The following is a 141,461-nucleotide window of genomic DNA, read 5'->3' as shown; positions in this document are numbered from 1 at the left end:
TGGAGTGCATCTCGTTCAACACTACCGTCGGACCCATTGAAATAATTTGGAATCTCTTACAATTCTTCACCGCCTCCCAACATCGGGTATGGTTGAATCTTTTTTTGCCTTGCCCAGTAGCACCAAACCACATTTGTGCTTGCATAATCTATTAAAAAATAAAAAGGAAATGCAAGAAACTTTAAAAAATATTGGCAATGCAACAAGTATTAAAAAAAATAATGGAAACGCAACAAACTTTAACAATTTATTAGAAATGCAAAACAAAATATAAATATTGCAAGAAACATTCATATTAATATTGGAAATACAAGAAATATTAACAAAATATATAAATTGCAAGAAACATTTAAATAAAATTTAATTTGGCATAGAAATTAATAAAACGAAAATTACAAATAATTTACCACATTGCTAAGGTTTTCCCCACTTCTATGGTTGTTCATCGCTTTTGCCAAGGCATCTCTCCATTTCGTCAACTCTTTATTAAGAATTTTTCACCTACTAGATAATATCATTTCCTTACGGGTCGAATCAATTGTCCTTTCACAAAAATCCTGATGATTTTTTTTTCTACATATGACAGAATTTCATCTCATTGCCCGTTACGAGACTAACTAATTTGGAGCCAAGACTCACACAAGCTAACATCTTCCATCATGCTCCATGACCCTCCGATTTCACTAGAAGAACCTATAATATGATAAAGAAAAATACAACTTGAAAGTGAAAAAAATATTGAGTAGAAAGTGAATAATAGTAGAAGGAGAAGAAAATGTATGAGGATTTGGTGTTAAAAGTGAAGAGTATTGGTTGGTATTTATAGAAAAAAAAAATTCAGTATTTTTTTGTATTTTTTAAAAAAAATTTCGATTTTTTTAAAAACTACGTTGGATTGAATGAAAAATCAGATCGGATAAGCACTGGCCGAACCCCACCTCGGGCCAGCCCATCTGCTGGCCCCCACCTCCTGCCCGGGCTTCCTTTTGTTGCTGGAAACGCCTTTTCTTTCAATTTTTCTAATAATTCAATTTCTAGAAGTTCTGCCCTTTTCTTAATTCCCATCCAAAATTATTTTGATCATCCAATCTTTCTTTGTTTTGAATCAAATTTTGTAGGGTTTTTATTTAGCGGATGGGTTCCAGACCAGATGTAACACCCCGACCTTAAATTTATCCCATGTTTTAATTAATTTGAGTGAAATTAAGAATTTACCCGTGGGATAGGGGTATTTTAGTCATTTTCTTATCTGGAAGGAATTTGAAATTCCGGTTGTACTGCGTAGACCACGACGAGATGAGTCCGTAGAGACGAGTGGGCTTAAATCGAGTTTAGTGAAGAAGTTACTGGGCAAAACATCACCAGATGCAAAATCGTAAATATTTTGAAAATGGATTTTGATACAAAGACGGAACTACCCCCGTCTCTCTCTCTCTCTCTCTCTCTCTCTCTCTCTCTCTCTCTCTCTCTCTCTCTCTCTCTCCTCGGTTTTCGCGGCGAATACCACCGTGGGTGCGGCGCCACGCTTTTGGCGCCGCTTAGTCATCCGGCCACCACTCGGGTCGGGACCGGTCCCAAAATGACCGCCCGACTCATGATCCTACCTTACCCGCTTCTCCGATGTCACCGGCAGCGATACCGCCGAAATTGCGAAAAACGGTTTTACCCAGATTTTGAGCTCGCTTCCAATGATTCCGGCCACCAAATCTTGAATCAAGGTATGCTTTCTCATCTATTTTTCGAGCTCTAGCTTCTGTTGGGTAGGAATTGATCAATTTGTAGCGAGGCAACCTGATTTATGAATTGGGTTTCAGCCGGATTTCGAGGAGATTCCGCCACTTCCGTCAGTTTGGGTATGCCCAAGAACAAAAGTGACTCCAAATTAAGTGTATTACCTAGGGTAGGAGTCTTGGCTCTTGATTTGAAGTTTTCCAGCAATGCGATATCGCTTTGGACAACCACGCGCTGCCGGCGGCGTGGCGGCAATGGGCACTATGCCGAGGGCATTTTGTCCCACTGTAATCCTCTCGATGTCACGAGCACGTAGGGTGTGCTCTGATCTCTTTTGATCATAGAGTTCCGAGCTGATATCGACATCGCGTATTTTCCGGTTCGCTAGGTTTGGACCGTTGGATGGTCCTGAAGTTATAATATGTTGATCTAGGTATTACCAGGATCGTGTAGGATTTGACGGATCGTAAATGGAGTCCCGGATACTCGAAAATGCCAACCCTATGGGTAAGGTTTAGTGACCGTCCAATCGCGGCGATCGTGAGCGATCCGCCGTCCGATCTGGACCAAACTTGCGGACGTGTGTCCTAGACCTTGTAGAACCTTTAGGAACTTTCGGATCATAATTTGGAGGTCGTGGGCCCCGCGGGCCTGTTTGACCAAGTTTGGGTAGTTTGACCCTAGGTTGACTGCTAGACTTTCGTTGTAGTTCTACCATCCCAGGAGGGTTAGAATGACTTTAGTGACAGGTCTTGAGCATTGTTGAGTTAAATGGTTTATATGAAAATTTAGGATATTATTATATGATTTAAATTGCGAAATTATCAGATGTTATACCAGGGTTGAGATTTCTGAAATAAAGGATTTTATGGATTAATGTAATTATGTATGTATATGAAGGTATTAAAGAGTATAGAATGTTAGTTTGACAAAGCTATCCTTTACTACATATTGTGATTATGTTGAGGCCTTTAAACACGTGTGGTGGTGAGAATGTAGCCACCCAAAGTGAGCGATAAATGGTGGGTGAGAATGTAGCCACCCAAAGTGAAAGATGATGGCTGGTGAGAATGTAGCGAGCCCAAGATGTTGAGGTCGCACGCTGCCTTTGGATTAGCCGTGAAAGGATTGCACCCCATACGTGGCCGGGTGCGCCCCGGCGATGAGGGGAGATGTGATTGTGTGCGGCTGGTGAGAATGTCGCCAGCCAGTTTGAGGTCGCACACGCCTTGGATTAGCCGGCGTTTGATGCACTCCACGTGGCCGGGTGCCCCCGACGATGAGGGGAGAAGTGATTGTGCGGGCTGGTGAGAATGTAGCGAGCCCGGTGTTGAGGTCGCACGCGCGTCTTTGGATTAGCCGGTGTGTTGGCCACCCCATCGTGGCGAGTGCATCCGACGATGAGGAGATATGATTGTGTGTGGGCTGGTGAGAATGTAGTCGAGCCCGGCGTGAGGTCGCACGGGTCTTTAGATTAGCCGGCGTGTTGATAGACCTCATCGTGGCCGGGTGCGTCCCGACGATGAGGAGATGTGATTGTGTGCGGGCTGGTGAGAATATCGCCAGCCCAATGTTGAGGTCGCACGCGCCTTTGGATTAGCCGCGAAGTTGATGCACCTCATACGTGGCGGGTGCGTCCTCGACGCGTATGAGGAGATGTGATTGTGTGCGGGCTGGTGAGAATGTAGCCTGAGGCCCGGTGTTGAGGTCGCCGCAGCGTCTTTGGATCAGCCGCTTGTTGATGACCCCACGTGGCGGGTGCGCCGACGTATGAGGGGAGATGTGATTGTGTGCGGCTGGTGAGAATGTAGTCGGCCCGATGTTGAGGTCGCACGCGCCTTTGGATTAGCCGGCAGTGTTGCACTCCCATCGTACAAAAGGCGAGTGCGTCCGACGATGAGGAGATATGATTGTGTGCGGGCTGGTGAGAATGTAGTCGGGCCCGGCGTTGAGGTCGCACGCCGCTTTAGATTAGCCGCGTGTTGATGCACTCCATACGTGGCGGGTGCGCCCCGACGCGATGAGGAGATGTGATTGTGTGCGGGCTGGTGAGAATATCGCGGGCCCGGTGTGAGGTCTCACGCGCCTTTGGATTAGCCGGCGTGTTGGCGGACCATACATGGCTAGTGCGTCCGACGTATAGGAGATGTGATTGTGTGCGGTGGTGAGAATGTAGTCGACCCGGTTTGAGGTCGCACGCGCGTCTTTGGATTAGCCGGGCGTGATTGGCACTTCCATACGTGGCGGGTGCGTCCGGCGTATGAGGAAGATATGATTGTGTGCGGGCTGGTGAGAATGTAGCCCCAGCCCGGTTGAGGTCGCCGCGCCTTAGGATTAGCCGGCGTGTTGCACTCCCATCGTGGCGGGTGCGTCCGACGATGGAGATGTGATTGTGTGCGGCTGGTGAGAATGTAGCCAGGCCCGGCGTTGAGGTCGCACGCAGCCTTAGGATTAGCCGGCGCAGTTGACAGACTCCCATACGTGGCGGGTGCGCCGACGTATGAGGAGATGTGATTGTGTGCGGTGGTGAGAATATCGCCAGAGCCCGGTTTAGGTCGACGCGCGTCTTGGATTAGCCGGCGTGTTGGCGGACCCCATACATGGTAGGTGCGCTTCGGCGTGAGGAGATGTGATTGTGTGCGGGCTGGTGAGAATGTAGTCGGCCCAAGAGTGTTGAGGTCGCACGCGCTTTGGATTAGCCGGCGTGTTAGCGGACCCATACGTACAAAAGGCGGTGCCGACGATGAGAGATATGATTGTGCGGGCTGGTGAGAATGTAGCCGAGGCCCAATATGGCGTTGAGGTCGACGCGCCTTAGGATTAGCCGGCGTGTTGGCAAACCCCATCACGTGGCCGGTGCGCCCCGACGATGAGGGGAGATGTGATTGTGTGCGCTGGTGAGAATGTAGCCAGAGGCCTAGTGTTGAGGTCGCACGCGCTTTGGATTAGCCGGCGTGTTGATGCGACCCCATACGTGGCGGGTGCGTCCCGACGTATGAGGGGAGATATGATTGTGTTTGGTGTGTTGTGATTGATAAATCCTAGAATGTATGAAATTGTATGGCGGTAATAGTTTATTTGATATTGTTGCCAGGATAGATACGAAAGAGCTGCGTGTGGCTTGATCCCTTAGTAGGGTACGTAGGCAGCCTAAAGTTACTAGGTGCAGCCACAGATTAGACCCCACTTAGGTGGTCTTATTGAGATTGGTTTGGACCTCGTTGTTGGTCCCGAAACTTGGTTGAATTGAGGCTTGTCCTGGGGACTAAGTGAGTAAGGGTGTGCATAAATAGATTTTGAATTTATTATATGCATGTTTGATGCATTAAGTTATTTTAAAAACATTGTGGGTAGTTCTGCTAGAATCTTTTGAAGGCCGGAGGCCATTTATGTAAATTCAATGAGATTATATTGTGCGTGCTGCCGGTTGGGTTATAAAATGTGTTTTATGCATGTGGAAATTTTGGGAAATGTTCAATTTACAGAGACTCAACGAAATTTCGTTTGCTGAGGAAGTCTCGTGCCCTTAATCCTCTCGAAAGGACATAGATTTAAGGAGTGAACCCGCGTGGGGTGATGCCGGGGTCTCCCTGCAGGTTCGCCTCGGGTTCCGGAAATTCGGGCGGGTCCTGCACCGAGTAATATTTCTGATTATTTGTGACACGTCCAACAATGGTTTTTCTAGAGTTGCTCAAAACGGTGAGTTAACAGCTCCGAATGGTGAATCATGTGCACATGTTGAATATTACCACATAACTTAAGGTAGCTTCTTCTTGAATAAGTCTCCCGTCGCAGTCGTATTTGATGGTTGCTGAAACAATATGGATATTGACTTTTATCATTATATATGTATAATTTCATTATTATCCCCTCCATTCCTATTGGCATATAATATTGGATTTTTCATGCCTTTCAATTACAAACTGAAAAGTATAAGATCTTCATCCATTCATTTTAAGTAGAGAGTTTTTCGTAATGGCTGCTTCCAAGGATGCTTGTTCCTCCTCTTACCGGTGCAGCTATCATGCATTCTTGAGTTTCAGGGGCGAAGATACATGCAAGGGCTTTACTGATCACCTCTACGGGGCTTTGGAGCTGGCAGGAATCCACACTTTTAGAGATGATGATGAGATTGAGAGAGGATCAAATATTGCAGCAGAGCTTCAGAAGGCGATACAAGAGTCACGAGTATCAATTATTATCTTCTCCAAGGACTACGCTTCCTCGAGATGGTGCTTGGATGAACTTGCAAAGATCATGGAACGTAGCAAAGCGAGGACACATGGTTTTGCCAGTTTTCTATGCTGTGGATCCTTCCCATGTCAGAACCAAATGGAACTTTTGCGTAGCATTTGCCAGACATGAAGAGCGCTTCAAGGACGAGATGTACAAGGTGGAGGAGTGGAGACGTGCACTTAGGGATGTCGCCGATCTTGGAGGAATGGTTTTAGAAAATCGGTAATTTCCCAAAAATTATCACTCTGTCACCTTTTTATATTCAAAGTGCTAGCTTTTTTATGTGAATTTTTCACTTATCTAAACTATTTGCTAGAGATGACCTTTTCAAAAGATTATTTTTTAAAGAATTAAAGAATTTGTCACAAAATACACACTTACTAATTGTGATTTATATATTTTGATATCCATAATTTTATAGGTATGAGTCACGGTTTATCAAAGAAATTGTGGAAAAGATTGGAAATAAATTGGATCACAGAGCATTAAATGTTGCTCCCTATGCAGTTGGAATAGATAAGCGTGTGCAAGGCCTAAACAGATGGTTGGAAGATGGATCAAATGATGTTGGTGTAGCTGTGATCAATGGGATGGGTGGAATTGGCAAGACTACCATTTCCAAATCTGCTTATAACCTAAACTTAGATAGATTTCAAGCTTGCAGCTTTCTTGCAGATGTTAGAGAAACTTCAGAACAACCAAATGGTTTGGTTCGCTTGCAAAGAAAACTTCTTTCTGATATCCAAAAGGGGAAAACAAAGAAAGTATATAACATGGATGAAGGAGTAATCAAGATCAAGCATGCTGTATGTTGCAAAAGAGTTCTTATTGTTCTTGATGATGTTGACCATTGGAACCAATTCAGTGCAGTTCTTGGAATGCGAGAATGGTTTCATCCAGGAAGTAAAATTATCATAACAACTAGACAGGAATATTTGCTAAAGGCTCATGAAGTTAGTGTAATGTTTAAGGTTCAAGAACTGAATGAGTATGAATCACTTGAGCTTTTCAGTTGGCATGCCTTCGGACAAGCCCATCCTGTTGAAGGTTACATGGAGCTTTCAAGACCTGTAGTACAACACTCTGGAGGGCTTCCATTAGCTCTTCAAGTTTTGGGATCTTCTCTCTCTGGAAAGAATGTAGATGTATGGCAAAGCGCAATAGAGAAGCTAGACATGATTCCTCATGGAAAAATTCAAAAATTTCTTAGAATAAGCTTTGATTCTCTTGAAGATGATCATGACAAACATTTATTCCTTCATATTGCCTGTTTCTTCATAGGAAAAGAGAAGGATTTTACAATTACAGTACTAGACAACTGTGATTTTTACACAAGGATTGGAATTCAAAATCTAGTTGATAGATGCCTTCTGAAAATTAATGGAGAAAACAAGTTGGTCATGCATCAAGTACTTAGAGACATGGGGAGGGGAATTGTTCAAGAAGAATCACCTCTGGACCCTGGAAAACGCAGTAGATTGTGGTCTAAAGATTCATCTAATATTATGAGAAAATTAACGGTAAGAAGCATGGCCTTCATATGTGTGTCTGTACTGTAAATGTGTACAACTTACTTAACCATTTGTTCTGATTTGTTAGCAGGGTACAGAAACTATTAAGGCTTTCAAGCTCCACATTCCTATGTTCATAGAAGACGAGACTTCAAAGACAATATGTAGTGGAAATTACAAAAAGAGATGCCACATTGAAGATTATGATAGCAACAAAAAGAGACGTCGGCTTGGTTTCTTCTCCTGGCAATCAATTAACTTTTCCTCAACAAGTTCAGTTGTTGTATTAAATGACGTGGACTTCAAAACAGAGGCATTTAGAAGAATGCACAATCTTGAAATTCTCCTGCTTAGTAATGTTAATATCAGTGGAGGCTATGAAGATTTTCCAAAACATTTAATATGGTTATCTTGGCGTGGATTCACTTTAAAATCAATACCAGCCAATTTTTATTTGGAAAATCTAGTTGCTCTTGAGTTGCAAAATAGCAGGCTGGAACATGTTTGGAAGGGAACCAAGGTATGATACTAATCTCTCTCTTTCCCTCTCAACAAAAAAGAAACGCACACACAGGCACAGAAGTTCGAGTGGATTGTTACGTATTCTTAGAAACTAATTACTGCTCTTTGGAACAGTTGCTTCCAAGACTGAAAATCCTTAATCTCAGTCATTCACATAGCCTTATGACAACCCCAGACTTGTCAGGACTGTCTAACCTTGAGAGATTAAATCTTAATGGTTGCATAAATTTGGTTGAGATTGGTGAATCCATTGGAAACCTAGAGAAACTAGTGTTCTTGAATCTGAAGGACTGCAAAAATCTCATTAAGCTTCCGACAAGTATTTGTTTAGAATTTGGTATTTAGCTTGCTGGTTTTAGAGACTGATTTACAGAACAATAAAACCTTTTGTAAGCAACATATGCAAAGGAGAGAAAAACTCAGAGAGAATGAGAATGATTCAGTCTATTTTCTGTATATTGCATCAGAGCCAAAATCACACTATATGCATGACACAAGCTGCCAAAAAACAGATCCTAAAAACTAGGACACAAGGACTCATCTCCAGCCATTCAAGGTCATTGGAGGCTATGATTCTTACACCTAGGCTAGAAATTGTTACAGCAGAAAATACTAAGACAGCTAAGAATGACAGCTGTAAAATATCCTAAAATAGTAAGAAAACTAGCTGTTGGACATATCCTATAACAGCTATTACTATAAAAGGAAATTTCTTCAGTTCCTTCGATTTCATCATCCTATTCATTGTCAATCTGCAGGATTAACATCTGCAGCTTGATTCAAAACTAGTATGTAGCTTAACTCTCAACAGCCTCTCCTAAGCTGCTTACTGGTTTAACTCCAAGCTTCAACCTCAAATAATTGAATCGATCTTTGGGCAGAGCTTTTGTAAAAATATCTGCCAACTGTTCTTCACTTCTGCAGAATTTTATATCAATCACCCCTTCTTGTAAAGCTTCCCTTATGAAATGATACCTTCGGTTTATGTGCCTTGTTTTCTGATGGAAAGCAGGATTTTTGACCATTGATATTGCTGACATGTTGTCACAAAACAATGGTGTTGCATCAGTTGCATTTCACCAAAATCATCCAACACAAACCTTAGCCAGATAGCTTGTCTTTGTTGCTCACCTTTGCTGAAACGTATTCAAACCGCGCTTGACAATCGAGTCACAAAAGCCAATCGAGAGAATGTAAGTGATTTCACCCAAATTCATCAGAGTCACAAAAGCCAACCAGAACAGCATTATTATCCCTTGTAAATTCAATGCCATAGCTGAGAGTGCCTTGAATGTATCTAAGAACCCTTTTTGCAATTCCCATGTGCTTCTTTGTGGGGCTGTGCATGAATCTTGATAACAAACTGGCTGCAAACATTATATCGGCCTAGTTGCAGATCAGATACAACAGGCTGCCAACAATTTTTCTAAACAAACCTTCATCAGCCAAATCACTTCCATCAACTTTCTTTAATCTTTCACCAGTGGGTAGAGGAATTGTTACTGACTTACAATCCTCGAGACCAAATTTCACAAGCAAGGACTTTGCATACTTGCTTTGATGAATAAACACTCCATTTTCAGTTTGTAGAACTCCCATTCCCAAGAAATGATGTAGGAGTCCTAAATCAGTCATTTCATACTTTTGCATCATGTCCCTTTAAACTCACTGAGCAAAGCATTACTGTTTCCAGTATAAACTATATCATCAACATATATAGAGACAATGATCAGTTTTCCTTCTTCATCGCTGGTATATAAGGTGGCCTCACTGGTGCTTCTTTTAAAATTGCAATAGTTAGATAGGTGTCAATTTCACTGCACTGAGCTCGGGAGCCTGCTTCAAACCATAGAGGGCCTTCTTTAATTTATAGACCTTATGACTTGCTGTTTTCACTTCAAACCCCTCTGGTTGCTCAGTATAAACCTCCTCCTCAAGTACTCCATTCAAGAAGGCTGACTTAACATCTAATTGAAACAACTTCCAACCCTTTTGTGCTGCAAGTGCAATCAAAGTTCTGATTGTATCTAACCTTGCCACCGGGGCAAAGGTTTCATTATAATCAATACCAGGTTTTTGAGCATACCCTTTAGCCACAAGCCTAGCCTTGTGTTTTTGAACTGTCCCATCAAGATTCAGCTTGGTTTTGAACACCCATTTGACTCCTATGACTGGTTTATCTGTAGGCCTTTCCACTAGCTCCCAAGTTCCATTCTTTTCAATAGTTTCTATCTCAGATCCATTGCTTCCTTCCATGCTTTGTCTTCAACAGCTTCATAGTAAGTTTCAGGTTCAATGATGGTCATGTGACATCTTGCATAAATGTCCTCCAAACTTCTCAGCTTCACTGGTGTATTGCTTGGAGTTGACCCTTGACTAGTGCCACTGCCATTTCTTCCAGAGACATGTTCATCATCTGAGATTAATTGATTCAGATTTGGAGAATCAATGCTATGAATTTCATGAGAGGCTTCTTCTGTTTCAGCTATCTCAGAATTTCCATTTTCAAAGATGAAAGGCACAGAAACAGTTTCATCTTGCTTGCTTTCCCAATTCCAGGATTTGTTCTCATAAAAACAACACTTCTAGAGAGTATAATCTTCTCATTTTGAAGATTATAGACCATGTAACCCTTCTCACAGCTGCCATAACCCATAAAAATTCCTTTGCTTGCTTTGTCATCGAACTTCTGTCTAAGGTTTGATGGAATGTGACTGTAATAAATACTTCCAAACACTCTCAGGTGTTTTACACTGGTTTTCTTCCCGTAAAGCTTCAAATGGAGTTTTGTGCTGAATCAAGTGGTATAGCACTGCTTTGCAGATACACTAGCAGTACAAACTGCTTCAGCCTGTAACTTTATAGGAATTTTCTTCTCACATCATTGATCTTGCCATTTCACAGATGGTTCTGCTTTCTTCTCTCAGCAACCCCATTTTGCTGAGGTGAGTAGGCAATAGTCAGTTGCCTCTCCATGCCAAGATCACTGCAAAACTCAAGGAATTCATGTGAAGTGTACTCTCCACCTCTGTCACTTCTTAGTTTCTTTAAGTTGAATCCACTTTGTAGCTCAACAAATGCTTTGAACTTTTTGAACACACTTATCACACTTGACTTGTTTCTGAGAAAATATACCCAACACATTCTTGAATAGTCATCAATGAATGTGATGAAGTATCTATTTCCTCCAATGGACTCATTTTGCATTGGACCACATACATCCGTGTGTATCAACTCAAGTGGATGCTTAGCTCTCCAAGACTTCTCATTTTCAAATGGTTCTCTGTGGCTTTTACCATACACACAGCCTTCACATACTCCTTCTTTTTCTGAGAAATCAGGTAAGCCTAGCACCATTTGTGTTTGCTGCATTTTTTTCATGCTTGCAAAGTTCAAATGCCCCAATCTCCTATGCCAAACCCATGGATCTACTTGTACTGCTGCTTTCATTCCCATTGAGCAGATAGATTCCATAGACAATGGAAAGCATCTATTTCCAGCCATTGCTACTTTGGCAACAACATTGTCAAGACTGCTATCATCACATATTAATGCATAGTTTCCTCCAAATAGAATGTAGTACCCATGCTCCATCATTTGTCCTACACTCAACAAATTCTCATCCAGACCAGGGACTAACAGCACCTCATTTATATATCTTCTCCCTTTTCTTGTCTCAACTACTAGTGTCCCTTTTCCTGTGACTTGAACAAGGTCACCAGTGCCCATTTTCACTTTGCAGGTCACTGACCTATCAAGATTGATCAACAAGGACTCTTGAGAGGTCATGTGATTGCTGCAAGCACTGTCGACAAACCACACAGACTTGCTTGATGCAATTGAGCTTGCATGACAAGCATAGAACATTGTTCCTGTGGTTACTTCTTCCTCTTTTGCACAGTTTGCAACTTGTTTACCACTTTCACAGTCCTTAGTTAAATGACCAAATCGACTGCACTTTCCACACTTGGGTTTTCCCTTATATCTGCATATACCAAAATGGTATTTCTGACACACTTGGCACTGTGGTTTCACACCACCTTGACTACTACTCCCTTGCTTGTTTTGTGAATTGAAGCTGCTGTTCCAATTCCCTCCAGAGCCATTATTCCAATTTGAGCCATTATTGTTGTTAAAGTTTCCACCTTGAGACCAATTTGAGCCCTTTTTGTTCTGTCCTTGCCATTTTTGATTTTGCTTTCCCTGAGAACTTTTGTTAGCTCCAGAAGCTTGATCATTTCCAACTCTGAGACTGCTAAAAGCTTTCTCAGTTCCTGCCAATTTGTCCCTTTCATCATGCAAATCCTCTCTCTTATCATAAACCTTGACAGATGCAAGAATTTCTTCAACTCTAATAGTGTCAAGATCTCTGGTTTCTTCAATGATTGACACTATGGACTTGTACCTCCTACTTAGACTCATCAACAATTTTTGGACAATCCTTTTCTCTGTTACATCTTCTCCTAGAGATTTCAGGTTGTTTACAATTTCAAAAAAACGAGCCAAGTAGTCATCCAGAGATTCAACATCATTCATTCTCAAATATTCAAAGTCAGCTCTAATAGCTTGTAATTTCACAGCTCTTACCTTTTTATCTCCTCTGAACTCTCTTCTTAGAATTTCCCAAGCACCTTTTGCAGTCTTCTCATTTCTGATGCGAGGAAAGAGTTCATCTGTCAGTGCTCCTTGAATAAGACTCAAAGCCTTGGCATTTTTGATCTTATCTTCTCTGGAGATAGTAGGTGCTTCCACTTGAATTTCCTCAGCCTCACTCTCTTCATCTCCAAAGTGCCTTCAGAGCCTCCGCTTCCTGCTCAATAATCGGCTGTGGTTGTATTCCAATCTCCACTGCATCCCATAAATCATATGCTATGAGGATAGTCTCCATTTTTACTGACCAAAAATCATAGTTTGAACCATTGAACTGTGGAGTTCGTAAATCTCCACCTGCAGAACTGATCCCACCATTTTGATGTGAGTCTCGTGAACCACACAATAAAAGAGCAACCTTTATCCCTTATAGAGATTTGAAAACCCCTTTCTCACAGCTCACGCTTCTCTCAAATCGGACCAAGAGCTCGATACCATGTTTAGAATTTGGTATTTAGCTTGCTGGTTTTAGAGACTGATTTACAGAACAATAAAACCTTTTGTAAGCAACGTATGCAAAGGAGAGAAAAACTCAGAGAATGAGAATGATTCAGTCTATTTACTGTATATTGCATCAGAGCCAAAATCACACTATATGCATGACACAAGCTGCCAAGCAGATCCTAAAAACTAGGACACAAGGACTCATCTCCAGCCATTCAAGGTCATTGGAGGCTATGATTCTTACACCTAGGCTAGAAATTGTTACAGCAGAAAATACTAAGACAGCTAAGAATGACAGCTGTAAAATTTCCTAAAATAAACTAGCTGTTGGACATATCCTATAACAGCTATTACTATAAAAGGAAATTTCTTGATTCCTTCGATTTCATCATCTTATTCATTGTCAATCTGCAGGATTAACATCTGCAGCTTGATTCAAAACTAGTATGCGCTTAACTCTCAGCAGTATTAGCATGTTAAGATCTCTTGGAATTTATTCTTTACTGGTTGCTCAAAGCTGGTCCTTCATGCCTACACAACGCCACCTCCACCGCTCATCGATATGAAGAAACTGGTCGCTATCGACTACTTCATGGCAATCAATCTGGTCGTGGTAGTCGGGGTGTTACCAAGAAAAGTTCCTAAAGCCATTTCTCATTGGGAAATTTACCACATTTCTTAGGACGCTTAAGTCCGCTCGCAATCTGTCGAAGTTCCCACCGATCTTTGTATCCTATCCTCGTTGCAGATTTGAATCTAAGCGGAAATCCATTTCTGAACCTACCAGAAAACATGAACGGTCTTATTATGCTCCGACTCTTCTGTTAGAGAACGCAAAGAACTGCAAACGCGAGCTCCCACCAAATTTAAAGAGCTTGCAGGCAAGTTTTTGTACGTCGTTGAAAAGAGTAACAAATGTTCCAAACAAGTTCAGATCATTGGAATTAATGTTTTACCAATGTATGATGTTAGTCGAAGTTAAGAGCTCGTTCAATATAAATCCGTTGAGAAGCATTGACATAGAAATGATCCAAGAGATGGGGCTGTTCAATTTGGAGTCCATTGAAAGTGCTGAGGTGGAAATGATTAACTACTCGACAAATACAACCAGGAAGGGTCCCCTTCAGGTTCTCTCTCTCTCTCTCTCTCTCTCTCTCTCTCTCTTATAATTATAATGATGAGTATGATTTCTGTAGCCTGTAATTGTTGAACCATATGATCTCCATGATACAGGGGCTCTATGAGTGTGGCATATTTAGCATTTTCCTTCATGGAAGCAAGATTCCAGATTGGTTCAGCTACAGGAGCATGGGCAACTCTGTGTTGTCTATTATCATACCTTCACATCTTAACCGGAAGATTCGAGGCTTAAATGCATGTGTTGTGTATGCTCGTCATCGAGATAGGGGTCTTGGGCTTCAAATCCAACACTTCGTTAAAGTCAGTAATGAGACTAAGGGTCTTAAGTGGACCTATTCCGCAGTCACAATGGGTTGTCCAGAAGAGAATGAAGATATGCTATGGCTGAGCCATTGGTTGTTTGGCAACAATGAATTGGAAGGCGGTGAAGAAGTACGTGTTTTGGTGGATATGGAGTATGGTTTCTCGAGAAAGGAGTTTGGAATCCAGCTTGTGTATGAGCAGGAAAATAAGGGTAAGGGTGTGCTATCAAATAGTGATCTGTTGGTGTGACTTGTGGATATTGACTTACTTTCCTTACACACCAAGGATTCCTATTTTATTTGTAATTGATTTACTTTAATTCCTGATTTCCTACTGTAAATAGATTTAGGAATTTATTATTTACTTGCCCATTCAGGTTTTGTTGTATTATAAATATGACCTCCTACAAGGAGAAGAATACATAGAAAATTCCCACAAACAAATATTCTCTCATAGTTTTCATATTTTAGCATGGTATCAGAGCGGCGATCTTGGAATTGCTGACTCTAGTTTCAAACCCCCGCCACCGCTATGGGGGTTGATGATTTTTTCAACCCTTATGGAGGTAGCACCACCGACTCATTCTCTCCTTCTCAACCAACCATACCTGAGTTGAGTGCCCAAATGGCTCAGCTCCTACAGATGCAGACTTTGGCCCCGAATTTGATCCTGAATCAGGATCCTATTTTGATGACTCAACCCGATCCTAATCGTCGGATCCTATTTTGACGACCCTAACCCCGACTCGACTATGACGACGACGACCCCGACCCGACTCCGAAGACGACCTTGACCCCAACTCCGATGATGACCACAACCCCAATTTGTCTATGATTCAGACCTCAATCCAAATTTCGACTCACTCACTCAGGCTCAGATCCCGATCCGAATTCCTACTCTACTTGTATCCTATGCATCTTCCGCTGCACAGATTATGACTTCTCGACTAACGGACACATGGACTAGATTGCGCATATTGTGGTGATTCGAGACACACTCGTGAGACTTGTTTTAAATTGCATGGCTACCCCGATTGGTGGGCTACTCTTAAAAATCGAGGACAATGCAATACGACCAGAATGGTACTGGTTATGGATTCCATACTTCCGATAAGATTGATTCCAGGAGTTAGATAATTGATTCCGGTGCAACTGATCATATGACGTTTGATCCTGATGATTTTCTGAATACTACACAACCTCGACGAACCTATATTGCAAATGCCAATGGCGCATTTATCCTGCAAGGGCGTGGCACTGTTGCACTCTCATCCTCTCTCACACTGCTAATACTTTACTTGTTCCATCTTTATCCACTAAATTATTGTCCGTTAGTCAGCCCTGAACAATTGAATTGTTGTGTACTCATTTACCCGAGTTTTTGTTTGCTTCAGTGATATTCACACTAAGGAGATTCTTGGTCATGGTACTAAGAGAGGGGATATTATGTCGATGACTTCACCCGCATGGCTAGCAGACGATCCCTTTGATAGCAAACAAAAACAAATTTGGTTGTGGCACCATCGATTGGGACATCCGTCTTTTAATTATATGAAGCATCTTATACCAGATTTATTCTCAGGTTTCAAGGACTCCGACTTCACATGTGATACTTGTATTTTGGCTAAGAGTCACCGTGTGCCCTACCCGTGAGTACGAACAAGTGTACTACTCCATTTGCGTTAATTCACTCTGATGTATGGGGACCTTCACCCATCACTGCTCCTTCTGATGTTCGATGGTTTGTCACATTCATAGATGATTGTACACGGATGACATGGCTTTATTTGCTGAAGAATAAAAACGAAGTGTTTTCCAGCGTTTTCAGTCATTCCACAAACAGATGAAAACTCAGTTTAATGCTCAAATCCAGATTCTTCGCTCCGACAATGGTGGAGAATTTGTCAATCATGACTTTCAGACTTACTTCCAACAACATGGAATTATCCATGAGACGACTTGTCCTCAGACACCGCAACAAAATGGTGTTGCTGAACGAAAGAATCGACATCTTCTTGAAACCGTGAGCACTTACGATGCTCATGTTCCTCGCCATCAACTGGGATGATGCTATTGTCACTGCAGTTCACCTAATCAACCGCATGCCTTCTGGTGTATTGACTTTTAAAACTCCTTACAAAAGTGTGCTTGCGCAATACGCACTCCGCCTCTCGCTTTGGTACTCACACTCGAATCTTTGGATGTGTGGCTTTCGTTCATCTCCACAAAAATCAACGTAGCAAACTTGATCCATGTGCGCTTCGTTGTGTTTTTGTGGGTTATGCCACTCATCAGAAAGGCTACCGCGCTTGTCACCTCCTACCCGACGCATCGTCACTTGATGTGACCTTTCGAATCTGAGCTGAGCTGTCTTCCATGACCCATCATCATCAATTCTATTCGCTACTACTACTGTGAGATACGATAATCTGAAATGAAGAGCAATTGGAGCAACTTGGAAAACGAAGAAATTCTCCTATGTACGAGAATGATTGATCATCCCGAACCGTCCGAAGGAGCTGGAGCACAAGATTACTTCTGCGAAAAAGGCTTACCAATCGCCCATTCATAGCGATCAATTACCTGACTCACCTGATCCATACGAAGAAGATATTTCTGATCCGAGTCTCACACCTACAGACAATACAGAACAACAAGATGAAGACCCCCCCTCTCTAAAGTACAACAGATTCTCCTCGAGAATATCCTTGAGGTAACTACTCCTACTAGACTTGTGCATTTAGAGGATAAAACTTTGGATATCAATTACCTTTTAGGCAAAATCGTGGGAAGCCACCAAACCGCTATTCACCTGATATTGGCAAGACATCCAAGTATCCAATTGTAAATCATGTATCTACCGAGAAGTCTCTCCAACCACTCAAGGCTTTTTGTGCATCGCTTGTTCATTATCCATATTCCAACCAAGGTCTCAAGCATTGAAAGATCCTAAGTGGGTCCAAGCTATAAAAGAGGAGATGAAAGCTCTTGAGAAAAATCAGACTTGGACATTGAGACTATACCACGAAAAAAAGACTATCGGATGTAGATGTGTTTACTATAAAACACAATGGATGGATCTATCAATGCATACAAGGCAAGACTTGTGGCAAAAGGGTACACACACAGATCTATGGTATAGACTATGAAGAAAACTTTGCTCCTTTGGGCAGAAAATCCGCGTAGTCTTATTGTCCATAGCAGCTAATTTGATTGGCTACACTACACGCTTTGATGTAAAATGCTTTACATGGCGAACTCACTGAGGAGGTGTACATGGACATTCCTCCGGTTATAATACTACTCGACTCTGAGCAGTTGGTGGCTACGTTACGAAAAGCATTGTATGGGTTGAAATAAATACACCAACGCATGGTTTGGACGACGGTTCACCATGGCAATGAAGAACAATGGTTTCAAACAGTGCAACTCAGATCATACTTTGTTCTTGAAACATCGGAGGGAAGGGAAGGGGTAACAACATATAATTTATGTTGATGATATGATGATTATTACTGGGAATGATAAACAGGAAATATCACAGCAGCTACAAGACTATCTGGCTATTGTTAGAGTTTGAGATCTAGGATCTAGGTGGACTCAAGTATTTCTTGGGAATTGAGGTGGCTCGATCGCAGCAAGGCATATTTCTCTCTCTCAAAGGAAATATGTCTTGGACTTGTTGAGATGGAATGCTAGATTGCAAACCTCATGACACTCCTATTGTTCGAATCAATCATCTTGGAGAATATCCAATCAAGTTCCAACTAACAAAGAAAGATACCAAAGGTTAGTGGGAAGATTGATCTATTTGTCACATACTGACTGAAGGCATTGCTTATGCAAAGAGCGTTGTCAGTCAATTTATGCACTCTCCAAGTGAAGACCACATGAATGCAGTTCCGGATACTTAGATATCGGTCCCTGGAAAAAGGACTTATGTTCTCAAAGCATGGCCATCTAAATATTTATGGTTATTCAGATGCAGACAAGGTGTAATGTGTGAAGATAGAAAATCCACATCGGGTTACTTCACATTCAGGAGGTAATTTGGTGACATGGAGGAGCAAGAAAATGTAGTAGCTTTATCCAATGCAGAAGCAAGCGCAGGTCTCGTAGAGGAAGACATGACTAAAGGGATTTGTGAACTTCTTTGGTTAAGAAAGTTGACCAACTTGGGTATAAACCTACATCTACAATGAATCTCTTTGTAACAAGGTTGCTATAGCCACCGAATCCGGCTCAGCAGCATCATTAAACATGTTGAGGTGGATTGACACTTCATCAAAGCTTGAGGCTAAAGCGTTTCTTTCCTTTGTGAAACCGAGGATCAATTGGCGGATATTTTGACAAAGCGATTTCAGAGCAAAGCATTCCACACCACTCGATCGGCATTGGCGACATCTATGCACCAACGTGAGGGGGAGTGTTGGTGTGACTTGTGGATATTGACTTACTTTCCTTACACACCAAGGATTCCTATTTTATTTGTAATTGATTTACTTTAATTCCTGATTTCCTCTGTAAATAGATTTAGGAATTTATTATTTACTTGCCCATTCAGGTTTTGTTGTATTATAAATATGACCTCCTACAAGGAGAAGAATACATAGAAAATTCCCACAAACAAATATTCTCTCATAGTTTTCATATTTTAGCATGATCAAGATATAACAATCCAACAGGAAGCATCTCCTTGGAGGCAGAATGTGCTTGGTGAAGATGTGTCTGTGTTCCGCCTAAAGTATCAACTGCAGACGGGCAAATATTAAGGACCAATATCAATTCAGATTGAGCTCGAAGAACCCAGCTCATCTTGATTTTCAATAGGAGCCTAAGACCTCCATCAATTTTTGTTTAGGCTAGACGATGATTCCATTTGTTCTAAATATGAATTTTTGCACTGATCTTTATGTCATTGGCGGTTTGCAAACGATGAATTAGGGACTGGGGAAGAACAGAAGCAGCAGCTCCCTATACCCCAAGAGGGAAAACGTTTCATATTGTGTATGAAAGACGGATGGGTATGACGAGCTGCACCATAAGTTGGGACTGCCCTTTTTTTTCGTTTATTTGAACAATTTTTTAAGTTATTATTATGTAAGGTGTTGCAAAGACGGATAGGTATGAGCTGCACCATAAATTGACTGCAACTTTTCTTAGGCGCTGAACTATGCATGTGCGCTTATTCACGAAGATATTCGTGTTTTGATGTGGGCTCAAGAAGTGCCCTTGAAACAATTCTCTAACAGCATTCACGTTGGAATCCCATGGCACTTTGGCAGTGCATGTTTAAGAAAAGGGTAATGCTCCTACCCCTTCCTAACTTTGACAAAAGAAAAAATTGAACATTTGACTTAAAAAAAAATTAGTAGTAAACCAAAAGGAGAAAATTAAAAGCAAACCACAAGTACCAATTGTGACTTTTGGCCTTCTTTCTTAGAATTAAACTTTTCTTCTTCAGCTTCTCTGTTAGCATCTCCCGCCTCTTCTTCTTCATCAACTTTCAAGACCATTCTGCTTTCGAGCGAATGCTCAGCCATGCGGCTTTTTGAGTTCTACACCCTTTCAGATTCTTGGAGGCAGAGAGAGCGCAAGGTTTCAATCCAATTGAAATTTGAGCATGGCGGAGACGGAGAGCAACTATAATTATCAACTGGAGGTGGAGAATGCACAACATTTAATCTGAGAGAATGGTCCCAAATGCATAACATTGACTTTGACTCCACTTGGCTTTAATTACGTTCCATCTTTCTTATATCTTTATCTGTTTTACATTTGTATAAATTAATATTTGTTTTGGATCAAAATGAAACTCACATGACTTCTAGTCCACTGGCTGTTGTTTTTCATTTATATTCTTAGTATTAATCTGTCATACACATTATTTAACTATTCATCAAGTACTTGACCACTTTTTCCATTAGCTAGTTTTCACTCCATGAATCATCTAGTCAATTTGCTTGAACATGTATATTTCCATTTGAATCACAAGTGAGCATAATATAGTCCATTTATTACAGAATATATTATCTATATTCTTAAATGACCATATTTTTCATCTATGCAATTTTGTCTAATTTTTAGTTTCTTCCTTACATTTTAAAGGAAATTAATGTTGAACAATATAAAATCTCACATCGGAAACTTGACTAAATAAATTACAACTTATAATAAGTGGTTCTGCTCATAATAACACCAATGCCATTTGTGATAAAACTACTAGTAGTGGACCGATAACCCATTTCTCTGGAATTTAGTAAAAAGTGACCGAAATATCCCTACTCTCATAGACAAAATTGTAATTTTATATTTTATAAAATTAATTAAATTCACGAATAATAATATTTTTGTGTCGGCATGTTACAATATTGAGGAAGCTTCGTCTTCAATACATCTCTCGCATCTCAGTGTGAAAATCGATATCACAAATGTTCAGTGGCCGGTGGGGCAGTAGGCATAGAATTTGATACCTTATCACTTTGGTCACTAACTTTGTGATTTTGTCATGCGTTCCTCTTTTTCTTATATTTATTCTGTTCTCTTTTATAGAGCAAGATTTTTTTTTCTAAGACACAAACACAAGCTGAACATACAAATGGCTGCCACCAGCACGCAGCAGAATGCTTCTCCGTCCTCTCTCACCGGTGCACTTATGATGCATTCTTGAGCTTCAGGGGCACAGACACACGCAAGGGATTTACTGATCACCTCTACAGGGCTTTGGAGGTGGCAGGGATCCACACTTTTAGAGATGATGACGAAATCGAGAGAGGAGCAAATATTTCAGCAGAGCTTCAAAAAGCAATACAAGAGTCTCGAGTATCCATCATTGTCTTCTCCAAGGACTACGCTTCCTCGAGATGGTGCCTGGATGAACTAGTGACGATCATGGACCGTAAGAGAAACTAATGAGCACATGGTTATGCCAATTTTCTATGACGTGGATCCATCCCATGTCAGGAACCAGACAGGAATTTTTGAAGAAGCATTTGCCAGACACCAACAGCGCTTCAACAAGGAGATGGACAAAGTGGAGAAGTGGAGAAAAGCTCTCAGAGATGTTGCAGATTTGGGAGGGATGGTTTTAGGAGATCGGTAATTTTTCATTCCCAAAATGGTGGTTTTCACTCTATCTTGGATGCTTTTTTAAGTAGATTATAGTGAAACTTTTCTCTAAACCCTAAGCACTTCTGTTTTGAAAGTTCATTTGCTTAATATCATTCATTTCAACCTATGATATAAATATCAATTCTCTTCTATAAAATAAAAATAAAAATAATAAAGAAATAAGTTTCTTTTTGTTGAAAAGATATAACTTTTTGTGCCTTGTGTATTTTGATATCAATAATTTATAGGTACGAGTCGCAGTTTATCCAAGATATAGTTGAAATTATTGGAAATTAAACTGGATCACACATGGAATAGGAGATTAAGAGTCGATCCCTATGTAGTTGGAATAGATAATCGTGTGGAAGGCCTAAACATGTGGTTAGAAGATGGATCAAGTGATGTTGGAGTAGCTGTAGTCTATGGGATGGGTGGAATTGGCAAAACCACCATTGCCAAGACTGCTTATAACCAGAACTTCTATAAATTTCAAGGTAGCAGCTTTCTTGCAGATATTAGAGCAACTTCAAAACTTCCCAATGGTTTGTTCACTTGCAAAGGAACCTTCTTTCAGTCTCCAAAAGGGGAAAGCAAAGAATATACAGCTTGGATGAAGGAATAAAGATCAAACGTGCGGATACGCTAAAAAGAGTTCTTGTTTTATGATGTGGACAACTTGGAACAATTCAATGCAATTCTTGGGATGCGAGAATGGCTTCATCCAGGAAGTAAAATAATCATAACAACTAGACATGAACATTTGTTAAAGGCTCATGAGAATTGTGCAATGTTTAAGGTGGAAGGGTTGAATGAGAATGAATCACTTGAGCTTTTCAGTTGGCATGCCTTTAGACAACCCTATCCTGGCGAAGGTTACATGGATCTTTCAAGACCTGTAGTGCAACACTGTGGAGGGGTTCCATTAGCTCTTCAAGTTCTAGGATCTTCTCTCTTTGGAAAAGCTGCAGATGTGTGGAAAAATGCATTACAGAACTTGGATGTGATTACTGAAGGAAAATTCAAAAGATTCTCAGAATAAGCTTTGATTCTCTGCAAGATCATGACAAACGTCTGTTCCTCCATATAGCCTGTTTCTTCATAGGAAAAGACAAGGATTTTTCAACTACAGTCCTTGATGAATGCGAGTTTGCCACAAACATTGGAATTCAAAATCTGGTTGATAGATGTCTGCTGATAATTGATGGATTCAACAAGTTAACCATGCACCAATTACTTCAAGACATGGGAAAGGGAATTATTCGTGAAGAATCGCCTGAGGATCCTGGAAAACGTACTAGAGTGTGGAATAAAGATGCCTCTAATGTTTTGAGAAAATTAACTGTAAGAAATATCTTCTTTTATGTCTATGTATTTGTAATTTTATTGTGCATGTGACAAGTTACTTACCCAATGTTCTTATTTGTTAAATTGTTACCAGGGTACAGAAACTATTAAGGGCCTCATGCTCAACATTCCTATGTTAATAAAAGATGAGTCTTCTAAGATACAATCCAGTGGAAGTAACAGAAAAAGATTCCATGTTGAAGATTATGATGGAAACTGTTCAAGCAGCCGACGTCGGCTTGGTTTCTTCTCCTGGCAGTCAATTAGTTTTTCTTCAACAAACTCATTTCCTGTATCAAATGAGATAGGTTTCAAAACAGAGGCATTTAGAAGGATGCACAATCTTGAAATCCTGCTGCTTGATAATGTAAAAATCAGTGGAGGCTATGAAGATTTCCCAAAAAATTTAATATGGTTGTCTTGGCGAGGATGCGCTTTAAAGTCAATACCAACCAATTTTTACTTGGAAAATCTAATTGCTCTTGACTTGCGGAACAGCAGCCTCCAACATGTTTGAAGGGAACTAAGGTATGCTACTAATCTCTCTCTCTCTCTCTCTCTCTCTCTCTCTCACACACACACACACACACACAGACAAATTTAAAGATGATTATATATTTATAGAAACTAATTACTTCTTTTTAAACAGTTTCTTCCAAGACTGAAAATCTTAAATCTCAGTCATTCACATGGCCTTGTGACAACCCCTGACTTGTCAGGATCCCCTAACCTCGAGAGATTAATTCTTAAAGATTGCATAAATTTGAAAGAGGTGGATGAATCCATTGGAGATTTGGAGAAACTTGTTTTCTTGAATCTAAAAGATTGCAAAAATCTCATGAAGCTTCCAATAAGAATTAGTATGTTGCGATCTCTCCAGAAACTTATTCTCTCTGGTTGCTCAAATCTTGTGCTGCCTGCCAGTATGATCGTTAAAAATCATTCAGACTCTACACCTAGTGACATGAAGAAAATCAGTCTCTGGCAATCAATGCGATCATGGGTATTGCCAAGAAAAAATCTCCAACTTACCAGTGCAAGTTGGCCACAATTTTTAAAAAGCTTAGATATGGCGTACTGCAATCTGTCAGAAATTCCTAATGATCTTCCTAGTAGCCTATCCTCATTGGAGCGTTTGAATCTAGATGGAAACCCATTTTGAGCCTACCAGTAAACTTGAATGGTCTTAGTAAGCTCCACAGAACTTTCGTTGGATATGTGCCAAAACCTCGAAATGATTCCCGAGCTCCCACCAAGTGTAGAGGATTTGATCGCAACTAGATGTACTTCATTGAAAAGAGTACTACTAAACTTACCCGACATGTTACCAACAATTAGACTTGCGATTATGGCATGCGAGAATGTAGTTGAAATTCAAAACGTGCTCAAAACAAGACCGTTGAGAAAGCGTCGACATAGAAATGATCAAAGATATCGGTCTGTTCAATTTGGAATCCATAGGAAGCACTGAAGTTGAAATGTACGACTACTTGACATGTACAGAAAGGAAAGGTCCTCTCCAGGTTCTCTCTCTCTTTCTCATGTATTGTATAGTTTTTTATGATGATTATTTGTGGCCTGTAATATTTGAACATATATAAATCTCTCCATGCATGCATGAAACAGGGACTGGATGAATGTGGTATATTTAGCATATTCCTTCCTGGGAGCGAGGTTCCAGATTGGTTCCACTACAAGTCGAGCATGGCTAACTCTGAGCTGTCTGTAACTATACCTCCACATCTTAATTTGAAGATCCGAGGCCTAAATGCATGTGTTGTGTATGCACGAGGTAATAAGTTTCGTGAAGAATATAAATTGGACACGTGCGTTCCCATTCTTCACATCAGTAATGAGACCAAGGGTCTTAAGTGGACCTATGTGCCAGTCACAATAGGGTTTCCAAAAGAGAAGGAACATATGTTATGGCTTAGTCATTGGCGATTCGCAATCGATGAATTGGAGGGTGGGGAAGAAATACGTGTTTCGGTTAGAGTAGATGATTTGATGCTATGTTGATAAGGAATTTGGAATCCAGCCTTATGCACGGAATAATAATAGTAATGGTAAGAAAAGTCAAGATATAACCACAATGTTCCAAAGGCATGAAACAACTACACCTTCGAACCTGAATCATGTCGTTGCTGGAGATGTGTCAGCATCAGCATCAAGGTTTCATAAAAATAATAATAAGGTGGGTGAATACTTTATATGTAATCATAATGGATGGTATCCTCCGGTTTTGTTTTTGGGAACTTGGTCAACCTGGTCACCCGTACAGCTACCCCTTCTCTAAACTTTGGGTTCCCATGACTTCGGCTGCCAAAAAAAGTGCTAGATGGAGGCAGGCATGTACATATAAGGCACATCACCCCGTCTCCGTCGGTCGATGTGGGATGTTACAATATATAACAAACTTTTAGTATATGTAGGCATGTGTATAATTTTGACGTATACATGTATGTGTGTTTTATATATACACATACATTATAACAAAAAATAGATACACATATATAGAATACATAAGTATACATGCATTTTTGTTATATGGTATGTTTGGATATGATAACCACACATATGAATTTTTGTAATATTCAAACAAACATGTTAGCCTGAGAATACAGTGCTCTAAAGTAATATATACTCCTATGTTTAGTATACATGTATATATGAATATTTGTATGTTGGATGGCACTTAAATATAACAAATAAGAAATGAAACATATATAGGACCTATAAACTAAAAAAAAATGCAATTAAAATTATAAATCATAAAATATTATTATAAATTCGGAATTTTTGTAAACAATCGAAAAATTTGATCGGATAGGGTTCTCGAGAACTTCGAATTTTCGGATCGAATTTCTGGAATTTTCAGAATTTACCGATTATGATCTGAATTTTATCGAAATTTCGGATTTCCGCACTTTGGATATCGATACGGAGTCGGATTTTTGGAAATTTTTGACCGAAATTGGTCAAAATCGGATTTTCAATCCAATTTACAGCCATATCCATATAGGAGCCGTCTCATACATAGACATAGGAGGATATATGCATCAAAGTTTGAGTTGGAAAAGCTGATGTATGGAAAAGAGCATTAAAAGTGAACCATGCACCAATTACTTAAAGACATAGGAACAGTGGTGGATCCAGGATTCATTAGCCATGGGTCTTAGTGTAAAAGTTGGAAAATATTTTTTAGATGAAATAGGATTGAAAAATTAAAGCCATAGCACTTTCATTCCTAATCAACCAACAACAAAAAAACTAATCAAAACACAAAACCCTAATCAATTAATCAAAACACAAGCCTTAATCAATTAATTAAAATACTATCAATAAACCATTAATGAAAACACAAATCTCATATAATAAATCAAACAAATTTCAATTTCAATTGAATTAAAAACTTTATATACCGCATCAATCAATTATAAACTCTAATCTAAATAACAATATCAATCAATTAAAGGAAGAGAGCATAGCGTTTCTCATAATTATTTCACTCATTAGTGACTGAGTGAGAGATGAAATGAAACAGTTTTTCCTTGTTCTTTGGTGGTCTTCCCCTATTACTCTGCAAATACTTAGTTTGTGCGAGAAAAACCATAAACATATCTTAGAGAGAGAAAGAAAGAGTGGACCTTGGATGTTGGTGGGCAAGAGGAGCTCTGTCTCTGGTGAAGAACAGCCATTTGGCTCCCTAACTTTGTGGTTATGGAGGAGGGAATGTGAAAGTAATTGGGAATTAAGGGTTACTACTGGACTTGGGTAAAGGTGTAACACCTACTCCAATTATTCCCTATTTTAATTAAATTAAGAGAAATTATTAATTTACTCTTGGGTTAAAGGTTTTGAAACCCAAATTCCACTTGGAATCCGGTGTCGGGTGAGATCTAGTCAAAGTAAATGTGGGGTCGCGTAAATGCCAAAATGCCGCAACGATAACACAAACTGGGGCCCTATCTCGTGCGCTGTAGAAGTCTGCACTTACGCACTTTCGCGGATCAAGCCACACGGCGTGTCCGCCGAATCAGAATTACCTGGGTGGTTCATTATCACATACCACATATGGCGGACATTTGCGAGTCAGGGACTCGGTTTTACGATCAGTAAATACTTATCACGATCGGAAAACTTAGATCAACATACCTGAAGTCTATTACGATCCATTGTTCAACAATATAAACCGGAACCCGGATAATATCAGGCTAGAGAGAATAGATCCGGTTCGGGGTCAGGAATCGAATTAAGATCCGCGAATTTCTCTCATGAAGACCCAAGGATCATTCTGGAACTGAATGGGATCTCGACCAACCTGCTCACTTGTACGCTGCCACACGCGCCGGCAGCGCGTTGTGGGTGTCCTAGCGATAGCGCCTTGCCAGAAAAACTCAACATCTAAGCTCAAGACTCTATCCAGGTATAACACCCTATTTGGAACCATTTTTCTTGGATCCTGGAACAGTGACCAAAACTATGCTGAAACCTGCTCGTAAATCGTATACTACTGTGAAATTTCTGAAATCCTACCCAACCAGCAGCTAGAACGAAAAACTAGCTAGAAAACCATACCTCACTCGTCTGAAACGATGGCCGGAGGAGGGAGAACGAGCTCCACGAAATTCCGTCAAAAACTGTCCAAACCGCCCTGTTTCGTGGCGGTTTCCGGCTATCACGACGGCAGATCGAGACTGAGATGGGCTGGGACTGGAAGAGGAAAGTGTGGTGGTTCTAACGTGACCGGTCTTGCCTGAATCGGTGACCGGAGGTGGGAGAAATCGCCCCGGGAAACTGGCTGGTCCCCCCCGAGAGCCAGAAATTTCTGGGTTTATATAAACTGAAGTTTGAAATATTTACGGTTATGCCACTGAACTTCTTTTGATCGTAACTCCTTCGTTACAACTCCGATTTGAGTCCACTACATGTCTACGAACTCGTTTCGCTCGCACCACGCAATTACCTGCTAGGTACAACTAAAATCCCCAAATTCCTTCCCGGTCAAAAATCAACTTTTAAACTAATAAAATATTCTAGGGGTATTTTTGTCTTTTTCAAATAAATTAATAATTAAATATTAATTTTGGGTTTGGGTTATTACATAATTTGGTCAATTTCTTATCCGGGAAGATTTTGGGACACGAGTGGTTTGTTGCGTGTGTATCCTGTTGAAGAAACCATGGACAAAGGAAGCGATGGCTTGAATCGAAGATTTAACGAAGTTTTGCGATCAAAACAAGTTGTATGAACATGTAAATATTTCGAAGGGTTTAGTAAAAATTAGATTTTTCAATTTTATCTCACTCTCTCTCTCTCCCAGTTACCTCTCTCTCTCTCCCAACTCTCTTTCTCTCTTTCGATTCTCTCTCGATGCAGAATCAGAAGGGCGGCTACGGTCCCATTGATTCGCTCCTCGAAGTCCGATCACAACCCACCTCATTTCCCGAAACTCTTGATTCGGCAGCTTGACGGGTTCATTGAATCTCACCACCACAGCAATGATTCCGACAGCTTTTCCGTCGAGTGTTATGTTTCGAACCCTCTCAGTCTGCTTTAGCTGTTTATGGGGTAGGTTTGGATCGATTTTGAAGTTTGGAAGTTGATTTTGAAACCTAGGTTTTGGCGGTTTTCAATGTGAAATTCGGCCACTTGCCGTCCATTGGACGTTGCCGTAGTTGAAAAAGATGCTTCATTAGTAGTATCTAGGATTGGAAGGGTGGCTCGTAATTTTGAGATTTTCCGCCGCCGGAAATTTCTCACACCCACGCACGCTGCGTGCCGTGGGCGTGGGCAAGGCTGGTGAAGTTGCTTTTTATCTTGATGAGATCCTTGCCGTTGCACGTGTAGGATTTTGCGGATCTCAATTTGGATGTCGTTGATCATCGAACGGTTTCGCATATTGTGCGTTATCCGGTTCGATAAGTTCTAACCGTTGGATCGTTTCCAAACTGAAGTATGTCGATCTAGGTACTCTTAGAAACCTATATTTGCAGATCATGAATCGGAGCCCGGATGTTCCGATTCAATAATTTGAAGTTTAGGGAAACAGGCGATTGAAAGCGATTCAACCTGTCCGGACCTTAGGATATTCCTTTGGACAAACCACCGACTTATTAAATTCCTTCCTTTGTGAATTTCCGTTGAAGTGCGCGCATATTAATCAAGGGTTCGTATTGAAATAGGTGCGGTCGACTATTAATTACTGAGCAGCACCCTCTCGGGTCGGGCAGCAGGATTATTTGTGAGTGGACTTTGTTTTACGCATATGCATGGTTTTATTGATAAAAGACTTGTGCATGTATTTTAAATGGTGATTTTTATTTAATAATTATTGGGTTGATGGATTTGAATATTCTTATACGTATTGGCAATATATTTTGAGTATGGATATATATATTTGAGTATGATGAATATGTTGATATGAATTTTGGGATGACTATCTATATTGTCTATGTATAGAGTATGAGAGGTTGTTGTGGTGAGATTGTGGAAGATATATGAGTTTGAGGATGGTTGTGAGATATGTGTTAGGTGAGTACCAATCCTAGTTACTAGAAGCTTCCCACACGCTGTCATGCAGCGATGTTTGAAGAGCTATGAGATTGCGGGTCTCACATCGCGTCGTTGGCAAGTCAGTGTGGTGAACACTTTCCCGTGCTAGTCTTGCGCGCATGGGATGGGAGAGGGAGCTAAGCACACACGTCACTGCGCGCGGTGTGATGATACCGCGTCCGCCAAGACTTGTTGATAAGTTTGTGAGCCACACATGTAGATTTGCTGGCAGGCGCGCAGCAGCGCAGAGCTTGCGGAGTTAGTCCCAGTTGGACTACTCATCCACCGGGGAGGTTAGTGTTGAATCCTGGTCTTAACTTATCCCGCTTTAGATTGTTTCCGCATATTAGTATGGAGAGAAGAATATATTATATTATAGTTATAGTTATATATATATATATATATATGAGTGTTTACGGGTTGATGAGAGTTGCATATCTTTGGGAAATGAGTTGTGGATTTGAGATGTGGAGATGTATTGGATTTTGGGATATTGTGTCTTGAGTTTTTGGTTTCTGAATTGTGAAACTGCATGCTAGAGCATTATTTTTACATGGTGGGGTTATTATGTTGATTTAAAGTGCAAACTTTATTTTTGTCCACTCACATATTTCTGTTTTGCGCCCCAGGCAGTAGTTGCTTTAGGCGTTAGCGAGCAGCTCAAACTTTTCATCGCTGTTAAGGTCTGTAAATTCCTTCTACTCCACCGCTTTTGTTGTAAACAAATTCTGTAGATGCTCTGTTATCGCCCATGTTAGGTTGCTACTTGAGGCCGGAGGCCATTTTATGTTGGATTGTTGTATGTTACAAGCATGTGATTGGAATATATCTATTATGTAAATTATGCGCAGTTAAATATTGTTGGGTTTGAGCATTTCTGGTAGACTCAAAATTTTGGTAGGATGTCTTGGGTTTTTAGTAAGTGGGCCCGCATCGGTGTGATGTCAGCACCAAGCGGAGTCCGCCCCGTTGAAGTGCAGGCGGGTCTCAAAAGTGGGTGCCATTGAGAGTCGCAGCCATCCATGCAAGTCGCGAGGACCTCCTTGCAAATATTCCGGTCGGCAAGGGGTCACCTGACTCTTGTCCCTATATGCATCCACCCCAGCATAGAAAGGAATTATTTGCGAAGAATCACTTGAGGACCCTGGAAAACGTAATAGAGTGTGGCATAAAGATGCCTGTAATGTTTTGAGAAAATTAATTGTAAGAAATGTGCTCTCTTTTGCGTATGTATTTATAATCGTCTTGTGCATGTGACCAAGGGTCTGATGTGGACCTATTGCCCTCCTTTGTTTAGGCAGGAGGGGCTGAAGACGGATATTGTGCTTTTTAGGGTGTTTTCAAATAAAGTGCATTTCAAATTTCCTGTAAATTTTCGTATTAATTAATAAGTTAATTTGCCGATTGGGTTGTTCAAACAGGTATTCTAGTTGAGCAATCATTTGTAACTTCGTAACACCTTTAGCTTGGGTCTTATGTGGACCTATTGCCCTCCTTTACATAACCATATTTCGCTGACGAGTGACTGGGATGGAATCCGAGCCGACTTGGGGTCTAGCTCTGTAGTGGAAGCTGAGCCGTGGGGATTTACAGCCGATTGTGTTTAGCTTGGGATTCAAGGTGCATGCTCCTTGAGGTTGAATGGGATTGTAGTTGCTTTGTTGCTCTGATCAAATTCTTCTTCTTATTCTTCTTCAGCTTCTCTGTTAGCATCTTTCATCTCCTCTTCTTCGTCAGCTATCAAGACATTTCCGCTTTCAAGCAAGCACTCATCATTAGCTTGGAATCCAAGTCCTCATGGAGATAAGTCAATGACACTCCTCTTGACTTTCCTTAGTATTTGCATCGATCCAACCCTACTTTTCTTATCTGTAATCATGCTTTACATTTGGAAGGGAACCAGGGTATGATACTAATCTCTCTCTCTCTCTCCACAAGTTTATGTATCATTATATATACTCAACCAAAATAATTGCCATCTTTTTCAAACAGTTTCTTCTAGGACTGAAAATTCTTAATCTCAGTCATTCACATAGCCTTGTGACAACCCCCGACTTGTCAGGAGTCCCTAACCTTGAGAAATTGATTCTTAAAGACTGCATAAATTTGGTTGTGATTGATGAATCCCTTGGAAACCTAGAGAAACTCATCTTCTTGAATCTAAAAGACTGCAGAAGTCTCATGAAGCTTCCAACAAGAATTAGCATGTTCAGATCTCTTCAGGAACTTGATCTTTCTGGGTGCTCAAAGCTTGTGCTTAATACCAGTACGACTGCTGCTAATCACTTACACTCTACAACTAGAGTTAGGAAGAAATTAAATATGTTATCAGAAAAAATTAAAATCAGCCAGTTTGTCCATGAAAATCTGGCCAAATTGCTTAGGAACCTAAAGTATGGCTGACTGCAATCTGTCAGAGATTCCTGGTGATCTTAGTATCTCGTCCTTGTTGAAGCATTTGAATCTAAGTAGAAACCCAACTCTGAGGCTACCAGAAAACATGAACGGTCTTATTATGCTCCAGACTCTTGAGATACAAGGTTGCACAAAGCTACGCACTCTTCCAAAGCTCCCACGGAGTCTAAGAAAATTGCATGCAAGTTATTGTACATCACTTGAAAGAATAACGAATCTACCAAACATGTTTGAATCATTGGATTCAAGTCTTTGGAAATGCAAGAAGTTACATGAAGTTCAAAGCTTGTTCAACATAAATCCATTGGGAAGGGTTGACATAGAAATGATCAGTGATATGGGCCTGTTTAATTTGGAATCCACAGGAGGAAGTACTGAAGTTGAAATGACCAACTACCTGACATGTACAACAAGGAAGGGGCTCTCTCTCTCTCTCTCTCTCTCTGTGTTTGAATAATTAACTTGTCATTGTAACATATGATTTATATGAAACAGGCACTGTATGAATGTGCCATAATTAGTATTTTTGTTCATGGAAACAAAATTCCAGATTGGTTCACCTACAGGAGCATGGGTAATTCTGTTTTGTCTATTATTCTACCTTCACATCTTAATCTCAAGATCCGAGGGTTAAATGTATGTGTTATGTATTCACGCCGCCCATTTTGGTTTAGTGCTACAAACTTTCTTAAAGTTAGTAATGAGACCAAAGGTCTTAAGTGGACCTATTGCCCAGTTGCAGCAGGTCTCCCAAAAAAGAACCAAGACATGCTATGGCTAAGCCACTGGCGGTTTGAAAATGATGAATTGGAGGAAGGAGAACAAGTACATGTTTCGATAAATGAGGAATTTAGTTTCTGGGCAAAGTGAAAATATAACAATCCAACAGGAAACACCTCCTTCGAGCCAGATTGCGGCTGCTGGAAATGCATCAGCATCAGCATCCAAGTATCAATTCGGGGCGGGCAAATATTTTCTATCCAACCATCGGGCTCGTATTCATCAATGAAAATTCTCAAATAGCCAGATGAACCCAGCTTATCTTGAATATTCATACTTATTTGATCAAGATGTTCATCCTCCACGAAAATGATTACATCTGTTCGAAAGAATCTTAGACTGCTCACGCTCCTTTTATGTAGGCATAGAGTGTTAGTATGAAATTTGTATTGTCATTTCCTAGACTCTAGCATAGGTTGAGAGTTAGTGTGTGAATATCGTTTACTAGACGTTTTGGCGCAACACATTCAATCCCAAGTTTCTGAAGCATGACTTGACCGGTATGAAAAACTGATTTCAGGTAAATCATGACATAATCATGCATTCATTATAAGATTTCTAATTGGAGTTATTTTCACTCAAAGTATTTTTATCTTAATCTTATTTTTAATAGGATTAGATTTTATCTCTTGAGATTACTTTCCTAGTTGGACTCTATTTTGATTTAAGTTTTATCTTTTCCCGTTATGACTTGCACGTTGCTCATCTCCTACTTGATTGGTCAAATTAGTTTGTTTTAGGAGATATTGTTTCTCGCACAAAGATTGGTTGTTTGGCATTATCATTTAGAGTCCACACTAGATCAAAATTGATATTCATGATTGATACTATTTGTAGTCTCATGTTTGGCGTCCTTATAGGTAGTTGATATTGAATCAAAGTTATCATTCTTAATTGCATGGTAGTGTGTCTTGGTTTTGACGTGATTGACTTGAGTCCATATTGGATCAAGCTTGACAATCACATTGGAATAAATTGTTGGACTATTGGGTTTCTCTCTTACTAGAGAGAACCTGCTTTGAATAAATTGGGGGTCTTTATTTTTCACAGTGACAGCTTTTGAGATATTTGTTTTGAGCATATAGAATTCTAAGAAAAGCTGATGTCGTATATTTGAGATAAATCATCAAGTGTTCAATGTTTACTTGGTGATTTATCAAACACTTTAATCATTCATATTGCATTCATATGCATGTCGGTGACTCATACGGTTGAGGGCACCAAGACCGTGGTGGCGGTTTTCCTCCGGTGAGCTTGAAGCAATCGTGGCGATTTGCGTTCAACATAAGAGTGTCGAAGATCATCCCGTGTGTTGAGTTACGAAGTCGGTAAACATTATCTAGAATGTGTTTAGGATAAGTGTGTGAGTACTTCTTGTAATCATCGTTCTATAGTGGATTTGTGTTGGACTGAGGAGTCCCGTGGATTTTCCCGAGAGGTGGGGTTTTATCACGTAAAATAATTCTCTGCGTGTTCTTTTATTTTATGCCCAGCACGTTACAGGATTGATAAGCCATATCAATCCTGCTACCGAAGTTTATTTTTATTTATTTGATTAGAATCTTAAATTGGCCTATTCACCCTCCTCTAGGCATTTTGAGTCATCCTGCAGGTATTTTCAATTGGCATCAGAGCAGGTTGCTGGACATACTCAGCAAGATCTAACATACCTTAGGATGGACCGTGCCTCGGGCTCAATTGCACATCCCCATATTTCGATGGCAACAACTATGGCGCTTGGAAGGCCAAAATGAAGTCGCTTTGGTCCTTAGATGAGCGTGTATGGAGCACAGTGGTTCATGGATTTCCTAAACCCACAAAGATGATCGGAAAAGGAGATGAAGAAACCACAGTTCTCAAAACTAGAGAGGAGTGGACCCTTTGCAGTCACACACACTAATAATCAAAAGGGTTAAATGATTTATTTACTGCTGTCTCTTCCGATCAATTTGAATATATATCTGCTTGTGATACTTCTAAGGACGCTTGGGATATTTTGCAGGTTACTCATGAAGGAACAGATCATTAAAGGAGCCAAGCTTCAAATGCACACTTTACTGATTTGAGACACTTATGATGGATGAGAATGAAACTTTTCTGAATTTTATGCTAAACTTTGTGTAATTGTGAATGCTTGTTCAGGTTTAGGTGAAAAAATTCCAGAAGATAGAGTTGTGAAAAGATTTTGAGATCCTTGCCTCAGCGGTTTCAACCAAAGATCACGGCTATTGAAGAGATCCGTGACTTGAACACCTTGAAAGTTCAAGAACTCATAGGGTCCATACAAACCTATGAGATGAAACATCTACCTCTTAAAGAGCAAAAATGTTGCGTTCAAGGTTGTGAATGAAGAAGATGATGGGCATTCAAATGAAGATTGCAGTGATGAGGAATTAACGATTCTCACAAGGCGATTCATGAACTTTCTCAAGAATCAGGATCAAGGAGTCGAGATTCAAAGGTATAAATTCTAAAAATAGGTTTGTTAACTATACTTGATGGTGGATCTAAATTTCGGAGTTAAATGAGCGAAAAATCCAAGAGAAAAGGTCAAATGTTTCGAATGTGAAGGCTATGGACACATATCTTCGGAATGTGCCAACACCTTAAAGAAACAAAAGGATGGCAAGAATAAGGCAATGCATACTACTTGGAGTGATAGTGAATCGGAATGCGAGAATGATGAAAAGACGGTTGCACATATAACCACATTAGCTTGGATGAATCACGTGAGGATGATGATTGTAAAGGTATAAATATTGAGTTTATCATGAACAAATATGATGATTTGTTGGCTGCATCTCAGAAGCTCATAAACAAAATAGTGAGCTCGTCAAAGAAGTTGCTGTGCTGAAGCTGGAAAATTGCAGGATTGCAAACGAGTTTCAATCCCCTGATGCAGATTCCGAAAAGGTAAGTGCAGGTATGGCGAAAAATTGATGTTTTGCAGAAAAAATTGGTGATCGAATAAATTAATTGCTTCTCTAACTTCTGACAACAAAGCCCTTGAACTTGAACTTAAAAATTCAAAAGAAAGGATTGTTTCTTTAACCATTGGTGCAGAAAAAATTGACAAGATGATTAGCATGGGACGAAGAGATGGTGACAAGCGAGGCTTGGGATTTGAACCAAGTAATAAGTCTTCCGCTGTGTCTAAAACAAAGTTTGTCAAATCCACTTCACCTATTGAACCTTCTGCCTCTCATGAAGTCAAAAATTTATTCCAATTTGTCACTTTTGTGGAACTCGTTGGCACATAAGACCGAGATGCAATAAGCTTGAAACGAATTTGTTCGTTCAAATTCTCATGGCATGGGTGGAAAAGTAAGTATCCAACATAAGATTTCAAATCTTATGAAAGAGGTAAACCGCTTATCCAAACTATCTTCTTTCATTGTTTGTCAACTAAGACAAAGTTAGTTTGGAGGAAAAGGAAAATCATAATTGTATGTCTTCCTCCACTAATGTTGTGCATGAACCCGTTGCTTTAGAAAGTTTGGATCTTAAATGTATTGCTGCAAAACCCTTGGATAATCTTCGATTTGACACTCTTAGAAAGTCTTTAGGTATATGTGCTCTAGATTAATTTGGAGTCTATTGCATGCCAAAGCCTCTTTCATGTTTTATGATATTTCAATTAATTTCTGTGTTTATAAATCTGTCCAGCTCGTGCAAGGATTGTTAAGGTGTATCAATCCTGTCTGTCAACGTATTTGTTGATCTTAGATTGGGCTCTGACATTGCACTATATTAAGAACTTACACTCTCAGCTTCACACAAAGGTCTCCATTGTCTTGGTGCATTATAAACTTCATTAAATGATCTATCCATCTATTTATTTTTATTTTGCACACCACACTCTTTTCCTTGAAGTCCTTTGAATATCTCTTATCATGCACTTGTCTCTCTTTGGATTGCCATAACACTACTGTGCGTAAGTTCTTGATCTGTTTATTAAAATAAAATTAAAAATTAAAAAAAAGAAAAAGAAAAAAAGGGTGTCAACCACTCATTGCTCAGTAATCGGGCCTCTTGTCTAACCAACGTCGAGGTTCGAGTCAACAGGTTGTGATGGTTTGCTATCCTTGCTTATCTTTGGAGCCTTCATGATTCGGATCAGTATTTCCCCAGGGGTGCTTCATCACCCAGTTGCCTCCAGTCATCGGACGTAAGCACACTGATTGACCATCCGTTACATGGATCATGTCAAAGCTAGATAAAGTGAGCCACAAAATTCGTATTAAAAAATATATATATAAATTGATCTTCTTATACTTACTATGCACTTAGTGTTTGTGCAATCTTTGGTGGGATTCGTCTTGTGTGGACATATTTTTTGTGCTTAATTGAAAAAGAGTTCATTTAACACATTTGCTCCTTGATGGTAGACTCATTTGATGCCTTTTTATCTTTCACCATGACTGTGGTATGCCTCTACTGATCTCTGTGAGTTTGTGAGTCTCGTGTGTTGTCGTGTGTTTGTCCTTGACATGCTTTGCTTCACATGCGTTCAAGACAGCAAAGGGTTTGTTGCTTCTTTCATTCTTTACCCACAAACTTGGCATGTTTATGAATGGAAAATAATTATATCTTCAAGAGAACTTTGAGTCTGCATCTACAGTATGTTTTATGTCTTGATTGTTTTGAGCTTTCTGTCTTGAGTGTATTGCTTTTGTTTTTGTATGTTTTGGTTCTTAACAACTTCTCATTATTCTTTTCAGTTCTCTATTTTCCTGTCACTTATCCAAAAAAAAAAAAATTCTGTTTGTATTCAAGATAAAGTCTCTTACTTGCGTTATTGGTTATTCTCTATGTCTTTATATGTTGGGAATGCAATCTGATTTTTATTTATTTTTTATTTTCTTTCCCTCTTATATATGCTCCCTTATGTTCATTCTTTGCCCTTTGGATTTCCTGACAAAAAGGGGGAGAGATTGTGTTATGGAATTAAGGGGGAGTTGTGTTGTAATTCTACTTTGAATTACATTTCTTCTCCCACATGCTTCACTGGTTTTGTTGTTTCATAATGTGCAGGGATTCAGGGTTTCAAGCTTAGAATAAGAATTCATTTGTTAAATCCCATGTAATTTTTTTGAGTTGTAATAGGTGTTTTGTCTAGGAAATGCCAAAGGGGGAGATTGTTAGTATGAAATTTGTATTGTCATTTCCTAGACTCTAGCATAGGTTGAGAGTTAGTGTGTGAATATCGTTTACTAGACGTTTTGGCGCAACACATTCAATCCCAAGTTTCTGAAGCATGACTTGACCGGTATGAAAAACTGATTTCAGGTAAATCATGACATAATCATGCATTCATTATAAGATTTCTAATTGGAGTTATTTTCACTCAAAGTATTTTTATCTTAATCTTATTTTTAATAGGATTAGATTTTATCTCTTGAGATTACTTTCCTAGTTGGACTCTATTTTGATTTAAGTTTTATCTTTTCCCGTTATGACTTGCACGTTGCTCATCTCCTACTTGATTGGTCAAATTAGTTTGTTTTAGGAGATATTGTTTCGCAAAAGATTGGTTGTTTGGCATTATCATTTAGAGTCCACACTAGATCAAAATTGATATTCATGATTGATACTATTTGTAGTCTCATGTTTGGCGTCCTTATAGGCAGTTGATATTGAATCAAAGTTATCATTCTTAATTGCATGGTAGTGTGTCTTGGTTTTGACGTGATTGACTTGAGTCCATATTGGATCAAGCTTGACAATCACATTGGAATAGAATTGTTGGACTATTGGGTTTCTCTCTTACTAGAGAGAACCTGCTTTGAATAAATTGGGGGTCTTTATTTTTCACAGTGACAGCTTTTGAGATATTTGTTTTGAGCATATAGAATTCTAAGAAAAGCTGATGTGCGTATATTTGAGATAAATCATCAAGTGTTCAATGTTTACTTGGTGATTTATCAAACACTTTAATCATTCATATTGCATTCATATGCATGTCGGTGACTCATACGGTTGAGGGCACCAAGACCGTGGTGGCGGTTTTCCTCCGGTGAGCTTGAAGCAATCGTGGCCATGTTGCTCAACATAAGGAGTGTCAAGATCATCCGTGTGAAGTTGAGTTACGAAGAAGTCGGTAAACATTATCTAGAATGTGTTTAGGATAAGTGTGTGAGTACTTCTTGTAATCATCGTTCTATAGTGGATTTGTGTTGGACTGAGGAGTCCCGTAGATTTTCCCCATAGGTGGGGTTTTACAACGTAAAATAATTCTCTGCGTGTTCTTTTATTTTATGCCCAGCATGTTACAGGATTGATAAGCCATATCAATCCTGTTACCGAAGTTTATTTTTATTTATTTGATTAGAATCTTAAATTGGCTTATTCACCCTCCTCTAGGCATTTTGAGTCATCCTGCAGGTATTTTCAGCATTAATTGTCTCCAGTGAGTCTCATTTTCTGTTTTTCTTGGTCATATACTTTTAGTATATATTCAATGGTTTTGTTAGATTTATTGCTTCATTGCATTCTTGTGTGAGGTATAAATTTTAATTGGTTCTCTGGAATTTTGGGATGGCTTCCAAGGGTTGCTTGTGGTGCAACAAAATTTGAGTGCTTGCGTAAACAATTGCAAGATCTGCAATGTTTGGGCCTAAACCATTGTTCTTTTCTTTTTCTTTTATTTATTTATTTTTATGTCGATGTTCTCCCGGGTTTTCTTGTAGCAATTACATTCTCTTTTTTACTGCCCGTGCCGTCCTCTTATTTAAAATTTGGAATGTTATTAGGATGATTTGCACTAAGTTGAAATGGAAATATGGACAATTCTATTGGAAACTCAAGGCTATGATTTTTTTTATGGCCCAGCTGGTACTAGCTGTTTGAACAATAAACAAGATTCCAGATTGGTTCCCCAACAGGAGCATGAGTAATTAATGAGACAAAATTCCAGATTGGTTCACCTCTACAGGGCTTTGGAGCTTGCAGGGATACACACACACACACACACACACTCTCTCTCTCTCTCGTTATTATCACTATGAATTATATGACCTAGTACATATGATCTCCATCAAACAGGTAGTGTATGAATGTGGCATATTTAGCATTTTCCTTCATGGAAGCAAGATTCCAAATTGGTACAGCTACACGGGTAGGGGAAACTCAGTGTTGTCTATTATTATACCGTCCCATCCTATCAAGCTCTGAGGGTTACGTGCATGTGTTGTCTATGAACCAATATAAAACCTGATACTCAGCGTTAATTTGGACAATGTAAGTTTGTAATTAAAGTGAGTAATGAGGCCAAGGATCTTATGTGGAGCTATTACCCCGTCACAGTAGGTCTTCCGGAAAAAATTGGACATATGTTATGGTATAGCAATTGGCACTTTGGATACAATGAATTGGAGGTTGGGGAAGAAGTGCATGTTTCTGTTAAAGATGAATCTAATTGTTTCTGGACACAGGAGTTTGGCATTCAGCTTGTGTACGAGGAAACACCTCCTTCTCCTTGGACATCCCAGAATGATGTCGGAGATGTGTCGGTGTCGGCGTCAAAGTATCAGCTGTGGAAGGGAAAATATTTGCTGTCAAATACCTCATTCTATCACAACCATCAGTTTCACTTCAGAATGATCCAAGAGAATCCTGCTCATCTTGATTTTTCATACCAGCCCAGCGGGACCTAGGAATTTTTATGGGGGTAAGCTACATATTTTTTATATAGAGAAGATATATTATAAGTCATTTTTTTTCTCTTGAAACAAAAGCGTAAATAAAATTTTATAAATCAAACATGGCCACATTACAAGCAAATATAACATAAAGAAGTACAAAATGTAAATAAATACCAAATCAAACACATTGTCCAACTTCAAAAATCATATATGCTAATTAATAATTCAAGTTGCAAAAATAAAATATATCTCAACAGTCTCCAAAAGTTTTCACTCAAACCCTAAATCATAAAAATTTAACAACAACAATTAAAATTGGAAATTGAATATATATAAAAAAGAGAAAAACTTACCAAGATTGAAGAACTCACTGAAGATAGGTTGGTACAATTTTTTAGAGGAGGAGAGCTATTTCCTCTAGGCTCTCAAGGTTCAAATATGGCGTTTTGGGTGGCTAGAAGAAATTTTTTGATGATTGCTCTCTGTGGGGTGTAGCCCAATATCGGTACGATTAGAATAGCTCAAGTTGGTAGAGCTGTAGCGTGAATTCTGCTTTTAAAACAAATCTATATAGGTTTGAATTGATGTTTATTATTTCCTATTTGCTTTTGGAGTGGGCTAATATTTGTTAGAGTAGAAATAAAGCTTATAAAATTTAAACCATGTTCAATACTTTATAAATCTTCCCCTAGGCTGGAGTAAAGCTTAGGTCCGCCCTTGAGCCCAATACCGGCCTCCACTCAATATTTAAGCACGAGAAATAATGTTCTGCTGCGGAAAATGATTACTGATTTCTTGTATTCAAAGGAAACCACAAGTACCAAATGTCCCGCCTCCTCTTGTTCATAAACTTTCAAGACCTTTTTGCTTTCGAGCAAATGCTCACCATGCGGCTTTTTGAGTTCTACACCTTCGGATTCTTGGAGGCAGAGAGAGCGCAAGGTTTCAATCCAATTGAAATTTGAGCGTGGCGGATACGAGAGCAACTATAATTATCAACTAGAGGTGTCAAGCGCCGCGTGCCGCCCATCCCATTTAAACTCGCTTTTAACGCGTGTTGGCGCGGCCGCCCATTTAATTTATCGGCCGCCGCGCCGGCCATTTAGTAAAATTATTGATTCCGCCCGCCCAAAGCCCATGTCCATATTGAAACGGGCGGGCCGGGCGTGCCGTGCTCGTGCTCGTGCCACACTCGGGCCCAAGAACCAATCCATTTAATTTGAATTTTTTCACTTCATTTTTTTCACTAGATAATTCAAATTATAAACATTAAAAATATAATTAGAGGCAAGAAATGATGAACTATTTGAAAACATTAATCAATCAAACATCCAAACAATATGAAAATGGCAGAGGCAAAAAGTGTCAAACTCTACAAAGTCCACTTCAACTTTTCATCTTTAAACAACTTATTATTTTATATGTGAAATAATGTCTTGCTTTGATTATAAGATAAGCATATATGTTATATGTACTGATTAGATATCAAGTCCAATATTGTTTAATTAATTTGTAGTTGATATGTTTAATTAATTAAGGATCCAAGTAATTTCCCTAAAATGAAATACATCAAATATATATTTATGATTAAAAAAACATATAAATAATGACATTATATGTCAAATTATTGCATTTTGACTTTTAAGAAAGAAAAAAATGTTAAGTGGGCCGTGCTTGGGCCGTGCTTGGGCTCGTGCTTGGAGGTGGAGAATGCACAACATTTAATTTGAGAGACTGTTCCCAAATGGTCATCATTAGCTTTGACTTGAAACTTTCATGGAGATAAGTCATCAACATTGACTTTGACTCCACTTGGCTTTAGTTATGTTCAATCTTTCTTATATCTTTATCTGTTTTACATTTGTATAAATTAATATTTGTTTTGGATCAAAATGAAACTCACATGACTTCTAGTCCACTGGCTGTTGTTTTTCATTTATATTCTTAGTATTTTAATTTGTCTACACATTATTTTACTAGTCATCAAGTACTTGACCACTTTTTTCATTAGCTAGTTTTTACCCCATGAATCATTTAGTCAATTTGCTTGAACATGTATATTTCCATTTGCATCGCAAGTGAGCATACTATAGTCCATTTATTACGGAATATATTATCTATATTCTTGAATGACCGTATTTTTCATCTATGCAATTTAGTCTAACTTTTAGTTTCACTCTTACATTTTAAAGGAAATTAATGCTGAAGAATATAAAGTCCAACATCATAAACTTGACTAAATAAATTACAACTTATAATGAGTGGTTCTGCTCATAATAATACTAATGCCATTTGTGATAAAACCCCACATTTACTGAACTTCATAAGTGGTTAAGTTATAAATAATATCGGTGGTTTTTTTGTCAAACACAAACACAAGCTGAACATGATTATAAAGTGACCGAAATAACCCTACTCTTAGAGGCAAAATTGTAATTTTATATTTTATGAAATTAATTAAATTCACGAATAATAATATTTTTGTGTCGGCATGTTACAATATGGAGGAAGCTTCGTCTTCAATACACCTCTTGCATCTCAGTGTGAAAATCGAGATCACAAATGTTCAGTGGCTGGTGGGGCAGTAGACGTAGACTTTGTTACTTTATCACTTTGGTCACTTTTTGACTCTGTCATGCGTTCTTGTTTTTCTTGTTCTGTTCTCTTTTATAGAGCTAGATTTTTTTTTTTCTCAAACACAAACACAAGCTGAACGAAATACCCCTACTCGTAGGGGCAAAATTGTAATTTCATATTTTATGAAATTAATTAAATTCACGAATAATGTGTCGGCATGTTAAGCTTCGTCTTCAATACATCTCTCGCATCTCAGTGTGAAACTCGAGATCACAAATGTTCAGTGGCTGGTGGGGAAAGACTGGTAGAGTCAACATCCAAGGCTGGCCCCTGAAGACTAAAATTGACGGACCCCGTGAAGGCTGGCCTTCTTTTTATTTTCTTTAATGTTATGCGGGGCCCGCCACCGAACAATTAACGAGCACTTGCATTGTTTCTCTCATTAGCGAAGGGTCCTGGTCATTGGACTCTTGCAATCGAAGGGAAAATGTGGAAGAAAGGAAAGACTATTAGAGTCAACATCCGGTCGCCTCTATTATTTGATGGAAAATTCCATGCAGGCGGTATTTGACTAAAATTTCATAATTGCAATTGCATTTGAAAATTCAAACAAATTTATTGACTTTCATTTGAAAATTCAAGCAAGATTTTTTTTCTCAAACACAAACACAAGCTGAACATACAAATGGCTGCTACCAGCACGCAGCAGGATGCTTCTCCGTCCTCTCACCGGTGCACTTATGATGCATTCTTGAGCTTCAGGGGCACAGACACACGCAAGGGATTTACTGATCACCTCTACAGGGCTTTGGAGGTGGCAGGGATCCACACTTTTAGAGATGATGACGAAATCGAGAGAGGAGCAAATATTTTAGCAGAGCTTCAAAAAGCAATACAAGAGTCTCGAGTATCCATCATTGTCTTCTCCAAGGACTACGCTTCCTCGAGATGGTGCCTGGATGAACTAGTGACGATCATGGACCGTAGAGAAACTAATGAGCACATGGTTATGCCGATTTTCTATGACGTGGATCCATCCCATGTCAGGAACCAGACAGGAATTTTTGAAGAAGCATTTGCCAGACACCAACAGCGCTTCAACAAGGAGATGGACAAGGTGGAGAAGTGGAGAAAAGCTCTCAGAGATGTTGCAGATCTGGGAGGGATGGTCTTAGGAGATCGGTACTTTTTCATTCCCAAAATGGTGGTTTTCGCTCTATCTTTTGGATGCTTTTTAAAGTAGATTATAGTGAAGCTTTTTCTTTAATCTCATGGAGTTGTTAGATGGCAGAACTTTTGTTTTGAAAGTTCATTTGCTTAATATCATTCATTTCATCCTATGATATAAATATCAATTCTCTTCTATAAAATAAAAATAAAAATAATAAAGAAATAAGTTTCTTTTTGTTGAAAAGAAATAACTTTTTGTGCCTTGTTTATTTTGATATCAATATTTTATAGGTATGAGTCGCAGTTTATCCAAGATATAGTTGAAGATATTGGAAATAAACTGGATCACACATGGAATAGGAGATTAGTAGTCGATCCCTATGTAGTTGGAATAGATAATCGTGTGGAAGGCCTAAACATGTGGTTAGAAGATGGATCAAGTGATGTTGGAGTAGCTGTAGTCTACGGGATGGGTGGAATTGGCAAGACCACCATTGCCAAGATTGCTTATAACAGGAATTTCTATAAATTTCAAGGTGGCAGCTTTCTTGCAGATATTAGAGCAACTTCAAAACTTCCCAATGGTTTGGTTCACTTGCAAAGGAACCTTCTTTCAGATCTCCAAAAGGGGAAAGCAAAGAAAATATACAACTCGGAGGAAGGAATAAAAAAGATCAAACGGGCGATACGTTGCAAAAGAGTTCTTGTTGCTCTTGATGATGTGGACAACTTAGAACAATTCAATGCAATTCTTGGAATGCGAGAATGGCTTCATCCAGGAAGTAAAATAATCATAACAACTAGACATGAACATTTGTTAAAGGCTCATGAGAATTGTGCAATGTTTAAGGTGGAAGGGTTGCTTGAGAATGAATCACTTGAGCTTTTCAGTTGGCATGCCTTTAGACAACCCCATCCTGGCGAAGGTTACATGGATCTTTCAAGACCTGTAGTGCAACACTGTGGAGGGGTTCCATTAGCTCTTCAAGTTCTAGGATCTTCTCTCTTTGGAAAAGCTGCAGATGTGTGGAAAAATGCATTACAGAACTTGGATGTGATTACTGAAGGAAAAATTCAAAAGATTCTCAGAATAAGCTTTGATTCTCTGCAAGATCATGACAAACGTCTGTTCCTCCATATAGCCTGTTTCTTCATAGGAAAAGACAAGGATTTTTCAACTACAGTCCTTGATGAATGTGAGTTTGCCACAAACATTGGAATTCAAAATCTGGTTGATAGATGTCTGCTGATAATTGATGGATTCAACAAGAAGTTAACCATGCACCAATTACTTCAAGACATGGGAAGGGGAATTATTCGCGAAGAATCGCCTGAGGATCCTGGAAAACGTACTAGAGTGTGGAATAAAGATGCCTCTAATGTTTTGAGAAAATTAACTGTAAGAAATATCTTCTTTTATGTCTATGTATTCGTAATTGTGTTGTGCATGTGACAAGTTACTTACCCAATGTTCTTATTTGTTACCAGGGTACAGAGACTATTAAGGGCCTCATGCTCAACATTCCTATGTTAATAAAAGATGAGTCTTCTAAGATAACATCCAGTGGAAGTAACAGAAAAAGATTCCATGTTGAAGATTATGATGGAAACTGTTCAAGCAGCCGACGTCGGCTTGGTTTCTTGTCCTGGCAATCAATTAGTTTTTCTTCAACAAACTCATTTCCTGTATCAAATGGGATAGGTTTCAAAACAGAGGCATTTAGAAGGATGCACAATCTTGAACTCCTGCTGCTTGATAATGTAAAAATCAGTGGAGGCTATGAAGATTTCCCAAAAAATTTAATATGGTTGTCTTGGCGAGGATTCGCTTTAAAGTCAATACCAACCAATTTTTGCTTGGAAAATCTAATTGCTCTTGACTTGCGGAACAGCAGCCTCCAACATGTTTGGAAGGGAACTAAGGTATGCTACTAATCTCTATCTAGCTATCTCTCTCTCTCTCTCTCTCTCTCTCTCTCTCTCTCACACACACACACACACACAAAGAGACAGACAAATTTAAAGATGATTATATATTTATAGAAACTAATTACTTCTTTTTTAAAACAGTTTCTTCCAAGACTGAAAATCTTAAATCTCAGTCATTCACATGGCCTTGTGACAACCCCTGACTTGTCAGGATTCCCTAACCTCGAGAGATTAATTCTTAAAGATTGCATAAATTTGAAAGAGGTGGATGAATCCATTGGAGATTTGGAGAAACTTGTTTTCTTGAATCTAAAAGATTGCAAAAATCTCATGAAGCTTCCAAAAAGAATTGGTATGCTGCGATCTCTCCAGGAACTTATTCTCTTTGGTTGCTCAAATCTTGTGCTGCCTGCCAGTATGATCGTTAAAAATCAGTCAGACTCTACACCTAATGACATGAAGAAACTCAGTCTGTTATCTGCAGTTAAATCGTGGCAATCAATCCGATCATGTGTATTCGTATTGCCAAGAAAAAATCTCCAACTTACCAGTGCAAGTTTGCCACAATTTTTAAAACGCATAGATATGGCATGCTGCAATCTGTCAGAAATTCCCAATGATCTTAGTAGCCTATCCTCATTGGAGTATTTGGATCTAAGTGGAAACCCATTTTTGAGCCTATCAGTAAACATGAATGGTCTTAGTAAGCTCCAGAATCTTTTGTTGGATCATTGCACAAACCTCGAAATGATTCCTGAGCTCCCACCAAGTGTAGAGGCTTTGTCCGCATATAACTGTACTTCATTGAAAAGAGTACTACTAAACTTACCCAACATGCTACCAAAAATTAGAGGTGCGGTTGTTAGATGCATGAATTTAGTTGAAATTCAAAACGTGCTCAAAACAAGACCGTTGAGAAGCGTCGACATAGAAATGATCAAAGATATCGGTCTGTTCAATTTGGAATCCATAGGAAGCACTGAAGTTGAAATGCTCAACTACTTGACAAGTACAATAAGGAAGGGTCCTCTCCAGGTTCTCTCTCTCTCTCTTTCTCATGTACTGTATAGTTTTTTATGATGATTATTTTCTGTGGCCTGTAATATTTGAACATATATAAATCTCTCCATCCATGCATGAAACAGGGACTGGAGGAATGTGGTATATTTAGCATATTCCTTCCTGGGAGCGAGGTTCCAGATTGGTTCTGCTACAAGTCGAGCACTGAGCTGTCTATAACTATACCTCCACATCTTAATTTGAAGATCCGAGGCCTAAATGCTTGTGTTGTGTATGCACGTGATAAGTTTGTTGATGATGAGGGATTGAGATTTTACTCGGGCTTTCCCATTCTTAGCATCAGTAATGAGACCAAGGGTCTTAAGTGGACCTATGTGCCAGTCACAATAGGGTTTCCAAAAGAGAAGGAACATATGTTATGGCTTAGTCATTGGCGATTCGCAAACGATGAATTGGAGGGTGGGGATGAAATACGTGTTTCGGTTAGAGGTGAATTCGATATGTCAACAAATAAATTTGGGGTTAGAGGTGAATTCGATATGTTGACAAAGGAATTTGGAATCCAGCTTGTGTACGAGCAGAATAATAATGAGGGTACTGTAACTGAAGATATAACCACGATGTTCCAGCATGAAACAACTACACCTTCGAGCCAGAATCATGTCGTTGCTGGAGATGTGTCAGCATCAGCATCAAGGTTTCATAAAAATAATGAAAATAAGGTGGGTGAATACGTTCTTTGTAATCATCATGGATGGTATCCTCCATCATATTGACCGGATTTTGACATTGTCCGAATTCCAATCCGAAAATGTTCAAAATTCAATATAACTTCCAATTCCAATATTTTATGTTTTATGTATACATATACATTGTAACAAAAAAAAAAAAAAAACACGTACATCTAAAACCAAATGAAAGTATTTCACGTGGTATTAGCTAATGACAATTTAATAAAAAAATAAATTGTGATATATGTATATTTGTTCATTCTTTAAAAAAATGTGTTAGTCTTGCTCTAGAGAAGTACACATATACTGCTATCATGATTCATAGGTAACAAGCGCACATATGCATTTTTGTTATATAGTATTGTAACAATCCGATCCTTAATTAATTCTTAATTATTATTTTATTCAAAGAAAGGATTAGAATACCCCTAGAATATTTTATTAGGTTTAAAGTTGACTTTTTGATCAGGAAAAGATGTTCAGGATCTATAGCTCATGTTATTGACACCCGAGATAATGGGTTGAGTTTGGAGGATATTCTAGTGGTACATGAATTTCCGAATGTTTTCCCTGAGGATCTTCCTGGGTTACATCCTCACCAGGAAATCGAGTTCACTATTGAGCTTGTTCCAGAAACAAGTCCGATTTCTCAGGCACTGTATAGGATGGCACCAGCTAAGTTAAGGGAATTGAAGACCGGTCCCAAACAAACCACCTCACTTCCCTTTTCTAGTCCCAACCCATCCCAGCCTCGATCTGCCGTCGTGGTCATCGAAAACCTCCATGAAACAGGGCGGTTCAGGCAGTTTTTTACGGAATTTCACGGAGCTTGAAAATATAGTGACATACAGCTTGAAAATAATGGCCTGGCTTAGAAAGACTGGTAGAGTCAACATCCAAGGCTGGCTCCTGAAGACTAAAATTGACGGAGCACAGTGGTGGAGCCTACTAGACCCCGTGAAGGCTGGCCTTCTTTTTATTTTCTTTAATGTAATGCCGGGCCCGCCACGGTACAATTATCGAGCACTTGCATTGTTTCTCTCATTAGCGAAGGGTCCTGGTCATTGGACTCTTGCAATCGAAGGGAAAATGTGGACGAAAGGAGAGACTATTAGAGTCAACATCCGGTCGTCTCTATTATTTGATGGAAAATTCCATGCAGGCGGCATTTGACTAAAATTTCATAATTGCATTTGAAAATTCAAACAAATTTATTGACTTTCATTTTAAAAACAATTTTACTTCAATTTTTTTTTTTAAATTACGAATTTACTTCATTATTTTGGAAATTGATCTAGCGACATTTATTTTAAAAATTTATTGACCTCAACAACCATCACGGACTTAGCATTTACACACTGAAGCCTAAACACCATGTCCAATGGACCTGTTTTCTCCTGTTTCCTACGAGAAAGCCAAGCAAGATTTTTTTTCTCAAACACAAACACAAGCTGAACATACAAATGGCTGCTACCAGCACGCAGCAGGATGCTTCTCCGTCCTCTCACCGGTGCACTTATGATGCATTCTTGAGCTTCAGGGGTACAGACACACGCAAGGGATTTACTGATCACCTCTACAGGGCTTTGGAGGTGGCAGGGATCCACACTTTTAGAGATGATGACGAAATCGAGAGAGGAGCAAATATTTTAGCAGAGCTTCAAAAAGCAATACAAGAGTCTCGAGTATCCATCATTGTCTTCTCCAAGGACTACGCTTCCTCGAGATGGTGCCTGGATGAACTAGTGACGATCATGGACCGTAGAGAAACTAATGAGCACATGGCTATGCCGATTTTCTATGACGTGGATCCATCCCATGTCAGGAACCAGACAGGAATTTTTGAAGAAGCATTTGCCAGACACCAACAGCGCTTCAACAAGGAGATGGACAAGGTGGAGAAGTGGAGAAAAGCTCTCAGAGATGTTGCAGATCTGGGAGGGATGGTCTTAGGAGATCGGTACTTTTTCATTCCCAAAATGGTGGTTTTCACTCTATCTTTTGGATGCTTTTTAAAGTAGATTATAGTGAAGCTTTTTCTTTAATCTCATGGAGTTGTTAGATGGCATAACTTTTGTTTTGAAAGTTCATTTGCTTAATATCATTCATTTCATCCTATGATATAAATATCAATTCTCTTCTATAAAATAAAAATAAAAATAAAAATAAAAATAAAAATAAAAATAATAAAGAAATAAGTTTCTTTTTGTTGAAAAGAAATAACTTTTTGTGCCTTGTTTATTTTGATATCAATATTTTATAGGTATGAGTCGCAGTTTATCCAAGATATAGTTGAAGATATTGGAAATAAACTGGATCACACATGGAATAGGAGATTAGTAGTCGATCCCTATGTAGTTGGAATAGATAATCGTGTGGAAGGCCTAAACATGTGGTTAGAAGATGGATCAAGTGATGTTGGAGTAGCTGTAGTCTACGGGATGGGTGGAATTGGCAAGACCACCATTGCCAAGATTGCTTATAACAGGAATTTCTATAAATTTCAAGGTGGCAGCTTTCTTGCAGATATTAGAGCAACTTCAAAACTTCGCAATGGTTTGGTTCACTTGCAAAGGAACCTTCTTTCAGATCTCCAAAAGGGGAAAGCAAAGAAAATATACAACTCGGAGGAAGGAATAAAAAAGATCAAACGGGCGATACGTTGCAAAAGAGTTCTTGTTGCTCTTGATGATATTGACAACTTGGAACAATTCAATGCAATTCTTGGAATGCGAGAATGGCTTCATCCAGGAAGTAAAATAATCATAACAACTAGACATGAACATTTGTTAAAGGCTCATGAGAATTGTGCAATGTTTAAGGTGGAAGGGATGCTTGAGAATGAATCACTTGAGCTTTTCAGTTGGCATGCCTTTAGACAACCCCATCCTGGCGAAGGTTACATGGATCTTTCAAGACCTGTAGTGCAACACTGTGGAGGGGTTCCATTAGCTCTTAAAGTTCTAGGATCTTCTCTCTTTGGAAAAGCTGCAGATGTATGGAAAAATGCATTACAGAACTTGGATGTGATAACTGAAGGAAAAATTCAAAAGATTCTCAGAATAAGCTTTGATTCTCTGCAAGATCATGACAAACGTCTGTTCCTCCATATAGCCTGTTTCTTCATAGGAAGACACAAGGATTTTTCAACTACAGTCCTTGATGAATGTGGGTTTGCCACAAACATTGGAATTCAAAATCTGGTTGATAGATGTCTGCTGATAATTGATGGATTCAACAAGAAGTTAACCATGCACCAATTACTTCAAGACATGGGAAGGGGAATTATTCGCGAAGAATCGCCTGAGGATCCTGGAAAACGTACTAGAGTGTGGAATAAAGATGCCTCTAATGTTTTGAGAAAATTAACTGTAAGAAATATTTTCTTTTATGTCTACGTATTTGTAATTGTGTTGTGCATGTCACAAGTTACTTACCCAATGTTCTTATTTGTTACCAGGGTACAGAAACTATTAAGGGCCTCATGCTCAACATTCCTTTGTTAATAAAAGATGAGTCTTCTAAGATAATATCCAGTGGAAGTAACAGAAAAAGATTCCATGTTGAGGATTGTGATGGAAACTGTTCAAGCAGCCGACGTCGGCTTGGTTTCTTCTCCTGGCTGCCAATTAGTTTTTCTTCAACAAACTCATTTCCTGTATCAAATGAGACAGGTTTCAAAACCGAGGGATTTAGAAGGATGCACAATCTTGAACTCCTGCTGCTTGATAATGTAAAAATCAGTGGAGGCTATGAAGATTTCCCAAAAAATTTAATATGGTTGTCTTGGCGAGGATTCGCTTTAAAGTCTATACCAACCATTTTTTACTTGGAAAATCTAATTGCTCTTGACTTGCGGAACAGCAGCCTCCAACATGTTTGGAAGGGAACTAAGGTATGCTACTAATCTCTATCTAGCTATCTCTCTCTCTCTCTCTCTCACACACAGACAGACAAATTTAAAGATGATTATATATTTATAGAAACTAATTACTTCTTTTTTAAAACAGTTTCTTCCAAGACTGAAAATCTTAAATCTCAGTCATTCACATGGCCTTGTGACAACCCCTGACTTGTCAGGATCCCCTAACCTCGAGAAATTAATTCTTAAAGATTGCATAAATTTGAAAGAGGTGGATGAATCCATTGGAGATTTGGAGAAACTTGTTTTCATGAATCTAAAAGATTGCAAAAATCTCATGAAGCTTCCAATAAGAATTAGTATGCTGCGATCTCTCCAGAAACTTATTCTCTCTGGTTGCTCAAATCTTGTGCTGCCTGCCAGCATGATCGTTAAAAATCAGTCAGACTCTACACTTTGTGACATGAAGAAACTCAGTCTGTGGCAATCAATGCGATCATGGGTATTGCCAAGAAAAAATCTCCAACTTACCAGTGCAAGTTTGCCACAATTTTTAAAACGCTTAGATATGGCGTACTGCAATCTGTCAGAAATTCCCAATGATCTTCCTAGTAGCCTATCCTCATTGGAGCGTTTGAATCTAGAAGGAAACCCATTTTTGAGCCTACCAGTAAACATGAATGGTCTTAGTAAGCTCCATACTCTTTCGTTGAATCATTGCACAAACCTCGAAATGATTCCCGAGCTCCCACCAAGTGTAGAGAATTTGGGCGCATATTATTGTACTTCATTGAAAAGAGTACTACTAAACTTACCCGACATGTTACCAACAATTAGAGGTGCGGTTTTTATATGCAAGAATTTAGTTGAAATTCAAAACGTGTTCAAAACAGGACCGTTGAGAAGCGTCGACATAGAAATGATCAAAGATATCGGTCTGTTCAATTTGGAATCCATAGGAAGCACTGAAGTTGAAATGCACAACTACTTGACACGTACAGTAAGGAAGGGTCCTCTCCAGGTTCTCTCTCTCTCTCTCTCTCATGTATTGTATAGTTTTTTATGATGATTATTTTCTGTGGCCTGTAATATTTGAACATATATAAATCTGTCCATGCATGCATGCATGAAACAGGGACTGGATGAATGTGGTATATTTAGCATATTCCTTCCTGGGAGCGAGGTTCCAGATTGGTTCTGCTACAAGTCGAGCATGGGTAACTCTGAGCTGTCTATAACTATACCTCCACATCTTAATTTGAAGATCCGAGGCCTAAATGCATGTGTTGTGTATAAGGTTCGTGATAAGGCTTGGGGATTTTACCGCGCTCCCATTCTTCACATCAGTAATGAGAGCAAGGGTCTTAAGTGGACCTATGTGCCAACCACAGTAGGGTTTCCAAAAGAGAAGGAACATATGTTCTGGCTTAGTCATTGGCGATTCGCAAACGATGAATTGGAGGGTGGGGATGAAATACGTGTTTCGGTTGGAGATAAAACCGATATGTTGACAAAGGAATTTGGAATCCAGCTTGTGTACGAGCAGAATAATAATGAAGGTACTGTAACTGAAGATATAACCACAACGTTCCAGCATGAAACAACTACACCTTCGAGCCAGAATCATGTCGTTGCTGGAGATGTGTCAGCATCAGCATCAAGGTTATATAAAAAAAATAAAAATAAGGTGGGTGAATACTTTATTTGTACTCATTTGGATCCTCTAGCACAGACCGGAAACTGATTTTGACATTTTCCGAACCCCAATCCGAAAATGTTCAGAATTCAATATAACTTCCAATTCCAATCTTTTAAAGTGGGTGTAACAAAAAACCAAATGAAAGTATTTCACATGGTATTAGCTAATGACAATTTAATGAAAAAATAAATTGTGATACGTATATTTGTTCATCTGTGTTAGTCATGCTCTAGAGAAGCACACATATACTGCTATCATGATTCATAGGTAACAAGCACACATATGCATTTTTGTTATATAGTATAGTAAAAAAATACATAATCTTAAAGTGATATGTACTCTTATACATATGCACATGTATATATATATATATAACAAACTTTTAGTATATGTAGGTGTTGAGGCCCAAAAAATCCACGCTTCAGCCCAAATAAATTCTCGCCCAATGCGATACTTTATCAAGAAGAAACCCGATTGGGCATGCGAAGTTCATCATATGCGCACACACATGCCACCCAAGCGAGAATTATTATTCCGCACCTAATCACGCCACAAGCTTAAGTGGGCCCAAGCCACGCAAGATGCCCGAGGCTTGAGTGTTGTGGTATGGCTAGTAATAAGTTGTCATGAGGCCCATATGAGGAGAATGGAGAATTCCGGGTTGCTTGGGACCTAGAAACCTGCTCATTTCTTAGGCCCAAACATGTGGGTGAGCATAAAGAGAAAATATCCCAACCAAAATAGCCCAACCAAAATAACCTATTGACTCAACCAAAAGCCCAACACCTCAAGCCAAACCTTGGTGAAGTTAGCCCATTTATTTGATAAGCCAATCCATTGTTCTAGAAGGCCCACATAAATAAAATAAAGACCTGCAAAACCATCAACACTTTGCTGGAAAACAGAAGCCACGAAGAAGCATGGAAGACCACGCTTTGGTTGCTGGGAGGGAAGGAACAAGTTTTCAAGCAAGAAACTTCCAAATGACCAAGGGATATTGGAGCGCAGATCACCCTTTGAACCAGCATGCATACCTATTTCTTTCCCTCATCAGACCTAGCCTTGGAAGAGGGGAGAAAAGAAAGAAAGATGGCTGAAAATAGGAGTCTGAAACAGCCGTGGGAAAAGGGGCCTTGAGCTCCCAAAAATCCTGATTTTGTGCCAATGGGCAAAGTGGATTTCACCAAAAAAGGATGATTGAAAAGATGAAAGGAGAAAGGAAGGGAAAGACTTGGCCAAATTGGATAGAAACCATTAAGATTTCTTGGAAAATGTTAGCTTCCAACGGTTATAAAAAGGGGCCTCTTCTACCCAACAAGCATCAACTACATCAGATAGCAAGCTTACTCTCTTACTCCCAAAACCCAGCAATTTCGTGCTCAACTCATCATTTGTAATTGTGTTGTGCATGTCACAAGTTACTTACCCAATGTTCTTATTTGTTACCAGGGTACAAAAACTATTAAGGGCCTCATGCTTAACATTCCTTTGTTAATAAAAGATGAATCTTCTAAGATAATATCCAGGAAATGTAATAGAAAAAGATTCCATGTTGAGGATTGTGATGGAAACTGTTCAAGCAACCGACGCGTCGGCTTGGTTTCTTCTCCTGGCAAATCAATTAGTTTTTCATCAACAAACTCATTTCTGTATCAAATGAGATAGGTTTCAAAACAGAGGCATTTAGAAGGATGCACAATCTTGAACTCCTCACGCTTGATAATGTAAAAGTCGTGGAGGCTATGAAGATTTCCCAAAAGTTTAATATGGTTGTCTTGGCGAGGATTCGCTTTAAAGTCAATACCAACCAATTTTTACTTGGAAAATCTAATTGCTCGGACTTGCGGAACAGAAACCTCCAACATGTTTGGAAGGGAACTAGGGTATGTGACGCAAGACAAGCAACAAAGGTTTCAAACGAAAACCTTGAGTAACAAGAAATCTGGATTCCACCAGAAATTGAGAGTAATTCCCTTGGGATAATTTTCATTCAAATCTGAGTTACTAAAAAACGTTCACCAAACCTGTCTAAGTACACATCTCTCAACCCTTGAGCTGCTAGGGGAGTTATTACATTAAAACTGAAAAGTAGAATTTATTCCAGAAATTAACTACGAAACTTTGAATGCAGTTTTGGAATGTCAAACAACCTCAAGATGCCAAAATCCATCATAATCGGAGCTCGGACGACAAATATGCAAATTCCCGCCACGTCCTTTTTCTAGCTCAACCGCGATATAATCCGCCATTTGTTCTACATCAGTCCCTTCCACCTCCGAAGAACTCGACCTCGAGTTATGATCTAGATAAAGGACCTCATCTTCACGGAACTCATATAAATCTGCAACATTAAAAGTATTGGAAATTCCCATGGAATCCGGTAACTCAATAACATAGGCATTATCATTGATCCGTTTGAGCACTTTGTAAGGACCCTATTTTTTTGGTTTAAGCTTGCTATATGTGCCAACGGGAAACCTCTCATTCCTCAGAAATATCATCACAGAATCGCCTTCTTGAAACACTTTAACACGCCTATGCCGATCTGCAGCAACTTTGTACTTGGCATTAGTTTGCTCAAGTTTCGCTTGACTTCATCACAAACAGCTACTACTTCTCACCAAATTTTTCACTGCCACATTGGTTTGTGGCCTCTAGGCGATTTCACCAAATCTACAACATGGTTAGGTATAGCAGTATAAACAATGGAGAATGGAGACTTTCCAGCTTGCACTATGGACTGCACTGTTATATGCAAACTCCACCTGTGGTAGTGCATAATCCCATTGTTTTGGCTTCTCTCCACAGACACTTCGTATCATATTGCCCAATGTCCGGTTTGTAACCTTAGTCCGCCATCAATCTGGGATGGGCCGTGCTGCTACGATTCAAAGAAGTCCCAAACAGTCTCCACAAGGTGATCCAAAAATGGCACAAGAACTTGGTGTCACGATCAGATGTAATGGATGTAGGAACCCCATGCAAGCGAACAACCTCCCTGAAAAACAGTTTGGCTATATTTGATGCATCAGAGTCTTTTTGCAGGCTATGAAATGCGCCATTTTTGAGAACCGATCAACCACCACAAATACAGAGTCCACTCCCCTTTGTGTTCGGGGCAAACCGAGGACAAAATCCATAGCAAGATCCTGCCAAATATCGTTAGGAACTGTAATGGTATATATAATCCAGTGTTTTGTACCTGCCCCTTTGAAGTTTGACAAATGTAGCATTTGCGCACAATAGTTCCAACATCTCGTTTGAGCTGTGGCCAGTAAAATCTCTCCTTCATCCCTGCAATTGTTTTATCACGGCCTAGGTGGCCACTCAACCCTCCACCATGCAAGTCCCGAATAAGCTTCTCTCTTAAAGAGGAAACTGGAATACACAACTGGTTGCCTTTGAACAAATAACCTTCATTAATAAAGTATTCTGCCATTGGCTTATGATTAGTGCACTTAGTCCAAAGTTCCTTGAAATCATCGTCACTCGCATATAAGTCTTTCAGACATTCAAACCCCACAACTTCTTGAGTCAATGTGACTAACAATGAAGCTCTTCTACTCAACGCATCCGCCACACAATTTGTCTTGCCGGAAGTATGCTTGATAACGAATGAGAATTTCTGCAAAAAAGTCACCCATCTAGCATGCATTTTATCAATATTTTTCTGGCTGTTAATATACTTCAACGCTTGGTGATCCGTAAACAAAACAAATTCCTTCTGGATAAGATAGTGCTCCCATTGCTTCAAAGCCCGAACAACCGCATAGAACTCTTGGTCATAAGTACTCCATTTTTGACGTGCATCGCTCAGCTTTTCAAAAAGAATGCAACTGGCGCTTGTCTTGTGAAAGCACACTCGACTCCCACGCCGGGCATCACACTCAACTTCGAATACTTTCTCAAAGTTTGGAAGAGCTAGAACCAGCGCGGTGCAAAGCTTTTCTTTTATATCTGCAAAGCTTCTCTCTTGCTCCTCTCCCCAAGCTGAACCGGCCCTTCTTCAAACACTCTGTGATAGGGGCAACAATGGAGCTGAAATGCCTCACAAATCTTCTGTAAAAGGTGGCCAAACCATGGAAACTTCGAACTTCAGAGACTGTCTTTGGAGCTGGCCACTCAAGGATTGCCTTGATCTTCTCGTCATCTACCTGGATACCATTCTCACCAACAACAAAACCCAAGAACAGTAGCTTATTTGTGCAGAAAGTACATTTTTTTAGGTTCACATACAGCTTGTTTTCTCTCAAAACATCTAAGACTTGTCTCAAATGCACAAGATGTTCTTCTTTTGTGGTGCTGTAAATTAAAATGTCATCGAAATAAACTACAACAAAGGAACCAATAAATGGGCGAAGAACCTGATTCATGAGTCTCATGAAAGTGCTAGGCACATTAGACAATCCGAATGGCATCACCAACCATTCAAATAATCTGTCCTTGCTCTTGAACGCTGTTTTCCATTCGTCGCCAGGTCTGATGCGAATCTGGTGGTAACCGTTTTGCAAATCTATCTTGGAAAACACCCTTGAGCCACCAAGAACATCCAGCATATCCTCCAACCGTGGAATGGGAAACCTGTACTGACTGTTATCTTGTTGATTGCTCGGCTATCAACACACATTCGCCAAGTTTTGTCTTTCTTTGGAACCAAGCAAAACTCGAATGCGCAGGACTCAAGCTCTCCAGAAATCCTTCTGCAGTAAGTCTTCAATCGCTTCTTAGGATGTCATTTTCCTTGGGGCTCATCCGATAATGGGGCAGATTCGGAAGGCTAGCTCCAGGCACCAAGTCAATTCGGTGTTGTATGTCCCGCATAGGTGGTAACTTGTTTGGCAACTTTTGAAAGTAGTTCTGAAATTGTGACAAAATCTGCTGCACGTCTTGTGGAATGTCACTTTTTCCTCCTCTCCGCCAAGCTGCAACAACCCCTTCAACACCAAGGGACAAAAATACTCCGCTTCCTTGACAGCCTCGTTCAACTCCTGCTCGCTGCTAATTAGGGTTAAGAAACTAGAACTCCTCGTCTTGGACGAAACAGATTGTTTTGAGGGCTTTGTAGTTGCCATTGCAATTTTGCAGTTGTTCCAAGAAAACAGAATTACATTATCTCGTCCCTTGAAAGTCGCATCCACATCAAATTGCCAAGGTCGCCCTAATAAAATATGGCATGCATCCATGTCAATAACATCACAAAATACATCATCTCTGTAATGCTTACCAATGGACAGCGGCACACGGCAAGTCTTAGCAACACGAACCGAAGGGCCTTTCGTAACCCAACCTAGTGAGTAAGGGCTGACATGTGGCTCCGTTGATAGCTGCAAATGCTCCACCAATTTCTTTGACACGAAATTCTCGCAACTTCCATTGTCGACGATTACATCACATACCTTGTTTTTGATTGAGCAGAGGGAACGAAAAATACTATGACGCTGCCCTTCCTCCTTTGGTGCCAAAAGAACTCTCTGCAAAACCAAGGTAATCCTCTCCATTCCTTCCTTGATTGCAAATTCAGCCCCTGCATAATCATCTTCCCCGACTACATCTCTTTCCTCATCATCATCGACTTCTTCGATAACGTTAGCCTGCCTCCGCTCGACAAACATTGGAACGATGCCTGGTTTTTGGCAACGGTAACATATGTCCGCATGGGCTTAGCATACGGATTCGGGACCGATATCGGACTGCCTCGTTGAAAGTCCGGTTGTGCGCCTTCGTTGAAGTTTTTGTTTTAGCCAACTGTTGTTGGTTTTGGCGATCCTCCAGGGATTCTGCTGCACTTTCCCTTATCTCCCGAGCCACTAGAAGCACCAGTAGCATATTCGAGGCTTCGCCGTGTTCTTGCGAAGTTGGTTTGGCGCTTCTCCTTCTCCAACAGTTTAGCTTTCAACGCCATGTTAATCGCTCTTGCAAAGTCCATATATTCTGCATACCAATTTTTTTTTGGATGGAAATCTTCAGCCCATTGTTATACCTCGCGACCTTTTGATTGTCAGTCTCGGTCAAATGGTTTCGCTCAGCCAAACGCGTAAATTCATCGGTATATTCAGAAACCGAACGGTTGCCTTGCGCACAACCCAGATACATACGGTATAGAATCTGCTCATAATCCGTGGGCAGGAATCGTTCCATCATAAGCGGCTTCATCTTGCGCCATGTACGAACCCGCTGCTTTCCTTGCCTCTACCGTAAATTTTGCAATTGATCCCACCATACAGCCGCTGTAGCTTTTAGACGGAAAGCTATCATCTTCACCATTTTATGCTCAGGAACCTCCATAATATCGAAAAACCTCTCCACTTCTACAAGCCAATCCAAGAAGTCTTCAATCTTCAGATTTCCCCAGAAGTTAGGGATTTCGGCTTTAATCCGATAACGCCAAAATTTTCGTAATTACGATTACGATGATTGTTAGCCGGTGGTGGTGGTGGTGGTGGTTCCTCAAGTTCTTCTTCTAACTCTGACTCACTATCCGGAATAAGTTGCCTCCTATTATATCTTCTCTCGCCATCTCTACCTTCTCTTCGATTATCATCTCCGCCACCCCTTCCATTGTTGCCACCAATAGCTCGCAACAACAATTCTCGCATCTCCCCAAATTGGTTGGTTAGGTTGTCGATCCGTTGGTTTTGAGCGTCCAAATCCGCTCGAGTAATTGGGGCTGGGACATCAGCTTCTCGATCACCCATGATAAGACAAGAATACCGAGACGGGAGAGACCCGCTCTGATACCACTTGACGCAGTACAAGCAACAAAGGTTTCAAACGAAAACCTTGAGTAACAAGAAATCTGGATTCCACTAGAAATTGAGAGTAATTCCCTTGGGATAATTTTCATTCAAATCTGAGTTACTAAAAAACGTTCACCAAACCTGTCTAAATACACATCTCTCAACCCTTGAGCTGCTAGGGGAGTTATTACATTAAAACTGAAAAGTAGAATTTATTCCGGAAATTAACTATGAAACTTTGAATGCGGTTTTGGAATGTCAAACGACCTTAAGATGCCAAAATCCATCATACATCATAGCAAAGCGGTGAGTTTGACTTGTGGCGTCGTTCCCTTTCCGAAATGGTATTTTGCGTCCTAATCGGAGCTCGGACGACAAATCTGCAAATTCCCGCCACGTCCTTTTTCTAGCTCAACCGCGATATAATCCCCCATTTGTTCTACATCAGTATGCTACTAATCGCTCTCTAGCTCTCTCTCTCTCACACACACAGAGACAAATTTAAAGATGATTATATATTTGTAGAAACTAATTACTTCTTTTTTAAAACGGTTTCTTCCAAGACTGAAAATCTTAAATCTCAGTCATTCACATGGCCTTGTGACAACCCCTGACGTGTCAGGATTCCCTAACCTCGAGAGATTAATTCTTGAAGATTGCATAAATTTGAAAGAGGTGGATGAATCCATTGGAGATTTGGAGAAACTTGTTTTCTTGAATCTAAAAGACTGCAAAAATCTCATGAAGCTTCCAATACTGCCATCTCTCCAGGTACTTATTCTCTCTGGTTGCTCAAATCTTGTGCTGCCTGTCAGTAAGATCGTTGAAAATCAGTCAGACTCTACACCTAGTGACATGAAGAAACTCAGTCTGTTATCTGCAGTTAAACCGTGGCAATCAATCCGATCATGGGTATTGCCAAGAAAATATCTCCAACTTACCAGTGCAAGTTTGCCACAATGTTTAAAAAGCTTAGATATGTCACGCTGCAATCTGTCAGAAATTCCCAATGATCTTCCTAGTAGCCTATCCTCATTGGAGGATTTGAATCTAGATGGAAACCCATTTTTGAGCCTACCAGTAAACATGAATGGTCTTGGTAAGCTCCAGAGACTTACGTTGTTTAGGTGCCCAAACCTCGAAATGATTCCCGAGCTCCCACCAAGTGTAAAGATTTTGATTGCACCTAGTTGTACTTCATTGAAAAGAGTACTACTAAAATTACCCAACGTGTTATCAGAAATGAGAACTAGTTTTTTGATATGCGAGAATTTAGTTGAAATTCAAAACGTGTTCAAAACAAGACCGTTGAGAAGCGTCGACATAGAAATGATCAAAGATATCGGTCTGTTCAATTTGGAATCCATAGGAAGCACTGAAGTTAAAACGCACAACTTTTTGACACGTACATTAAGGAAGGGTCCCCTCCAGGTTCTCTCTCTCTCTTTCTCATGTATTGTATAGTTTTTTATGATGATTATTTTCTGTGGCCTGTAATATTTGAACATACATAAATCTCTCCATGCATGCATGAAACAGGGACTGGATGAATGTGGTATATTTAGCATATTCCCTCCTGGGAGCGAGGTTCCAGATTGGTTCTGCTACAAGTCAAGCATGGGTAACTCTGAGCTGTCTATAACTATACCTCCACATCTTAATTTGAAGATCCGAGGCCTAAATGCATGTGTTGTGTATTCACATGATATTACTCCACTTGGATTTTACGCGTGCTTTCCCATTCTTAGCATCAGTAATGAGACCAAGGGTCTTAAGTGGACCTATGTGCCAGTCACAATAGGGTATCCAAAAGAGAAGGAACATATGTTATGGCTTAGTCATTGGCGATTCGCAAACGATGAATTGGAGGGTGGGGATGAAATACGTGTTTCGGTTAGAGTAGATGAGTGGGAGTGGGGGGATGAAATCTTGATAAAGGAACTTGGAATCCAGCTTGTGTACGAGCAGAATAATAATGTGGGTACTGTAACTGAAGATATAACCACAATGTTCCAGCATGAAACAACTACACCTTCGAGCCAGAATCATCTCGTTGCTGGAGATGTGTCAGCATCAGCATCAAGGTTTCATAGAAATTATAAAAAGGAGGTGGGTGAATGCTTTATTTGTAATCATTTTGGGCGGATGGGTTTGTAACAGACCCTAAAAGATGAGGCAGAGAAGACAATAAAGAAGTTTTTGTATTATATATTTAATCATAGTGAATAAATGAATGCTTTTATAGACAGCTTTACAAATATTCTAGAATGGAATAGAAGGGACTAATAGATAAGGACCAGCTAAGGTAGCCGTTTGGGAGGAGAATATGCTGAGCATATGTTGAGTCATATTTGGTCTTTGCTCGCTCGTGCATGCTGGCATGTACGATTCAATCTTGAGGCTTCTTTTGGAATGGTGCTTTGTGGTGCTGCATCAATGGTTTGTGATGGACTGCTGTGTATGGTTTTGACCAATCCGAAAATGTTCAGAATTCAATATAACTTCCAATTCCAATCTTTTATGTTTTATGTATACATATACACTGTAACAAAAAAAAGATACACACATACATCTATAAGACCAAATGAAAGTATTTCACATGATATTAGCTAATGACAATTTAATGAAAAAATAAATTGTGATACGTGTATTTGATCATTCTAAAAAAAAACTGTGTTAGCTCTAGAGAAGCTCACATGTACTGCTATCATGATTCATAGGTAACAAGCACACATATGCATTTTTGTTATGTAGTATAGTCAAAAATCCATAATCTTAAAGTGATTTGTACTCTTATACATATGCACATATATGTATATATAACAAACTTTTAGTATATATAGACATGTGTATAATTCTGATGTATACAAGTATGTGTGTTTTATATATACACACATTATAACAAAAAATAGATACACATATATAGAATACATAAGTATACATGCATTTTTGTTATATAGTATGTTTGGATATGATAACCACACATGAATTTTTGTAATATTCAAACAAACATGTTAGCCAAAAATACAGTCTTAAAGTAATATATACTCCAATTTACAGCCCTATCCATATAGGAGTCGTCTCATACATAGACATATAGGATACGCATCAAAGTTCGAGTTGGAAAAGCTGCAGATGTATGGAAAAGGGCATTACAAGTGAACCATGCACCAATTACTTCAAGACATAGGAACAGTGGTGGATCCAGATTCATCATTGCATGGGTCTTAGTGTAAAAGTTGGAAAATATTTTTTAGACGACATAGGATTGAAAAATTAAAGCCATAGCACTTTCATTCCTAATCAACCAACAACAAAAAAACTAATCAAAACACAAAACCCTAATCAATTAATCAAAACACAAGCCTTAATCAATTAATTAAAATACTATCAATAAACCATTAATGAAAACACAAATCTCATATAATAAATCAAACAAATTTCAATTTCAATTGAATTAAAAAACTTTATATACCATCATCAATCAATTAAAGGAAGAGAGCATAGCGTTTCTCATAATTATTTTACTCATCAGTGACTGAGTGAGAGAGGAAATGAAACAGTTTTTCCTTGTTCTTTGGTGGTCTTCCCCTATTACTCTGCAAATACTCAGTTTGCGAGAAAAACCGTAAACATATCTTAGAGAGAGAAAGAAAGAGTGGACCTTCGGATGTTGGTGGGCAAGAGGAGCTCTGTTTCTGGTCTTGAAGAACAGCCATTTGGCTCTCTAACTTTGTGGTTATGGAGGAGAGCGAAAGTGAAAGTAATTGGGAATATAAGGACCAAGACCTTTCTGCTTTCGAGCAAATGCTCAGCCATGCGGCTTTTTGAGTTCTACACCCTTTCGGATTCTTGGAGGCAGAGAGAGCACAAGGTTTGAATCCAATTGAAATTTGAGCATGGCGGAGACGGAGAGCAACTATAATTATCAACTAGAGGTGGAGAATGCACAACATTTAATTTGAGAGAATGGTCCCAAATGGTCCTCATTAGCTTTGACTTGAAACTTTCATGGAGATAAGTCATTAACATTGACTTTGACTCCACTTGGCTTTAGTTATGTTTCATCTTTCTTTTATATCTTTATCTGTTTTAGTAGTGGACCTACTTGCTAAACTAAATGACAACTAGATACACAAATGCATTAATATCTAGGGAGTTTTACTAAAACATTCAAAAGGGGCTGAAATTATAAAAAAATCCAACACTCAAAATTCATCATTACACACACTCAAAATTCATTTATAAACACACCCAAAAAATATACAATTGTTGATTTTAAGGTTGATTTTGAGTGTATTTCTATGTTTAAATAGTGTTTGAGTTTTTTTATAAATACATATTTAGGATTGGGTTTATTTATAAATTTGTATAATATCTATCAGGTCTTACTATTTCTCATTCTAATAATTGCTTAACTAAATGACATTCATGCCCTTATTATTTTCCAAAGTTTCCAACTGCTCCGCATAATAATGCCTAACCCTTTCTAGAATTGGCAGTCGGTGTCATAATTCAGAAAGTACAGAATTAGAAGAAGTCAAATATACTTGGAACATAGTGCATCCTTCCTAGGGTTGTTGTCGTGGCAGCCTAGCATCTTTCCAAGTTGCTGCCAGCCACATTTTTGATGTACACATACACAATATCACCACTAGAGCTAGATATTAGTGGGATTGGCCTAATAAGTAAACAGGTATGGTGACCAAAAACAAGTTTAATCGTAACTTCATTGAATCAACACTAAACGTAGCTACAAAATTTGATAATTGACTTCAAATTCGTTAACAAAAATAATCCTCCAAAACAACAATATCTATATTATGCCTTAATTGTACATGAAATGTAGCCATTTTGCTAGTATAGTCTAGCCTAGCCTAGTCTAATTCTCCTCAACAAACGAAGCCTAAGGTTATGAATTAATGATCCTTTAAAAAATGTAAATAATATTACTGAAGAAATAATTTCGATAGCTTAGTTAAAGTTGCCGTCGATGATTATTGTCGATGAAGATTGATCAACAAATTAAGATACGGCAACCTATAGACACATAGAAAACGCTAACAATAGAAACCAAACGTACTGCCAAAGTTAGTCACTTTTTTCTTTCTTTTTTAAACGATAATCCAATAAGAAAATGTTCATGTCTTCAATTGTTTAAATTTACTCATTTTTAGGTGATATTTTGGGTGCAACCGAGTTGCAACGACCAATGAATTACAAATATAAAGATTTGAAGTCAGCAACAAAAAACTTCAGTGAAGAAAACAAACTTGGAGGAGGAGGATTTGGGGATGTCTACAAGGTAAATTATATGCTAAAGGGCTCTAAAATAATTTAGTTCAGTTCAGTTCAGTATGGTTGAATATGGTGTACTCCTTTCTGACATGCATAAAGTTTTGAAAAAAAAGGGAAAGTTGCATTGTCAGGCTTTTGATTATCCATGGGCATGTTTCATTTTATTGCTCAATATATAATCCCTAATGTTCATTTACAACTACATACATGATTGGACAGGGTACTCTAAACAATGGAAAAATAGTTGCAGTCAAAAAACTAGCAATTCTCCAATCCGACAGGGCAAAGGCGAATTTCGTAAACGAAGTGAAGCAACGTTCATCACCGGAATCTCATTCGTCTTCTTGGATGTATATGAATACATGGCAAACAACAGCCTCGACAGATTCATATGTGGTAATTTTAGGCTTCTTTGCTCAGCTACCTCTAAATGTATGCTTATATATACATTTTATTGTTTTATTTGTTCATTTAAAGATCTCTTTTTTTCTTCTTCCTCGCAATTTAGTTTAACTTTTAGTTCTTAAATTTTCTAGTAATTAATTGTGAAGAATATAAAGTTCCATGTCGAAAACATGACTAAATAAATTACAACTTATAATAAGTAGTTCTGCTCATAATAACACTAAAGCCTTTTGTGATAAAACCTCACATCTACTAAACTTTGTATATGGTTAAGTTAGGGATAATATTAATATTGCTAGTATTGTGTTAATGGGAAAATATCGATATTGCTAGTGGTGCCGTGTATTTGGAATTTAGTACTGAACCGGTGTTCAATACATATGGAGGAAGCTTCGTCCTCAATACATCTCTCGCATCTCAGTGTGAAAATCGAGATCATAAATGTTCAGCGGCTGGTGGGGCAATCTCAAGGGAGAGCGGTAAGGGAAGTGGGAAAGGAAATTAAAAAAATTCACAGCTGGCAACATTTCATTGGCTAGGGATACTGAGCTGTAATGCTGACCTGACACCACCGTGCCAGGAAAGTTTTTCTCGCAATAGACATTGACTTTGTTACTCTATCACTTTAGTCGCTAACTTTGTGAGACTGTCATGCGTTCCCCTTTTTCTTATCTTTTATAGAGCAAGATTTTATTTCTCAAACACAAACACAAGCGGAACATACAAATGGCTGCTACCAGCACGCAGCAGGATCCGTCCTCTCACCGGTGCACTTATGATGCATTCTTGAGCTTCAAGGGCACAGATACACGCAAGGGATTTACTGATCACCTCTACAGGGCTTTGGAGGTGGCAGGGATCCACACTTTTAGAGATGATGACGAAATCGAGAGAGGAGCAAATATTTTAGCAGAGCTTCAAAAAGCAATACAAGAGTCTCGAGTATCCATCATTGTCTTCTCCAAGGACTACGCTTCCTCGAGATGGTGCCTGGATGAACTAGTGACGATCATGGACCGTAGAGAAACTAATGAGCACATGGTTATGCCGATTTTCTATGACGTGGATCCATCCCATGTCAGGAACCAGACAGGAATTTTTGAAGAAGCATTTGCCAGACACCAACAGCGCTTCAACAAGGAGATGGACAAGGTGGAGAAGTGGAGAAAAGCTCTCAGAGATATTGCAAATTTGGGAGGGATGGTTTTAGAAGATCGGTAATTTTTCATTCCCAAAATGGTGGTTTTCACTCTATCTTGGATGCTTTTAAAAGTAGATTATAGTGAAGCTTTTTCTTTAATCTCATGTAGTTGTTAGATGGCAGCACTTCTGTTTTGAAAGTTCATTTGCTTAATATCATTCATTTCAACCTATGATACATATCAATTCTCTTCTATAAAATAAACATAAAAATAATAAAGAAATAAGTTTCTTTTTTGTTGAAAAGAAATAACTTTTTGTGCCTTGTGTATTTTGATATCAATAATTTATAGGTACGAGTGGCATTTTATCCAAGATATAGTTGAAATTATTGGAAATAAACTGGATCACACATGGAATAGGAGATTAAGGGTCGATCCCTATGTAGTTGGAATAGATAATCGTGTGGAAGGCCTAAACATGTGGTTAGAAGATGGATCAAGTGATGTTGGAGTAGCTGTAGTCTATGGGATGGGTGGAATTGGCAAGACCACCATTGCCAGGACTGCTTATAACCAGAACTTCTATAAATTTCAAGGTAGCAGCTTTCTTGCAGATATTAGAGCAACTTCAGAACTTCCCAATGGTTTGGTTCACTTGCAAAGGAACCTTCTTTCAGATCTCCAAAAGGGGAAAGCAAAGAAATTATACAGCTTGGATGAAGGAATAACAAAGATCGAACGGGCGATACGTTGCAAAAGAGTTCTTATTGCTCTTGATGATGTGGACAAATTGGACCAATTCAATGCAATTCTTGGAATGCGAGAATGGCTTCATCCAGGAAGTAAAATAATCATAACAACTAGACATGAACATTTGTTAAAGGCTCATGAGAATTGTGCAATGTTTAAGGTGGAAGGGTTGCTTGAGAATGAATCTCTTGAGCTTTTCAGTTGGCATGCCTTTAGACAACCCCATCCTGGCGAAGGTTACATGGATCTTTCAAGACCTGTAGTGCAACACTGTGGAGGGGTTCCATTAGCTCTTAAAGTTCTAGGATCTTCTCTCTTTGGAAAAGCTGCAGATGTATGGAAAAATGCATTACAGAACTTGGATGTGGTAACTGAAGGAAAAATTCAAAAAATTCTCAGAATAAGCTTTGATTCTCTGCAAGATCATGACAAACGTCTGTTCCTCCATATAGCCTGTTTCTTCATAGGAAGACACAAGGATTTTTCAACTACAGTCCTTGATGAATGTGGGTTTGCCACAAACATTGGAATTCAAAATCTGGTTGACAGATGTCTGCTGATAATTCATGGAAACAAGTTAACCATGCACCAATTACTTCAAGACATGGGAAGGGGAATTATTCGTGAAGAATCGCCTGAGGATCCTGGAAAACGTACTAGAGTGTGGAATAAAGATGCCTCTAATGTTTTGAGAAAATTAACTGTAAGAAATATTTTCTTTTATGTCTACGTATTTGTAATTGTGTTGTGCATGTCACAAGTTACTTACCCAATGTTCTTATTTGTTACCAGGGTACAGAAACTATTAAGGGCCTCATGCTCAACATTCCTTTGTTAATAAAAGATGAGTCTTCTAAGATAATATCCAGTGGAAGTAACAGAAAAAGATTCCATGTTGAGGATTGTGATGGAAACTGTTCAAGCAGCCGACGTCGGCTTGGTTTCTTCTCCTGGCAGTCAATTAGTTTTTCATCAACAAACTCATTTCCTGTATCAAATGAGATAGGTTTCAAAACAGAGGCATTTAGAAGGATGCACAATCTTGAACTCCTGCTACTTGATAATGTAAAAGTCAGTGGAGGCTATGAAGATTTCCCAAAAAGTTTAATACGGTTGTCTTGGCGAGGATTCGCTTTAAAGTCAATACCAACCAATTTTTACTTGGAAAATCTAATTGCTCTTGACTTGCGGAACAGCAGCCTCCAACATGTTTGGAAGGGAACTAAGGTATGCTACTAATCTCTCTCTAGCTCTCTCTCTCTCTCTCACACACACACACAGAGACAAATTTAAAGATGATTATATATTTATAGAAACTAATTACTTCTTTTTTAAAACAGTTTCTTCCAAGACTGAAAATCTTAAATCTCAGTCATTCACATGGCCTTGTGACAACCCCTGACGTGTCAGGATTCCCTAACCTCGAGAGATTAATTCTTGAAGATTGCATAAATTTGAAAGAGGTGGATGAATCCATTGGAGATTTGGAGAAACTTGTTTTCTTGAATCTAAAAGACTGCAAAAATCTCATGAAGCTTCCAATACTGCCATCTCTCCAGGTACTTATTCTCTCTGGTTGCTCAAATCTTGTGCTGCCTGTCAGTAAGATCGTTGAAAATCAGTCAGACTCTACACCTAGTGACATGAAGAAACTCAGTCTGTTATCTGCAGTTAAACCGTGGCAATCAATCCGATCATGGGTATTGCCAAGAAAATATCTCCAACTTACCAGTGCAAGTTTGCCACAATGTTTTAAAAGCTTAGATATGTCACACTCCAATCTGTCAGAAATTCCCAATGATCTTCCTAGTAGCCTATCCTCATTGGAGGATTTGAATCTAGATGGAAACCCATTTTTGAGCCTACCAGTAAACATGAATGGTCTTAGTAAGCTCCAGAGACTTAGGTTGTTTAGGTGCCCAAACCTCGAAATGATTCCCGAGCTCCCACCAAGTGTAAAGATTTTGATTGCACCTAGTTGTACTTCATTGAAAAGAGTAATACTAAAATTACCCAACGTGTTATCAGAAATGAGAACTAGTTTTTTGATATGCGAGAATTTAGTTGAAATTCAAAACGTGTTCAAAACAAGACCGTTGAGAAGCGTCGACATAGAAATGATCAAAGATATCGGTCTGTTCAATTTGGAATCCATAGGAAGCACTGAAGTTGAAATGTTCAACTACTTGACACATACAGCAAGGAAGGGTCCTCTCCAGGTTCTCTCTCTCTCTTTCTCATGTATTGTATAGTTTTTTATGATGATTACTTTCTGTGGCCTGTAATATTTGAACATATATAAATCTCTCCATGCATGCATGCATGAAACAGGGACTGGATGAATGTGGTATATTTAGCATATTCCTTCCTGGGAGCGAGGTTCCAGATTGGTTCTGCTACAAGTCGAGCATGGGTAACTCAGAGCTGTCTATAACTATACCTCCACATCTTAATTTGAAGATCCGAGGCCTAAATGCATGTGTTGTGTATTCACATGATATTACTCCACTTGGATTTTACGCGTGCTTTCCCATTCTTAGCATCAGTAATGAGACCAAGGGTCTTAAGTGGACCTATATGCCAGTCACAATAGGGTATCCAAAAGAGAAGGAACATATGTTATGGCTTAGTCATTGGCGATTCGCAAACGATGAATTGGAGGGTGGGGATGAAATACGTGTTTCGGTTAGAGTAGATGAGTGGGAGTGGGGGGATGAAATCTTGATAAAGGAACTTGGAATCCAGCTTGTGTACGAGCAGAATAATAATGAGGGTACTGTAACTGAAGATATAACCACAATGTTCCAGCATGAAACAACTACACCTTCGAGCCAGAATCATCTCGTTGCTGGAGATGTGTCAGCATCAGCATCAAGGTTTCATAGAAATTATAAAAAGGAGGTGGGTGAATGCTTTATTTGTAATCATTTTGGGCGGACGGGTTTGTAACAGACCCTAAAAGATGAGGCAGAGAAGACAATAAAGAAGTTTTTGTATTATATATTTAATCATAGTGAATAAATGAATGCTTTTATAGACAGCTTTACAAATATTCTAGAATGGAATAGAAGGGACTAATAGATAAGGACCAGCTAAGGTAGCCGTTTGGGAGGAGAATATGAGGAGCATGCTGGCATGTACGATTCAATCTTGAGGCTTCATTTGGAATGGTGCTTTGTGGTGCTGCATCAATGGTTGTTAGCCAAAAATACAGTCTTAAAGTAATATATACTCCTATGTTTGGTATACATGTCTATATGAATATTAATATACAGTCTTTTGGATATCGAATGTATTGGAGTCGATTTTTTTTTGAAATTTTCGGACCAGAATCGGTCAGAATCGGATTTTCAATTCAATTTACAGCCCTATCCATATAGGAGTCGTCTCATACATAGACATATAGGATACGCATCAAAGTTTGAGTTGGAAAAGCTGCAGATGTATGGAAAAGTGCATTACAAGTGAACCATGCACCAATTATTTCAAGACATAGGAACAGTGGTGGATCCAGGATTCATCAGCCATGGGTCTTAATGTAAAAGTTGAAAAATATTTTCTAGACGAAATAGGATTGAAAACACCTCTACATAACCATATTTCGCCTGAGAGTGAGTGGGATGGAATCCGAGCCAACTTGGGGTTCTGAGCTGTGGGGATTTACAGCCGATTGTGTTTAGCATGGGATTCAAGGTGCAGACTCCTTGAGGTTGAATGGAATTGTAGTTGCTTTGTTGTTCTGATCAAATTCTTCTTCTTCTTCTTCTTCAGCTTCTCTGTTAGCATCTTTCATCTCCTCTTCTTCGTCAGCTATCAAGACATTTCCGCTTTCGAGCAAGCACTCAGCCATTCAGCCTTTTCAGTTTTGCACCCATTCAAATTCTTGGAGCAGAGAGAGTGAGAGAGGTGGAGAATATTGAACAACATTCGATTTGGGATGGTCCATTTTCTTCCACAGTGTCTGAGTCGGGAATTTCATCGAACAGTTAGCGAGCATACTTACCCTGGCCCGCTTTTGTATGGTGAAAACGTAGCTCTGCTCTTTGGTCATCATTAGCTTGGAATCCAAGTCCTCATGGAGATAAGTCAATGACTCTCCTCTTGACTTTCCTTAGTATTTGCATCGATCCAACCCTACTTTTCTTATCTGTAATCATGCTTTACATTTGCATATGACATTTTGTTTTGGGTTTTAAACTGAAGACTAACACTCAAAAGACTCAAAATTAAAGTTCCCATTTCCATTCTTTTCCTAAATAATTACAATGCAGAAGGCATTCACACAATTTCAAGACCACAAACTAATCATCAAATACTTAAAAAATTTCAATTAATTAGCTTTCAGTCTATATCATAAATATTTAGGTGGAATTGGCCTCTTATTCATCAGTCAATACACAGAAGAAAAAAATTGTTTACATTTGTGCATGAAAAAAATTGTTTGTCTTATATATAGAAGCAGCTTCCTCGTTGACTTGACCTCAAAGACAAAAAGCACAGAAGAAGCTTCCTTTGGAGTTGGATCTTATGTATAAATCGTGGCTGCTGGGGCTTTTCACTTTGATCATCTACCACCCACTTTTCTTATCGTTATTTTGTTCTCCATTTGCATATAATACTGGGTACTAGACAAAGATCGAGTGCTTCCAAATGGCTGCTATAATAGCCCAGCTGGATGCTTCTTCCACCTTTTACCGGTGCACTTATGATGTGTTCTTGAGTTACAGAGGCGAAGATACACGCAAGGGGTTTACGGATCACCTCTACAGGGCTTTGGAGCAGGCTGGATTCCACACCTTTAGAGACGATGATGAGATCAAGAGAGGAGCAAATATTGCAGCTGAGATACAGAGAGCAATACAAGAATCACAAGTATCGATAATTGTCTTCTCAAAGAACTACGCTTCCTCAACATGGTGCTTGGATGAACTTGTGAAGATCATGGAACGTAGAAAAGCTGATGATGGACGCATGGTGATGCCAGTTTTCTATGATGTGGATCCATCCCATGTTAGGAAGCTGACTGGTAGTTTTGCAAATGCATTTTCTGGACATGAAGAGCACTTCAAGGAGGACATTCACAAGGTGGAGGAGTGGAGAAGAGCTCTTAGAGATGTAGCAGATCTGGGAGGGATGGTCTTAGGAGATCGGTAATTTCATTCCCAAAAACTTCTTACTCCATGGTTGATATTTATTCTAAAGTATTTGCACTTCTCTAATTCCTCGACGTAGTTTTTGGACGGTATTTATATATTCGTCAACAATTAAGCACACTTCATTAGAATTTAAATGAATAATAACAGGAATCGTAGCTCAAAACAGCTACAATATGAAAACAAATTGCAAGTGTGCCTGTTGATTTAGTGTAATATTAGTGAAGCTTTATATATGGAATTAAGGTTGGATTTTGCTTGTATTTTCTTTCATGTAACTAAATAGCAGTTTGAATTAGAATATTCAATTGCTAACTATCCTATGCTCAATTGACAATAGCATGGGGGCTAACTTTCATTTCAATTGATGATATATCATCCATTGCATTCTTCTAACTATAAACCCACACACAAACACTCAAACACTTAATGTATACTGTGATATCAACCATTTATAGGTACGAGTCGCAGTTTATCCAAAATATTGTTGAAGAGATTGAAAATAAACTGAATCACACAACACCGAACATTGCTCCCCATCTGGTTGGAATAGATAATCGTGTGCGAGGCATAAACATGTGGTTGAAGGATAGATCAAATGATGTTGGTGTAGCTGTTATCTATGGGATGGGTGGAGTTGGCAAAACCACCATCGCCAAAGCTGCTTATAACCAGAACTTTGATAAATTTCAAGGTAGCAGCTTTCTTCCAGATGTTAGAGCAGCTTCAGAACAACCTAATGGTTTGGTTTGCTTGCAAAGAAAACTTCTTTCGGATATCCAAAAAGGGAAAACGAAGAAAATATACAGCATAGATGAAGGAATGAGCAAGATCAAACTTCTTGTGCGTTGCAAAAGGGTTCTTATAGTCCTTGATGATGTGAACCACTCTGAGCAATTCAATGCAATTCTTGGAATGCGAGAATGGTTTCATCCAGGAAGTAAAATTATCGTAACAACTAGACATGAAAATCTGTTAAATGATCATGCAGTTCATGCAATGTTTAAGGTTAAAGGATTAGGTGAGGGTGAATCACTGGAGCTTTTCAGTTGGCATGCCTTCAAACAAGCGCATCCTATCAAAGGTTACATGAACCTTTCAAGATCTGTAGTACAACACTGTGAAGGCCTTCCACTAGCTCTCCAAGTTTTGGGATCTTCTCTATTTAGAAAAAGTGTAGATCTATGGCAAAGTGCATTACAGAAGTTGCACATGTGATTCCTGATGACAAGATTCAAAAGATTCTTAGAATAAGCTTTGATTCTCTAAAAGATGATCATGACAGGAATTTATTCCTTCATATTGTCTGTTTCTTCATAGAAAAGAAGATGGGTTATACAATTACAGTACTAGACAATTTAAATTTTTACACAGGGATTGGAATTCAAAATCTAGTTGATAGATGTCTAGTGGAAATTGATGTAGACAACAGGTTGATCATGCATCAATTACTTAGAGACATGGGAAGGGCAATTATTCGTGAAGAATCACCCGAGGACCCTGGAAAGCGTAGTAGAGTGTGGCATAAAGATGCCTCTGACGTTTTGAGAAAATTAACTGTAAGAAACTTGCTCTCTTTTATATTTGTGCAATGCTTGTGAACTTGTTACTTACCAGATGTTCTGATTTCGTAGCAGGGAACAGAAACTATTAAGGGCCTCATGCTCAACCTTCCTAGCAAGGCAATATTTAGTACAAGTAACCAAAAGAGGTGCCATGTTGAAGACTTTGATGGAAATTGTTCAAGACGACGTCGACTTGGTTACTTCTCTTGGATATCAATTAACTCTTCCTCAACAAATTCAGCTGCTGCATCAAATGAGGTAGACTTCAAGGCAGAGGCATTTAGAAGAATGCACAATCTTGAACTGCTCCTGCTCGATAATGTAAAAGTCAGTGGAGATTATGAAGATTTTCCAAAAAAATTATTATGGTTGTGCTGGCGAGGATTCCCTTTAAAATCAATACCAGAAAAATTTTATTTGGAAAATCTAGTTGGTCTTGACCTGCGAAATAGCAGCCTACAACATGTTTGGAAGGGAACCAGGGTATGATACTAATCTCTCTCTCTCTCTCCACAAGTTTAGGTATCATTATATATATACTCAACCAAACTAATTGCCATCTTTTTCAAACAGTTTCTTCTAGGACTGAAAATTCTTAATCTCAGTCATTCACATAGCCTTGTGGCAACCCCCGACTTCTCAGGAGTCCCTAACCTTGAGAAATTGATTCTTAAAGACTGCATAAATTTGGTTGTGATTGATGAATCCCTTGGAAACCTAGAGAAACTCATCTTCTTGAATCTAAAAGACTGCAGTAGTCTCATGAAGCTTCCAACAAGAATTAGCATGTTGAGATCTCTTCAGGAACTTGATCTTTCTGGGTGCTCAAAGCTTGTGCTTCATACCAGTACGACTGCTGCTAATCACTTACACTCTACAACTAGAGTTAGGAAGAAATTAAATATGTTATCAGAAAAAATATGGCAATCAATATGGTCGTGGAGGTCATGGGTATCAGCAAGAAATAAGCTTGAATCAGCCAGATTGTCTATGGAAATCTGGCCACATTGCCTAGGAACTTTAAGTCTGGCTGACTGCAATCTGTCAGAGATTCCTGGTGATCTTAGTATCTTGTCCTTGTTGAAGCATTTGAATCTAAGTAGAAACCCAATTCTGAGGCTACCAGAAAACATGAACGGTCTTATTATGCTCCAGACTCTTGAGATACAAGGTTGCGCAAAGCTACGCACTCTTCCAAAGCTCCCACGGAGTCTAAAAAAATTGCATGCAAGTTATTGTACATCACTGGAAAGAATAATGAATCTACCAAACATGTTTGAATCATTGGATTCAAGTTTTTGGAAATGCAAGAAATTAGTTGAAGTTCAAAGCTTGTTCGATATAAAACCGTTGAAAAGGGTTGACATAGAAATGATCAGGGATATGGGCCTGTTTAATTTGGAATCCACAGGTGTAAGTACTGAGGTTGAAATGACCAACTACCTGACATGTACAACAAGGAACGGGCCCCTCCAGGTTCTCTCTCTGTCTGTCTTTGTCTCTCTGTGTATAGTCTATACATATATACTCTCTCTCTCTTTATGTTTTCATAATTAACTTGTCATTGGAATATATGATTTACATGAAACAGGGACTGTATGAATGTGGCATATTTAGTATTTTCGTTCATGGAAACAAGATTCCAGATCGGTTCACCTACAGGAGCGTGGGTAAATCTGTTTTGTCTATCATTCTACCTTCACATTTTAATCTCAAGATCCGAGGCTTAAATATATGTGTTATGTATTCACGCTGCCCATTTTGGTTTAGTAGTAGAAACTTTCTTAAAGTCAGTAATGAGACCAAAGGTCTTAAGTGGACCTATTGCCCAGTTGCAGCAGGTCTCCCAAAAAAGAACCAAGACATGCTATGGCTAAGCCACTGGCGGTTTGAAAATGATGAATTGGAGGAAGGAGAACAAGTACATGTTTCAATAAATGAGGAATTTAGTTTCTGGGCAAAGGAGTTCTGTATCCAGCTTGTGTACGAGAAGGACCCATCAAATGGTGAAGATATAATAATCCAACAGGAAACACCTCCTTCGAGCCAGATTGCTGCTGCTGGAAATGTATCAGCATCAGCGTCTAAGTATCAATTCTGGACAGGCAAATACTTTCTATGTAACCATCGGGCTCGTATTCATCAACATCAATTCTCTAGGAGGCAGACGAACCCATCTTATCTTGAACATTACAAGCCCGAGACGGATACCTTTCATTACTTATTTGATCAAGAAGTTCATCCTCAGGACAATCATTCCATCTATTCGGAAGAATCTTAGACTGCTCCACACCTTTTATATATGACATTCCAACAGGAAGCACCCATTATTTCTCATTGTTTTTATCTTTGTTTTCTTCTCCCCTTTCATATAATACAAACTGCAATGTATAAGCTCTTTTTCTTCCACTCATTGCGGAGATAATTTTAAAAGTGTGGCAGCTATCATGCATTCCTGAGTTTCAGAAGCCTTCAATTGTATGCTATTGGTCAAGGGATAAGAAAATGGATGTTGGAGGAGTGGACTTTGCTAGTGCAAGTTTGGCATCAGAATACTCATGTTTTATGTTTCATCAGAATACTCACTAAGGGCAAGTTTGGCATTACAAGTGTGGCACAAATTTAATTTCAAAGAGAAGTGAGGCTACAGGAGGCCCACGCGGTGAGCGAAAATACACACTAAAATATTTAGTTATAAATGGAAATTTTGATATTTATAAAGTCAAAGCGTTTAAATTAAAAAGCAATTTGTGTACATGCACTGTCTTTCAACTTATTCGATTACACTGTGGTGAAAACGTCTCAAAGTAAACGTGCAAAACTTCTCCGTTACCTTCATTTTTGAAGTTCAATTCTGAATATTCTTATCGCTCATCTCCCCAAAAATTCGAACAGTAGCCTCCTTTATTTACTGTTCATCGCTTATTTACCCTCAAAACTCGAAATTTCTCCTAACCAACACAACTAGCAGCAAGAACAACTCGAGAGGTTGAAAATCATACTGGATCGAAGAAAATGGTGCTTCTAATCACCCGAACGAGCAATGGAGATTTTGGGTAAAACCGCCAATTTCTTGCTTTTTCGTGATCCAGCACGACGGTTGGCAGCCAGGTGAGATGTGAGGGTGGTAGAGACAACGTCTTTGGTTCTTTTGATATCCATGTCGCCGCAGGGGTGGCTGAGGAGGCGATGGCACCAAAAGCGGTGCGATGAAGCGATTAACAAATGGGAGGAGCGTGTTGTTCGAATTTTGGGAGATGAACATGATGCGTTAGAATGTGAACTTCAAAAACTGACGGAAAGGGTAACGTGAACGTTTTTCACGCGCAAAATGCTGAAGACGTTGCAGCGTGTAAAATCGAGATAAATGAAAGACAAGTGAAACGCGTATATAATAAGCCAATTAAAATGGACAAACGAAAAAAAAAACAAGGTGAAAGCTGGGAATCCTAATTTCCTAATTTGTTTGTCCACACGGCACGGGTATTCAAGAATAAAATAAATAAATATTTTTTTTCTTCCTATTTTGTTTAAGAAAAAGAGGAAATAAAACCTTTTTGATTTGAAGGAGAGAAAGACAGCTGACTACACTCTGCAGCAGTGCACATACTTAAATCTTTAAAAGCCGCTTTCTCTCTCTGTAATCTCCGCCATATCCAAATGGCTTCCTCAGCTCCTCTCTCTCAAACCAAACCCTACCAAAACCTCCATTAATCCCCACAACTCCTTCATCTTCCTTCTCTCTCTGTCTCTCTGTCTCTCTCTCTCTCTCTCTCTATATATATATATATATACATATCTATTTATCTACCTACTCTCACTCTCTCTCTCTCTCTCTCTCTAGCTACATATCTACAATGGCTTCAACGCCTCCACACTGTTCAATCACAGCGACAAAGCCGTATCAAACCCACCGATACCCACAAAACCAGCACCTAAAATCTCAGCGCCAGAGCCGCCAAAGCAATCAATGGACGAAGCAACAAGTTTCTCTCCCAAAGCCTTTGCCTTTACCATCCCAAGCACCACGCACTGCCGCAAAAACACCCACTGCCACACCCACTTCCTCCTTTTCCTCTCTCTGCCCTCTCCCTCATCCAAAATCCGATCTTGTCACCGCTTTTTCGGGCCGCCGCTCCACCCGATTCGTCTCCAAAATGCACTTGGGCCGCCCCAAAACTACCATGGGATCCTACCGCTCTCCTCTCGCCGAGGAGGCCCTGCACCAAGCCGTCCAATTCGGTAACGACGATCTTGCTCTTGATGATATTTTGCTTAGTTTTCACTCCAAGCTTTGCGGCTCTGATGATTACATTTTTTTATTTCGAGAGCTTGGGAATAGAGGTGAGTATTGGAAAGGGATTCGGTGCTTTGAGTTTGCAGTGAGGCGTGAGAAAAGGAGAACTGAGCAGGGGAAATTGGCTAGTTCTATGATTAGTACTCTTGGTAGGTTAGGAAAGGTTGAGCTTGCTAAGAATGTGTTTCAAACGGCTGTTAATGAGGGGTATGGAAAGACTGTTTATACGTATTCAGCGTTGATTACCGCTTATGGGCGAAATGGGTATTGTGAGGAGGCTATCAGAGTGTTTGAGTCGATGAAAGATTCGGGCTTGAAGCCAAATTTGGTTACTTACAATGCAGTGATTGATGCGTATGGAAAAGGGGGAGTGGAGTTTAAGAGGGTAGTGGAGATTTTCAATGAGATGCTGAGAAATGGGGAGCAACCGGATCGAATCACTTATAATTCGCTCCTAGCGGTTTGTAGTCGAGGCGGGCTGTGGGAGATGGCTCGAAACTTGTTTAGTGAAATGGTGGATAGAGGAATTGATCAGGATATTTATACGTATAATACCCTTATAGATGCGATTTGTAAAGGTGGGCAGATGGATTTGGCATATCAGATTATGTCCGAGATGCCTTCCAAAAATATTTTGCCCAATGTGGTCACTTATAGTACTATTATTGATGGGTATGCTAAGGCTGGTAGATTAGAAGATGCACTAAGTTTATTTAATGAAATGAAATTTTTGGCCATTGGTCTGGATAGAGTTCTGTATAATACATTGCTTTCACTTTATGGGAAGCTTGGTAGGTTCGAAGATGCTTTGAAGGTTTGCAAGGAAATGGAAAGTGTTGGGATTGCTAAGGATGTTGTATCTTATAATGCACTTCTTGGTGGGTATGGGAAGCAAGGGAAGTATGATGACGCTAAAAGAATGTACAATCAGATGAAAGAAGAACGTGTATCACCTAACATATTAACTTATTCAACATTGATTGATGTGTATTCAAAAGGTGGTTTGTATATGGAGGCAATGAAGGTTTTTAGAGAGTTTAAGCAGGCAGGGCTGAAGGCTGATGTTGTGCTTTATAGTGAACTTGTCAATGCTTTGTGCAAAAATGGACTGGTCGAATCTGCTGTTCTGTTGCTTGATGAGATGACCAAGGAAGGGATTCGACCTAATGTTGTCACTTATAATTCAATAATTGATGCTTTTGGTCGGTCAGCAACAACAGAATGTGCAGCTGATGCTGCTGGTGGCAGCATTGTGCTACAGACAGAATCTTCATCTTCAGTTTCTGAAGGGGATGCCATTGGGATTCAGGTGGGAGATAGGGGGGATAACAGATTTATGAAGATGTTTGGGCAACTTGCTGCTGAGAAAGCAGGTTATGCAAAAACAGATAGGAAGGTTAGACAAGAAATCTTGTGCATTCTGGGCATCTTTCAGAAGATGCATGAGCTAGACATCAAACCAAACGTTGTCACATTTTCTGCCATTTTAAATGCTTGCAGGTATATCTTTTTATCTTTCATGTATGTCTTATTACATTATTGAGGACTGTGTTGCTTAAAGATTCGTTAAAATCAAATTGAGCTGTGCATTACTAGATATTGAGATTTACGTGTGGCCTCCGTGTATTGGAATGTCGTTGAGAGTTTTAGGCTACAATGCCCATGATTAGATGGTTGGTTAGGAAATCTAATGTTGAGTACAATGTCAATGCTTTTATCTCTGTTTTGCCTTCCCCTAATCTCTTTGTATATGTAGTCCAATAGTCTCCCAGAATGTATGGCTAATCTCTGTTTCAATGGCCTATAAATGTAGCCGTTGTAATTCTTTTGAAGATGCTTCAATGTTATTGGAGGAACTCCGGTTGTTTGATAACAAAGTTTACGGTGTTGCCCACGGACTTCTCATGGGCTACAGGGATAATGTATGGGTTAAAGCTGAGTCTCTGTTTGATGAAGTTAAGCAGATGGACTCTTCAACTGCATCTGCATTCTATAATGCTCTGACCGACATGCTATGGCACTACGGACAGGTAAGTTTTGCCAATTGAGATGCCACCTTTTCAGGCTTTCATGGTTTTCCCTTTTGCCCATACGAAATGACGTTGATATGTTTTTTTGAAGTGTTTCAATATTTCTCTGTTTTTTTAATAGAAACAAGGGGCGCAACTGGTTGTGCTTGAAGGGAAGCGCCGAAATGTATGGGAGAGTGTGTGGTCGAATTCATGCTTGGATTTGCATTTAATGTCTTCTGGGGCTGCCCGGGCAATGGTTCATGCATGGTTGCTCAATATACGCTCTATAGTGTTTGAAGGCCAACAACTGCCGAACCTGTTAAGGTTTGCATTTTTTTTCTTCTCATCAAACAAATCACTATTCCATAATATTTTTGGTCAGAAAGTTTAGTGTTATGGTCGATTCCATGCAGCATTTTGACAGGGTGGGGCAAGCATAGCAAAGTAGTAGGTGACAGCACCTTAAGACGAGCTATTGAGGCGCTTCTTACCAGCATGGGTGCACCCTTTCGCGTTGCCAAGTGTAACTTGGGTAGGTTTATATCAACGGGATCCATGGCTGCTGCCTGGTTAAGAGAATCCGGCACACTGGAGGTGCTTGTTCTTCACGATGACAGGACTTGCCCAAATAGTGCGGATTTGGAGCAAACCTCCAATTTGCAAGCCCTCGCCTTGTAGTTGTTGTATGTAACATATGACAATTTCTTGTATCCTTCTAAACATGTTTATAAATGTAATATATGTGTTATTATCATATTTTTCTAGCTTGATGCTCACTTTTTTGTATCTGAATTTGGAATTTTGCAGTCTATTTTTGCATTAGGGGATGTAGCCTTCGAAATTTTATGGTCGTCAATGGAATACTTACCCAACAATGTTTCCCAGAGTCCCTCAGTCTAATTCTTTCATGCCATGGTCCATTAGTCCATGAGGTAACTCAATTCGCATTGGGTGGGTTGGGAACGTGAAAACCCTGTGACTCCTGAATCGTAACACATGCTTGTTTCTAATGTGGTTTGGTGATTGATTTTCTACATGGAAATTAAAGAATTGATTAAACAAAATGTTGGATTAACTGGAAAATGAGAATACAATTTTTTACACTCTCCCTATGCGCAAGATCCCCTTGCGTAACGTATATGCTGAGGCAAGATAGCAAGCCTCAATAAATCACCTAACGTTTATCCACACTAAACACCACCTAAGGTTTATTGGTGTTTTCAGAAAACTCTTCGTTAATTTTGTCTAAAAATTGATAAATTAAAAAAATTACTTCTTGAAATGATCAAATTGACCTCAATAATTAAACCTCATGGGTGTGGATATGCAATCTGATTTTTTGGATAACCGATTAGCGCAAGGGGTTTTGTAAAACAATTTAAAACCTCAAGAGGAGTCGTCGTAATTTTCAAAACCTCATGGTTTTACTATGAAAACACTAAAATCTTCGGGGTATCAATGTAAATAACTAAATCTTTTAACTACAGTTGATGCCCTAAACAACCTCTCAAGCTAATTTTGATTGAAATACAAATACCTACTGCAACAAAACAGAAGACCCAAGATAGCAGGAGATTAAAAGAACTAAAAAATAAATAAAACATATCTATAAATTATTGACTTAATCAGAACACATCCCTTTGCTTTATCCTTTCTTCGAGTGATTGTGCACAATATGAAAACTTGTTGCAAAGCCAATCCACCTTAAGTGGATGTAGTAGATATTCAAAAATTTACTGAATACATGCGATGCGACGACTGATAAACGGATAATATTATGAAAAAAGTACCACGATAATTCATGATGATTCCAACATCACCCACAATAAGAAACATTGCATAATCTGTTATTTTGTAAGTGTAGCTTCAAAACATACATACGCATGCCTGTTGATCTACCGCTTGTGTTGGGGAAGAATTAAGAAATGTAATACCTTTCATGTCCCTAACTTAATCCTATCCTTATGAATCGTCCTGTATGTCACTCACTTCCAAGTACAAGAATATTATCTTAAAATTGCATGTCCACTAGTGTGAAGGCCAAAAATTAGGACATGAAGGGCCTCAACCATGGTGGAAGCTTTTGCTTTTAAAAAAATGCAAAGTTTATATCACAAAACCTTACATGCCTACGTCACAGTGAGAGGAAATACCCTGAGTGGCTCTAATTTTCTAAAGCTCTTTCCTAGGCTAAGTTCATCTTCAACCTCGAAACAGCAAAGGCAAAGCAGATCTAATATTTGTGCATTTCCATTAGGCACAAACTGACATTCAGTAAGCCTTCCTTCTCAAAATTGGCCTCCGCACTTCCTTCTTTGCAGTTGTAGTGAATCCGGGTGTTGGTATTCCCACCGTGGCTTCATATAAATCCTTCAACCTTCAAGATGAGGCATGATAAAAGTAGATAATAATTATAGCATGTTTATGAGGACCAACATGTCCAGAACCAGTCAAAAGTAGGTGTACTAGGAAGAAAAATAACATAGCAAATACCTTGGAATACTGACAAACAGAGCAATCACTAAGACTCCAACAATAAGAGGGAAAACTGGTGCTGGAGTCAAATCCTGTAGGTCATGGAAGTGGAAGATGATAAGGAAACGAATGTTTAGTTAGTTTTTACTCTTAACCCACTTCATAGCCTCACATGCAAAAATTAAATCACCATAAACAAGAGTAAGCACCATGAAATCAGCAGCAACTAGGTTATATGATGACATAAAATAAGGATAGGGGCTCTATAACATAGGTTAATACCATTGTACATTTACAAGATTCGTTTAAAAACTATTGGACAATAAGTGGAACGAACCTGTTTGTGGTGATCCTCTTCAAACGTGTATCTAAGTGGGCCAACATGTATATGAGTATGCTTCTCTAAATCGACCTCAATAATCTCAGATTCAAACTTGTGGCTGCTTGACGGAAGACTAGACCGGAGCTGCAGAAGGTGCTTACCCTTAGGTAAGTCCTTCACCTGGAAAAAGTTGGAAAGAGGAAGAGGAAAGACCGACTCAATCCGAGAAACATCACTAGATGATTTGATTTCCACAAGTAGATGTGAATGCAGTTCCTCTATTCTCTTTCCTTCAACGTGGCAACTTAAAATAGTTGTGTCTGGCTGTTCAAAGACCAGAAAATCTAATGCTTTGATATCCTCGTAGCCAACCTACAAATTTAGGAAAATGCTGAAATCAACATACACATATGGGAAGCAACATCAACAAAGGCTATTTTGCCGTCTTCATTTTTCTTCTTCTTTTTCACTGTTTGCATAAAAATTTCTAGAAACTAACCTTGACAGTAACAGATTCTGGTGATGCACGCTCAATTTTAGCGCTACCCAAACCATCTTTTTTTACTACTTTGATTACATAGGTTGTGTCAGGAAGGAGTCCTCTCAAACGATAACTTCCAGATGGATCAGTCACTGTTTCCTCATAAAAGCCCTTTGATTCTGATCTGGCTTCAACTAACACACCTTCTTTTGGTTGGCCAGACAACAAAGTGACCACACCCATGGCACTAGGAAGAGTATAAACCAACTTAGATCTCACAGAAAGCATAAAATAGATTTAAAATTGCATGTTTACACAGTTACACCGTTCAAATTATAGAGCGCTAATTAAAATTCAAAAAAGATATCACAAAACTCGGACCATGCATGCTCAGAAAGATATGATGCAAAGTAGCATAAGGTAAAATATAAAGTCCATTTGATAAATAAAATAAAATTATTGATTACAAGTCAAAATTACAGTGGCATACTAATCGCCAAAAGTAAACAATAATGACTAAAAAGGGAAGGAAAACAAAATCAATGAGGCACAGTTGTATTACATAAGCTTATACCAAGTGTTGGGGGCTCGATTTAACTTTTATCCAGTCTTGGCAAAGGACAAATCCTAATCACTTCCACGTGGTTCAAAATTCTTACTATGAAAGAGAGAATGGTTTGCCACTGTTCATATGTGTGGAGGCAATAATAAAAAATAAATAAACATCCATATGATCACATATAAGAAGTATGGCTTTCTTGCAAACTAAATATAAGAGAGGACTAATGGAAAACCTGTAAGCCACTCGAGTGGCCTGGAAAACCGCTTCTGTAGACTCCCCAGAACCAAGATCTATCGCCAGTGCTGGAGGGGAAAAAGCAAACTCCTACAGGATGTCGGGAACAAAAAAGTCATTCGTCAGGTGGAGTGATTAATTACAACCTTAGCTTTGGGATGAAAGTGAACCATTTAATATTGGGGTTTTAGGGCCCTGTCACTATTGTATCTTTTTATGATGACCAGTCTTTTGCAGTGGCGGATGCAGGATTTAATCTTTAAGGGGAAAAACTTACACTCTAATGATACAAAAATTTATGAGAAAAAGAGAGGCAGGGAGCTAACTAGCTTGTAAATCATATTAACAAAACTCTAAATTTCAAATTTCAAAGACAAACCAGGTTCAAAAAACCCATTGCACATAGTACTGAAAAACTTGAATTTTGAAAGTAGAAACCAAATAAAAAATACTGTCCCGCCTTAAATGGTTAAAGTTGAAAACTAATTGGACTAAGTAAACTGGTCAAAAGATCTAAGCCTGAACAAAAATGGCATTGTATTTAGACTGAAATATATATATCCTATGGGAATGTATAATTAGCTTAAATTTTATTTTATTTTTAGTTCCAATGCTTTTTTAGCCATATACTCGGTGGAACTGATTTTTCTTGTCATATATTATTTCCAAACAAAGGTAAGCACGCACATTAGACTACTTTTGTTCTAAAACTCGTGTTGAAACTTTGGTACTGAACTGATTAACCAAATGTATTTTAAACTCAGAGCTGTGACCGATCACAAAAACAGAATAAAATAAAACACTCAGAGCTGTAAAATGAATGATGCTGATTGTTGAACCAATGTCTTGTAACCTCAGAATGCGTTCAAAGTTACTTAACTCGTACATTCTGAATATCCAAAACAAGGACTTTAAAAGAAAGAGTGCAGAATAGGAACAAAAATAAAATAATTAGCATGAGCTTTTTATTTGGAATGCAGATGCTAGAAGGGTACCTTCAGCAGAGGACGGAGATAGAAAGTCCCAGGAAATAAGTTATTAAAGAGGAAGGTTCCACCAGCTCCAGATACTGAGTTGTTTCTGTAGCCATCATCGCCACTCAAAGATAATAACACTGAAGGAATAGGCTCTTTAGCATCATCTTTAGAATATATATTTACGGAAATTTGGCCAAGCTTCTGACAAGAAAAGGAATGAGGGCCAACTTTTTTTAAATGATAGCCAGGCTGCACAAAATGAAAGACATTAGGATGATAGCAACGAATTGCAGTCTCAAGTATGTCTTGTATTCAGTTCAGCAGTGAAGATAATATTAGTTCATTCCTGTCTTAATCATTAATACCACAAATATAAAGTATGTCCCAACTATTCCCTCGAATTATGTGTACTTTGACCATCTTAAGGCAAAACCAATTTGCATTGCACTACACCAGGAAGGGAGAATCTTAATGCAGGAATAGAGATATCAACCTGTCTTTTGTTCTTGATTTAACTTATCCGTATTAAGAAAAATAAAAGACGTAAGAATAAGCACAAATATGTCAAAAAGATATATGACGGTTGGATCACAAGTTTAGCTAGGGAGGTTTTTATGGACAATCTTTAGGGAATGCCTACAAACAATCTATCAAGTTATATCTCGAGATATATTAGCAGTGAAGGCCAAGGTCTCCAAAATCTGTACTACTTACATTATATATCTCTTAAGTTGCTTTTATGGATTTTCCTCTAAAACATGTTTAATCCTCGTAAAATCAGTAATTATTACAAAATAAACACCACCAAGAATCCAAAAAATGAACAAAGTACAAAAACATCTACCAAGTCATCAATATTCAATGCATCACCTTGACAGAACACCATGCAGAATACTTTATTGCATAAAGTAAATTAATGTCATAACATAATAGATGTCCAAACCTTGGAAGCCTCAACACTGTATGTTATTTCATCATATAAAGGACCCCCAACAAAGGAACCATCCTTTCCCGTGGTAGTTTCAAGTACTAATTCACCGTCCTTAAGTTGAGCAATGCGGCTATCTCCAGCAGCCAGAATCTTAATATGAACACCAGAAAGGGGGGGAGAGACTGATCCTTTAATATATAAACCCAATCGACCAGAGAATGGAGGGATTGAAGCTTGACAACCATCATTTGTAACTACAACCTGACGAAGAAAAGTTTTAAGATTAATCTTGATACAACATAATAGAGACTTCTATTTCTATAGTTAGAAAAACTAAAAACCAATCCATACATGATGTTGTTTGGGATAAAACAAGATCTTCCCCATCTCATTATTTCTGCAAAACATCACAGCTCATGTCATAAGCAAAAATTGTGAAATAACAGCAAATCAGCAACACCGATGCGATACTAAGTTTTCTTAACAAGAAAAAGTGAGTAAAACTGTGAAAGGATAGAGTAACAATTAAGAAACTAATCAAAAGACATACTAAAAGGACGATATTATTGATGCATCTCAACATTTGAGATGTACAAGAGCTATAAATAAGCAGTACAAAAAAACTATGCACCTTGAATCCTGAGGAACGAAGGTAAGTTTTTCTCCGAGATTGGCCCATACAGAATATTCATACACAGCAGCACTTTGGTCATTTTCACTGGAAGTAAGTCTAGCTGTGGTCCCATCTATAATACTGCCCCCGCTACTTAGAATGTCGACAATGAAATTCTCAGGTAGCTCATTGACACCATCAAACGAGCTTGATGCAACACTGATTTGTCCTTTAAGAAGATACTTTTGTCCTTTCAGATAAATAGGCTGCAAAATGAGATAAAACATGTGAGGTGAAGGAGATTCTACTTAAGCAAGGTCACAAAAGAATGAATTTTTTTATTAAAAAAAAATTAAGAATCAAGATAAACACCTTACCGATGGGTTTAATGTATCAATCTCAATTGATGAGCTCCCAAAGAAAACACACGAGTTGACAAAATGAAGTTCATGCACTCCAGGATATTCTACACAAATATTCTGAGAACCTTTCTGCAGTTCATAAAGAGGAGAATAAATTTCACACGCTGGTGCATTTGTGTCTTCATTTAGTTCATCTGGGCTTATAAATGAACAGAGCAAACCTTAATTTTCAAATTAATGGATGAACCATCTGGTAGAGTCATATAAGCATCTACATCATGGGTGGAAATGGCATTGACCCAGTAACCTTTTTGAACAAATTCAATTCCTTTTACGTCGTCAAGACCAACATCCACATCAATGAAACTTTGCTCCCAGCACCAATTATCTTCTACAGCTGCAGGTTCTTCTGAATTGTGTTTGACCTAAAGTAACAACAATCATCCAAAGAAAAACACATGTCTAAATCAATGGCATTTATAGCAAGTCAGTGCTAATTCCGACATGCACACCTTTTTGCTCATCTCACAACTACTGTCTGCAGCACAAAATACTAGTTAAACACAATGTTATGGGCAGAAGACAAGAAATGTACCTCAAATCTGTATTTCCCAGGGATGACGTTTTGAAAGAGAAATTCACTACTCTTATCAGTCAAACTAACAGTCCTCCTCTCTTCATTTCGTTTACCAGCTAAACCAACAAGGGTAACAGAAACAGAAGCACCACACTTCTCCTTGCAGGCTACAGTACCACGCACATTGACCAATGCCTTAATTGTACAAAAAGAGAGGGAAAAAAGGAAGGATCAGAAAGAAATATCTTAGTGATAAATTAAACATCTATCATAAACAAGCATCTAAAATCATCAGAATTTATTGTTGACTAGATTTTGGTGTCCATAATCATATCATCTGTTCTAATAAACTACTAGGCAATGAAATAACTAGACCACCAACCAAATCAAGCTGATGCCAAGATATTGTATTATGGCAGAAGCATATTTGTATGAGAAAGCATTGAAGACCCAATGATAGAGAAAATAAAAGTCATTATATTTTATAGAAGAAAAAAAAAATCCATATAATTTACATAAGTTTACCTGAGAAAATTTCACGTCCAATAATGGACTTTTGACCACAACATCGATATAAGATGGCAAAAACATTAGACCAGAAGCACTCTCAGGCGAAGCTGCTAAAGCAGATAAACGATATTCACCAGGTGGAACCTGGGCAATGTAAAAGACAAAGGTGAGGCAAATTTCATAGGTAATGGGGTTAATTTTTGATCTTGATGCATATGTCAATTAATGACTGGATGAAAGCCACCAAAAAGGAAAACAAACAAAAATGAAATACAGCAGAAAAAATCAACATACTAAATTTATAAATACTCGCAAAGAAAGGTCCCAAGATCAGTTCTCATTTGCAGTTGTACTTCTATAGCTTATCAACTAATCTTATAACAAAAATGACTAAGTTGGTACAAAGCATTTTTTTTTCTTTTATAGGAAGTTCAAAAGAACTTTAAGCAATCAAAAACACAAGATAGCAGTAACTTGAACCCAGTTCCAGTTATTCATTGCTTCAAAAATATACTAGGATCAGCCCATTAACCAAACAACTTCACAAAACTTCCAATACCAGTCGCATATAAAATAAATGAAAAGGAGATCAAAGTAATTTAGTCCGGCTTTGAACATAAGAACTGGGTCAGTTATCCCTCTTCTCTTTCATAACCTTAGCCACCTCAATATAAGAAAAGAAAGTACAAGTCTCTAGATATGCCCAGAAACTAAAGAGCACCTCCTTATTGCACATAAAGATAACAGACCTCAAAGCAGAAACTTCCACTTCCATCAGTCTGCTTCACTTGAGGTTTGACATTTTCAGGGCCATGAGTCAAAGCTACCTAGAATATAAATGTGACAAATATTAATCCTGCACATAACATAGAATGAAGAGCATAGGACTGATTTTACCTTTGCCTTGTAACCAGAACTAGTCATCTGAACCACACCACAGACATCATAGGAAACTGCTTTAATATCCACAATTGAAGCCATGTTCGGTAATACCTGGATCAGCAAGCAAAGTAAGATAAAACACAATTCATTATGATAAGAAAGTCAATACAATTCACCTAGTTAAATGCAGATATTGAACATTGTAGCTTCCAACACAAAAGGATGGTACCCTTGCTATAGAATCAATACAAAAGTTCAGAAATAGATTCTCATAAAATATTCTACCAAATAATCGTTCAAACTGCTGAACTTGTAATGCTCTTTTGTGGCTTCTATTGCATAGCGATTGGAAGTAACCTGAAACATTGAACAGCTAAGTAAGCTAAATTCAATAGCAAATGACAATAACAATAGTATGCCATCTAGTTTGGATAGAAGGTGTTGGAAGTTGGAACTATCAAGGATGCCTTCTTGTAAATCTTTTGAAAGGAAGTTGGTTGCGATCAATTTCTTTCTTATTTTTATCCTGCTCCTTTGATTTAAAAGGCCAAACCAAGGGACATGTTCTATCCTAGATAATTGCCCATGGTAGGGCCATCACTTGCGATATGGTTGAGAGGAGAAGAGTTAATGCTTGCCTTTCTTTACATTTGTGTATCATGTGTTCGGATGAAGCTAGAAATGCACACAATTGTTTATTTATCGCCCCATTGCATTAGATTTATGGCGGAGGAATAGGGAAGTTGGATTAAGTTGGGTTATCCCCACATCTCCTAGAACGCTCCAGGAATGGCTAATAGCAAGCACCAAGGCACTATTAGCCGTTCCTTGAGCAATTATATTGATCATATGTTTCTCCATTGCCTAACGCATTTTCATTGTAGAATACATTCGTGTGTTGAGAAAGAATGTTCCTTTAGGGCCCGTTTGGTTCATGGATTCAACTTCTTGGGAATAAACTTCCCATGTCTAATCCCACGAGACGGGAATGGAGGTCCCACGACACGGGAATGCTGGGAAATGAGGACTAGGAAATGCAACTATATCCCATTCCCAAGTTTGGTTAGTGCAGTATAAGGAATGAAAAGTTATCAAATTTCCAACATTACCCTTGATTTTTTAATTATTAAGGGTTAATATATGAAGAGTTTTTTAAGGGTCAAAAGTGTTATTTAAAAATAATAACATGGGTAAGTTAGTCCAAAAAACCTGTATTAAATGCTTTCCCAAGTGGGGGGAAAAATTTCCCAAGGTGAGCCAAGAGTATGAACTTCCCCCTTACATGGGAAGTCCATACGCACGAGTCCAAATTGCATTCCCAAGAGTTCACTTACCAAACATGGGAATGCAATTTGAAACCCATTCCCAAGCTCCAAAACCTTGAACCAAACAGGCTCTTAGTGGAGATAAAAAGGCAGAAGTGTTGTGGAAGTTCTATATAATAGATGCTTTTGGGTGGTTTGGTTGGAATGAAATGCTAGAATCTTCCAAGGAAAAATATAGTCAGATTCATTGTGGAGAAGAGTTTGTTATTGGCTTCAGTCTCTTTTGCATTTAGAGATATATAGTTCATTGTTCATGGGATTGGGGAGCTGCAAGTTGCTGAATTTTTTGGGCTTTTTCAATATTTTAGTGTGTAATAAAGAAAGCTAACAGGAAGGAAGAAAATAGATGCATAATTATACCTGGTCAAGCTTGTAATACCCTTGTTTGTCAGTGATGGACCTTTCATGACCATCAACTATGATTCTAACACCTTCAACTCCTACATCATTTCCATCAACAACACGGCCACCAACAGAAAATCCAGTGACCTGCACAACAAGAATAGAAGATGATGCTGTTAAATATATGCTAACAATCACAACACACAACACAAAAATAACTAACGTTAGCAAACACAAATAAATTAGATAACATTTTCAAATGGATGCATGGGCTGCCAATTGTTTAATCCAAATGAAATCAGTATGAATAACATATTTGTTTAATATGTTTATAATGTTAGCATGCACAAATTTGCTATATGATGGTTCCACATTGATGGATGGGAAGCCAATCAATAGATTTAACCCAAACGAAGTGAGGCTATGTGACTTATAACCCAGTTTAATCTTGTTAAGAAAATACAAAAGTATTTAGAGAAGACAGATTGTGAAAGGAAAACTACGACATCACCAAATTGCCTGAATAACCTTGTAGGCCATTATGCACCTTACCTGGAACTTTTGGGGAACTGTCACATGTTGATGCTCCACAATTACTGACATGACAGGAGGTGAAACATCAAATACTGTGTTTTCCCCCTTGTAGTAAGGTATGAGCTCGTATGTTCCTGCCAATGATTCAACGAAACTGAGCACTAGGTTCAACTTGAAAGCAGTTAAATTGCTGAGATGCATATAATGAGCATTTTTCCATGCAAGGAAGAGGACTTCAAACCAGATGAATCTTGAAATTTCATCAACTGAATAAGGTGGCACAGTAACTGAGATTTGTAATCGATACTTGGTCCACAAAATAAGGTAGCCAAGACATTGATTACAGAAGAAGATGATATAGACATAAATCTGAACGTAAATGCTCTGCCCTTTGTAGGAAGATAAGACTCATGCGGCCACTACACCTTCTTTTAACTTTTTAAGGGGGTAAGTGGTGTCCTTTTGTCTGGAGACCAAATTTTGATATTAGGTTATCAATGGACAAAACCAAATTGTGGTTCTCTGCAAAAGTTGCAAGCATCTATTCGTCTGAACTACTCTTTCCTTAAACATATTAATGTTTAATTTTATTTTATTTTATAAAAGGAACACAATAATGTTTAATATTATTCACTTAGTTGTAAACGAAATGCTAGATGCAGTTCCTGTATAGTTTGCTGACCAAAGACTTAAGGGTCTGTTTGATAACCATTTCAATTTTAGTTTTTAGTTTTTAGTTTTTAGTTTTCATTTTTTATTTTTCATTTTTCATTTTTCATTTTTTGTGCTAGAGTATAGAGGAAAAAGGGGGAGAATGGACGTGAGAATGAGAGTGGAGATGAGATTGAGAGGGGAGGATGGGAGGGAGGAGTAACAAAAGTGAAAACAAAAACTAAAAATTGAAATCTATTTGAAATTGTTTTCACTTTCAAGTTTTTGTTTTAACTTTTGTTACTCCTCCTCATCCTGACCTCCCATCCTCTCTCTCAATCTCATCCTCACTCCCATTCTCACTCTCATTTTCCTCTATACTAGCACAAAAAATAAAAACTAAAAACTAAAATTGAAATGGTTTGGTTATCAAACGGCCCTAAAAGTATACTCTTAAATTATTCAAATTACATGCACCAATCAGTTAAAATCCCAATGGTGCATCTACAAATAACATGTAATCAAACAATAATAATACATATAGGATGAATAAGCGGAAAGGTAAAACCCAAACTGAAAGGATATGAGGAAAAAAGGCTACCGAAACTGTGATAATAGAACAAATAAACAGAAAATATATAGAATTACCACAAGGTATTGATCTAAACACAAACATCCCATGAGCATCAGATACAGCATGGCAGAGCGCCTTCCTCATTCCAGAGGCAGTACCAGAACCTTGGGGACAGTCTACCTCTAAGACGTCATCCGAGTATAAATAAACGTGAACTCCCAATATTGGATTTCCCTACCCAAAAAAAAAAAAAAAAGAATCATAAGTAAATATGCTAGAAGTCCAATTTCACCTGATCACCACATTAGGGGAGCTCACATAAATTAAGAAATTTTTGTATTAATGGATAGATTTCTCAATGTATTGGACAGAAGATATTTAACATAGGGACTTGTTGAGAAAGCAAATTGTATTTTGCACAATTGTCATCTCTAAAGTAACATTTTTACCTGAGAAACAACAAATCCACGAATATCGTACCCAGGGACATAGAAAATGTCGTCAACTACGCCATTTCCGAACCCCAATTTCACCTGCAAGAAGCATATTATTTCAACATAAGTGGCATGTAAACTTGTAAACGCTTATCAATGGCAACATAATAGGATCTTATAAAACCAAGTAACAAGTACAAAGATCACATGGGGAATTAAGGGGTAAAGATACACAACACACCAGGCGAAAAGGAAAGTAAAACAATCTTGGCAGGAAGGAAAAAAACAAACCTCTGTTGAACCTCTAATTTCAACTTTCAAGTCAGGATGCGAAGCACGTAGTTCATAGTTTCCTGCACTGAAAAAAGGGTATGATAAGAAAGGTACGATCTGCAGTAAAATTGATTAATGGAGAGAGAGAGAGAGAGAAGGAAAGAGAAGGAAATCTTTATAATATAAAAGAAAAATTAATAAGTTTTGGAAATCAAATCACAACTGGTGAAATGTGCAGACATCAGAAAAACTTGTGAATGGTGATATAAACAAAGCTCAACTTTTGTACCTGGAATAATATTTTTGAACAAGTAATTCCCCCCTGCTGATGTTAGAACAGAAGAAACAACATCACCAGTATCAGACAAAAGTTCAACTTCAATATTTGAAGGACCTCCATTTTTAACAGAACAGCTCCCTCCGCCAACAGCTCCCACAACTCTACCAGAAATTGAGAACCTGCCACATATAAACAAGGTATTTTATACGGAAAATCCAAATCAAGCACAAGAACAGACAGATGCTTCCAAGATAATGAAAACTCAAATAAGAACAAAAGGAGAAATTGAAACAAACCCTGTAAACCGAAAATTAATATCTTCACTACCATTGCAGCCGGTATGATCAACAACAACAGGAACCTATAAAATACTACTATTGTCAGATCTTTTGACAAGCAAATTCTGAGTCGAAAGGCCATGTATGGGAACATATATCTATATATTTATATATAGATATATATATATATATATATAGAGAGAGAGAGAGAGAGAGAGAGAGAGAGAGAGATGATGCTTGGGGAAGATTATATAGATAACAAAAAAGTTAATAAACCTTTTCTGGGTTCCATGACCATCCATCTGGCCCATTGATTTTAATTACAAAAGAACCCTGCATTAGAAATAATGGCTATGAGAAGCATTGAAGATCAAATGAAAACACAGAACGTTTCAGATAAGTATGGCTTTTGATGATCTCCGCTAATCATGTAGTAATTTTTAAAACAACAATAGAGCATGAGCATGTAATATAGCTTCCAAGCTCCATAACACAGACTCCATAACACGAAAAGAATAACAATAAAAATATAGCAGGAATAGAATGGCATACACAAACACAAAGACATGGAATTGGTACAAATCCTTAAAATTCATGCATTAACATAAGAAATACCTTGTCATATACGGGAATGAAGTAGTAACCATTTGGAGCACATTGAGTACTATCCTTCAACAACCCATCAACTGTCCTAAGCTCAACCTAAAATCACAATCAAGAAGACATGAGTGCTTTATGCCAACTGCCGTCAAACCCAACAAAGAAAATCAGCCAGTAATTCCAAATTGTTACCGTGATGTGAGAATAATCCAATTTAGCATCCGTGGGCTTCCTCGCCTTGATCAAAGAAGAGCTAGCCTACAAGTTTTTCAAGTATGATTGTTTGATCAGGTATAAGGGTAGAACCCACAAACTCCAACGGCAAATAAAACGAAGAGAAGGAAACTACAAGTGACTTTACCTCGACGAAGCCGCCACAACCGTGGATTGAATCGGCGAAACTGGTAGAAACCCAAGAGATTGCGACGAAGAATAATAAGAGAGAGGCGTCTTTGATGCCCATTTTGCACTTGTGGTTTGGACTTCAGAGATTGGCGAGAGCCGAGAAGATGTGTCTCTCTGAAATCAACGACACAGATCTGGTAATTTACACGAGCTTCATATCATATAATAAAACAATGAACCAGTCTAGAGAGACAGTCCAGAGAGTCGAGTGTTTCAGTCCATGAGAGGGGTTAAGAAATCAGAATAACGAGTGTCAATGGCCATCTTTGTAATTTTCACAAAATGTGGGGCGATGTTTGAATTTATTGTAATTGTTGATACACTTTGAAAAATTAAAAACTCCAAACTTTATTAAAATAACTTTTCAAAAAATTAAAAACCCAGCAGCCCCTCCCCGACCCGCCGCAACCCCAACCCCAACGTCGCTGCAAGTAATCTCCCTCTCTCTCTCTCGGGGGTTTAATTCTGTCTAATGGCTACCGACGGATTCAGACGGCTACAGGTTTCTTCAGCTCCACCTCGAAAAATTAATGTCCAAAAATTTGCGGAATCACGAGCTCCGGAGCTTGAGACGCTCCATACAATTGTATCTAATAGAGTGAACAATGATTTCCGGTCACGGAGAAGCAAGAGAAGAAGAACCACCGCGTACGACAATCAAGCCGCTAAAAAAAGATGCAGAAAGAAGCGAAAACTTGGACTTGTTGATCAGGGCAGCAATGCTTTGCCTTCAGAGAAAGACGAAAAGAATGTTCCTCGTCGCATTCGTCGGAGAACTGAGCTTAAAATGAACCTTGAAAATGGTTTCTGCACATCAGGGGATGGCACCAAGAGGCTTAGAACACATATTTGGCATGCGAAGCGGTTCACAATGACAAAGCTTTGGGGTTATTACCTTCCCCTGGGTTTGCAGGGCAGGTAATGCATTACCAATTTACTTGTACATTTACATTTTTCGTTGAATTATTGTTATATTTATTCATAAAATGAATGTCCTTAATGTAGAGGACGGGGGTCCAAAGCTGTCCTGAAGTGGTTCAAGGATGGAATGCTTGTGCATGATGCAAGCTATCATGTAGCTATCCAATTGGAGGGTCCGGAGGCAGGCATTTACTTTACTTTCTATTATAAACTCATTTATCTCTTCTTTTTCCCCTTTATTTTTTGTTTTTTTCTTCCAAAAAATGAAAAAGTGTTGCAATATGTTCTTTTTCCTTACTAAATTTTGATCTTATCTTATTTCATATGCATCCAGGATTCATTACTATCAGTGTTAGAAATGGTGATGGTGCCTTCTTCATCAGCTCGTTCTGTTATTTCTGGTATCATATATGACAGTGCTATGGTAAGCTATCCAGTTGTATTTTTCTTGTAAGCGTGGATGACTTGAGATATTAATTTTATGACCCGTTTTTGCAGCTTCATCATTTGGGAGCACCTTTTTCAACCCCAATTGCTCCTGTGACCTATATGTGGCGGCCTTCTGGCCCACCAAGCGATGGATGTAATGGACTAGAGGGTACAGAGAACTCTTCTACCTTTCGCCAGCTTTGGGTGTGGATACATGCTTCTGTTCTCACTGAAGCCTATCATACTCTGAAATTAGCTTGCCAGAAAGAGGTACAAACGCTTAATCTCATCTGACTTCACTTTGAAAGCATCTGGAGTCTGTGTCTAACTAGGTTTTTGTTTTTTTTTATCTTCTCTTGTTTTAACTTTTATGAATCTTACAATAGGCTGTAGTGGTACTGGTTTGGCGTTTAATTTGTGAGCGAATAATGATTTGTTGCAATATGAAAACTTTTGTCTACTTTCATGCTCTGTATATGATGTTCATGGTAAGCCAACATTATTTTAAAATGTGATTCAAGTGGTTTATGTTCAGTGCTTTGTTGCAAAAGATTCGCCTCTAGTCTAGAGTCGGAAGATTTCATGTCAGAAAAGAAAACTCATTACTGTTAGATGCTTACCGCATGTTCTCGATATATTATTTGCTGTTATTAACTCCATGCATTTTTATCTCAGATGGATAACAGGGATATCTTGATTAATTGTTTCTCACTTGAGGGTCAACTTGCGAAATTAGAAGTAGTGGGATTAAAAGCATTTCAACTCCTTCAAAGGACATTATGCCCTACCACAAGGTGAGTTACGGAAAGAATTTGATTCATTAACCAAATAATGAGGTTAAAGATGGCTAATGGTGTTGTCTGGCTGAACAGGATTAGAGATGATTCTTGGAATTTGATGAAACATTCAGTTTCTGAGGCCAAAGATGATTCCCAATCTAAGATTATACTTGAAAAAGAGGACAGCATTCCTTCTCATGCAATCTTGTCTCTTAATGTCAAGGATCCTCGTACATTAACAGAGAAGGAAAAGATTGCATATGCTCCAGAATCAGGCTCTACTAGTATACTAGGTGATGTTCTAGGAACTGAACGCAAAGAGCATGTTGTCTTTGGAAGATTTTCAGACGAGCCTGAAGGTAGTGGCATGCTCGCAGAAAAAAGTTTGTGGGACGTTAGCAGTGGAGTAAGTCCTCCAGTGGAAGAGGAGGTTATTTGCAAGGAAAAACATGACCAGCATAAGAATTTCCTCTGCCTCGATGATTTGAGTTCAGGGGCACTAAATACTTCAACCAAGTCTCCGTGCTCAAGATCTTGCCCTATTATGCTGTTGAAAAATAATAATGGAAGGGGCTTGAATATTGGGTAAACTCCTTTTCTCCTTGCTTATTCTTCATTTAGCGTTATGTGGGTTAAATCAATTGCTGCATAATGTTATGTTCTTGTATTAATGCTAGCTCTTATGTTTGGGTTTCGGTGGACACGATGTCCTCTGAATTGTATGTTTGTATTTTTCCACTTGTTAACATATTATGTTTCTCATAAGAAAAAAAAAAATGTAGAGTCTCATGCTTGTTTGTGATTCAGGTATATTAACAAGGTCCATATCTATTTCTTATCTGAAGCATGAAAATCATGACTTAAATGTTTACTATTGGCTCTTTGTGCAATAATTGATAACTCATATTTGAAGTTCTGAATTTTATGGGCAGCAGAATGTGACAATCAATTTTTCTGACCTGCCTTAAAATGACATCAGTTCGTCAATTTTTTCTATTGACTTTTGATCTATTTGTATAGTTACCATAGAATTCAATCTCTTATTGCCTTACAGATGGTCTGTTATCCTCCCCTTAAGCTGGGTCAGGGCATTTTGGATTTCTCTTGTCTCCAAGGGGGCTCATGCAATGGGTTTGAGAGAGAAGCACTTGATTTCAAGTGAAGTAAGCATGTGAACTTCGTATCTATAATATTTAATATCAGGTTGTCAAATGTCACTTGTAAGTCTCCTCTCTTTTGCAGGTGGGGTTGCCATATTTTCCTTCGGATTTTCCTGATTGCTATGCATATTTATGCCTCAAGGAAACTGAAGCTGTTGCCTCTAGTCTTAAAGAGGAACTTCGTCCTCCAGCTAAAAGGCCTTTGAGGGTTCCCATTCTACCCCCATGGAACACTATCCGAGCTGCTTTAAACGAAGGATCCACTACGGTTGGAGAAGATGAAATTTTTAGGCAGGAAAATGGCGTCAGAAGCAATTCATCATCTAACTCGGACTGTGGACTTTCTGATCCTACATTAACTGCCTGTCTAGGTAATTCATTTGATGGTTCTGTAGCACGGACGTCTGTTTCGCTGACAAAATTCTTGAATGAAATTCAAGGCTGTCATTTACATCTATGTCCTCACGTGGCGGATAAACAGACAAGTTTTACTAAGTTTATGAGGGATGAAAGCAAGCTTGGGCTGGGCCAAAATGGGATTAACAAATTGAAGTACAATCGCAAATTATGTTTTGTTAGGGTATTACTGCATGCTTACAAGGAAGGTTTTCTTGAAGAGGGAGCAGTCGTTTGTGCACCTCAACTGACTGACATATCAATGTGGAAGAGGTAGTCCTTTTTGCTTTGGACTTTTTATTCTGAAATTTTGTGATTTGTTCCTTACATTGATATCCTATTTGCTTCTTATGATTATATTAGCACTTGGCAGCACTTGTAATTTCCTCCGTCTTTTATTTTCTATTAGAGGTGTCTTAATGTGTTGGTGGTTGATAAGTTGATCAAATGTGTCTGCTCTAATGTGCCTGGACCATGATAAAGGCACTATAGTTTGAGAGATATATTGACTTATGTTAGGTTATGCCTCATTACCATCAGAACTTGCCTTGATGAAAGTTTACTGAAATTTAAATGCGACCATTGATAATTGTAATCTTGGGAGTGCCTTGTAGGTTTTGTGGCTATTTTTGAAAGATATTTATCTGTATTTCATAGTAATATCCATGCTGCAGACCAATAATCTAAAGCCTTTTTAAATATAAATAAATAAAATAAAATAGCATCATGTGTGTCTTGCAGGTCAGAGTTTTTCGATAGAGGACTTCAAATGCCTCAATCGGCTGTGACATCGTACTTCAAAGAGCAATCTTCTGGTAAGTGGGAACTCCAAATACCAGAGGACACTGTTGGTAGAGAATCTCATCGTTGGCCAATAGGCTTTGTCACCACTGGTTTCGTTCGAGGGAGGTTAGTTTACAGTCCTCCTGCTACATCACAACTCCCAGCTTTTGTTTCTATTGTTCTATACATTTATTTTTTTTGTCTTGACTATGTCGCGTTGAATTTTATATGCAGCAAGAAGCCGGTAGCAGAAGCTTTTTGTGAGGCAGTTGTACTTAATCATCTTAGAGAGGAACAATGGGATTCGAAGCCAGCAATGCGTAGACGAAAGGAAATTTATGTCCTTGTCAGGAATTTGAGATCTTCAGCATATAGACTTGCTCTTGCCACCATTGTTCTGGAACATCAAGACGAAGACGTGGAATTCATGTGAACTGCGGCAAACTGTGGAGAGAGAGCATGGGTTTTTTGTTTTCTTAAGTACCAGCAATCTCCGATATGCTTATCCAATGCCATTTTTTTTATTTAAAATCTAACCAACTCAAAAAGTTGTGATTTAGTTTCCAAAAAAAAATGGCATCATCTTTCCAGAGATTACGGTATTTTTCATTCTGGGTTTTCTACAAGTTTCATCACAATTTCTCTGGACAATACAATTCAGACCAAAAAAAAACTTAAAATATTTTGTTTAAATAGGACCTTATAAAAGGTTGAAATTGAAACTCTTTGCAAAAGCAAATCTATCCTCGACAGTTGGTTCTACCAGGAATTTACACCTCAACAAATAATTGCATTACATAAAATTTAAAACAAAGAATCTGAAATCAGTAAGGAACGAAGTAATTATGATAATACATTTTACAAATAATAATAGTCGACGAATACAGCTGCCTGAGAAACATCTGCTTATCACTGGCAAAAAGAAAGAGAAACATCTGCTTAACCAAATTGTTTTATCATTTACAGCTACCTCTAAAAGCGGCTCAGAATTCAAGAGCACCAAGGGGTGAGATGCAGCCTACAGAAGTCCAATTAAACACCATGAATCTTTGTCCCTTAGAGTTTTCAAAAGGAATTAGCTGCACAACAATGTCAATTGCAAGCACAGAACTTGTTACCGCGAAACAAATAAAAGTTCATCAACTAAGTACCATGACTTCAACATAGAAGTCACACAACCACACAGGTGAGATTAAATTCAGACAATGATATCAGCATACACAAACTTCATGCACATGCACAAGGGTAGAGGGATAAAAGGAGAACGGATTTCATCTCTAACAAACGCTGAATATATCCGTACATGCAAAATGTACTACAAATGTGGCATTGGAAACATCGATTGTCATGCTTAGAGTTAAAAGCAAAAGCATGCCTATCGAAGAAAAATATTCATACCTGCATACCTGCATATTGATACGATAGTAGCCGCATCAAAGAAAAGATGTTGTCCCAACCTAGGTGCCCCAACTTATGCAATCATAAGGTATATGCATTCTTAAAGAACACTAGAGTTGAAGATTCCAATGTATATATAAAGTGAAAATGCGTTAAAATCATAGGGGCCTGTTCTATGCAGACCTACTCAGGGGAAACCCTTTCAAGCAAACTCTCAAGCTCGGGGCTTATTTCAATATCTTCTTCCTTCAATCTTTGACGCATCTCAGGATCCAATTTTCCAGCAGCTATGTAAGTCTTAAGCAACAAATAATACTCATTGGAACAGAGGCAATTTAGACGCTTCAGAATCTTGCAAAAGTTCTCAGCACTTTCAACATCTTTCTCTTCTTCAAAATACTTAAAAAATGCACTTGTGGTATCCGGGGATGGATGCCATTCCTCATCCACGGTTTCTGAAACAGCAGCTCCCAAATAGCTAACAGCCAAATCCACCTGACAGTTTTTCAAGAAGTAAAGCATGAACATTTCCCGAGCCTTAAAGAAAGGCCCTTTAGTCCTCTTACAGGCATCTGAAAAGACCAATGCTGCTTCTTCATACATGTCCTGACTGAGGTAACCACGTATAGCAGTATTTGCCAGTCGCATATCATAACTGGAGCATTTGCACTCCCATTCCTCAAAACATTCTTTCAAGCCCTCAATATCATTTAGCTTACAGAGGGCCTGAAGCATGATAAGATAGCTTATATTGTTGGTTGCTGGGAAAGCTTTCTTGAGGGATTCCCATACCCTTTTGACCTCACCTAGATTAGAAGTGCAGGCATAGAGGCTAATCAAGAAATGGTATGTATTGCGCTGCTTCAGGGGTTTCATCATTTCCTCCGACTTTTTAAGGGCTAGCTCAGCCTTGTCAAAAATCTTAGCCTTTACATAAATAGCAGCCAGGTTACTATATGTTGACCAACTGCATTGGTCTCCATCTTGTTTTTGCATCTCGTCCAGGACTCTTTCTACTCCTTCAAAATTGTTTAAAGACGCAAAGCTCTGCATCCAGATGTTATACGTAAATGTGTCCAGAGGGATTTTCCTCTGCTTCATTTCTTGCACTAAAGGAGCCACTTTCTCTGGTTGCTGCTTTCTCATATGCATAGACATGAGATTGTTAAAGACCAAAGAAGAGGAAGCAAACTCCAACTCATCCATCGTCTCATAAAGAGACAATGCCTTTTCTTCCATCAGTTCCTTGCAATAACAGTTCAAAAGGGCTCCGTAAGTAAATCGATCCTTTAAAGACGGCGATAGGCCGCTGAAGTAATCCTCAGCTGCCTCTATCCCTTTCACTTTGGACGTAAGATCCAAACGTATGGCAAAGTCAGCTTTCGAGTAATTCATTTTCCTAAACTCCATCCATTCCATTATCTGCACTAATAAAAACCAAATCAACAACAAAACAAACTACTAGTCATTACCTTGAAATATATTAACCAACCAATAAGCAATGCAGAGCAATGAGCAATGAGCAATGGAATTAAAAATAAGGTCGATTGGAATTGAAACACCTAAAACTCCATAAAATAGCACCAAAATTTGTCAGTAATTTTGAATTTGAGATGAAAATTAAGCAAATAAGGAGAAGGATAGAAGCGGAAATAGGCCTAACCTCTAAGGCATGCTGGAACTTGCGGTACTTGCGGAGCTCCTTGATACACCTCTCGAGCTCGTACTTCTTCAACATTTTGCCCTCCATAATGTACTGATTTAACGTCTTTGCCACGCTGCCTCCGGTGGCTCCCAAAGCCGATAGCCTCCGGTACAGCCTAGTGGGATTTCCAGGCTGACTCCGCGCCGACTCCGTCGCAGCCTCAACCGCCGTACAAAGCTTCCTCACCAGCCAAGTGCCGGCGGATATCGAGCGGCTAGAATTCATTTTCGTCAGAGTTAATTCTCTCTGCCTCAGAGCCAAGGGTTTTGGTAGGGTTTAACAAATCGGTATTTCTGTTAGGATTTAATTTTAAACCTTGCTTCAAATTGGGTGGATTCAAGACGCTGCGTTTTGCATCGCCATCTTTCTTATTTAAACGAGCCGGGTCATGGGTTGAGGCCCAGACCCGGCCCTGATTGATTATTGAGAGACAAGTCCCAAGTTCCAAGCTTTTGGAATTTCATCTCCGGAAAATGAAGGCTTTGGCTGTTGTTCGTCCCCCAAGCATTTGCTCATGGCCTCCCCATTCCTTACCCAAATCTCAGTATCTCCGAAGCCAACACTTTCGGGCCTCGTCCTCTTTGGTGGGATTTTTTGTTTTTGTTTTTGTTTTGGAATTTCTAATTTTTTATGTTGCATTAATTATTTATTATGCAGAGAAAAGAGCCTCAATCCGAAATACAGGCGAAGCAAGAGAAGAAGGGTGGAGTGATGGATGAAGTGTTTCTGAATTTGTTTAGGAAGAAAATGGTGGAGGAAGTTGGATGGGATTCCCGAAAACCCGGATATGATGGACTCATTGAAGTTGCAAACCGGCTTATGCTCAAAAGTCCAACCAATTCTCACACTAAAGAAGCTGCGGTACTCACTATTCTCCTCTCATTTTTCAGGACTTATTTACATATTATCTCGAATATGTAAATAAGAACTTCTATTTTCCTGCCGATGACAATTTGATATATGTGTAAAAAGTTGTGTTATTTATGAATTAATTTTACATATGTGACAATTTGTGATTTGCGGGAATGTCTCCTTCTAAGCAAGCAATCTCCTTTCTTTTCAGCTGCAAATATAAGTGACATGTATAGTGAATTGGTTCAATAAAAACACAGAGAAGATGATGATGGCCATTAGTGAGTGTTGTTGTATGGTTTGTTGTGGCAGGTGAGAATACTGAGATCCCTGTTTCCACCAATGCTGCTACAACTTTATAAATTGCTAATAGCACCCATACAAGGCGGAAAAGTAGCTGCCATCATGGTTGGTCTGTATTTCCTATTCCTCACTCATTTGATATATTATTATTATTATTTTTATCCTTGCATATATATATATATGCATATGTGATATGTTTTGAACTGAAGCAAGGGTGACTGCAATTACTTGTGAATGGCTCATGGGACCCTGCACTGTTAATTCTGTCGACCTACCCGACGGCACCTCGTGGAATAGTGGGGTGAGTGATGGCCGATCTGGTCACCTATCCAGTATGTATTTCTTTTTTTCTTATGTTTTAAGCTAAGCTCCTCAGATAATGAATGGCTATGGGATGGGATAGGTGTTTGTAGAGAAATGTAAGTACTTGGAGCAAAGCAAATGCGTCGGAATATGTGTGAATACTTGTAAGCTTCCTACTCAGGTCAGTAATTCTATTTTAAAGTTTTCTGGCCGAAAGAAGAAAAACGGTTTTGGTTATGTAGAGGAGGTGATTCTAATTGCATAAAGATGGTTGCTCCAGGCTTTCATGAAAGATTACATGGGTGTTCCTTTAGTGATGGAGCCAAACTTCAGCGACTATAGCTGCCAGGTTAACCCAATACCTCTCTCTACGCACATCATTTCAACATATTGATTCTCCGGCATTTAACTCTCTATTGAACTACCAATATGGCAGTTTAAATTCGGGATTCTCCCTCCGGTTCCTGAAGATGATGCCACTCTCAAGGAGCCGTGCTTGGACATCTGCCCTAACGCCACACAACGCAGAGACTTCGCCGGAAACATTAATGTGCAGCAATGCCCCAAGGCATGAACACTGCAGCATTCATTTGCAACTGGAGATACGTATATATCATACTACTAGATTTGAAAGGATGTGTCTCTTATGGACATAACTAGATAGTTGTGCAGCTCCTTTCTTGTATCTAAAAGTCTGCTGCTGTAAATAACAATATCCAATTGAAAATAGGATTGCAAAAAAGATCTCTCGTTTCAAAATGTCCTTTCTTTGGCAACAGCTTCTTCTAGGCCAGGGAACATATTTATCCTGTGTCATATATTGATACTAGAAGATTGTAATCAAACAAGAAAATAGGACATATGTTTTCTATTTTTTTGTAATTATATTTGTTCAATGAGAATTAATTTGTTTCTGTGAATTCTCAAATTGCGTTTGTGGGACTTCCCTGATGTGTTTTTGACAGAGAAGTTTGTGTACCAGATTTAGGGCATCACTCGTTTACATTTTTTTGTCAAACCATTTTCATTCACATATATGAGGCTGATGATGTTAAGCTGACGAGTAACTATTTTTATTTTAACACTAATCTTGAAAATTACTCGTACCAAAAAACTTTCTTGTAACGGGAATAGTATTGTTTTGTTATCACCGGGCAATAATGCAATAACATATATAAAAGTTAGCATCCCATTGCACTATTGGCCGGAGATAACAAAAAGTATTATCCCCATTGCATGAAAGTTTCTCTCTACTCATACAGATTCACGAGGATCTTTTCAAAAATGATTATAATGTTACAACCAGTCGTGATTTGTGTCCTCAAACAAATACAGATAAACCGTTTGTAATTGAAGGCTTAAATTCATTCGAGGTTTTAAACATTTAAAGTTTATGGTTTAAAACCAATTTGCTAATTTTAGTATTCTATTTTGGGACAACCAATAAACATGAATTCTGAAAAAAAATGGATAAGCAAATTAATTTACAAAACAACTAAATTGCTGACATTAGGGTTGTACAGAAAAACAAATCATATGTACTCTGCATCTTCCTACTCAACAACCCCTCTTTTTATTAAAAATAGAACATTGGGGAGACATGAGATGCCGTTTGTATAAAGCACTTCATCTGCAACACTCTCTTTCCTTTCCTTTTTTAACATTTAATTTTGGGACAAGTAATTTCCTTGATCTGCAACAGCATGAAAAAGAAATAGAGGCATGACTAGTCTTGCACAGTGTCTAATTGACGCCATTTTATTTGAAATCAAAAGTGGATGTACAGTCCAATACAAAGCAGAGGTTTGCTGCAAACCAATACACAAGAAATAAAAGAATGGGGCATACACAAAAGAATGTGTCAAACTATGTTACCATAAGTGGTACAAGCACAAAAGATCATCCACTGTGTGCAGCAAGTCAATCCAGTTAACTAAATTATCTTTTTTAACTTAAAAACACAATGAGAAATTGACTAAATTGATTGATCTAGCTGCAGAAGCCAATTTCTGAGTGAAGTAAAAAGTACAAGAAAGTACAAGCATACACCTTTAGTAACCAAAAATAAAAAATGAAAATAGAACTTACCAAGATCAACATAATACAGGCATATAAGGACTTGATCTACAACAAAAACAAGAGTTCTCATTATGTGAGAGTGGTGTTCTTCAACTGTATGACTAACAGTCCCAACCAGAGCGCCTCCGACGTTCTCTAGGTTTATCTCTAGAACTGCAATAGAGGCAACAAATGAACCTGATCAGCACCACAATTAAATACGTGCAAACATGGACAACTCTAACTGAAGTGTAGACCAGAACATCGTATTAACCTTTCAGAAGGCTTCTGACTTGCATTTTCTCCAGAGTTCTGTGAAGATATGTTTACGACTGATGTCGGAGCAGGAGTAACTGTATTTGTTGCCTGAGTTCTATATATGTCCCCGCCAATGGAGCCACCCGATACAAATCCTCTTAATGCTGATCTCTGGGGAACACTAGAGCTGTTACCTGAACCCTGACTTGGAGAGTTTGATGCAGCAGCAACAAACTTGGTCTTGAACTGAGACATCATTCCTGTCCTCAGAGAAGTTACTGCAGCAGATCGACTAGTAGGAGTATGAGATGAAGAATTATTGGATTCCGAATTATATCCAATACCCAGACCATAATCCACCCCACGCACACCTCGACCTCCGCCGCCGCCGCCGCCACCACCACCACCGCCCCTCCCTCTACCCTTCTTTCCACCTGCAGAACCCATACACTATAATCATTTGAAATGCTAGAAAAGGATAATATAATATGTAATGGGCCTCCTACAAGAACCCAGCAAAAGTGAGTATCCTTATCTTGCAAAAGCATCTAAAGAAATAGCAGCACTATAATATGATCAAAATTTATACCTCCTTTTCTTGAATCACGTTTAGACCTGAATCTGCCATCCTGATAAATTACAGGGTAAATCCCATTAAAATAAAGCATGTAAGATCTCACACTAACATCTACGATAATACAAGAAACACAGTAAGGGAGAGCATCAGAAGTTCCACACAGGAGACAATGACACCCTCAATAAAACATAAGAGATGCACATACACATAGGAGATAGAAACTGCTACAACCCACACACAAAAAAACAAACAAAAAACAGCATGAATAGTATTGTAGTGTATGATAGATACGAAACACAAGGCTACAGGACAGATAGAAAACAAACATTAAACTCCTACGGCAGGAACTGAGGACATTCTGCATCAATGGCTCTTGAAATGTAAAAGTATGTAATATTAGTGCATGTGGAACCATATGATAACTGGTGCATTAATGCTAATAATATGTGATAATAATATACTAACGGCATGTTTCTACACGGGGCTAGGAGGTACAGCCTTAAATAGGACTCTCTCCTGCATTTGGTAACACTCGCTTCTTATTTTAAAGGGGCCTGCATAATCTGCTTTAACATAAAACACCGCACTACGCTAACACCCCACTACATAATAAGTCCCTAAAATATTCTCTAGATAGGACTAAGCTGGAGCTTTCAATTAATCTCTATTCTTCAATCCACGCATACACCCCAAGAACTCTTTGTAATGTAGAACTGGTTTACAAGTCAAGATGGGAGTACTACAAACTGTCTAACTATCAAAACTAGGCACTTTTTCAGCAATGGGTAATCATGACAGTATTAAACCAACGATCCATACAGCCCTGTAATTCCAACGACATACTAAAGCTTTTCAAAATGTGGTCTTGAACGACTAAACAGTTCATCAAATCTCAAAGTGCACTACTAATCAGGACCAACTGATGCAGAATGCATATTATCTGTTCTACATCACCAACCTATGCACTTATATAATGGAGTCCACATAAATATAGTTTATTTATGAGACAGACAGTTGCAGATGTACTTATCTAGATATTGCATTAAAAGAGAACATCTTAGCAAAGTCTATATCTAATAACTTGTATTTTCCTGGACTCAGAACATAACGCATTATTAGGATTGCAAAACTAAGGTTATGGCCACCAGCTCTAAAACTAAAAGAAACTAACATAGGTGGATGCATGCATAAACTGAATACATAAGCCATAACAATATGTTAATAGTGCTACGAAATTACCTTCATTGCTAGGTCCATGAGCTCTGTGGAGGCATTCTGACCAGCAGCAACCAAGCTATTAACCAATTCACCAGCAAACCGTGCCTCTTTCTGAGTTATAAGAGTGTATGCAGTCCCATCTTTATCACCAGCACGACCTGTTCTACCAATTCGATGGACGTGCATGTCCATGTCTTTTGCAATATCAAAGTTCACAACTGACTTAATTGACTTGATGTCAAGACCACGAGCAGCAACATCAGTTGCAATTAGAACATGGTAAATGCCAGATTTAAATTTTTGCAAAATATCCATCCGAGATGCCTGGTCCTTGTCACCATGCAGAGCTGTGACCTTAAAACCTTTCTGGGAAAGCTGTGATTCAATCTCATCCACTGCAGCTTTTTTTGAAGCAAATACTAAAACATCACCCTCATCGATCATTCCAGGTAACTTCTCAAGAAGCCAGGGCAACTTCTCAGCATCAGAAGGAATTACATGAACAACCTGAGTGATATCCTCATTGGCCATTCCCACCTCACCCACTGTAACTCTTATTGGATCAGAGAGAATCTCTGGCCAACTTTTCAACTTTACGGGGCATTGTCGCAGAAAAGAGCAATGTCTGCCGGTCTGGCCGAATCTGACCAACAATAGACCTAATTTGAGGCTCAAACCCAAGGTCAAACATCCGATCAGCCTCATCAAGTACTAGGTAAGTTGCCCTTAGCATCGTCAGTGCCTTCATTTTAAGCATGTCTATCAATCTCCCAGGAGTAGCAACAACTATCTCACATCCTGCCTTAAGTTCTTTGAATTGATCAAGCTTAGACATTCCACCGTATACAGCAGAGACACGTATCCCATGTGATTTAGCAAATTTCTTGGCCTCTAAGTATATTTGGTGCGCCAGTTCTCTAGTAGGTGCACATATCACTCCAATAGGACCCTCTTCTTTCTGAAGTTCCGGCTGATCCATAATGTGGACTATCATAGGAAGGACAAAGGCGGCAGTCTTTCCAGAACCAGTTTTTGCAATACCGATGATATCTCTCCCAGAAAGAACTATGGGTAGAGCTTGGCACTGTATAGGTGTAGGCTTTTCATAATCTTGTTTCTTTATTGCACTCATGAGCTGTGAAGAAAATCCACATTCTTCAAATGTCTTAAGTGGCCTGGGTACATCAAAACCCGACGCACGGATGGCCAAGCTCTTCTTGTACTCAGCAACATCCTCCTCACTCATCCCTAAATAAGGAAAACAAAACATGAGTTAATTAGTCTTCATTATGGAAAATCTGCCCATAAACTACATCCTTCCAATTCAAATTTCTACTTAAGAACTTCTACCAATCAAATATTTTCATTGTCATTCAAATTTAAAATATTTGAAGTACATTTCTACTAAATTCAGACCATCTAATTGAATTATTAAAAAAGAAACAAACTTCTCAGTTGCTTGATTGGAATTTACCTGAAATTGACTCTTTCTCCTCGTAAAAATCCTTATTAAAGGGCTCGTAGTCGATCGAACTATGATCGAGAGCGGCAATTGGCTCAATTTTCCTCTTGTCCAGAACAATGGGATTATCATCCGAATCGTACTCCAACATCCCCGCATCGACCGCCTTCGCAGCCGCATAGACCTCCTCGTCGGAGTCGTATCCAGCGTGTAACGCATCGGAAGCCAGCGTCAGCGTCACGTCCTTCTTGGCCCTCAAAAAGCTCTCCATAGGATCATCTTCCTCATCGTCCTTGTACTTCTCAGCCTTCTCTTTCGGCTTCGGCGGCGGCGCCGACCTCACCTCCTCGTGAATGCTCTCCATGAACGCGTCAAGAGGGTCAATTTCATCATTTTCGCCGCCACCGCCACCTTCGTCGTGATTGTTGTTATTTCCAGGGTCCCTGGAACCATCGTTATCGTCGTAATCAATGTTGTCAAGGTCGGTGTCTTCGTAGTTATCGTGGCTTTGTCCGCGCGACGACGGAGGCACGTAGAGTCGCTGAGGTGCTTGCTGGGACCGCTCGAAGTTGAAAGTCGATTGCTTGTTTATGCCAAAGCCTTCGAATCCGAATTTTCTCTTCGACATCTTTGAAAACTTGTAAAGTTTTGTTGCAGTGAAGAAAACCCTAAATTGGTATGTGTGTGTGAGAGAGAGAGCTTGGAAAGGATAAACCCTAGGTCGTTTGGAATTGGTAGGGGTTTCAGCTCTGACGAGATAGGAAGAGCGGGTTTAACCAGAAGTAAGCCGGAGCGGGCCAACGGTCGCCGACTATCAACTAAAGATTTGGGATCGGGCTAGATGGTTCTGGGTCGGGTACTGATTGGGTACTGATCGACATTTTTGTATCGGATATCTTTTCTTTTGGGATTCGTTACATTATTGGGCTTTCTTTTCTTAGCCTGGGCCAGGCCCAATTTCTTTAGGTAAAATTATCCATTAATTTTTTTTCCAAATAAAATAACAATTACACCAATTTGTAAAATTATTACAATGGTTACCATTCAATGTTGTAATTGTTATTTTATTTGAAAAGGACGAAATTAGATTGTTAGAGCCACGTTAAATCCTATGTTGGTAACGTGACTAGCCAGGCAACTAGAGACAATGTATGTAGTTCCACATCTACATATTTTAAGAAATGAGGGCATTCTCTCACCTATAAAAAGATATCACTCTTCATTTTAAAATGATTCTCTCTCTTCTTCCCCATTTTTAGGACCAACCTCTTGTAGAATGTAAACAACTATTATTATAGTGAGAGCATTTTTCTCTGTGAACGTAGCACATTCAACTCAACTACTTACATCTATGTTTTTTGCATGCCTACCCACGCCTGCTGAAGAACGTTGCCTATTGATTCACACATCATCCATCAAATACGTATCACCCTAAGTTATGTCCAATTTTGGGCCATCGACAATCTCTAATTAGTCATTACAACAATTAGTTTATAAAAAGCAAACTAAATGCAGAGGTGTTTTTACAACAGGTATAGGAGGCATCACACATTTAGGATGATCATCCTCATTATTAAAACTCATAGTTATAACAACTGGAGGGGCCTCCTCTCTTGGTCGTCCAGAACTAGTGAGATTAACTAAAGCATATAAAATTGAACTTAAAATTGATAAAAGCCTATTCACCCCGGCAATCAACTCACACTCTTTCTACTACTTTGATAAGTCTCTGAATTGATTCCATGTCGTCGATCTTGACAGCGGCACGAACCTCCACGATCGTCAATCTCCACTAAGGCACGAACACTCCAATGAAGAGAATGATATGATATGGGTGCTATGTTGATTAGATTCACACGGAACAATCTAATCAACCTAACGATGTTATGTTCAATGAACTCTCGAAAAGATGTTGGTGGAAAATCTCAAGAGTTCATAAAAATTAACTCACTCAAAACAAGGGTTTTATGCACAAGGCCAATTAAGAATATGTTAATTGTTAATTTTGTCTACTAAAACAAGGTATTTATATTACTTAAAATTTGCTTAGGTTAAGACTAGGAAGATGTAAAAAGACCCAACATAATTAGGACAAAGATTTCTTAGAAGAAACACATGAAAATCAAAACATGAAAAATGAAATCCCGTGTTTTCGCTCAAGCATGAGAGACAAAATTTACACGCTCGAGCGGCAAAACATTGAATGTTCATAATGCATGTACCGCTCAAGCACCAATAAGCCTACTCGAGCGACAGAGAACAAAAATCAACAAAAATGTAATGTGAACCTGATTTCGTCAAAACCAAAACACTTGTGAACGCATGAATGCAATGTAAAAACATTTTAAGCTTATTCTAAATTATACTAACCACCTAGAATACATAAATAATATATATCACGACCCGACTCCCCTAACAAGATATTGTCCGCTTTGGGCCTCCTCCATTACGGTTTTGTTCTTGGGCTCAAGCTAATGCTATCTTGCTCAAAAGGCCTCTTGCTAGGAAGAGAAGTGCCTACACATATAAGACACTTCACCTTTCGCCCCCCGAGCGATGTGGGATTGCTCACCGTTCTTGTTTCCCTAAGACATGGGTCTTACAATATCTAAGTCTAACTTACCTCACCTAAATTCATATGAAGCCTTGTTTGATGATGAGCGGTCAAATATGGGCAACTTCAATCAATCTGCATTTCTCTTGCTTTCCCAACTTCATAACCTCACTCATGACTCAATCTAAAACATTCTAGTGCTTACATAGAAAATAAGCTTAGGCTAAGGAATGCCAATTTACATATATGACACTTACAATATATGATTTAGCATCAAGATTAAGTAGTTCCAAATATGCATCATCCTCCGGAGTTGCAACTTGCGACAATTACACCCCTGGTGGTGGCCATACATTACCAGCCACAAGAGCAACATCTTGAAGTACTTGATCATATGAGTTGGCCTCAATATCCAATTGGTATTGACTCCTAATATTATTTGCTTGTAACCGATGTCTCACCACCAAATGTATGCATTTCAAGTATTTAAAACATCCTCCTAAATCCCGTCTCAACCACTTTAGTGACTGTTTCCAAGTACGGAAACGTTGATGATATATATCTTCGTCCAAACATACTTGAAAATAGTCACTGAATCGTTCCATTAGTCAAAGAGTATGACCACTTAAATTGGGGTCGGAAAACACTCGAATAGAGCTTTAATCTCAAGGTCTCTTAAATATATCCAGAAGATGACGTGGTCATACACAACACAGAAAGAAACACCATTCATAGCCGTGCTCTGCTGCCATACAATATTGTAACCCACTTCCTGCTACGAGGAAACAAGCCAAAAGTCCCTTTTTTTACCGTTAATTTGTCTGTTGTTATTTCCGTTAACCGCGCACGTTAGCAACGAAAAAGAGCCTGTGCGCCTCCCCACAAACCAAACGATTAAAAAAAGAGCAAAAAGCACTGATAACAGAGTGAACTCAACGATACCTCCACCAACAGGCACAAACTTCTCTTTCTTTCTCTCTCTCTCTTTTTCTCTTGGAAAACGGGACCCAACTTATGAATTCAGCTCACTCCGTTCCAACGATTGAACTCGGCCATGGCGATTTCGACTGTGAGTTCACTGTTCCGAGCTCGGATTTTCATGACCATGTCTCCGCCGTTGATCCTCGTTTGAGCTCTATTAGCAGCGGTCTCAGCTCATAGTGTTGCTTCCTGTTCAAGTCTGCGCTAATTGACGGTCGTGATCTCGCTGTTGATTTCAGATCTGAAGCGTTACCCAGTAATCGACGGCGTCGATGATGTCTGAGCTCACAGGTTCTCCCCATCCCCATCGCTAATTCTAATTTCGTTGCTCATTGTTCTTAAAGTGAGGACTTAGTTGTGTAATCGATTTAAAGCTTATACTTTTTAATTTTTTGCTGATTTTTCTATCCATAATTCCAACAACTTTTTTAGTGAGTAAGCTTATTAATTAAAGGAGCTATTTTGCGTTTTTCTGGTTATGAATTGAGTGGCAGCGAGGTGCTCCGGTTGCATAGTAACCCTTTGTTTGGATGCAGAAAAAAGTACGGAAAAAGAGGAGAAATAATAATTATGGGTTTTGTCCCTTTATGAAGACATTCGATTAGGGCTCACAAAGTGAGTGATGTTTTTGTTTTCTTGGGTCCCTGCAACCATGTGAACCATTCTTTGTAAAACTTGCATTAGATGTCAGATTATGGCTGTTTTAATGTGTTTGTTCTGGAGCCAATCTAGCTGGAAATTAGGTAACAAGTCTAGAGCTTTTCTTATCATGAGAGCTTTTGTGAGTGTGAGTAGTTTTTTATGGGTGAATTGAACGCTAATTTTGAATCAACAATGCAGGAATATTGAAGAAGGTCCGATGGTTGTCGATGAAATACTTGCTTTTGTTTTGTTATGTGATATCCATCATCGATGCAGCACCATCAATATCTCCCATGGGTGCACCGTGGGCAGCACCTGATATGCCAAATCTTCCCTTGCCAGCTGATTTGCCAGTGTCCCATAGACACTGGCAAAAACATTTCTTGCCACGTGCTGCGCCAGTTGCACTATCACCTGCACACCCTCCTTTTTATGGTCCCTTAATAACTGCTGGTCATCCCCCTGCAACTTCTCGATTGTCAAGGCCAGCAATGAAGAGGAGTGGCTTGGCACCTCCCCTTGCTGGCTTTCAGAATATTGCCCCAGCACAGTCGAGTGCTGGTACAATCCCTTCGGGTTTAGCACAGCCCCCACTCACTCCTTCTATTTCCAGTAAGTTACACTCTGAACTGTGTTATTTATTTTCCCCCCTTTTTTTTATGAATTCAATAATTTCAGATGACTGCTTTATCATTAAAAAAAAAAAAAAAAAAGTAAGATAATCACTAATAGGTCTAATCTTCACTATTTTAGTCCTCCTCATAAGAAAAGAAAGTCACATAGACTTTTTCATTTTTTATATCTCCCTTCAATGGCCATCCTTACGAACCAAAAAAAAAGCCAAATACAAAATCTAGTAGACGTTTTATTAGCATCATGATGGTTTTACTTCGTCTCGTTTTTCTAATCACTGTAAAGGTGACTAAATGGTTTCTAGTTTGGCTTATTTTTCTGTTAGGATGATCCTTAAACGAGGCCTTAAAGAATTGTCAGATTATTGGGTTACTGGATCACGTATGCTGTCCGTTTCTTTTCTTAGAAAGAGAGGTCCCTTTTTAGAACCGTATAAATAAATAAATAAATATATACACACACAAACCCCTTCTTAAGGGGGATCTCTTTTTACTATTCACCAGAAGGGATTCTTGCAAGTGTGTGCAGTAGATTGTTGCAAGTGTTCATGAATTGTGCGGGGTTTAGCCAAGAAACTATGAAATTGCCACTTTTTTCCTGAGAACTTATTTGGCATGGGGCAAAGAAGAAGGCTGTTACACTTTGAAGATGTGCAGTTTTGGCTTCTATTTTGGCTATTTGGATAGAAAGGAACAAGATAATATTTGACAAGAGGATGGATGACGTGGTTTCTAAGAGTCAAATTTCTAGTCTCTCTTTGGGCCTCTTTGTCTAAGCATTTTATGGAGTTCTGAGTTGAAGTAAATTTTCCTTTTAAGCACTGGCTGCTGTGTTCTCTTGAAGGACTTTTTATCCGTATTTCACTTTATTATATACATTTTTTTTAAATAGTTCCCAGTTCCCATAAATAAGCCAAATATTTATATGTTGAAGTTATTGACAAGTGATGAATTACTAAACTTCCTGCCTAATTTCATATTAAAAACATATCAACTACTCAATTCTTATTTATTCTGCACAATTTGCACAATGTAATTGTGCTGAGACCTAACTCTGTTGCTGACAAAGGTTTTTTTTTTTTCATTCCTTCCAGACTGTTGCAAACCAGACATGGTATTGAGACGCGAAAGTCAGGGTTGCCACTGTGTTTATCCCATTAAGCTTGACCTCCTCCTCTTAAATGTTTCACAAAATCCTAATTGGAATCTTTTTCTTCAAGAATTAGCTTTGCAGCTTGGTTTGAAAGTTTCTCAAATAGAGCTGATTAACTTTTATGTACTCAGCTTGTCAAGGTTAAATATTTCGATGGATATTACTCCATATCCAGGTGTCAGTTTCTCGGCAAGTGATGCATCAGCAATAAACTCTTCTCTTGTCATGCACAAGGTTAATTTAGACCCCGCATTAGTGGGCGATTACAAACTCCTCAATATAACTTGGTTTAAGCCTCCACCTATTTCTCAAGGTAATTCTGACATATCCCCAATGTTTATATAATCTTCTATACTGTGTTTGTTTGCAATATGGCGGTAATCTTTATGGTGAGACAACTGTAATGTTTCAAGTTTTAAATAGATATAGCTTCATTATTTTAATCCAGACCAAAAAACTTTGAAATAGGTAATCTCTGCATTAATGTGTCTGTGTGTTTGCTTTTACCCTACTATATATACATGTATATATTATTTTGGCTGTGTAGGGCTAGAGTAATAATTTTGCCCTACTGAAGATGTTGTGTGCTTTTGTTATGCTGGTTGGCCTACTTGCTTCATAGAAGTCAACTCTATTATATGAATCAGAATATTAACATGCTCTTGTTTTTTTCTTTTGTTTTTAAAGCTCCTGTTGCTACATCACCAGTTGAAGCCCCACCAAAACCATCACAGACTCATACGTCCTTAACTGCTTCAAGTAAAGGGAAACATTCAAATTTGAGTCTTATTATTGGTATTGGTGCCGGAATACTGTTAATTTCCATTATAGCTGTGCTCATACTTTGTTTATGCACATTCCGTCAAGAGAAGACTAAAGAATCTAATATAGAAACAGGTATGTGGTTCCATTTTCAGATTCATACATTTTCCTGTTTTCTTCTGGTTTCAATGGTGTCCATGGTTTTGGGTATTATCCTGGTCATAACTTACTACTGCTAGGAACCATTGTGTGGACCAACCTTTAATTACGCTTTCAGAGTTTTGCAGTCATGAAGATATTATTATCCAGATGATATTCCTATCTCGTTACTAAAAAAGCAATAAATGTAAATGTAAATCATGCCTGACAATGTGAACAAATGGTGTATGTCTGTGTATAAATATGGTTAAAGTTTTTTAACTAGTTGCATTTTCAATGATCTAAATCCAGTTAACCAGCTGCAGAATTTTTTTGAAGATCTGATGAAAAGAGTTGCATGAAACACCAAAGCAGAAACTTGAAATAGATTTGAGTTTGACTTTTCTGCATTAGTAGTATAGATTTTCTGTTTAAGTTGCTTATTTCATGCCTTTTTTTCCTCCTCTTTTTTTGTGGACTTTTTCAGCCCCAGAAAAGCAGAGTAGCGTCGAAACAGTTTCCGCAGTAGGATCTCTACCCCACCCAAGCAGCACTCGGTTTCTGGCATTTGAAGAACTTAAACAAGCAACAAACAACTTTGAACCTGCAAGCATACTCGGAGAGGGTGGTTTTGGCAGGGTGTTCAAGGGCGTGTTAAGTGATGGTACAGCTGTTGCAATTAAAAGACTTACTAACGGAGGGCAACAGGGGGATAAGGAGTTCTTGGTTGAGGTTGAGATGCTTAGCAGGCTGCATCATCGTAATCTGGTGAAACTTGTGGGTTACTATAGCAGTCGTGACTCCTCACAAAACTTACTTTGCTATGAGCTTGTGCCAAATGGAAGCTTGGAAGCCTGGCTTCATGGTAATTTCTTGAATCACATAATGCCATCTAAAGTTAACTGTTTCACTAAATTTATTTAATTATTGCTGGGTGTAGCGTTTCAAAATAGAAAACATGTTATATCTTAATCATACTTTTTCTTCTTGATATGCATTGCTGCTGACTATGCTCTCTCTCTCACTCTCCTCCCATCTCAGGTCCCCTGGGAGTAAATTGTCCTTTAGATTGGGACACCCGAATGAAGATTGCACTCGATGCTGCCAGAGGACTTGCTTACCTGCATGAGGACTCACAACCGTGTGTTATCCACAGAGATTTTAAAGCATCCAATATATTGCTGGAGAACAACTTTCATGCTAAAGTTGCTGATTTTGGCCTGGCTAAACAGGCACCTGAAGGCAGAGCAAATTATCTTTCTACTCGTGTGATGGGAACATTCGGGTTGGTCTCAAATTATACCATACTTAGCTTGTCATTTCTATCATTTGGAATGGCACTTAGATGTAATTATTTAATTTTACAGGTACGTAGCTCCAGAGTATGCCATGACTGGACACCTACTTGTTAAAAGCGATGTTTACAGCTATGGGGTTGTCCTTCTTGAATTACTCACTGGTAGAAAGCCTGTAGATATGTCACAGCCAGCGGGGCAGGAGAATCTTGTCACCTGGGTTAGTATTATTCATACAGCCCCTCGTTCTTCTGTTTTTAAATTGACCATTTCTATCGAAAAGGATAAAAAGTAACAAGTTTAATATTCTTAGGAAAGAAAGAAAAAGAAAAAAACTAGTGGTATATTTGTTCCTTCTTTTGAAGCATAAAGTGATATTCAATTGGTCTTTTGCCATTATTATTTTGGATGGGAGAGTGAGACATTAAGTTTTCTATCTTCCAGGCAAGGCCAATTCTTAGGGACAAGGATAGGCTGGATGAGCTTGCTGATCCTAGTCTTGAAGGAAAGTACCCAATGGAAGATTTTGTACGAGTTTGCACGATTGCAGCAGCTTGTGTTGCTCCTGAGGCAAGCCAACGCCCTACAATGGGTGAAGTGGTACAGTCACTGAAGATGGTACAACGAATCACGGAGTATCAGGATTCCATGTTAACCTCTTCCACTGCCAGACCCAATCACAGGCAGTCATCAACTACCTTCGAGTCCGATGTGTCATCTTCAATGTTCTCGTCTGGTCCTTACTCTGGTCTAAGTGCCTTAGATAATGACAATGTGTCTCGGGCAGCAGTTTTCTCTGAAGATCTTCACGAAGGACGATGATTGCGTAACAGAAGTCGACATTCTGTTCAAAGCATAGTTGACTGTCCTGTATAGCAATGTAGGAGCAGTCCGTCCCTGTGAGCAGGGGATATACAGGTTGATTTTTTTAGTAATAGGTAGGTTTTGTAATTGTGATTCTTGTTGTGGGGAAGGATGAGTGTCTTTTTTGTAGTCCTTTATGTGGGGGAACCATTGTTCAGTTTTCTCCATAGGCAGTGGTTCTTCCCACGGTGGATGAAATTTTGTATATGCTTTGTAAGCTTGTTTTATGACATTGGGGTTTTAAGTGTTTCGTATTTATATATCCATTTTCCATGTCTTTCAAATTCACTGTGTTACTTGGGATTCAAGATCCCAAATTGGAAAAATAGCACCCTAGACTAGTTTAAGAGCCCTTGAGCATCTGTCCTTGATGACCCAGTTTTCAAGGCAAGTTCTACCCATGCTCTTAACAACGGCTACCATCAAGGTCTAAAATATTGATGGTATTAGAAATATTGGTAATCCAAAAACACGAAAATTTTGATGAAAATATCGGGATATTATCGATATCAATAAAAATTGAATAAAAACCACAGAAATTGTAAGAAAAACTTAGAAATTTTATTAAAACTTTGGAAGATGTTTAATTAGTCAATTTTCAATTAGTTTATCACAAAAAATTGGAAGGAAATGCATTGTATGATTGGTTGAATTGATTTAAGTTGATTATATAGCAATTTGACAAACACTGTGTAAGTGTAGAAAATATGTAGTCATTAATGAAAGAAGATTAAATACACCATAATCATTTATATATAATGATTTCCTATAATATTTTACACTTTATACATTGCATGGTAAGATGCATGAGTGACTTAGTACCACATAAAGTTCCCTTTTGCGTATTATCACAAAAACATAGTGTTTGTGTTTTTTTCTCTTTCCTTTTTCCTGTTGCATTGATATTTTCGATATTATAGTGATATTTTGACAAAATATTGCTGAAGTATGAGTGAAATTATCGATATAGATATTTTCCGATATTATCGATATTTATACGATATGTGTATGGATACGTTCCGAAATATTCGTGACTCGAAAAAACGATAATATTCTCGATATTTCGTCGATATTATCGATATTTTAGACTATGACTACCACCGGTCAGTGTCAATAGAGAGTGTCAACAAGTCTAAAAATTTTGGTATTCCAGAAAGTCAACGAGTCTATTGTTAATTACATGAATATTAATTTGACTTGTTAAGGGTAATTTGATTGATAATGATTTATATATATTATATGAATAATATTTTTTTATTTCAAATCCGATGTGGATTGATAAGTTGAATCTGAATATGATTATAAAAGGATTTGGACTTGGATTAAGGCTAGTCTCATCCGAATTCGATCTTGTTACAAGCCTAAAGAGACGAGAGGTTGAATTGAAAGTCATGTCACATAATTGCACCTTGATTATCCTCAGTTTTTTCAACCAAAAAAAAAAAAAAGAAAATATCTCTAAAGAAGAAGGAAAGGTCACAAGATGACTTATTTAGAGCCGCAAAGATAAAAAAAGAGAGTTAATTGTGTAGGGTATGGATTATAGAAGAAAACAAATGTGGAAGTAAGTTCATATGGAGATCCCAGCTGGTTGTTTTGGAAGCGTCACTTCATACCGAAGTTGTCGGTCGTGTAACTCATGCATGTTATTGTATAGGTCAATATAATGAATTCTTATCCATGCACGTGAATGTGTCTTAGCTTATTTGATGAACAACTGGGCACTTATTAATTGCTTCAAGACAACCTGTGCTATATAAAACACGTGAGTTGCTACTCTCGAAGACAATATATATGCTATCATGGACCAGTGTATGCATTTGAAGAAGGATATGATGACTGTCTTTATATTGTTATAATTTAGAATTTTAATAAATAATTTTATGAGATATGTGAAACAATATTATGTAGGAAAAGTAGATTAAGGAATGTATTATTAGGGTTGTGTGGCGGGGTAATTGATTATTAAAGGCTCGTGTCAGAGTGATTCTAGATAGACCAAAAAGAACTTCTATGGAGAATTACCTCTCAATATAATCTCTTTAGTGATTTTAAGTGATTTTATAGAGAACCACACGAGAGGTACTTATCTCCAAGTAATTATGACATATCCAGAATCACTTACAAACAAACTCTAATTATTAGTAACAAGACTTTTTAAAAGAAAACCAAATAAATCACATTAAGTGATCCACAATAAATCACCCTAATTATTAGATACATTATTCTAATCTACTTTAGTTCATTTTTTTAAACATGTGATAATGCACATGTCTAATAATAATACTAATAATAGATCAGTGTGGATCTCAACGAGTATATGAACACGTGAAATGACACTACAATTATTAAAGGAGAGATAATAGTATAATTTAATTTAAGAACTGTTTGGAGTTAGTGTCCTTGGACGCATGATGACACAAACGCAAAGCCAACTGCGTTTTGAAGCGTCTAGAGCCTCAAGTTTTGGGATATTTTCGTTGTATGTCGAACCAAGGTCACAAACTAAAAATGTCTCGTTACATAGTACATAAGAATTTTGCTAACGTACGTCATGCGTAATTACGATAATAGCACAATTATTAATCAATGATTATACTAGCGTCACAGAACTATAAGCATGCAGAGTGGCGCTAGCCTAATCCAGAGTTGGAGGAGTAGTCCATTTTTGCAGGAAAGCAAAGTACTCAAAGCAAACAGAAGGACGAGATAGTTTTTCCAGAACAAGACATGACACATTCACGTGTCCCCGTTATCCACGGAATTGGTCCGAAATGGCTCTTCTTTGCATGCAGCATGCGATTGCGACGCTAGTGCTGAAAAATATCCTCTTCTTTGTAATCAACTCCACCTTGAACAAACATGGCTTGTTTGCAGTACACGTAAGCCACCATATCTAATTCTATCCAGAAGAAGTACGCATAATTGTTGTTAATGCGCGCAAAAGAAAGTGTATGATTTGTGCGAAGAAGAAATTATATCCATAGTTCTTGACCCACCCTAACTTTTGAGAAATTTATTTACCACTACATATTATAAATAATTGCTCACATTATTCCGAACTTTTGAGAAACGCTTCCATGAGATAGGCCTATTCCGCAAACCAACCATAGTGATGACTTGTTTACTAATTAAGTAACGAGAATACGAAGAAAGATAATATTATAAAGAATGAAAGAGAATCGGGTCAACTGTCTTCTCTTAATTGATTCAATTTATAGAGTGATGATTAAACTTGAAATTTCTTATAATATTGCTAAGTTAAATATTAGTTGGTGTCTTAGAGTAAGGCTTTCATCTCCCAAGAATCTTTGGATCAATGAATTTGTAACATAGGTTTATTCGCAAGATACATGACAAAGGATAAATTACAAAATCAAATCAAGTCCACGTCAATAATGAGATGGATTTAACAATGTTAATTATTTTATCTTACACAACTTCCAAATAGAAAAATATGTATCAAAAGCACATTAATGGAGTTCTCTTCCAATGAATAATTTGCCGGCCCTGCACACAGTGGCGGATTCAGGATTCAAAAGTCATGTAGGCAAAACTTACCTTAAAAACTCGACGGTACGAGTGAATTTTATTGATAAAAATAAAAAGATACACCTAGTCAGGGAGGACGTAATGAGCCTTACCCTCAAATATGCATATCTATACATAAATAAAAGCTTAACAAAAAAAACAAGAAGTAAATGCAATGCAACACAAAAACTAAATTATTTTAATCTAAAATTGTACCCTACGAGGCTTAGAAATCTTAAATTCTTCAATTATCTCTTCATTATTGATACTATTAGCAAACTCTCTTTCAATGTGGAGAATCATGCAATCAGCAAGGATTCATCACCGTGGTGCTTGAAGTCTATTCTTAATAATTCTCATAAATGAAAAAGCTCGTTCCGTTGTTGCTGTAGAAATAGGAAGAGTCAACACCAACTGAATCAATCTGTAAAGCAAATGGTAGTTTTCTGCCAAAATTGTTTCCACCAATTGTTGACATCAATGAATTTAGTCAAACATTAACATACCAACAACAAATCAAATATCTCAACAATGCCAACATCAAATCAAACATCTCAACAAAATTCTTAAAATCAAAGACATAATTAATTTCAACAAAATCCCCAAATTATATTTCATTCCTAATTAAACCCTATAAAACTCAATTTCAAATTAAAATTAAAACTAAGATGCATACATTTATTTTAGGAATAACCTAATAGAAGAAGATAATTAAAGATAAGAGATTAAGAAGAATACTTATTTTCTTGTATATGAGAAGAGAAGAGAAGAGGCTGTCCAGTGTCCACGATTGCACTGCACAGCCACTATTTGGCTAAGTTATATTCTTTCTTTTATTAAAGTATGACTGAGCCATTCATAACATGGGTTAGCTGGTTATAAATTTTTTTTTCTTTAGTTTTTTAAAGTTTGAGTGGACTTGTATATGGATTTGGTAGACAAAAGTGTATACCAACACATGGAATGGATATCAATTACATAACTTATATATAGGTTTTTTTTTAGTGAAATATTTTTGGGTAGACTGTAGCCTACCCTGCCCTGGCTTAAGATCCGCCCCTGCTTGCACAATATATTGACGCGGGAATCTGATAATCTCATTAAGCATAATTATCACGCTAATAATTGTAATTAATCAACTTTATAAACAAACACTGAACTCGCCCGACCCGACTCAAATCCACGTCACTCTTCACTGTTTTTTTTTTTTGTCTCTTTCTCTCTCTCTCTCTCTCACATACGACTTGTCGTCCTCAACGACGACGACGACCGAATCTCCTTGGCAATCTCTCTGAGCACAAACTTCTGAATCTTCCCAGTCGAAGTCTTCGGGAGCTCGTCCTTGAACACCACCGTTTTGGGCACCATGTAGTGCGGCAGATTTTCCCTGCAGTACTCCATGATCTCCTTCTCCGTCGGCTTCGGGCTGACGTCACTCTTCAAGCTCACAAACGCGCACGGCGTCTCCCCCCAGAACTCGTCAGGCTTCGCCACCACCGCCGCTTCGTTCACCGCCGGATTCGCGTAGAGCACGGACTCAACCTCCACACTGCTCAGATTCTCGCCCCCGGTTATAATAACGTCCTTGGATCTGTCCTTAATTTCCAAATAGCCATCGGGATGCATCACGCCCACGTCACCCGTATAAAACCACCCGTTTTTCTTCAAACATTTTGCTGTACTCTCCGGGTCTTTGAAATACCCCAGCATCACGCACCCGCCTTTGAACACAATCTCCCCAATCTCCGACCCGTCTCGCTTCACCGGAGAACCCGAATCCGGATCCACCACGTCCACCTCAGTCATCCCAATCGTCCTCACCCCTTGTCTCGCTTTCAGCTTCGCTTTTTCCGTCATCGGGTATTTATTCCACTCCGGCTTCCAAGCACATGACACGACCACCCCACCCGTTTCCGTCAACCCGTACCCGTGGCAAACCAAGAACCCGATTGACTCGGCCCGAAGCAGGACGCTCGACGGCGGCGGGGCTCCACCGGTGAGGATGTGAACCGGGTGCGGGAGCGGGTCGGATATCGGGTGGTTGACGAGCATGTTGAGCACGACCGGCGCGGCGCACATGTGAGTGACGTTGTGGGCTCGGATTGAGCTGTAGATTTTGGGAGCGTCGAACTTGCGGAGGCAAATGTTGGTTCCACCCACCGCGGCCATGGCCCATGGGTACCCCCACCCGTTTGAGTGGAACATCGGTAGGGTCCACAGGTACACGCAGTGTTTGGGTACAGACCAGTCGATGATGGAAACCAAGGTGACGATGTACAAGCCTCTGTGGCTGTGCACGACGCCTTTCGGAGACGACGTCGTTCCGGAGGTGTAGTTCAAAACCATTGGGGCCCACTCGCTAGCCGGCCGGACCCACTCGAACGACGGATTCCCTTTCCTCACTAGATTCTCGTAAGTGTCAAGGAAGTAATTATTATCAACGGCTGGGATTGGTGTTGAGCGGTGCTCATCATCGGTGATGAGGATGAGAAGCGGTTTTGGGAGGTGAGGCGGGAAGAGAGAGAGTGCTTCGAGGGTGAGAGAGACGGAGAGGTGGTCGACGAAGATGAGCTTTGATTCGCTATGGCGCAGGATGATGGAGATGTTGTGGGCGTCGAGGCGGGTGTTGATGTTGTTGAGGATGGCCCCGGACATGGGGACCGCAAAGTGAAGCTCGTACATGGCTGGGGTGTTGGGGGCCACCACGGAGACCACCTGGGAGCGCTTGACGAGGGAGGAGATGGAGGAGGCCAGCTGGAGGCATCGACGGTGAGTTTGGGACCAAGTGTAGGTGGTGGTAGTAGTGGTGGCGGTGTAGATGATGGATGGGCAGTCGCCGTTGACAACCGCCGCTCTTTCGAGGAGAGTGAGGGGAGTGAGAGGGCAGAGATTTGCAGGGCTTGGATTCAACTGGTCCATTCTTTGAAGGTGTTTGAAATGGAGAGAGAGAGAGAGAGAGGATGAAGAGGTAGTGAGAGTGGTATAAGGAAAGGGAGGTGCATTGGTTTAAGTACACAAAAAGCTGAGGCTCAATCGGGATTCAGGCTTTAGGAGCTCGTACGGTCTTTCATTTAATGGAGGTGGGGTCAAGGGGCAAGCTAGTACGTGGAGCCGGGGACCAAAACACGTGTAATAAAAACAAAAAAATGTTCGTTAAATGCAAAAAAGGAAAAATCAAAACAGAACGAAGGCATGGTTTGTTAAACAAAAACATGGTGGTTGTTAGGAAAAAAAAAAACAAAGCAAGAGGATTCATTAGGAGTGTTGTAATTTTATATTTTGACTAGAAATAACATATGTTTGCGATTTCCTAGCCAAATAATTATTTATGTAAATGTGAGCTACGCGAATTAGTTAAGATGGCGTGCTCGTCACTTTACAACTTTTTAAAACGTATATTAAATAAGATTTCAAGATTAAAATACATATTGTTAATAAGAACACCCCAATGCCAAGTGATATTCGATCTATCGGTCATGAGTTTTTGTATATGTTGAAGCAAATGTCTTATTTTTTTCCGTGTGACATATTTTTAGCGAAGTCAACATGATGGAAGATAATTTAGTTAATTTTAGACATTTATATGATCATCCATGTATTTAGTTTTGTAATTTTCCTAGTACCATTTTGTTTAAGTTAAAATTTAAGTTGTATGATTTTAGGATCCATTGTCATTGTAATATACTTTGTTAAAAAAAATAATATAAAAAGGAGACAGAAAACTTTATGAACCATTGAATTCTGTTTAAATGATATATTTTGTTCGCCACACTGTTTATATGAGAGAAAGCGAGACCAAAAATAAAAAGGAGACAGAAAAGAGAGAAATGTTAGATCATCCTGTGCCGAGAGAAACAGTGGCGGAGGGCCTGTTACAAGATTTTGACACAATTGCTTTCTATTGGTGTAGGAAGTATACATAATAATTATTGTTTGTGGCTCCCTCACAATAAAGAAAAGATGTATTTCTCTTTACAAGAAAAGACCAAGTGATTTCTTCACAAAAGTGATTTTGGAGCCCACCAATATCTTAATAAAAAATAAAAACATCCAATCAAATAAAGTTTCAAAAAATTTCCTTTACCAAATAGGAAGTAGACTTTTACCCAAATAAGAAAAGATTGAGATTTTAATTTTTATTCATATATAAAGCAACATGAACTTAGTTTGAAGCAGTCGCACACATCAAAAGGAAATAATTGAATTTGGTTGTTTGCTCTCCAACATCGTGCTTCAAATTTTTTAATTTCAAGTTAGATAACTTTACATAGTCATAGGTTTTTTCCTTTGTTTATTTATTTTTTTATGAGAATATATTTGTATATGTTTATATGAGTGAAAACTTCTCACAGACTCTTTGATTATGTACATTGAAAGGAAAATTGCAGACAAGTTTAGTATTGACTCAATCATAGATGGTTTTCGAGATAATGAAAGAGAGACGAGTGTTATTTTAATACATAATTGAATAAACAATTATTTTTTGCCTTTTATTTTTCCAAACATTATGTTAAGGTTGAAAATTGAAATTTTTTAATGTCTTGTTTGGTTTATATGTTGGCCCCCCAACACATAAATTCTTGGCTCTGCCATTGGAGAGAAATACTGTCATGTAATGGATATAACACTTTTTTATTCTCGCCAATAACGAATGATATGTTAAATTAATTTTTCACGGTGTTATTGACCGAAAATAAAAAACAATATTATCAATGTTACAATAATTTTTTTTTTGCTCCAGTAGCCATGCTTCTCCCACCTTTTTATTTTTGTCACCTTCTTAGTTCGATCATTTTTCCCTCCTTGAAGCTCTTCTCAACATTTAAACGTAAACTCCATTATTTACTATTATAAAGAAAAAGATTTTGTCCTATTGTAATTTATATCCGGTGTTGTATTAAGATGGGCTTTCATTGTAACAACAAAAATGAAATTTACTTCATGAAGAGGCAATTAACAAACGCATTGAAAACTTGGACCAAACATATCAAGTTATCATGAACCTCGTTCAAAAAAGACACTTCAAGCACTGAGGTAATAAGCTGTACCATGAAACACATGAAACACATGAAACACATTGGACACAGACATCTTCCGAAACTTCATTTTGGACAAACGTAGCAAGCAATCTCGTCAGCCCAAAGGCAAACTTAGCTAGACAAACAATTTAACGAACACATGGCGTGCATTACTCAAAGACTCATTTGAAGCAAATTTGTACCCAAAACAAAGACATGTCAAGCCAGCCCGTATGTTACACATGGAATGGAGGGCATCTAATTTGATTACGCATGAATTGTTTGAGATTTGTGTTTGTTCTTTTTAATATATTTTCTTAAAAACTATCTTATTTTACTTAAAAAAATTAATTAAATAAAGTCGTGCCAGGTAAATGCACAAACTATGTCAATCTTTCTTTAATCTCCTGAAGTAGAACAACCCAATCAACAATGAGTATGATGAGATGGGCTACAAGTTTTAGGACCTAAGTAGGGTTGCTAGGCCCAGAGTGTGAGAGACATATCAAGAATTCTGTAGTTAGGGCCTTATATATGATCCTTATATGAGGCCTTTATCACTTAATCGTTGGATCAATTTAGTTAGACATTGGATCAAATTGGTTAACTTGATTTAACAGTTAAGAATAAGATATAAGACCTCACCTAAGGGCCATAAATAAGGCCCTTACTATATGACTTATTTGATTAGTTTCTTGTTGTTTTGGGCTTTGGGCCCTACTTAATTATTGACTCACTTCCTTCCACTAGTTGGGATAAGAAGAATGACATTTTTAGGGACAATGTTGATGCCTAAAATTCGATCAACTTTAAATATGTGAGAGCGAGTGTCTTCAACATATAAGTGGGTTGGTCCAAAAGAAAAGGGGACAGAGAGAAGTCCTCATCGAAGTATATAAGTGGTTTTCGTTTTATGGGTGAGGGAGAGTCCTCACTTGCTACAACATTTCAATATGAGACTTCTTGGCTACTTCGCGGCCATATGTTAAGGTGATAGCCTAAATTATTGACTCACTTCCTTCCACTAGTTGGGATAACAAAAATGACATTTTTGGGGACAATGTTGATGCCTAAAATTCAATCAACTTTAAATATGTGAGATGCACGTGTCTTTAGCATATAAGTGGGTTGGTCCTAAAGAAAAGGGGATGAAGAGAGAAGTCCTCATCAAAATATATAGAGTGGTCTCTGTTTTATAAATGAGGGAGAGTCCTCACTTGCTACAACATTTCAAATGAGACTTATTGACATTACTTCGTGGCAATACGTTAAGGTGATAGCCTATCAAAGTGTGGCACATGGTTAGTAATAGTTCATGGATTCAAGAGTATATGGAGATCTTCAAACAAGTAAGCTAGTAGTTCCAATTGATATAGTTATCTAACTTGGCACTGAAGTTCTCTTATTTTCCTTCAACTTTTTAAGATACACCGTATGCTGCGGAAATGTGCATGGCATGGTTGGATGTGAATTTGATCATTTAGATGTTCTGCTGCTATGACATTAAACATCCGTGGCTTTTTGCCCTTTTTCTTGTAGTGTGGGAGTTGAATTTAGAATGGTTCCCTTGGTAGTTTTAGAGATCTTGTTCTAGTCTATCAACAGAATCTTGGTTGAATGCATTACCTTTGTTAACAAAAGCTGCATCCAAATTGTACCTGTGAGTTTTGTTGCAAGATTCCTAAAAAGAGTTTCCTAAACCCTTTTTAGTTTTATTTTTTGGGTTTTAAGGATGATTAAAAAGAGAAATAAATATAAATTCATATAATATTTTATTAATTGACATAACTTAATCACATCAATGGTCGCATAAGATGGTCAATTAATATGCAAAGAATTTATTAGTGTAGTGGTTTGGAGTAATTGTTTTTAAGGAAATGTTGTGAGTTCTTTTAAGATCCGCAGAAGTGTGTGTGAGTTTAGTTAGTATGTTATCGTTCCATTCAATAGAAAATATCCTTAAAAAATTGGTAAACTAATACGGTCAATTTTGTTTTGCGTGTCTAATAGCATTATTGATTTTTTATCGACAATTAAATTCATTTAATACCTTGTTGAAGTAATTTTGTGTAATTTATTATGCAATTTTCTGTTTCATGGACCACCTTCCTTGCTGCCGTAAACTGACATTCAACTTTACAGCGTTGTCCTTTCATTCTTATATTTCATTTTCTTTCTCCATCAAGCCTCGTCGTGATCAAGGTTTTGTACACAACCGGAAAAGGAGGAATATTAAATTATATGTCAATTTGAAAATTCATAGAAAATTACAAAAAACGATAGGTAGCACTTGTCGTACCTAAACAGAATCACCCCCCATCAAAATCCAATCATTATCGTTCCTTAATTAATTAAATTAATTGACTAATTACATCCTGCTCAACCTGCTGCTGGACGACCCAATCCCTTTGGCCATCTCTCTTAGCACGAACTTCTGAATCTTCCCAGTCGACGTCTTGGGCAGCTCCTCCTTAAACACCACCGTTTTGGGCACCATGTAGTGAGGCAGCCTTCCCCTACAATACTCCATCATCTCCTTCTCCGTCGGCTTAGGACTTGCGTCACTCTTCATGCTCACAAACGCGCACGGCGTCTCCCCCCAAAACTCGTCAGGCTTCGCCACCACCGCAGCTTCGTTCACCGCCGGGTGCGTATAGAGCACCGACTCAACCTCCACGCTGCTCAGATTCTCACCCCCGCTTATAATTACGTCCTTTGATCTGTCCTTAATTTCCAAATAGCCATCGGCATGCATCACCCCCACGTCACCGGTGTAAAACCATCCGCCTTTCATACACTTGGCCGTCCCCGATTGGTCCTTCAAATAACCCAGCATCACAGATCCTCCTCTCAAACGACCTCCCCAAGCGACAAACCGTCGCGTTTCACACTCCGCCCCGAGTTCGGATCCACCACGTCGATTCGAGTCAGCACAACCGTTCTCACTCCTTGCCTGGCCTTTAGCCTAGCTCTTTCACTCGCCGGCAACAAATTCCACTTCCCCTTCCACGCGCACGACACCACTAGCCCCGCCGTTTCTGTCAACCCGTACCCGTGGCTCACCACGAACCCCATCGATTCGGTCCGGAGCAGAACCGCTGCCGGTGGTGGAGCTCCGGCGGTCAAGATCTGAACCGGGTTCTCGAGCTTTTCGGTTCCCGGAGGGACGTTTGTGAGCATGTTGAGCACCACGGGTGCGCCGCACATGTGAGTTACACGGTGTCGTTTAATCATGGCGTAGATGATTTGGGCGTCGAATTTGCGGAGGCATATGTTGGTTCCGCCAAGCGCGGCGATCCCGTACGGATAGCTCCAGCCGTTGGCGTGGAACATCGGTAGGGTCCACAAGTAGACCGGCTCTTTGTGAACGCCCCAATCGATCAGGGAATCGACGGCCATGATGAAGACGCCTCTGTGGCAGTGAACCACGCCCTTCGGCGACGACGTGGTCCCCGATGTGTAGTTGAGGGTCATCGGGTCCCACTCGCTGGTCGGCGGAACCCACTCGAAGTCCTGATCGCCTCTCTCGACCATGTCCTCGTACATGCAGAGGAAACGATCGAGCGGTGTGTTGGGGTGCGTCAGCATCGTCGGCAATGAGGACGAGGAGAGGTTTCGGGGTGTCGGGCGGGAAGAGAGAGATGGCGTCGAGGACGAGGGATCCCGATTGGTGGTCGACGAAGACGAGTTTTGATTCGCTGTGGCGCAGGAGTATGGAGATGGTGCGGGTGTCGAGGCGGAGGTTGATGGTGTTAAGGATAGCGCCGGACATGGGGACGGCGAAGTGGAGCTCGTACATGGCAGGGGTGTTGGGAGAGAGAACAGACACCACATGGCGGCTCTTGATGCCGAGCGATGATATAGAGGAAGCGACTCGGAGGCATCGACGGTGGGTCTGCGTCCACGTGTAGGTGGTATCGTTGTAAATAAGAGAGGGGCAGTCACCGTAGACGGTGGCTGATCTTTCTAGAAAGCTGAGGGGAGTAAGAGGAGATGAGTTTGGAGGGGAGGGCTTCAGGTCTTCCATTATTTTCAGTTCAGTGTCATCAGAGTGCTTTACCCTTGTTTTTATACATACTTGATAGATATAGAGATAAGGGCAACAATAAAATATTTTGGAATTTTGCCAGGATAGGCATACCAATCCTCTTTCGCGGCTGCCAACTTGTCTTTCTCAAGATTCACTATTATTGGTGTATACTAAAATCCATTTACAACATAATAAAATGTATACTAAACTCCATTTATATAACATAGAAATTCATTTACAACATAACAAAATGTTTTTAACTTCTTTTAAATTATAAAACTGTTATTAATTTCTTAAAACAAACTCAACTCCAAAACCGCATAAAAAACTCAAAATACTCAATAGGGCATCAAAGTAATTTAATAATCAAAATTAAATTCAATAAGACTAGCTATCATTTTTGGGTTTTTTTTTTTAATTTATAAAAATTAAATGGTGTAGGGTTTAACTATATTATTCGTGCTAAGAATGAGTATATGACTAAATATCTCTATGAAAAATGGAAATGAAAGAACATCCTTGCTTGCCCATGCCATCTGAAAGTGTGTTTCAAATAGTACTACTACAACCCTTGTACTTGTTAAAAATAAATACAGATTTGTGTAAATATAAAACGGATTAAATACGTCCAATTAAAACAATCATAATTAACAATAAGTCTGGCCTGTGAACCCAATAGAGGCATGATAAATGCTGTTCTAAAGCCGTAGACACCTTCCTACGCGCAGTTATGACGCTGTCTACAACTCCAAGATACAACCCAAAAGCCTCACAGGATGTCTGGTCCGTTATGCATGCCAATGGCAGACGGGTATGCCAAGTGTTGATCGATTATCTAGGAAATAGATAAAGAGAATTGTAGGAGATGGAGAATGATGACTGTGATTCAGATATGGAGTATGAGAGTAATAGAGAATTATTCGTACTCTGTTATGAATGAGGAATTCTTTATTTATAAGACTCCAGACATCATTTTATAAAGTCACGTCTATTGAGTCAACAAATATATATGACTCTTAAAATAAATAATCATTACTATTAAAAATATAACAATAATAATAATAAGTTTTGAATTTTAATAAAATAAAACAAAATAATAAATAACTAACAATCCCCACAAGATTCAAAACTTCATAAGGAATAGTCAAAATGAAAAACAAGTAAAGATGAGGAAACTTGGGCAATTTGTATACTGTGCAATGGGTGTAGGTGTCTTCCAAACTTGAACCTACACTTAGTGTGAACAGCTTTCATATGAAGGAATCATAGTGAACTATGTCTTGAACTAGACCTCTTTGATTCAAATTACAACATGTTACACACACAGTACCAATCTATAAACTCGGTGCGGGTTAGCGCGATTAATGGCCATGCGCTTAATCTTGATTCTCATGAAAGTTATTAAAGAACAACCCAATTCTCACAGTCACGGCCTCACAACTACTTTCACTTAGGTGAGTCCTCCAAGAGTACATGTGACCCGTACCCTGCGAGAGTACACTCGGCTCCAAACTCATTCTGGATAATGTCCTTCCTTAATGTCACATCCATCAACATTAATGTCATAGGGATGAGCAGGAGATTTTAATTAATATCTTCTATTTTAGAGTTCTGGAATCTAAGTCACGCAATATGAATTGTTAATACCCATTGAACCATTTTCATGGGATCTCCAATCACAAAGGTTGGGTTACCTCCCTTGGTGACTTCCTTACGGGCTTAGGCCCATTCCCCTAGACAAATCTAGGACTGCATTCCTATATAGACCTTTGGTCAACTGATAAGCAATATTCTTTTCAGACTTCACAAAATCCAAGGATACAACTTCCTTATTTAATAGGCTTCTCACAGACTTATATCTAACTTGAATATGTCTATTCATTTTCTTATTTGTATGAGCTTGTGTTACTAAATCTATAATAGCCTTATTGTCACAATGAATAGAAAAAGCTGGAATGAGTTTGTTCACAAGGGGTATCTCAAGCAAAAAATTCTTAATCCATTCAGCCTTAGTGCATGCAGTATCAAGAGCTATAAGTTCTGACTCCATTGTACTTCTTGAAATTATTGTTTGTTTCTTGGATGCCCATGATATAGCTGTTTTACATCAGAACTATCTGTCCAATTGGCATCAAGGAAAACCTTTATAACCCAAAGTTCCTCTCATACTTGAACACTCGCTCCATTCCAATGATCTCTACTTAGGTTATGCGTATATCTGCTCATCTAGATTGTGGAGGAATAGTGAATGTTAAGCTCACCATTATTTTTCTTTAAGTCACTTGAAACCGGATAGTAAAATAGTTGAACTTTTTGGGCACTCAATTGAACTGGATTGATTCAAAGTTCTTGTGTTCACTAATTTCATTCCCAAAATAATGTAGGCACACTTCCTTGCTAGATAAGACTTCATTAAGAGTATATTCACCACCTCTATCAGACCTAAATCTCTTATTTCTCCCACCGCTTAGGAGCTTGCTAATTGATTTTCTACTTCGGTCTTGTAAACTTTTTGACATCCATTGATTACTAAGTACTAATGCATCCGAATGGTGGATCTTAAGTGTCATAATCAAAATAATCCCTTGGCTACTAATAGCCTTGTATTTGTCTAGCATCTAGCTTCAATTTCTTCCTAAACACCCATTTATATAACCAATTGAGTCCCACTGTTAATTCCCAAGTGTTATTTTGTAAAATAGATTCACACTATTTATCACCTCTTTCCAAAATGGAGCATTTATTGAGATCCTTCTCTAGCTCTAGAATGTAGGTCTCTTACTCCTCCTCGGTTCCTTGATCTACTGAATCAGTGGAGGCTTTATTGGAACATCACTATCTACCACTTGCTTATGTATAAGCTCCAAAAGTTGAAATTTCACTTATTTCAGAATTTATGTATTCCTCTCAACAGACTTAAAGGGTTTTTTAGACTTGAAGATTAGGAACTTTAGCTTGTACAATCCATCATCTTTTTTATTTTCATCAAGTTTATGTGTCCCAACCTTCCACCACCTATGCCAAACATTACTAGATTCCATATTGAAAGCTTTAGGATGAATAACCACTGTGTATAAGCTCCAAAAGTTGGGTATTCCTCTCAACAGACTTAAAGGGTTTTTTATACATTTAACTTGAACAATCCTTCTAGATTCCATATTGAAAGCTTTAGGATGAATAACCTTTACCAATAAATACCCTTATAAATACATTATTCTTGGTTATTACAACCTTATTTGATTCCAATACAACTTTGTAGCCTTGCTGTACAAAAGAAGATCCGCTAATTAAATTTCTTCTAACATCTGGCACATGTCACACTTCCTTCAACACTAAAACCTTTCCAGATGTCATCTTTAGTTCTATATCTCCAATTCCAAGCACTTGTCGACTGTGTCATTTCCTAGAGTTACACTTCCTCCACAACAAAAACAAACATGTATATTAGCTCCAGAATCTAACCACCAGTCCTTATTTTGATAAGTAAAATTGACTAAAGAATCCTACTTAAAATTTGTTTGGGAGGGCTCTTGTTCCACGTACATCTGCACTCGAGCTCTTGAACCATTATGATTTGACTTTGATCTGTACACCTCAGTCTTCTTGTGAAAACAGTCCTTAGCCACATGATTGGTTCTCCCACAAACAAAGCAAATCCTCTCTCTTTCTTGATTCTTAGTATTTTCAAAATTCCTACTTTGGTTGGTTTGTCCATCCTTAAAGTTCCTTCTCCTTGGTTGGAAATTCTTCTTATCGTTCCAAGTATTGAACTTATACTTGTTATCCTTATTTTTGTTGCTGTTGTTCTCAACTAAGTTCACAGTTGGTGGTTTCTCAGTTTCTTTCTTTTGGCTTGACCTATGTTTCTCTTCAACTCTTAGAGAATTTATTACTTGAACCAAAGTAAGTTCTCCTTGTTTATGCTTTAAGGTTCTAGCAAATTCATCCCAAGATGGAGGTAACTTATCAATAAGGCAAGAGACCTTAAAATCTTCACTAAATTTGGTTCCTTTCTTTTCTACTCCTCTTAATAGCTCTTGATACTCATGAATTTGTTCTCCCATAAACTTGTTTTCAACCATTTTATACCCATTAAAATTAGATACTGTAAACCTATCAATTCCAGCATCCACAATTCCATATGCGGCCTCTAAAGCTTGCCAGAGTTCTTTGGCAGTAGATGTAGTAGCATGGTACACATCGTAAAGATGATTAGAAAGGGCACTCAAAATTCTATTATAACTATGGTATTCAATTTGTTCTAGGTTTAACCAAGAAGATGACTCTTTACTTGGTTGTGATTCCTCAAGGGCAGAAATTAATCCTAGGACAGTTAACCAATATTTCACTTGTTTTTGCCACCTACGAAAATTATGACCGCTAAAATTTTCAGGTTTAACACTATTGGCTTCTTCTAAGTTTGCCATTTGGTAAACTAATTTCTAAGATTAAGTGAGAGAGATCAAATTGCTATGACACTGTAAAAATTTATAAAAAATAAAACAGAATGTCACACACTAGTTTACAAGCAATTTATTCTAAACTTAGAATAAATATTTGACAGATGTAATTCAATTTTGAGATGCAGACTACAAAGTTCAAACTTGAATGTGCGAATTAGGTTTTAATCAAAACTAAATGGCTATCTATTATGTTAACCAAGAAAAACTAATATCCAGAAACTTTAACAATTATCAAAACCTATGTCTTTGCTACACCACATTTGTATAACATTCTCATACCACCTTATGTGGCATAAAACAACACATCAATTAAAATTAATTTATAGTTTTTCTTTTATGAATTGACACTTTTTAATTGTTTCTACTTCATCTGCCACATAAGGTGGTGAGTGACGAAACACAGAAGTGCAATAAGCCTAATAACAAATATTTACACAAAGAACCAGAAGACAAATCTATACGGCTTTAGAATGTTAAAAAAAAATACAGATTTGTGTAAATATAAAACGGATAAATACGTCCAATTAAAAAAGGGAGTTTCACTAAAACACCCAAAATGAGGGTTGAAATTATAAAAAAACACACTATTTAAACATATAAACACACCCAAAACCCATCATTACACACACTCAAAACCCATTTATAAATACACCCAAAAAGGACTATTTTGGGTGTGTTTCTATGTTCAAATAGTGCTTGAGTTTTTTTATAAATACATGTCTAATTGTGTTTATTTATAAATTTGTATTAAAAAAATTACAATTAACAATAAGTAGATTAAAGGAGAAAGAAAGTCTGGCTTGTGAACCCAAGAGAGGCACGATAAACGTTGTCCTAAAGCCGTAGACGCCTTCCTACATGCAGGTTGTGGCGGTGTCTACAACTCCAAGATACAACCCAAAAGCCTCACAGGATGTCTGGTCCGTTATGCACACCAACGGCAAACGGGTATGCCAAGTGTTGATCATTGCCTAGGAAATAGATAAAGAGAATTGTAGGAGATGAGAATGATGAGTGTGATTCAGATATGGAGTATGAGAGTAACATAGAATTGTTCGTACTCTGTATGTTAGACCAAGAGCTAACTTGTCACAAATTTGATTATACAAAATAATAAAGGGGCTAAAACTACTCATTAGGCATCAAATTTGAGCAAAAGAAATTGTCTCACGGGATACACAAAGGACGCTCACTCCCATTCCAATTGAAAGCACATACAAGTACACACTCAATTTTAGCAAAGTTAATAATTAATTAGAGTAGCAAAAACCAGACACTTTCTAACAAACAACATTCATCTTCTGCTTCCTGGCCGTAACAAACTTCCTCCCTTCCCTTGTCTTTTCCAAATCACTCTTCCTACTCTCAAGTGCCCTTGTCTCTGCAGGTTTCCCATCTTCTTGGTCGGCAGCCTTCACATTGGAGCTAAGCTTAGATGGAAGTGTGTCTAGTTCATGCAACACTTTCTTGGATATCATTCACTAGGCGCTCCGCCAAAGTGCGAGAGAAGTCTTCTCTAATCACGACGCACAAAACTGTGACATGTTGTGCATCTGGGAGCATGGTGTAGGCAAGGACAATCCATCCAAAGCGGCGGAGCAAGTCAAAGATTTCGAACTCGTCGTGGCGGTGGTTGTACCTCAAAGAAAATCCCACCAATGGTACCCCTTCATCTTTAGAGACTATGTTGAAGCGCTTTGTCTTCTCCAATCCTTCTTTTAGTACTATCATGTTTTCACAACAATTTTCCATGACATTCCTGTATCCCTGGTTTACATGCACAAAATTCAATTAATTATGCCATACATATCTTAAGATGATATGATCACCAAGCTTTTTGTTATAGAATATCAATTATTATCAGGAAACTTCAATGTTTAATGAGAACATTGCATTCGTCTACTTATCTTATCACAATCAGATGTCTTTATAATTCTTGATTTGGCTAATTTTTTATAAGAATTATCTCTGAATACAGATCACGAAATTGACATGTAGCTTGTTAACTATTTGTCATGGACATTTATTTGGTAGCTTGCTTGCTTAGAATGAAGGAAGGAAAAAATCTTCAAATTTCATTTATAATTTGTAAGTGTACCTACCTCAAAACCCAAGCGAATCAGTTGATAATATTGAGCAATAACTTGGCTGGAACCTGCATTATGGAAAGCATGAAAACTCAGCCTACAGTTGGACATTTACCAATGTGAATAGTGTATTAAAACTGCTACGATATATCAATAAAATAATGAAGACAGTTTGAAGAGTAGGCACCTTTAGAGAAGTTAAGGGTGAAGGTAGGTTGATCTGCTCCAAGATAGTTGATATGGACGATGAGTTCCTCAGGCAAGTCCTCTTTGTTCCTCCAGATGACCCACCCAATTCCTGCATACACAAGTCCGTACTTGATAACTATGCGGGCAAGCGGAAAAACACTCAAGTTAGGGTACAAAAATGTTATAACCCAACATTACTGAGTCAGTAATGATTGGAGTATCCCATTTGAGAAGAGAGGGTCGGAAAAATGATATGTGCGTCGACGTGATCCGTATTGTCTTAATTTGTAGAATATATATTTAAAGTTTGTTATTAATTTTAAGTGCACATCTTATTCTAATATTATTTAGACAACATCAACATTACCATGTGAATACCATTTGTTTATGCATAATAAGTAATGGTATGTGTCACATCAGGAAATAAGATAAATACTGAGAGAGAGAGAGAGAGAGAGAGATATTGCATACCCAGTTTCCTTGTTCTTCTCTACCAAGAGATCATTCAGGCGCTTAACATCTTCGAATTCTCCATTGCTTTCTCAGGGTCCATTACATAGTATCCTTCCCTCAACTTCACCTCCTTCAACTCCACCTCAAAGTACCGTGCAAATTTCTCCCAGCACACCTTCAATTAATCCATACAGTAACAATATTAGTTTGATTGATTGCAATGCCAAAGTACTAAATTTTTGTAACATTCCATTAGTTACTTAAATCACATTACATTATATGTGACAGACGATGTTTTAATTATCAATTAATCATATATAATAAATAACCAATGTAACAAGTCGATTACACATGTCACATATTGTGATTTGCTAATGTAATGATATAGTTTTAAAAAAGAGTGTCCCTCCCTAACACCAATTATTGTTGAATTTTCTTTTTCTTTTTTTTATTTATTAAAATTGATTAAATAAATATGATGACCATATATAAGTACCTGGACATTGGCTCCGGTGACAATGTTGGGGTTGTCAATGGCTTGCCCTAAGCTCTCCTCTTGTTCTGCCACTTCCTCTTGAAAGCTAAGCCGGCCAACATGATGGCTTCAGAAGAGCCCACAGTTACCACTCCAACTGCTGACTCTGAATCCTCCAATGGGGCATTGAATAGATGAGCTATGATATTTAGGCATTCAATTAACATGATGATTGATGACAGGCCTGGGTATCATCAGTTGGAATTTACATAAGCTTTTTCCAATCAGAGGGACTGTTACAAAAATGACAGCCTAGAAGTTGGAGGATACAATTAGAGGGACTGTTATTTTAGACTATATATATTAATTTGTCGAATTATGTATCACTCACTACATCAATTATTATGTTAGACACATCTTTCAACTAGTCAAATTAGGCTCATTTTACTTTGACATTTGAAATCATCCTCTCTGTCCCTTCTTGTCCATTTGAGAGAGAGAGAGAGAGAGAGAGAGAGAGAACAATAATCAAGCCAATTTATTCCACGCATCAACGCTAATTGTTTCAACCTTTCACCTCATTCGTACGGTAATTGTTTCAACCTTCCAACTCATTCGTACCATCCTTTTTCCTCTGTTTTTTTAAATTTTTTTTGGGTATTATTTTGTTTCTTTGAATTTGTCATCTCTTTCAATTTGAAAAGAGAAGTGTTATGTGACTAAGAAATATTTTTTGTTTTTATGGACGGACCAATAACTAGTTAATGATGCTTTATCATATTACTAAAGTTTAACTAAGATATTACTAAAGTTTAACTAACTTTAGAAACAAAAAGCTAGTTGACGATGCTTTAGCATTAAAAAAAAACATTATCTTAGTCATTTTAGAAACAATAAGTCAAATCCTAGGAAAATAATTGAGTTTCCCCGAGTTTACTTTTTTCTCTAATTTTGCAACTAAAAAGCATTATTTCTGCTAATAACCCACTAGTGTAGTGATTTAGAATAATTACTTCCTCAAGCAAGATTTTGGATTTAAATCCTAACAACTGTGTAGTTCTATTATCATTTTTCAATTACTTTATTGGTTCGAAAACAAACAAAAATCAAATGTTCCATAGAACGCTTCGCGCGACACTGCATGATATGTTGTGGGCTCTTATTTGATGTCAAAATCCATGAGTCTATCCACGAGGGAATATTAGGTAGAGGTAAAATACATACTTTGCCCTGTGGCCAGTACAATAATTGGGAACAATGGTAATAGTATGGCTCAATCATTTCAGGTGAAATTACGATTTTTATTTTTGTCACAAATTGCAAGTTTTTTTCCTCCACTTTTAAAAATAAGAGCTAGTTGAAGACTACAGGCAATACAAAAGGCAATTGACTGGAAGTGCAATACAAAAGTCTGTTTAAGAGTGATTTTGGAGTTATCACCACAACCAATCATTTATTCGCATGTGGAGGTTGGCTCAGGGCCCCTGAGATTTTAGGGCCTGTGCGAAATTTAAATTGGAGCCTTACATAATCTTATACGAAAATACTATAAATAAAAATTTATCATAACTTAATGTCATAAAAAAAAATTTATAACTAAAAGTCACCATCAATAAACATGTAATGACAATCAGAAATCCAATTCATAAAAAATTAAATGTTTTCATTTGATAAAGTTAAATATTAGTATATTTAGTACAAAAATATGCTCCTTGTGCCCCTATAAGCACAACACAAAAGCCCTTCTATGACGTCTGATTTGCATCATGGAGGACATTTAATGATGTGGATCAAGTGTCGTAACCCGTGTCGTCGAAAAGGAGGGTCATGGAAACTTTTTCAAAACAGGACGTCTATTCGCGTCATGGAATGAGGTTTCAATGACGCGAATAGCGTGTCGTGGAAACTTTTTCAAAAATGGGGTTTTAATGACTCGGATAACGTGTCGTGAAAACTTTTTCAAAACACGACGTTTGTTCCAAGTTATGGAATGAGGTTTCAATGACTCGGATAGTATGTCGTGGAAACTTTTTCAAAACATGACATCTTTTTCATGTCATAGAATGGGGTTTCAATGACGCGTACTAGGCGCATTGAACTTAAAGACGCTGATGAGACGTCATTGAAATATTTTTCATGACACGATTTAGACGTCGTTGAAATTCTTTAATTTTTTTAAAATAAAAATTCTTAATATATATATATCTTACATTTTAATTATGCAAAAAGAAATTAATATA

At 38.6% G+C, this 141,461-nt stretch overlaps 12 protein-coding genes and 6 pseudogenes across 24 annotated transcripts; 12 read left to right on the top strand and 6 right to left on the bottom strand.

Annotated features, from left to right (window-relative positions):
* The first annotated feature begins 5,702 nt into the window (after positions 1–5,702).
* Positions 5,703–15,219, top strand: LOC103327471 (disease resistance protein RPV1-like; annotated as a pseudogene). The gene is made up of 7 exons (XR_016126116.1): positions 5,703–6,189; positions 6,389–7,487; positions 7,570–7,998; positions 8,115–8,319; positions 13,049–13,100; positions 13,540–14,221; positions 14,328–15,219. The product of XR_016126116.1 is annotated as a disease resistance protein RPV1-like (transcript).
* Positions 15,220–20,077: 4,858 nt separating this feature from the next.
* On the top strand, positions 20,078–24,987 carry LOC103327473 (disease resistance protein RPV1-like; annotated as a pseudogene). The gene is made up of 6 exons (XR_016126115.1): positions 20,078–20,134; positions 21,089–21,634; positions 21,895–22,987; positions 23,085–23,518; positions 23,640–24,513; positions 24,617–24,987. The product of XR_016126115.1 is annotated as a disease resistance protein RPV1-like (transcript).
* Positions 24,988–31,320: 6,333 nt separating this feature from the next.
* Positions 31,321–32,523, top strand: LOC148918008 (disease resistance protein ADR2-like; annotated as a pseudogene).
* Positions 32,524–43,219: 10,696 nt separating this feature from the next.
* LOC148918007 (TMV resistance protein N-like) lies at positions 43,220–47,925 on the top strand. Its single transcript, XM_089051329.1, has 5 exons — positions 43,220–44,142; positions 44,422–45,529; positions 45,619–46,053; positions 46,201–47,094; positions 47,205–47,925. The coding sequence occupies exons 1-5, from the start codon at positions 43,646–43,648 to the stop codon at positions 47,853–47,855; spliced, it is 3,585 nt and encodes a 1,194-aa protein (XP_088907455.1). The 5' UTR covers positions 43,220–43,645; the 3' UTR covers positions 47,856–47,925.
* Positions 47,926–49,066: 1,141 nt separating this feature from the next.
* LOC103327354 (disease resistance protein RPV1-like) lies at positions 49,067–53,569 on the top strand. Of its 2 annotated transcripts, none has more exons than XM_089051333.1 (5): positions 49,067–49,770; positions 50,074–51,181; positions 51,271–51,705; positions 51,821–52,667; positions 52,808–52,951. In XM_089051333.1, exons 1-5 carry the CDS (start codon positions 49,274–49,276, stop codon positions 52,816–52,818), a joined length of 2,898 nt encoding a protein of 965 aa, XP_088907459.1. In that variant the 5' UTR covers positions 49,067–49,273; the 3' UTR covers positions 52,819–52,951. The 2 variants fall into 2 exon arrangements, with proteins under 2 accessions (XP_088907459.1, XP_008227885.3); XM_008229663.3 differs by having other exon boundaries at positions 49,101–49,770; positions 51,821–52,693; positions 52,808–53,569.
* A 6,806-nt stretch (positions 53,570–60,375) lies between these two features.
* Positions 60,376–62,664, top strand: LOC148918006 (disease resistance-like protein DSC1). Its single transcript, XM_089051334.1, has 2 exons — positions 60,376–61,539; positions 61,648–62,664. The coding sequence occupies exons 1-2, from the start codon at positions 60,850–60,852 to the stop codon at positions 62,263–62,265; spliced, it is 1,308 nt and encodes a 435-aa protein (XP_088907460.1). The 5' UTR covers positions 60,376–60,849; the 3' UTR covers positions 62,266–62,664.
* A 3,797-nt stretch (positions 62,665–66,461) lies between these two features.
* Positions 66,462–71,897, top strand: LOC103327474 (disease resistance protein RPV1-like). 2 transcript variants are annotated; one of them, XM_089051331.1, is made up of 5 exons: positions 66,462–67,028; positions 67,305–68,406; positions 68,496–68,930; positions 69,263–69,922; positions 70,035–71,897. In XM_089051331.1, the coding sequence occupies exons 1-5, from the start codon at positions 66,538–66,540 to the stop codon at positions 70,650–70,652; spliced, it is 3,306 nt and encodes a 1,101-aa protein (XP_088907457.1). In that variant the 5' UTR covers positions 66,462–66,537; the 3' UTR covers positions 70,653–71,897. The 2 variants fall into 2 exon arrangements, with proteins under 2 accessions (XP_088907457.1, XP_088907456.1); XM_089051330.1 differs by having other exon boundaries at positions 69,044–69,922.
* A 146-nt stretch (positions 71,898–72,043) lies between these two features.
* Positions 72,044–76,974, top strand: LOC103327352 (disease resistance protein RPV1-like; annotated as a pseudogene). Its single transcript, XR_016126438.1, has 5 exons — positions 72,044–72,853; positions 73,315–74,415; positions 74,494–74,904; positions 74,995–75,897; positions 76,013–76,974. The product of XR_016126438.1 is annotated as a disease resistance protein RPV1-like (transcript).
* Positions 76,975–77,900: 926 nt separating this feature from the next.
* Positions 77,901–81,586, top strand: GUN1 (s uncoupled 1). 3 transcript variants are annotated; one of them, XM_089051326.1, is made up of 5 exons: positions 77,901–80,218; positions 80,532–80,748; positions 80,870–81,054; positions 81,144–81,413; positions 81,538–81,586. In XM_089051326.1, exons 1-4 carry the CDS (start codon positions 78,279–78,281, stop codon positions 81,406–81,408), a joined length of 2,607 nt encoding a protein of 868 aa, XP_088907452.1. In that variant the 5' UTR covers positions 77,901–78,278; the 3' UTR covers positions 81,409–81,413; positions 81,538–81,586. The 3 variants fall into 3 exon arrangements, with proteins under 3 accessions (XP_088907452.1, XP_008227881.2, XP_088907453.1); XM_008229659.2 differs by lacking the exon at positions 81,538–81,586 and having other exon boundaries at positions 81,144–81,494; XM_089051327.1 differs by lacking the exon at positions 81,538–81,586 and having other exon boundaries at positions 77,924–80,218; positions 80,634–80,748; positions 81,144–81,494.
* Positions 81,587–82,489: 903 nt separating this feature from the next.
* On the bottom strand, positions 82,490–95,643 carry LOC103327349 (Carbohydrate-binding-like fold). Its single transcript, XM_008229658.3, has 27 exons — positions 95,309–95,643; positions 95,140–95,205; positions 94,963–95,049; positions 94,624–94,680; positions 94,366–94,430; positions 94,079–94,248; positions 93,808–93,869; positions 93,532–93,615; positions 93,157–93,316; positions 91,876–91,991; positions 91,342–91,470; positions 89,942–90,013; positions 89,672–89,767; positions 89,524–89,601; positions 88,790–88,918; positions 88,283–88,459; positions 87,909–88,112; positions 87,703–87,816; positions 87,344–87,591; positions 87,064–87,109; positions 86,725–86,973; positions 85,800–86,030; positions 84,803–84,894; positions 84,027–84,255; positions 83,543–83,899; positions 83,224–83,297; positions 82,490–83,107 (listed from the first exon to the last, which is right to left on the bottom strand). The coding sequence occupies exons 1-27, from the start codon at positions 95,408–95,410 to the stop codon at positions 83,002–83,004; spliced, it is 3,600 nt and encodes a 1,199-aa protein (XP_008227880.2). The 5' UTR covers positions 95,411–95,643; the 3' UTR covers positions 82,490–83,001.
* Positions 95,644–95,679: 36 nt separating this feature from the next.
* Positions 95,680–100,422, top strand: POP1 (ribonuclease Ps). Its single transcript, XM_008229657.3, has 10 exons — positions 95,680–96,270; positions 96,358–96,454; positions 96,608–96,697; positions 96,772–96,972; positions 97,378–97,496; positions 97,575–98,066; positions 98,536–98,644; positions 98,724–99,310; positions 99,779–99,946; positions 100,055–100,422. The coding sequence occupies exons 1-10, from the start codon at positions 95,825–95,827 to the stop codon at positions 100,251–100,253; spliced, it is 2,508 nt and encodes an 835-aa protein (XP_008227879.2). The 5' UTR covers positions 95,680–95,824; the 3' UTR covers positions 100,254–100,422.
* Positions 100,423–100,589: 167 nt separating this feature from the next.
* On the bottom strand, positions 100,590–103,215 carry LOC103327347 (Tetratricopeptide repeat (TPR)-like superfamily protein). 3 transcript variants are annotated; one of them, XR_513776.3, is made up of 3 exons: positions 102,882–103,215; positions 101,219–102,640; positions 100,590–100,838 (listed from the first exon to the last, which is right to left on the bottom strand). XR_513776.3 is itself a non-coding variant. In XM_008229656.3 (2 exons), the coding sequence occupies exons 1-2, from the start codon at positions 103,146–103,148 to the stop codon at positions 101,402–101,404; spliced, it is 1,506 nt and encodes a 501-aa protein (XP_008227878.1). In that variant the 5' UTR covers positions 103,149–103,215; the 3' UTR covers positions 100,590–101,401. The 3 variants fall into 3 exon arrangements, 1 of the variants encoding a protein (XP_008227878.1); XR_016126437.1 differs by having other exon boundaries at positions 101,227–102,640; XM_008229656.3 differs by having other exon boundaries at positions 100,590–102,640.
* Positions 103,216–103,345: 130 nt separating this feature from the next.
* LOC103327346 (beta-carotene isomerase D27) lies at positions 103,346–105,301 on the top strand. The gene is made up of 7 exons (XM_089051328.1): positions 103,346–103,507; positions 103,581–103,784; positions 104,088–104,187; positions 104,288–104,379; positions 104,482–104,562; positions 104,662–104,730; positions 104,818–105,301. The coding sequence occupies exons 1-7, from the start codon at positions 103,397–103,399 to the stop codon at positions 104,953–104,955; spliced, it is 795 nt and encodes a 264-aa protein (XP_088907454.1). The 5' UTR covers positions 103,346–103,396; the 3' UTR covers positions 104,956–105,301.
* A 1,044-nt stretch (positions 105,302–106,345) lies between these two features.
* LOC103327345 (P-loop containing nucleoside triphosphate hydrolases superfamily protein) lies at positions 106,346–110,813 on the bottom strand. Its single transcript, XM_008229654.3, is given in 6 exon segments — positions 106,346–106,613; positions 106,714–107,131; positions 107,287–107,326; positions 108,514–109,069; positions 109,071–109,740; positions 109,967–110,813. Coding segments are annotated over 6 exon segments (2,352 nt in total). The 5' UTR covers positions 110,583–110,813; the 3' UTR covers positions 106,346–106,561.
* Positions 110,814–113,431: 2,618 nt separating this feature from the next.
* Positions 113,432–119,259, top strand: LOC103327344 (Protein kinase superfamily protein). 2 transcript variants are annotated; one of them, XM_089051325.1, is made up of 9 exons: positions 113,433–113,780; positions 114,026–114,232; positions 114,330–114,743; positions 115,858–116,229; positions 116,604–116,813; positions 117,304–117,681; positions 117,858–118,101; positions 118,184–118,331; positions 118,556–119,259. In XM_089051325.1, the coding sequence occupies exons 2-9, from the start codon at positions 114,184–114,186 to the stop codon at positions 118,931–118,933; spliced, it is 2,193 nt and encodes a 730-aa protein (XP_088907451.1). In that variant the 5' UTR covers positions 113,433–113,780; positions 114,026–114,183; the 3' UTR covers positions 118,934–119,259. The 2 variants fall into 2 exon arrangements, with proteins under 2 accessions (XP_008227875.2, XP_088907451.1); XM_008229653.3 differs by lacking the exon at positions 114,026–114,232 and having other exon boundaries at positions 113,432–113,780.
* A 4,322-nt stretch (positions 119,260–123,581) lies between these two features.
* Positions 123,582–125,524, bottom strand: LOC103327343 (2-methylpropanoate--CoA ligase CCL4 pseudogene; annotated as a pseudogene). Its single transcript, XR_016126436.1, has one exon. The product of XR_016126436.1 is annotated as a 2-methylpropanoate--CoA ligase CCL4 pseudogene (transcript).
* Positions 125,525–129,744: 4,220 nt separating this feature from the next.
* Positions 129,745–131,574, bottom strand: LOC103327342 (2-methylpropanoate--CoA ligase CCL4-like). Its single transcript, XM_008229650.3, is given in 3 exon segments — positions 129,745–130,380; positions 130,383–131,103; positions 131,105–131,574. Coding segments are annotated over 3 exon segments (1,656 nt in total). The 5' UTR covers positions 131,552–131,574; the 3' UTR covers positions 129,745–129,892.
* Positions 131,575–137,131: 5,557 nt separating this feature from the next.
* LOC103327341 (glutamate decarboxylase-like) lies at positions 137,132–139,383 on the bottom strand (annotated as a pseudogene). Its single transcript, XR_016126435.1, has 5 exons — positions 139,243–139,383; positions 138,765–138,921; positions 138,292–138,519; positions 138,120–138,172; positions 137,132–137,784 (listed from the first exon to the last, which is right to left on the bottom strand). The product of XR_016126435.1 is annotated as a glutamate decarboxylase-like (transcript).
* Positions 139,384–141,461: the final 2,078 nt, after the last annotated feature.

The sequence above is a fragment of the Prunus mume genome, linkage group LG4 (assembly GCF_029339155.1).
Source record: "Prunus mume cultivar Tortuosa linkage group LG4, ASM2933915v1, whole genome shotgun sequence".
In the NCBI taxonomy this organism is placed as follows: domain Eukaryota; kingdom Viridiplantae; phylum Streptophyta; class Magnoliopsida; order Rosales; family Rosaceae; genus Prunus; species Prunus mume.
Note: the sequence above shows the minus strand (reverse complement) of the source record. Positions and strands in the feature narration are given on the sequence as shown.

Bases quoted from the DNA above. Each gene is read 5' to 3' on its own strand.
- LOC148918007 (XM_089051329.1), top strand. From the start codon at position 43,646: ATGGCTGCTACCAGCACGCAGCAGGATGCTTCTCCGTCCTCTCACCGG. The intron at 45,530-45,618 runs GTAAGAAATATC...ATTTGTTACCAG, and splicing joins ATGTTTTGAGAAAATTAACT to GGTACAGAGACTATTAAGGG. The intron at 46,054-46,200 runs GTATGCTACTAA...TTTTTAAAACAG, and splicing joins ATGTTTGGAAGGGAACTAAG to TTTCTTCCAAGACTGAAAAT.
- LOC103327354 (XM_008229663.3), top strand. From the start codon at position 49,274: ATGGCTGCTACCAGCACGCAGCAGGATGCTTCTCCGTCCTCTCACCGG. The intron at 51,706-51,820 runs GTATGCTACTAA...TTTTTAAAACAG, and splicing joins ATGTTTGGAAGGGAACTAAG to TTTCTTCCAAGACTGAAAAT. The intron at 52,694-52,807 runs GTTCTCTCTCTC...TGCATGAAACAG, and splicing joins TAAGGAAGGGTCCTCTCCAG to GGACTGGATGAATGTGGTAT.
- LOC148918006 (XM_089051334.1), top strand. From the start codon at position 60,850: ATGAAGCTTCCAATACTGCCATCTCTCCAGGTACTTATTCTCTCTGGT. The intron at 61,540-61,647 runs GTTCTCTCTCTC...TGCATGAAACAG, and splicing joins TAAGGAAGGGTCCCCTCCAG to GGACTGGATGAATGTGGTAT.
- LOC103327474 (XM_089051330.1), top strand. From the start codon at position 66,538: ATGGCTGCTACCAGCACGCAGCAGGATCCGTCCTCTCACCGGTGCACT. The intron at 68,931-69,043 runs GTATGCTACTAA...TTTTTAAAACAG, and splicing joins ATGTTTGGAAGGGAACTAAG to TTTCTTCCAAGACTGAAAAT. The intron at 69,923-70,034 runs GTTCTCTCTCTC...TGCATGAAACAG, and splicing joins CAAGGAAGGGTCCTCTCCAG to GGACTGGATGAATGTGGTAT.
- GUN1 (XM_089051326.1), top strand. From the start codon at position 78,279: ATGGCTTCAACGCCTCCACACTGTTCAATCACAGCGACAAAGCCGTAT. The intron at 80,219-80,531 runs GTATATCTTTTT...CTATAAATGTAG, and splicing joins GCCATTTTAAATGCTTGCAG to CCGTTGTAATTCTTTTGAAG. The intron at 81,055-81,143 runs GTTTGCATTTTT...GATTCCATGCAG, and splicing joins CAACTGCCGAACCTGTTAAG to CATTTTGACAGGGTGGGGCA.
- LOC103327349 (XM_008229658.3), bottom strand. From the start codon at position 95,410: ATGGGCATCAAAGACGCCTCTCTCTTATTATTCTTCGTCGCAATCTCT. The intron at 95,050-95,139 runs GTAACAATTTGG...TTGTGATTTTAG, and splicing joins TGGATTATTCTCACATCACG to GTTGAGCTTAGGACAGTTGA. The intron at 94,431-94,623 runs GTTTATTAACTT...AGTATTTTATAG, and splicing joins GGTCATGGAACCCAGAAAAG to GTTCCTGTTGTTGTTGATCA.
- POP1 (XM_008229657.3), top strand. From the start codon at position 95,825: ATGGCTACCGACGGATTCAGACGGCTACAGGTTTCTTCAGCTCCACCT. The intron at 97,497-97,574 runs GTGAGTTACGGA...CTGGCTGAACAG, and splicing joins ACATTATGCCCTACCACAAG to GATTAGAGATGATTCTTGGA. The intron at 99,311-99,778 runs GTAGTCCTTTTT...TGTGTCTTGCAG, and splicing joins GACATATCAATGTGGAAGAG to GTCAGAGTTTTTCGATAGAG.
- LOC103327347 (XM_008229656.3), bottom strand. From the start codon at position 103,148: ATGAATTCTAGCCGCTCGATATCCGCCGGCACTTGGCTGGTGAGGAAG. The intron at 102,641-102,881 runs GTTAGGCCTATT...TTATTAGTGCAG, and splicing joins AGTTCCAGCATGCCTTAGAG to ATAATGGAATGGATGGAGTT.
- LOC103327346 (XM_089051328.1), top strand. From the start codon at position 103,397: ATGAAGGCTTTGGCTGTTGTTCGTCCCCCAAGCATTTGCTCATGGCCT. The intron at 104,563-104,661 runs GTCAGTAATTCT...TGGTTGCTCCAG, and splicing joins CTTGTAAGCTTCCTACTCAG to GCTTTCATGAAAGATTACAT. The intron at 104,731-104,817 runs GTTAACCCAATA...CCAATATGGCAG, and splicing joins TCAGCGACTATAGCTGCCAG to TTTAAATTCGGGATTCTCCC.
- LOC103327344 (XM_089051325.1), top strand. From the start codon at position 114,184: ATGGCTGTTTTAATGTGTTTGTTCTGGAGCCAATCTAGCTGGAAATTA. The intron at 114,233-114,329 runs GTAACAAGTCTA...TCAACAATGCAG, and splicing joins CCAATCTAGCTGGAAATTAG to GAATATTGAAGAAGGTCCGA. The intron at 116,814-117,303 runs GTATGTGGTTCC...GGACTTTTTCAG, and splicing joins AGAATCTAATATAGAAACAG to CCCCAGAAAAGCAGAGTAGC.